At 40.9% G+C, this 144,179-nt stretch overlaps 2 long non-coding RNA genes and 1 pseudogene across 2 annotated transcripts; 2 read left to right on the top strand and 1 right to left on the bottom strand.

The window, feature by feature from the left end:
* Positions 1-51,151: 51,151 nt before the first annotated feature.
* LOC140638326 (uncharacterized) lies at positions 51,152-118,435 on the bottom strand. Its single transcript, XR_012035421.1, has 3 exons — positions 117,999-118,435; positions 63,049-63,131; positions 51,152-52,007 (listed from the first exon to the last, which is right to left on the bottom strand). It is a non-coding gene; the product is annotated as an uncharacterized lncRNA (long non-coding RNA).
* Positions 118,418-140,675, top strand: LOC140638323 (uncharacterized). The gene is made up of 4 exons (XR_012035420.1): positions 118,418-118,790; positions 135,812-135,921; positions 139,515-139,622; positions 140,513-140,675. It is a non-coding gene; the product is annotated as an uncharacterized lncRNA (long non-coding RNA).
* LOC140608627 (complement component 1 Q subcomponent-binding protein, mitochondrial-like) lies at positions 133,249-134,826 on the top strand (annotated as a pseudogene).
* Positions 140,676-144,179: the final 3,504 nt, after the last annotated feature.

The raw sequence follows: 144,179 nt of genomic DNA, 5'->3' as shown, positions 1-144,179 counted from the left end.
TGTAAATCTCTCTGACTCTTACCCCCATTTCCATCATCAAATCTTTTTCTGTTTTCCCCTAAGAAGGACCCTGATGGCGCTGAGTCTACCGGGTCATCCAGGGTTATCTCCCCATTTCAAGGTCTATAACCTTAATCATATCTGCTAAGTCCCATTTGCCAGGTAAGGTAACAGATTCACAGGTTTTGGGGACCATTCACAGGACTGGACATGTTTAGGGGCCAGGCATCACACTGCCCACCCCCAAATAACTGTTTCCACCATGTTAAGAAACCTATGAGGCAGAAATGTCCTTGGGAAAGGCTGGGTGTGCACATAGTTCACAATTTCAGTCTTTTCAGGATAATTACTGAAATCTAAAGTCTTCTCTATATGGTCATTGCTATCACTTCAACCCTGTGGTGGATGGTAAGTGTTGACATTTTGTGTAAGTTTGCACATTCGTCGACTTTTTTGAGAGGTGGAAATGAGGTACTGGATTTTTCATGAAATGCACACTTTCCATTTTGTCAATTTACTTATGAGCTTATTGTTGCTGATAGGGTTTACCTAAAAATAAAAATGTATTGCCAAACATTACAGTGCACACCCAGGTGAAGATTGGACGAATACAATGAATGATACAACTCTAGAAAGAACATGCGATCTTTCTCTCCCTCTTCTATGGTAAAAATGCTCACCAGCTATGGTTTGCACACATTCCTGTATGCTCAGTATAGAACTGCCTATCTTTCTTTTTATTCTGCTGACTAGTGGCCTGCTGGCCTTGTACATCCTACAGCTTGGGACACAAGATAGATGCCCAGGTACTGGCAGGGGCAACAACATTGTGACTTCTCCCACCAATACCTAATAATTGGGAAGTTAGCTGCCTGAGAACACTTTCTTAGGGAGCCCTGCATCAGGGCTTGACACACAGAGGTGTTGGTAAGCTGCTTTTAGAAGTGGTCAGGAAAAAAGTGATCTCTGAGAGTCTTTCAGATTTGATTATGCATTATAATAAGGACTCTCTTCACTGTGCGTGAGCCTCACAGGTTACCAGACAGACTAGCCCATGGCAGAAGCTGACAGAGCAAAATGGAAGTCAACCACACATATCCTAAGTAAGTCTTTGTTTCTACTACCAATAACACTTGGTTAAAAAAATTCAAAATCTAATTGGACAATTGCTAGATCAAACAGGATGCCAGGACAAAGAGCATGAGTAAGGATGTCCTTGGGCCAAGTGAGGGTTATGGTAAAAAGCCCAGCTAGGTGGCAGGGCTTTCTGAGGAGGTGGTGAGCAGACACTTGAAGAGAAGGTGCCTGTGCACAGTGATCTCAAGGAGAAGGGAACATAGAGTGCAGGTAGAAAGGACTGGAGCCCTGGAGTGGCTGGGGCAGAGGAAATGGGGAAGGCTCATGGGTAGGAAATGTAGAGGGTGGAGGGGCAGGCACCATCAGATAATGCAGGGTCTGCCTAGAAGGAGATTCAATTTTATTCCAAGTGAGTGGAAAGCCACTGCAGGGGAATGATACACTATGTTCCAGAATGATCGCTCTGGTGATTTTATGGAGAATGGTCACCAAGTGGTGGCAAGAGGAAGTCGTTGCAGTATTTGAGGCAAAATCTGATGTGGCTAGGACCAGTGTGACAAAATGGAGAGAGGGAGAAATGCTCAGATCTGGGATATATTTTTGTAGGTTCATTTCAGAGAATTTGCTTGTGGATCAGATGCAGGTGGGGATAGAGAGGAGATAGACTCCAAGTTTTGTGCCCTGAGATTCTGGAATGGATGGTAGTGCTATTTCCTGGGCTGGGAAAGCCAAAGGTAGGAGCAAGGTTTGCTAGCTTGTTTGTTGTCTTATGGGAGGAAGAAATCTAGGAACTGGTATAAGAATGTGGACAATGACAGTAGACTTGGGCAAATGGGGGTGCTTGATAAAGAATTGACAGCATTTGCTTCTTATGTGATGTTGAGGAAAAGGTGGAAGGAAATGAGGAAGCTAGAACAATGTCCAAGGTCTGCTCAGGTATCCGGGTGGATAAGTCATAGCACAGGAGCTTATGGTTTATACATCCAAATTTTCACATACTTCTGAGATATCCAGATGGCAAATCCCTAGATGCTTTGCAGATAAAAATATCTGAAGCTCAAGGGAAATATCCCTAAACTGAAGAAATTTAGGGAGAGTGGGCATATAGATGGGGAGAGGATCATAGAGTTTGTACTCTGAAATGGGGAGAAAGATTGGAACACTGCGGGGAAGGAGGGTAGATTCCTGATGGGGCCCGAGAAAGGCCTTGTGAGATAATGTAAGGTTGCCTCTGGCTTAGAAAGAGCAAAATGGAAAGAGGGAGAGAAAGAGAGAGAGAGCGCCTGAGAGAGATGGATGGAAGGAAGAAGAGATAATTGGGAACAATTGTGATTATTTTAGCATTTTGCTTAAGGCTGGCCTTCAAGTAGAGATGATGAATGGCACTGATTTATCAGTGCTTTTCAAACTGTTCTTTGTCCTCCCCCAGACCTACTGATTTAGAATCTTCTGGAGTGGAGCAGGGAATAGGCAGTTTATATCACTGGTAGATACTAAAGCTTGTGAATAATAGTGCCAAAGTTTAGGATGTCAATGAAGGTCTCAGGTCCTGACACAAATTTATTGAGTCGTTCATGCCTTACACATGCTACAGGCTCTGTGCTGTTGACTCACAGATAGACTTGTTTTTTGATCTCATCACAAAATTCTGCATCTTAGTCCAGTGAGTCCTGAACTTGTCTGATCATGAGAATCATCTGGGACCCTTGTTAAAAACACACATTTCCAAGCCAATTCCCTAGAAATTCTGATTCAATGATGTCTGGATCTGTGCATTTAACAAGTTGTCCCCAGGCGATGCTCATAATCCAGTGAGGTTGGGAAACATTGCTTTAGTCAAAGTATTTTTTGTCTTGTATGTGAAAATCTGGGAGCAGATCAGAAGCAAAGGGCAAACAAACCCCCAGCTGAAGAAGCAAAATAATACTCAAAGTCTTCCAGATGTTTCCCTGTTTATGAAGTGAATTCTGGTTTCATTAGCTGCCTTGCTTTCATTTATGCCTCTGGTTGACTCAAGCATTGAGATGATAAAGTACTCTGTAGAGACACTGATGAGAATTGTTACTTAGATTATCCAATAAATAAATGGACAAACAAGAAGACACAGAGAGGTGAGAGGAGCAAGGAAAGTAAGAAATTCCAAACTCATTTCATTAAAGAGCAAGTAGAAGGGCTTTTATGAGCTGAACATGATGTCAAAGTTACTCTGCTCCATACAGTTCCTTCCTTATTTCCATTTGCCAAGTCATTTCTCAGTTTTCTTACAGATACATCATTTCATTAATTTATAATCCGTCACCAAGTCACACTAACATAAAGAAATCTACTAACGTTCCTCAAATCTACAGTGTTTTGCTCCAAACTTCCTCCTCCTTGATGAACATGCATTTGGGAGTTGGTTAATGTACACATCTCCAATAGATATACTCCCAATTCAGATAGCAAATCGTCAGCTAACAGGTTTGAGTAGCAAGAGAGGTGGCTTTTTCTGAGCCAATTTGGAGACCAAGCAGCAGTTCTTTGAGTGGCAAGGAATTTATTCAAAAATTTCTTCTACTTTTTTTTTTAGCTACTGAGTTCAGATGGAGAGAATTTGGAGACCAAGGATGGAGGGAGCAAGGGATTACCATAACTGACCATCACTGAAGAAAATAGTGACATGGTGTCAAGCATTGTGCATAAGGTACATATTTGAGACCCGAGTTGAACTTATTAGTTGTCAAATATTTGAGAAAACACCAAAATATCATTATTTCTAAAACACCCCATTTTTTTCTAGTTGCAGCTGAAAACAACCCTTTGGATTGTTTTAAACATGGATGAACGTGGATGGAAACCATAGACACTTGGCAAACTATGGCTTCAGGCACTGTCCCCATGGCACTTACACCAAGCACAACATGGAGACCTTGTGACCCTCAATTTTGACTGTGTTTGAAGACCACATCAATGGGTCCTTCTTGCAAACTAATCGTAGGCTTGGAATTCTGTGGTGTTTCTTCTTCATCTTCTCCTTTAAAATATCCTTAACCTTTTTCCCCTTCAATACAGTCTTGTTTATACAATCCCAGGTCTGATATACAATATTTTTTATTTTTAAAATAAAAATTGAGGAGGCGAGTTGGCAATTTAATTTTGATAAATAATGTAACATATACAGTGGAATAATATTCAGTGAGAATGACAATGTAGATATTTATTTACTAACATGACAATTATTGAATGCATATTATATGAAAATAACCTACTTTAAACCAATAATGGATTTATTATTAACATACTCACATATTCATTCATATTGAATATTTTCAAATACCTTTGCCTACTGTTAATACCTAACAGTATTAATTCAGGTGGTGAGACTGTGGACATTGTACATTTTCTTTCTCTTTCGTTTTTAAATTTATGATGTTGAACTTTGCTGTAATTGTTTATGAAGAAAAATATTTGTATTTAAAGGTTAAAAGGAGCACTTACCTGGATTAACTTTGTATTTTGGTATCTAGGAAAATAGGAAAATAATGGTGATGAGGTAGTGAACTCTCTCTGTTCTATCTTTGAATCACAATATGTACAGGAAAAATCTGAAAGACTCACATGCTCAGTATTCATATTACCACCTACATGTTGAGCTGGTCTTGAAGTGCGGTATTGTAGCAGATAACCAAAGATGTGCAGCATAATTTTCTTCCTATGTAGTTGTCTGTTTGGGAATTAATAAATTTATAATCATTTCCTGAGAAGTGAATGGAGATGGTAAAAAAAAAAAATCTAACCCCCAGAGCTGTGATAATGATTAAACATGAGAATATTTTATAATGCGCTCTGTAAACAAATGTTTTTTCCATTGCAAAAGCTTTTTCCATTGCTTACATGCAGGTTGAGAAGGAAGTAATGCATTAAATCAGCCCTCCACACTTACGTCAGAACAAAAAAAAAAAGAAGTGTAAATCAGTGTATTAATTAGTCTTAAGAGAAAAGCAACCCTAAGAAATGGACAAGAGAACAGACAAGTGTACACAGAATTATCAGGCTAGAAGCTAAAGCCTGGGTCAGAGGGAATTAAACATAGACTCCAATGTCTCTGTCTCTCCAAATTCCTATGTTTTTTTTTTTTTTCATAATTCCTTTTGCTCTTTTAAGCTGACAAAATATTGAAGTTTAAAGAGAATCATAGTCAAAATTTAAAGGCAAAAACAAAGCAAACAGAAAACCCCTCTAGGCATAAGAATATATATTCATATCCTTCTACCTGTCCCTAAGCAGACGGGTACAGAGACAGAGAAGGGAAGTAGGTAGAGACATAGAGTGAAGTCTGATTCCTTTGGCTTCATCTGCTTTGTGACCTCTAGACTGTGGATGAATTTCCAAGATTTTAAAGAATGTTACTTTGAGCTACTGCTATGAGGATTTTCATCTGAGTAAAGAAATTGCATTCTTTTATATTTCGCTTCTTCATTGAAACTTTTTTAATCCCCTGAAACTTTTACCCATGATGAGAGCGTAAACCTTGATGTGAACCACTTGATGTCTGCTTCCAGTTTCCAGGGATCCCATATGTACACCACTGTTGGAAAGCTACCATAAGCTACAGGAATTCATGAACAAGTACAGTTACATGCAGAAAGATTGGCTGAGCTAATAACCAGAGAAGGTACTCAAGGTATTCTAAAGATGTAAATGGCCAATTCTCTTGATTTAGAGTTTAGGGTAGTAAAATATTACAGTATTTTACATTCAGTCTCTATCTGACAATTGAGCACTTTAGTTCTACCTTTCTCTTTTTCATAAAGCCTATTATTTTTATTTTTAATTTAAATTGAATTAGTCAACATACAGAACATCATTAATTTCAGAGAAACAGCAGCAAGAAATGAGAGAAAAGGTAGAAAGTACATTATAGACTGTCTTTTTCAAAAGTAGCCATAAATCCTAAAAATGTTTCATTCTGTTTTGCAATAGGACAATCACAGATATTCTTCCCAGTTGACTTTTTTATTTGAGTGTTTGCAGGTCATTCACAAAGTACAGTGTGTGTGTGTGTGTGTGTGTGTGTGTGTGTGTGTCCTTTACAACCTTGATTCAATTAGAAGTAAGTGGGGTCAGCAGTCTCCCCAGGCAGCCTGAGACACTGGAATCAGAGCTGGTGATTAGTGGTAAGAGCTGCTGTCAAAGGAACCTGACCAGGTCATTGTCCTCGAGAATTATAGCCACTTCAGTGAAGATAAAGTGTAAGGCTTTCTGTGGCCTTTGATATTTCTATTGTGTTAGGTTATTATTTTTAATCCAGAGGATATTTAGGATTTACAGTTACTATTGTCAGAAACTTCTCCCCAAATTTCACCTTTTAGAGAATTTGCAAAATGAAACATAAAGTTATACAGCAGCATGTCCCTCCCTTGGGGTTTTGGTCCTTTGCTCTTCCATCCTCTTGGAATCTGCTTTCCACAGATACCTGCAGGGCTTGTGGTTGAGGTCTTCAATGACTATCTTTCCCCAAGTATTTCCCATCTTCTCTCTTGGTTTATTTTTCTTCAGAGCATTATCACTGCTTAATACACTCGACATTAAATGTGTTTGTTTAATGCTAGCAATTGATCCAGAAAACAACGTTTACAAACTTTGAGGGTATCCAAATGGAAGAGCAGCAGCTTCCTATTTGGGTGGGAAGACACTGCCAGGGGAAAGAGAGACAGAGAAAAACATTGAGGGAGAGAGAGAGAGAGAGAGAGAGGAGGAGAAGTGAGGGGGGAGAGAGAAAGAGAGACAGGGACAGGGACAAAAAACGAAGTTGAGAAGAAACATAAAGGGAGAAAATACTTTCCTGCACAAGCCTTGTTCAGATACTCCTAAATCACATCCTGGAGGCCACGCTGGTCCCAAGATGACATCATGAATATTCTTAGAAGAAGGACAGAAAACATTTCCTTAAAAGCTGCTCTTTGCTTCTCAGGTTCTCAAAAGGTAGCACTTTTCCTGCTCTGGACACCTTAAAATGTAATTAAACCAAAGAGTTTAGCATGGAAGGTGAGTGGCGGTCACTGCAAAAGAATGTGCTCAGGCTGTGTGACTTTGGAGTGGGCATGGCGGATGGAGAGAAGAACACAATTTTCACAGATCCGCTAAGAACAACTGAGGTTAAGAGATTGTTTGAAGAGTTGTATTTGAGAACATACTTACATATAGAAAGGAATGAACATCTGGGTGCACACAGCAACACACCAAAATCTCATGTGCAATATGCTGATGAAAGAAACCAAATACAAAAACTATAGACTGTATGACCCCATTTATCTGAAATTTGGACCAAGTAAAACTATAAGGGCAAAGACCAGTGGTTACTGGGGGTTGGGGAGGGGTGGGTACAAAGGAGCATGAGGAATTATACACTAGGAAGAGTGTATTTTACTAACTATACATCATATCTCTACAAATCTGACTTTAAAAAAGAATTAATGGCAGAAACAACAGAAAAAAATGTATGCTTGGTACAAGAAACTGATAGAATTGACTGCCTCAGGGGAGGTGGAGGGAACAAAAGGGCAAAGGAGGACTACAGTGTTCATAGCCTTCAGGACTTCTTGGATTTTGTGCCATACATACATTCCTCTCATTCAAAAATACTGAGATAACCAAAAAAAAAAAAAAAAAACTATGTATGCATGTACTATGGACCATTTTCACATTTTAGTATTTTTGAACCCTGAGTGCATCTGAATGCACGTCATGAGTTTTCACTTATAAGACACATCACAAAATACCAATGTGTCTTAAAAATGGCGTCCTACATTCGACAAAGAATACTTTCCAGAACTGATTGGTAGTTCTCTCTTCAAAGCTGAGTTGTTAGAACTGTAACAAATCAACTAGAAATTCAATTCAAAAACTCCCTAAACAAATAATAGTATAAAATATCCAAATGAACAACAACAAGAAGAAAGTAGAGAGCTGCTATTCTTGCTAGTCTGGGAAAAAAAAAAAAAAAAACTTTAAATTTACATGTCCAACAATACTAAGGGAGTCACGTGGTCTAATATACCCAAATTAATGGGAATCAGACTTGTCCTGTCATTGGAGAGCAATACTGAGCCAAAGTCCTTTGTGGGCCAGAAGGAGAACAGAAAGTGAGATAACTGGCATAAACACATCATTCTGATTTATCAATGGGAAAAGATTGGAATAAAGGCAACTCTTCGAGAGACCTGAAGCCAAGATGCATCAAAGTCAGAAGCAAGACCTTCCTGGGGGTTTTCATGCAGCTTTAGTTTTAGAGAAGTTTCTGGATAAGTTTACCTCCACCAGTACTTTGTCATGAAAGACAGACTAGAATATGAATTAATCACCAAACACAGTAAATGACATGAAATGAGTGAGCTTGGGGTATTCAACAAGTGATAGGCAGGATAATGGTGCCTGTTGGAATATTATGGGAGAGAGGTGGGGATGCTGTGGCAGTGGCCTTTGTGTATCCTTTATAATGAAAATCAAGAATTTGGGTAATTAAAAAATTACTGAGGGGGCCAGCAGAATGTGTTTTTCTGACTGTGCCACTGATTTGAGGCTTCATGTAAGAAGCATGGCTACAAATGAGATTATACCAAGAGCTAATCTCTAGACTTGCATTAAATTGCCCTAGACCTAAGTTGAGAGCGTATGTTCTCCAAAGCAGACAAACTGTGGAAACAACGGTACAACAGAGAAGGGTCAATGAGGCCCAATCTCTGATGGTTATTAGAATAATCCTGAAGGACTAGAGAGATGTCATGAAAATAACAGCTTTAGGAATTAACAGTAATGTAGGAAAGATGGACCTTTGCAATTCTATGTTAGTTTCATACGACAATGCTATTTGAGACCCCTTTTGAGGACTGGTGAACTAAAATTAGTTTTTAAAAAAAGTGAAGTATAGTTGATACACAATGCTACATTAGTTTCAGGCGTACAATACAGTGATTTGACAAGTCTATATGTTATGCTGTGTTCATCACAAGTGTAGCTCCCATCTGTCATCATTCAATACTATTACAACACTACTGTCTACATTCCCTATGCTGTATCTTTCACCCCCATGATTTACTTATTCTGTAACTGGAAACCAAACTAAAATTAGTTTTACCCAACATTTTGTTATGACCAGGTTCTTAAAATATTGAGGTTCTTTGATGTCAAGAGAAGATGAGTGCTGGTATTACTCAGGCTAGTTGAAAATTATGGCCTTATTTTATCAGATGATGTGGCCGTGGCTGTGGGATTCAATTCCAAATTAAAGAATTAAGGAATTCCAAATTAAGCAAACTTTAGAATCCCTGGTCCTCATTACCAGAAACTTACAAAACCTATGATAGATATGTGACAAACTAGAGAACAAGAAAGAATATGGTTAACACCTGCCCTAGAGTTGGCACTGGGTGGCAAGGCTTGGAACCAGACAAAGGCTGCCATTTGTGTGAGTGTGTTGGGCCTCACCCTAAGGTTGCTTCTGGATTTAAAATTGTGGCTTTGAATTTGTGAAAGCCCAGCGAGAGAGTGTAACCCTGTGGCTTCTTGATGACCTGGGGTGAATCAGTCAGTATGTGGATTAAGGTGCTGAGGTACCTCTAATTAAAGCGTGTTCTGCTGCTGTCTAGTGAACATGTATCCTCAACTGCAGTCAGTCTGTCCTAGATAATAGGCAGTGGCGATATTTTTGGTCTGAACCATAAAGCAGAATATCTATGCCAGTATCCCATCTGCTCCCAAACCCCAGAGCAGGGGAGAAGAGAATCTGAAGCAATTTCCTCTGCAGTTGGGGAGATCAGAGAAGATCTTACCAAGGTCTAACTTTTGAGCTAAAACTTGAAGAAGATTCTGAGAGGTAGAATATATAGAGAGAAGTATCCCAGGTATAGGAGAAGTTATACTCTAAAACATGAATATAAATAAATAAATAAATAAATAAATAAATAAATAAATAAACAAACCATGAATATGTCAACGGTGTATGTTAAATTGGAAGTACCTTGAGACATCATGTACATGCGTGTGCCTGTTGTGTGTGTGATGTCATTTTTTTAGAAAATAAAAATGGCGGAATGAAGGACAAGGCAATGAGAAGGCCCTGGAGGATTCAATTACCATCCAAAGATTGCAGCTCTTTTCTCCCCTTCTCTGATGTTTCTCTCTTGGCAGCCAAGTAGCATAGTCAAAATTTTGCTGGTGCTGCCTGAGATAAAACATCACCTGACTGCTTGTTCAAGGTGATTTAACTGATAATCTAATGCTGAAAAGTAAAAACTTGTTTGTGTCTATGATTGTAATGGCCAAGACTCAGACACACAAGGTAAAAAATATGTTAAGACAGTGTCATTATTTATGGCCACATTCTAAATTCCTCTGTTTCTCTCTCCCACGTTAATTGAAATTAAGTGACTCACCGACCATCAAAGGGATTCACAGGCTTTAAAAAGTTGAGCCATTTATTAAGGCTTCTCTGTATTAACTTTAAATTGATTTTTTAAGTCTTGGTGGACTCTTAGGCTTTCAAGTACGAAGCATAGCGGATCAACATTTCCCTTAAAAGAGAAGCCTCAAAATCAGAACTGGTTTCATTCCAACATAATTTGACAAATAAGCAGAGCTAGCAACAAAGAATGAATATCAGTTTTAGTGGATGTGGGAAAGAAAAAATTAACAGCTTGGTTTGATTTGAGGCTATTCCAAATTGGCTTATTTAATTTAATTAATTAATTTAAATTTTATTTTTTTTAAGTAATCTACATGCAACATGGAGCTTGAACTCACAACCTTGAGACTAAGAGTCTCATACTATACTGACTGAGCTAGCCAGGTGCCCCCAAATGGCTTACTTTAATCTTGTATCCCAACCAAGGCAACAAGTCCATAGGAAACCAGTTCTTAGTACTAAACTCTTCCATTTGAGGTTGTTCTAGTTTTCTGGGGTTGTCCTGTGATGTCTGGATGAGATGTGTTCTGTATACTGCATGATACAAAATAGCAACTCAATAAAGGCCCATATCATCAAAATTTGAAAAACATACATAATGCTCATCATAAAGATTTAAGGCTCACCATCTGAGCATTACCATAGACCTATAAATAGAATCATTCCTTTTTTACTGGTGAAGAAACTGAGTCTTGGGCTTAAGTTAATTCCCGATTATCATAAGAAGGTTTAGGTGCCAAATTGTATTAACTGCTGCTTTGTTTGCTTGTTTTGACATATATGTCCCCATAGGGTGTTTCCTAAAAAAAAGTCTGTTTACTATCTCTCCCAGTAACCTGAGTGCCCCAGAGGGAAGGGACGGTGTCTGCCTTGTTCATGGCTCCATGCCCAAAGCCTAGGACAGCAGAGGGTTCTCGGTATCTGTCAAATAAGTGAGTCACAAAATATCCTTTTAAGTCAGTGTGTTCTTTCTCCAGATACCCCAGATTTTCCTACTATTTGGAGGTTTAATATTAATCAAATGGGCCTTTCACCCAGGTACCCATTAACAGGGTTTATCTCTAAAGGGAAGCAACAAGACTGAAGGTTTGGATAGCTTTGTTTGTTTCCCACACACCAGAAATGAGCAAATTTTAAAGTCACCATGAGACCTGAGCTTGCATGGAGATGTATTTGTGATTGTAATACTGGGCTTATATTTACAGCTACAGCCAGGCTTGTGGGAGGAGTCAATCCAAAAGGGTCAGTTCCATTCCACTTGTCTGAGGATTGCTGGATGGCCTTTGCCATGCTCTTTAACCCTCTTTGGGGCTGACCCTTGAAGGATGAAAACTAAGCAAGGAGTAAGAGTTTCCTGTAGTTGAATATGAGAAAGATTGCAAGGCAACTGTAGATTTAGAAATTGTAGAAAGAGACTCTATCTCATGCATACATTTGAGAAAACAGAAGCCTGGAATAATTTCCCAAAAAAAAAAAAAAATATCTGGAGTCCTTTTATTTTCAGTGAAATCTCTGATCACAGTTGGGGATGAATTTAGCAAAAAATAACATAAAGATTTTCTTTTTTGATCTCAGCTGTACTTTCTGAAACGTCTTTCAAAAGGCCAGAAAACAGCTTTTATTTTTCAAAGACACACACCAAAAAGAAACACAGAAGGACTTGTGTTTTGATATCCAGGGGCAAGTCTAGTGTCCTACGGCTGAACCTTATGAAACACAGAGAAGCAACTAATGATGGGCTTAAAAATCACACTGACCCTGTGCCTTTATTCAAGTTGGGTTGATATATTTAACTTATTTTTTAGCCTTACGGCAAGGGAATTTAATCTCTTGATGTTCTCACAGACAGATGTGCCATGACCTATATGTAAGAGGAGTAATTCACCAATTAATCTATGTCTGAATGCATTGCTCACTCTTCCTTCCAGAGGTCACCTGCCTTCACTAGTACAAGATAACCCACATTATACCCTTACCACATGCCATGGACTCCGTACCACCTCACAACGACCTTCTAAGTTTTCTCTTTTTATTATATCAATTTCACATATGAGAAACTGAAGCTAAGAGAGATTAAGTAATTTCCCCTGAAGTCCACCCACCTAAAAAGTGGCAGAACAGGAATTCTAGTATTTAGTTCTGGAACTAAGGTGTATAATCATGATTCTCCATTGCCCTATCTCTCTAAGCACATGCTCCTCAGAAATGGGGCCTTATTTCTAGTGGTTGCCCCAAAAGGACTTTGGAGAGCAAAGTCCGTAGCTAATGATGTCATTTTTTAAAAAATGCCTTTTTGATGACAGCAGTGAAAAGGACCTCCTTAAAGCGTTACTTCTGTTGGCCAGCCATCATTTTTACTTTATGAAACATGATCACCTCACATGTGTTTTGTCTGTCCTGGCTCACCAAAGGGACAAGACATAAGGACAAAATACATTAAGTGAAAACTTACAAGATAACAGCAAGTTTGCCTTGTAAGAAAAGTAGGCTGTCTGCAGAACCAGCCTAGATCAACCTGACAGTGGAATTTTGCTGTGTTCACTTGAGAGGCAAGAAAATCCTACCCTTGGGCTCAGGAAACCTATGTTCTGATTCCAGTCCTATAACTTTGGGCAAGGCACTTAAACCTTGTGAGTTTCAGTTTCCACATATGTACAATGAAGAACAATACTTGTTCTGCTTACTTTCCATAGTTATCATGGGGGGAAAGAAATTGGGGCAAGGGCACACATCAAAACTCTAGATCAATGTATTCTTTCATTCAGTAATTCATTCAACAGACATATGTCGGGCATGTACCTTGTGCTTGTGCCCATGGTAGGTCTTGGGGCTACAAAGTCTTTACTCCAGGGGAAGAAGATTCTGGACTAAAATTCAATTTGGCCTGTTGGTGCTTTATAGCATGAACTTCGTCAGATTACTGTTTAGGACAGAGCAAGTACAAACAGAACTGAATATTTGAAGAGGTTCTGGATCTGTCATCTTACATTTAGCCACAGAATGTGTGGAAACAAAACAAAAACCAAAACAACAAAAAGGGATCAATGGAGCCCAGCCTGGATATAACACATCAAGGGAAATCCTGGTTGTCTGGAGGGTGGCAGTTCCCATGACAGTGGTATCACTTCCTTGTGTGCAGCAGAAGGAAAACACTCCCTGTGTGAGCTATGTCCCACGTGACCCAGCCAACTCTGTCTCCATGCACGACTTATTCAGATCTGCGATGAGCCAACTGGCAGCATGCCTGGTGTTAGCCAAATAGTGGAGGCTTGGAAGGCTCCATGTAGGAGGAGGCTTCTGATACCCTCAGTGCTTCTTGAACTCTTTTATTTCCTCCCATTTGGCTACAGGCCTTTTCATGTGTGAAATGTTTTAAGATTTCTGTGCAGTCCTTAGGAGAGCCCTTCACTTAAGAAAATAACCATTGCCATTGCACACCTATTGGTCACCTTAACTGAGAACGGAGTGGGCCTCAGGGCCCTGTGGCCACCCAGTTGCACAGAGCCCTGCCTTCAGGAGGGGCAGTCTTAGAATTCAGTATTCTGTGCTTGCCATCTTGTCATTCTTAATAATCTGATCTTGACTGTGTGTGGTGTAAATGAAACCCAATGGACAACAAATAGAGCACGTTCTGGGTCTTGGAACATTGGTTCATACATGGTTTAGCCTCCCACTGCTCCTCTGTGACATGTTCTTGGCTTTCCCCTCTCCATCCTCTGGAGATCTAGGTCCTGCCCAACTCCCTCCTCCTGATCTCAGCCAGCAAGTACCCCCAGGGCCTGGACACAAGCATGGGGTTGGCTGGGTGTTGCAGGATGGCCTGGACAGAGGGCTCAAAAGAAGACTAGCAGAGTCCTGCAGTCTAGGGGCTTAGTGGGCTCAGGTAGCCCAAGTTGCATGGTATTAACTAGGAAATAGGAAACATCATGGCAGTTGGGGAAAGACCATGGAAGGAAGGGAAAGCTGTTTCACTATCTTCCCTGGCATTGTTCTCTGCTTTGTGAACAGGACCTCACAATTTCGTTTTGTATTAGGCCTACACACTATGAAGCGGCCCTGACTGGAAAGCTCAAGATTACCAGATTGTAGAGACTTGACTCACTTTTTAACACTCAGATTAAAAGAGAAAACAAAATAAAACAAAATGGTAAGAAAAAGGACCCATCTCCCCAGTGAAGGGGGGGGGGCGGAAACAGAGGGGAAGTTACATTTACTGAGTGCCCTTTCCCAGCCAGGCAGGGGCTGGGCCATTACCAACACCATCCATCAAATCTCCATCGAGAATCTGTTTTGTTGGGGCAGGGGCTGGGATGGAGGAGTTACCAGCTTCATTTTAAAGGTAAGAGAACAAAGGGTCAGAAAAGTAGAAACTGACATAAGTGCAGGATACAAATTTGGGCTGGTGGTCACTAAAGTTCACGGCCTCCATATTTCTCCAACTTTGATCCTGAGTCTTTAGAAAAGGAGAAAAATGCTATGGATCAACTAAAACAACTTTACTGTAATGTCACTTAAATATGTAAGAACCTAAACTAAGCATTACTGCTTTAGTTTTGTAGCTCTTATGCAATTGTAAAATCGAAGTAAATTCTCAGGTTAAATACAAATGAAACTACAAAGCCAATTAAATTCAAGTGAACAATAATGCAATAGATGGTGTTTTGCTCAAATTAAATCAAATTAATTCAACTAATTCAAATTTAAGTAATATTGAATTTAATTGTACAAAAACATAGGTCATAGCTTGTTCCATATTTATGGTCTCTGAATTTTGATTTTAATATGTGTAGGTGGGGAGTTCTTGAACACATGAGCACATACTATAAAATGATGCTAATAATTTTGAGATACTTTTATTATTTTTATTTTATATTATTTTATTATTATAATTACTATATTTCCAGTTGAGGGTTATCTGACCTCATGCTTAACACCATATTTGGTGGTGAGTTGCTGGGTCACTTTATGAAATTGTGATATTTACTTGAAGATTAATTTTAGGGGGGAGGAGCAAGATGGCGGAAGAGTAGGGTCTCCAAATCACCTGTCTCCACCAAATTACCTAGAAAACCTTCCAATCATCCTGAAAATCTATGAATTCGGCCTGAGAATTAAAGAGAGAACACCTGGAATGCAACAGTGAGAAGAGTTCGCGCTTCTATCAAGGTAGGAAGACGGGGAAAAAGAAGTAAAGAAACAAAGGCCTCCAAGGGGGAGGGGCCCCGCGAGGAGCCGGGCTGAGGCCGGGGCGAGTGTCCCCAGGACAGGAGAGCCCCGTCCCGGAGGAGCAGGAGCTGCACCGACCTTCCCGGGGGAAAGAGGCTCGCAGGGAGGTGGAGCAGGACCCAGGAGGGCGGGGATGCCCTCGGGCTCCCGGGGACAGTAACAGCAACTGCGCGCCCAGGAGAGTGCGCCGAGCTCCCCAAGGGCTGCAGCGCGCACGGCGGGACCCGGAGCAGCTCGGAGGGGCTCGGGCGGCGGCTCCGCGGAGGGGGCTGCGCGGCCCCGGGAGCAGCTCGGAGGGGCTCGGGCAGAGGAAGAGGCTCCGTGCGGAGGGGGCTGCGCGGTTCCAGGAGCAGCTCGGAGGGGCTCGGGCGGCGGCTCCGCGGAGGGGGCTGCGTGGCCCGGGAGCGCGAATCCACCAGCGCAGGCTCCGGAGCACAGGGCGCCGGGACACAGCCCAGGATCCGGCCTCCCCCGGGACAGGCAGAGGCCGGGAGGGCCCAGGACAGCAAGGACGCTCCTGCCCCAGCTGAGCAGATCAGCGGCCCCGCCCCAGAGCCTCCAGGCCCTGCAGACGGAGTTCCTGCCGGAGCTGAATCCAGGTTTCCAGAGCTGCCCCGCCACTGGGGCTGTTCCTCCTGCGGCCTCACGGGGTAAACTACCCCCACTGAGCCCTGCACCAGGCAGGGGCACAGCAGCTCCCCCAACTGCTAACACCTGAAAATCAGCACAACAGGCCCCTCCCCCAGAACACCAGCTAGACTGACAACTTCCAGGAGAAGCCAAGGGACTTAAAGTACACAGAATCAGAAGATACTCCCCGGTGGTTCTTTTTTTTTGTTGTTTTTTTTTTTGTTTTGTTTTGATTTTTGATTTGTTTCCTTCCCCCACCCCCCTTTTTTTTCTCCTTTCTTTTTCTTTCTCTTTTTCTTCTCTTTTTTTTTTCGTTTTTTTTTCCCCTTTTTTTCTCTTTCTCTTTTCTTTCCTTTCTTTCCTCTCTTTTTCTCTTATTCTCAATACAACTTGCTTTTGGCCACTCTGCACTGAGCAAAATGACTAGAAGGAAAACCTCACCTCAAAAGAAAGAATCAGAAACAGTCCTCTCTCCCACAGAGTTACAAAATCTGGATTACAATTCAGTGTCAGAAAGCCAATTCAGAAGCACTATTATACAGCTACTGGTGGCTCTAGAAAAAAAGTATAAAGGACTCAAGAGACTTCATGACTGCAGAATTTAGAGCTAATCAGGCAGAAATTAAAAATCAATTGAATGAGATGCAATCCAAACTAGAAGTCCTAACTACGAGGGTTAACGAGGTGGAAGAACGAGTGAGTGACATAGAAGACAAGTTGATAGCAAAGAGGGAAACTGAGGAAAAAAGAGACAAACAATTAAAAGACCATGAGGATAGATTAAGGGAAATAAACGACAGCCTGAGAAAGAAAAACCTACGTTTAATTGGGGTTCCCGAGGGCGCCGAAAGGGACAGAGGGCCAGAATATGTATTTGAACAAATTCTAGCTGAAAACTTTCCTAACCTGGGAAGGGAAACAGGCATTCAGATCCAGGAAATAGAGAGATCCCCCCCTAAAATCAATAAAAACCGTTCAACACCTCGACATTTAATAGTGAAGCTTGCAAATTCCAAAGATAAAGAGAAGATCCTTAAAGCAGCAAGAGACAAGAAATCCCTGACTTTTATGGGGAGGAGTATTAGGGTAACAGCAGACCTCTCCACAGAGACCTGGCAGGCCAGAAAGGGCTGGCAGGATATATTCAGGGTCCTAAATGAAAAGAACATGCAACCAAGAATACTTTATCCAGCAAGGCTCTCATTCAAAATGGAAGGAGAGATAAAGAGCTTCCAAGACAGGCAGCAACTAAAAGAATATGTGACCTCCAAACCAGCTCTGCAAGAAATTTTAAGGGGGACTCTTAAAATTCCCCTTTAAGAAGAAGTTCAGTGGAACAGTCCACAAAAACAAGGACTGAATAGATATCATGGTGACACTAAACTCATATCTCTCAATAGTAACTCTGAATGTGAACGGGCTTAATGACCCCATCAAACGGCGCAGGGTTTCAGACTGGATAAAAAAGCAGAACCCATCATTTGCTGTCTACAAGAGACTCATTTTAGACAGAAGGACACCTACAGCCTGAAAATAAAAGGTTGGAGAACCATTTACCATTCGAATGGTCCTCAAAAGAAAGCAGGGGTAGCCATCCTTATATCAGATAAACTAAAATTTACCCCAAAGACTGTAGTGAGAGATGAAGAGGGACACTATATCATACTTCAAGGATCTATTCAACAAGAGGACTTAACAATCCTCAATATATATGCCCCGAATGTGGGAGCTGCCAAATATATCAATCAATTATTAACCAAAGTGAAGAAATACTTAGATAATAATACACTTATACTTGGTGACTTCAATCTAGCTCTTTCTATACTCGATAGGTCTTCTAAGCACAACATCTCCAAAGAAACAAGAGCTTTAAATGATACACTGGACCAGATGGATTTCACAGATATCTACAGAACTTTACATCCAAACTCAACTGAATACACATTCTTCTCAAGCGCACATGGAACTTTCTCCAGAATAGACCACATATTGGGTCACAAATCGGGTCTGAACCGATACCAAAAGATTGGGATTGTCCCCTGCATATTCTCAGACCATAATGCCTTGAAATTAGAACTAAATCACAACAAGAAGTTTGGAAGGACCTCAAACACGGGGAGGTTAAGGACCATCCTGCTAAAAGATAAAAGGGTCAACCAGGAAATTAAGGAAGAATTAAAAAGATTCATGGAAACTAATGAGAATGAAGATACAACCATTCAAAATCTTTGGGATGCAGCAAAAGCAGTCCTGAGGGGGAAATACATCGCAATACAAGCATCCATTCAAAAACTGGAAAGAACTCAAATACAAAAGCTAACCTTACACATAAAGGAGCTAGAGAAAAAACAGCAAATAGATCCTACACCCAAGAGAAGAAGGGAGTTAATAAAGATTCGAGCAGAACTCAACGAAATCGAGACCAGAAGAACTGTGGAACAGATCAACAAATCCAGGAGTTGGTTCTTTGAAAGAATTAACAAGATAGATAAACCATTAGCCAGCCTTATTAAAAAGAAGAGAGAGAAGACTCAAATTAATAAAATCATGAATGAGAAAGGAGAGATCACTACCAACACCAAGGAAATACAAACGATTTTAAAAACATATTATGAACAGCTATACGCCAATAAATTAGGCAATCTAGAAGAAATGGACGCATTCCTGGAAAGCCACAAACTACCAAAACTGGAACAGGAAGAAATAGAAAACCTGAACAGGCCAATAACCAGGGAGGAAATTGAAGCAGTCATCAAAAACCTCCCAAGACACAAGAGTCCAGGGCCAGATGGCTTCCCAGGGGAATTTTATCAAACGTTTAAAGAAGAAACCATACCTATTCTACTAAAGCTGTTTGGAAAGATAGAAAGAGATGGAGTACTTCCAAATTCGTTCTAGGAGGCCAGCATCACCTTAATTCCAAAACCAGACAAAGACCCCCCCAAAAAGGAGAATTACAGACCAATATCCCTGATGAACATGGATGCAAAAATTCTCAACAAGATACTGGCCAATAGGATCCAACAGTACATTAAAAAAATTATTCACCATGACCAAGTAGGATTTATCCCTGGGACACAAGGCTGGTTCAACACCCGTAAAACAATCAATGTGATTCATCATATCAGCAAGAGAAAAACCAAGAACCATATGATCCTCTCATTGGATGCAGAGAAAGCATTTGACAAAATACAGCCTCCATTCCTGATCAAAACTCTTCAGAGTGTAGGGATAGAGGGAACATTCCTCGACATCTTAAAAGCCATCTATGAAAAGCCCACAGCAAATATCATTCTCAATGGGGAAGCACTGGGAGCCTTTCCCCTAAGATCAGGAACAAGACAGGGATGTCCACTCTCACCACTGCTGTTCAACATAGTACTGGAAGTCCTAGCCTCAGCAATCAGACAACAAAAAGACATTAAAGGCATTCAAATTGGCAAGGAAGAAGTCAAACTCTCCCTCTTCGCCGATGACATGATACTCTACATAGAAAACCCAAAAGTCTCCACCCCAAGATTGCTAGAACTCATACAGCAATTCGGTAGCGTGGCAGGATACAAAATCAATGCCCAGAAGTCAGTGGCATTTCTATACACTAACAATGAGACTGAAGAAAGAGAAATTAAGGAGTCAATCCCATTTACAATTGCACCCAAAAGCATAAGATACCTAGGAATAAACGTAACCAAAGATGTAAAGGATCTATACCCTGAAAACTATAGAACACTTCTGAAAGAAATTGAGGAAGACACAAAGAGATGGAAAAATATTCCATGCTCATGGATTGGCAGAATTAATATTGTGAAAATGTCAATGTTACCCAGGGCAATATACACGTTTAATGCAATCCCTATCAAAATACCATGGACTTTCTTCAGAGAGTTAGAACAAATTATTTTAAGATTTGTGTGGATTCAGAAAAGACCCCGAATAGCCAGGGGAATTTTAAAAAAGAAAACCATATCTGGGGGCATCACAATGCCAGATTTCAGGTTGTACTACAAAGCTGTGGTCATCAAGACAGTGTGGTACTGGCACAAAAACAGGCACATAGATCAGTGGAACAGAATAGAGAATCCAGAAGTGGACCCTGAACTTTATGGTCAACTAATATTCGATAAAGGAGGAAAGACTATCCATTGGAAGAAAGACAGTCTCTTCAATAAATGGTGCTGGGAAAATTGGACATCCACATGCAGAAGAATGAAACTAGACCACTCTCTTTCACCATACACAAAGATAAACTCAAAATGGATGAAAGATCTAAATGTAAGACAAGATTCCATCAAAATCCTAGAGAAGAACACAGGCAACACCCTTTTTGAACTCGGCCATAGTAACTTCTTGCAAGATACATCCACGAAGGCAAAAGAAACAAAAGCAAAAATGAACTATTGGGACTTCATCAAGATAAGAAGCTTTTGCACAGCAAAGGATACAGTCAACAAAACTCAAAGACAACCTACAGAATGGGAGAAGATATTTGCAAATGACATATCAGATAAAGGGCTAGTTTCCAAGATCTATAAAGAACTTCTTAAACTCAACACCAAAGAAACAAACAATCCAATCATGAAATGGGCAAAAAACATGAACAGAAATCTCACAGAGGAAGACATAGACATGGCCAACATGCACATGAGAAAATGCTCTGCATCACTTGCCATCAGGGAAATACAAATCAAAACCACAATGAGATACCACCTCACACCAGTCAGAATGGGGCAAATTAACAAGGCAGGAAACAACAAATGTTGGAGAGGATGTGGAGAAAAGGGAACCCTCATACACTGTTGGTGGGAATGTGAACTGGTGCAGCCACTCTGGAAAACTGTGTGGAGGTTCCTCAATCGGTTAAAAATAGACCTGCCCTACGACCCAGCAATTGCACTGTTGGGGATTTACCCCAAAGATACAAATGCAATGAAACGCCGGGACACCTGCACCCCGATGTTTATAGCAGCAATGGCCAGAATAGCCAAACTGTGGAAGGAGCCTCGGTGTCCATCGGAAGATGAATGGATAAAGAAGATGTGGTCTATGTATACAATGGAATATTACTCAGCTATTAGAAATGACAAATACCCACCATTTGCTTCAACGTGGATGGATCTGGAGGGTATTATGCTGAGTGAAGTAAGCCAGTCGGAGAAGGACAAACATTATATGTTCTCATTCATTTGGGGAATATAAATAATAGTGAAAGGGAATATAAGGGAAGGGGGAAGAAATGTGTGGGAAATATCAGAAAGGGAGACAGAACGTAAAGACTGCTAACTCTGGGAAACGAACTAGGGGTGGTGGAAGGGGAGGAGGGCGGGGGGTGGGAGTGAATGGGTGACGGGCACTGGGGGTTATTCTGTATGTTAGTAAATTGAACACCAATAAAAAATAAATTAAAAAAAAAAGAAGATTAATTTTAGCATGGCAACGTTAGCAAATCCACTCTTAATGGGTATGTAAGCCGGTTATTTCTGGACTCAGGATTAGAACATGTATTTATTGTACATTTACTACTACTTTCTGTTAATGAAATGTTGTAAATAGTGGGATACGAAGGGCAGTGGCTACTGAGTCACTAGTATGGAGGTATTTCAGTATTTTAACTCCATACCGTGCCAACTCAATATCAACCTGCCTGTTGCAGACACTTATCTTGCCATTGACCATGACCTTTCTTATCATTGCTTACCAATGAAGGCACGTAAATATGTATGTGCTTATATGCCCGTAGTATGTGTGTGTTGAGAGCATATACAGATAGATCTATACCTGCATATATGTGTGTTGGTGTATATGCCCAAGACATTTCTGGGTCTGGAGGAAAAATATTAAGACTCATCTTCTATCTTTGCTAGTTAAAATGTTGTGCACATAATAGGTACTCAAAAATGGTACTAAGTCATCTATCGCCAGATGCTTTCAAGTATTATTATTATTATTAATTGTTATTATCATTTGGTCTTGAATTCCCTACTCTAAGCCAGTAAAGCATACCATCCCCCTACTTGGATTATCTCAGGCTGGTAAGATAACTTACATATTTATCATTTTTCTTTTCTTTTTTAAAGATTTTATTTATTTATTTGAGAGAAAGATAGAGTATGAGAGCATGAGTAGCAGGGTGGGAGTGGGGTGGGCAGAGGGAGAAGCAAACTCCCCCACTGAGCAGGGAGCCTGACTGGGGCTTGATCCCAGGACCCTGGGATCATGACCTGAGCCAAAGGCAGATACTTAACCAACTGAGCCACCCAGGTGCCCCATATTATTTTCCTCCTTTAACCAATACTTATCTAGTTCTTCCCATGACTGAAAAATAGTTCTAAGCATCTTACAATACGAACACTTAATAGCTGTTTTAGGTTGTGGTTTCCCTGTGATTAGGATTTGGAGGAAGTAATTTGTTCCCCAAATAACAAAGTGATAGTAGATGCACAGTGGTTTAATGAATGAATTGAGCCCAACTACTGTGGGCAGTTGGGCTCAATTCTGCTGGGGTCCTCTGAGATAGGATGCAGGACAGGTACCTCAGGCTATCCCTCTCTCCCCATAGGGGCAAGGAAGAAGGATCATTTATTACCCACTCTTCCTTCATTGGTTAGGGGGACTGCACCCAGGGGTCCTTAACTCCATGGCACTTCTGGCCTGCCTCACACTATATGTATATCGCTTGGTGCCAGAAAACCCCTGCACAGGAGATTGCAATAAGAAGACATTGGCATTCACAAAAAAAGGAGTGCCAAGGGGGCTTATGGGGACAGCCAGTATCTGCTACAATACTTCCAGCAGCAGTGTCACAGCAACACATCTGACAGGTGAGGAAACAGAGGCCCAGTGAGATGACCTTGCCCAAGGTCAGAGGGATAGAGTACAGGAGCTGGATTCCAGCTTTCTGGTCACAGAGTCTGTACATGTAATCACTGTGATGATCATCAAAATGAGTTTTATTCCTCTGTGTATTTTTTTTCCCTAAACTATTCTCTTCAAAATATAAGCAGGTCTTACCTATGCATACTTTCTAATTCAATGAAGGAAAAATTCTTTGGTAATAATAATATGTCCTTTCCTTCTCTAGCACCTCTGAACAAATATTTCTGAATGTGTTCTTTTTCTTGCATGACCCTCTGGGATAAAGTCTGAAACTTTTTATATTAAGATTGAATTGGTACAGCCACTGTGAAAAACATTATGGACTTTCCTCATAAAATTAAAAATAGAATTACTAATTCCACTACTGGGCATCTATGCAAAGACAACAAAAACAATAATTTGAAAAAATATATGCACCCTTATGTTTATTGCAGCATTATTTACAATAGCCAAGATACAGAAGCAACCCAAGTGTCCATTTGACAGATGAATGGATAAAAAAGGTGTGGAATATTACTTAACCATAAAAAATAATGAAATCTTGCCATTTGCAACAACTTGGATGGATCTAGAGGGTATTATACTAAGTGAAATAAGTCTGTCAGAGAAAGACAAAAATCATATGATTTCACTCATATATGGAATTTAAGAAACAAAGCAAATGAGCAAAGGAAAATGAGAGAGAGAGAGGGAGAAAGAGAGACAAACCAAGAAACAGACTCTTAACTATAGAGAACAAACTGGTGGGTACCAGAGGGGAGTTGGGTGGGAGGATGGGGGAATAATGAAAGAGATCAAGACTATAGTTATCATGCTGAGCACTGAGTAACATAGAATTGCTGAATTCTATACACCTGAAACTAACATAACACTGTATGTTAATTATACTTGAATTTAAAAATACAAAAGAAGTAAAAAAAAAAAAAAGATTGAACAAAAATTACTCAAAAAGAAAAATAAGAATAGAAATTGTTATATTTGAAAGAGTTAGGAACTTTGTTATAGTCAGGAGTGGAATTTTGTGTCCCAGATGGTATCTCTCAAAATATGAGTCATGCTACTTATTGACAACATTTGCATGAAAGTAAATGGTAGAAAGTCTCAGAGTCCAATCAATGGGACCTTGTTATTGGATGAAGTAGTCCTCTTGGCCTTCCTAATAACTGTTCCTACATGAGCAAGACCCAAGGAAGACATTCCTTTCATGGAATGCCATCTGGAGTGATAAGACAGGAGACTCCCTGTTTATGACTATGAGTTTATGACTCATAGATGATGTCGTGGAGGTAAGCCACGTCCATTTCAACCATTTTGGCCTACTCAAGTGCACACAGAATAGGTTTGCGCATCCAAATGGGTTCTCTGTATTCAGTGCTGTTTGTCAGGTGAATTGTATATCGAAAGGCATAGGACATGGACTCAACTGCAAAGAATAACCTGAAGTTGCAGGAAATGTACTGAGATATTTGTTTGAATTTGTTGGCACTATAGTTACCCTTCCAAGGCCCTCTGTTTCCAGAGGGGCTCCTTCCTACCTTCAGCGCCTTTGCCTCAAGGGAGGCAGGGCAGGAGCTGAAGTTTCTAGAAGTAAGTAGTCCTTCTCTTCTTGCTTCCGTAAAAGCCTGGATTGATGAACACATTTTTCCAGGTGTCTTTGATATAAAGGACTGAAAGCGGTCTATTTTCAGGGCAACAAAAGAGAAGCAGAGCTTTCCCCCACACCAGGAAGTGGGTGGAGGTTCAGAGTTTTTGGAGAAATAGGAACTAGAGGGCTTGTCTCCTGGATGCACCCTGTTGAGTTCACAGGGCCTCTGAGGGAATGGTGGTGATGGCATTGAACCCCTAGGGAGGCTCATGTGTGGCCCCAAACCAGGGAGCCACCACAATGATGGCTATAAAAGGGACACGAGGGAAACTTCCTTCCCCATCACTTCCAAACTTTCAGATTCTTAAGAAATCTAGAGAGAGAGAGATCAGTAGTGACCAAAAATGACTTTCTAGCCTGCACAGTGGGATGGGGTTTTAGGCAGTTTTAAAGATATTTCTGACCACTCAAATTTGTAGAGTGTTTCATACTCCACATCGAATAAAAAGCTAACACTTACTGTGTGTTTTCCGCATGCCACACCCAGGGCTATTTTGCATGAGTATCTTGCATGAGTATTTTGCATGAGTATCTCATCTAATCCTCAGAGCAACTCTGTGGATTTGGTAGCTCTGTTTTCCCCATTCCACCGATGAGGAAAATGGGGCTGAGAAGTGTAAGTCGTTGCTCAAACTGAGGCCCTGTCAGCTGGGATTTGACTCAGGCCTGACCCCAGACCCTGTGCATTTAACTCAATGCCATGAAGTCCAGCTTGTGAAAAACAGGTCACTGCACATGGAGTACAGGTGCAAGAATTAAAGTCAGTGTCTCAGCCTCTAAATGTTGAAGCACGTGAAATGAAAGAGAGGCTGGTTATGGGCCGCAGGGAGGAAGGTAAGCATCCTAGGGGCTGACAACTTTTGTTGACTTTGTTCACCAGTGCATCTCAAGTGCCTAGGACATTGCCTGGCCCTTAGTCTGAGCTTGATGAATATTTGATGAAGGAATGACTGATGGAATGAATGAATGAATGACAGGAGCCTGGAACTCTGCCGTATATGATGAGAGGGCTATTGAGAACCCAAAGGGGAAGGAAAGCCTTTCTAAGTGGGGTAAACACCACTTTTCCAAATCGCCTTGCAAAATGGTTATAAATTTGTATGAATAAACACTACTTGAAACATTTCCAAAATGGGCTCATTTTCCCTGCTTTTCTCCGCTTCCAAGCTCTGATCACTTCAGTGAAGGAGAAAGAATTCTTTCTCTCTGATTCTAGAATGCAGGTAGACTCCATTAACGCAAGTAGTATTTTGGGTAAAATAAAAAAGAGATCAGCCTGGTAAATACTTAGATTAACGACAACACATCCATATGTTTAGCGTAGACTTGATTTTGGTTGTCCCTACGCATACAACTGCTCATTATGTCTTCCTTAAAGAGTTTCAAGGAATCCCCAGATGAATTATCATGATTAAAAATAATGCAAAGCAAAAAGCTTTTGGATGTACCTCTCCTAACAAAAACATTCTTCTTCGGAATGTTGGCTCTCCTCTAAAATTCCCATAAAATGGTCTAAGACAAGGGGAAATTGATTACAGGGAATTTTTATAGGAGAAATATATGTCTTGTGAATTCGTAAGGATTTATCTTTAAATAAAACTGTAAGACAAGGTAGCAATGTGTTTCACAGATCCTGACAAAGAAAGGGCTTTACGTGGGTTTTACTACCAGGCCAGTCAGATACAGATCACTTAAGGAATTTTGTCCTAGGATAGCAGGTTCAAGCCTCCTAATGCCATCCTCAGATTTACATAAAAGTACTCCAGCGACCAAAGGGAAAAAGTTGAAGGAGAAAGTGCCCATTAACGTTTCAGGACAGTTCAAGGTGGAAGGAAAAAATACATAAACTGCTCATCTCCTACATGAACTCGAGTGACCTGCTAGCTTCTCAAAATGAGAAGTCTGACATTTCCCCTGGCGGTATTGCTGGGCAGATAAGATAAATTGGAATTCTTGAGGTGATCTGGGAGACTTATCAGTAGGAGCAGCTTCAAGGGAAATGTCTGCTTTCTGTCTCTTCAAAATTAAGGGATTGCTGACAGGAAGCAATGTTGGTATTTGATCAGAAGAAGGCAGCAGGTATCCTAGTATTCTAGGGATGTTCAGCATAAACACAGACCTATCTGTGTGGTGAGAGTGGTAGATGCCGCGGCCGCCCGCCCTGCTCAGGGCCCCCTGCATGGCCTTCTTGTCTTCCCCACAGTCTCCTGTTAGGTTAAAAGCCTGCTCGTCCTGTTTGTGTGCACTGAGGCTGTCCATACTTTCATTTAAACACTGACACTTTCCTGATCGAAGCTCAAACACCAAGTATTCTTTCCAGCTAGCAAGGAGAAAGAATGCTGAATATCAGTGTCTAGGGAAATAGGTTACAGTGACAGTGGGGTTTTTCCCACTTTCTGGACTTTAGGGGTAACGTCCACCACTGTCCCATGGGCCCACCTATGCCAGTAGCACTAGCAATGCTCCAAGGAGACTATGTAAACTTTGGGGTTCTCTCCCAGCATCAGTTTCATCCCCAAAGGTAAACATTCATTTCACTCAATCTCTTCCCTAAGACCCAGTGCTAAAATCCTAGCACATTTTTCTGCTGCAAGACCTTAAACATTTATTGGTCCTGGAGGGGCCAGAAAAGCTACAGAACAGCCCTGGTTTTCAGTGCCGGCCTCAAAATCTCTGAGCTGAAAGCAAGAAGCTCAGGAACCTCAATGGTAGTCTCATAAAAGCTATTGTGTTTTACACAGATCTTTCACATTTGCATTCAAATGTGAGTTCTGATGGCAAAAGAACACTAATTATGTAGAGAAAAATCTACACAAAGGTGAGATGACTCTGTCTACTTTCAGGGACAATACATGGGATATGCTGCAGAGAGCTTGGGTCCGCACTCTGGCCTCTCTCAAACACAAATCTGTGCCACTCTCCTGCTTTAAGCCTTTCACTAGCTCCCTGTGACAGTAATGCCTATTTAGCAGGATTTTGTTGGTAGCAAAGATATATATATATATATATATATACACACACATATATATGTATTATATATATTATGAGACTAAAAATTCCAAGGCATGGATCTGGTTCCGAATGGATCCAGGAGTTCAAACAATACTGCCAAGAATTTGTCTTTCTCTGAGGCAGACTAGATGCCTTTGGTGTAGGCTTTGAGGCCACAGAGTTGTGGTACTGCTGACTCTGCCCTCCTTGCTAGAACCTATTTGCAGGGCTTTGCCTTCTTGCGTTGAGCCTTAGGCACCTTTCCAGGCCTAGCGTACCCCCATCTCTCTGCTGTCATTTTGTGTTGACTTCTTTCTCAGCTAAGTTCTTCCATTTGAGGACCAGAAGCTCCAGATATAGTTCTACCACTTTAGTAGCCTTTCTCTTCTCCCACAAAGCCTGTTTCCTAGTAATTTTAGGAAAAACAATTTCAGGGCTTGTGCTCATTGGCTCTGATCAGCTCAGCCTGGGTGTGGCAGGATCACTTACTACTACGCACTGGCACTCGCAGAACTATTCTCTTTCCCTCCCAGGCATGCACTTAACTCCATTTCACAGGTCCCTTGCTTCTGGGTCACACCATGTGACCAGTCCCTACCAATGAAATGGAAGTGGGAGTGAAGCTCCTTCCCCCAGGCCTGGATGCTCAACCTTAAGGCTTCACTCCCTGGCTGGCTCATACAGAGGTGTCAGCAAGTGTTCCCAGGGCCTCAGGGGACTCTGAGGTCTCAGGGTATGACACAGCTATTAGATGAAAATAATCTGGATCCTAAGTCACCATCTGGAGGAAGACATCCTCAAGAGCCACTTCGTTAAGAATACATGTGTTGGGCTTTTTCATGCAAGAGAAATTACACACTGAGATTTAGACGTGTTTGTTACAACATTAGGGTTACTTGTCCTGTACAATCTACTGGGTTTGTGCCTGTTCCAGAAATGATGGGATGTGTGCTTGGCTAACCATGGTCATGCACTCGTCTTTGGAGCTCCAAATTTGATAGACCCCTGTCCCAAACCACAAAGATACAGAGCGGGGAAGTAGCAGCTTCCCAAAGGAAAATCAAGGATTTACCAAAATAAGGAGAGGCCCCATTGGACAGACAGACAAATAAGCCGAACCAGATGTCCACTGCAGACCTGCACAACGTGGTGCTTTAAGAACGTGCACCAGTTGGAAGTTTCCTTTCCATGTTACACTGCTCCTCCCATGTTGTTCTACTTACCTGGCTCTCTGTCTTTCCTTCTGCTCATCCTCTCTGCCCCCATGTTCCCATGTTCCTTTCACCTTCATGCGGAAAATGCCTGCTCTTTCTTAGAACTTAGTTCAGATGTCCCTTCCTTCAGGCCAAGGGAACTTCTACGCCCTCTTTCTCTCACGAGGCCCTGTGATTTCTTTCATTGTCTTTTCCCCATTAATTATGAATTATCTCACTGTGAATTCCTCAAGGCAGAGATAGGCCTGGTGATCTTTTTCTTTTTTTTTTTTTTTTTAAGGAATAATTGCAGGAGCTTTATTCATAATAACCAAATAACAAACAACTCACTTTGTGTATTCACACCATAGACTTGCTGAACAAGAATTAAAAAGACCTATCGCTACACACAACATGAAGGAAGATCACTGACAATAATGAATAAAAGAAGCCAGGGACAAAAGAATACATATTCTGTCACTCTAATTATATGAAGTTTAAGAATAGATAAAACCAATCAAATGTGCCAGAAGTCAAAATAACAGTTATGTGTGGAAAGGAAATGTTAATTAAAGGTACTAGAATCCTTGGCCCTGAAAATATTCTGTATATTGGTTGAGTGGCAGTTTCATATGTAAACATTCAACAAGCTGTATACCTAAAACTTTTTTGCCTTTAACTGCTATATACTTTAGTGGAAAAATAAAAAATGTGAGTAAGACATTTTGAGAGAGGGTGGAGAGATGAGCCGATGAACACCATTTGGTGCTTAGTTTGGAAGCTGCCCAGGCAATCAAGATTTTAGCCCAAGGGTCAAGATTAATGAGTACAAGGCCTTCCACAGGCACTGGATGATTGAATGCAAATCTGCTGAGGATATAAGCTTCAGCTCCAACTCCGATCCCAATGATGCTTTTCAGACTTAAGTGGGTAAGAACAGGAGGCAGCATTTCAGCCAGGTCATTCACTGCAGAGTACTGGGACCCTGTTGGGAAAAAAAGTACACCTTCCTGCTGGCCTAGGGCATCCACATGACAGACAACAAAGTGCTGGGTGATCTCTTGCAGATCCTCAAAGTTAAAGAACACATTGAAACAGGATTTTTTTTTAAAGATTTATTTATTTATTCATGAGAGACACACAGAGAGAGGCAGAGACACAGGCAGAGGGAGAAGCAGGCTCCCCATGAAGAGCCCAGTGTGGTCTCGATCCCGGGACCAAGGGATCACAACCTGAGCCAAAGGCAGACGTTCAACCACTGAGCTAAGGCATCCCAGGAAACAGGATTGTTGATTGGGACCAATGTCTTCTTGTCAGAATAACTTGTCTGTTTCCCTTTGGTAGGACTCTTACGGTGGCATGGATCAAACTCTGAGTTGTTTCTGTGTCATGTTCCTGGTAGGCAAAAGTCCTAAAGTTTTGTGTACCAGTGTTACCATTTAGAAGTGGTTTGATCTCTGTGAGTTGAACATCCTGAAGTTCACCCATGAGGATAGATGACAGTAGAGGATTCTCAAGAATAAATCAGTGACTCTGAAGCTTGGGCACACCAGCAAGGGTGGGGAAGCTTTGTTTTTGTTATTGTTTTTGTTTTTAGGAAAACTCCACACTCAACATAGGCTGGAACTCACTACCCCAAGATCAAGAGTCACATGCTCTACCAACTGAGCCAGCCAGGCACCTCCATCATTTTGTCCTCAACACCTAGCATAGGCCTTTCCTGGTGGTAATGCTCAGATGAGTGATGAAAGGAATATAGTTCAATTATCCAACTATGAGATTACACTAGTTTTCAGAGGATAGCCACAAGATGTTTAAATCCACTTTTCCATGAATATCACTAACAAAGTAAGAAATTTACTGATCAAAAATATTCAGTAACATGGATGTTTTTGAAACTATTTATCTACTTTACAAATCTTATTGTATTAATGAACTTGGGGGATAACTTTCATAGGTGCTTATAATTTATTTTAAAAAGAAAGTATTATGATAACTTAGTTATATCAAAAATTTACTTGCATTATTCATGTGCACGTGTGTGTGTATCACAAAAAAACAAGTTAAAGAAAATATTTCAAAGTAGAAACTACTCTGTGGAAGTAGAATTTTATTTTTCACTTTATTTTCCCTCTTCTTTTTTATTGTTTTGTTCTTTTAGAAGATAAGTATGTAACATATGGCTGATATAAGGATAAAACTATAAGTAATGTTTCAGATTTTATTGTGATCTTTTTCTGTCTCTCTCTCTTAAATAATATCCTCATTGTCTGAGACAGAAACTCCCCACTTCCTTATTAAACAACAACAACAACAACAACAACAACCACCATAACGACAATGAAAGCCAACCCTGACCAGGAGGTTTCTGAAGCCCCTATTGGTAACACATAATGGCCTATTCTTACAGGAGATTGCTTGACCCTTAAGTAAATCACTGTTGGCTAAAGTCCCCTGTTGGATGAAATAGTGATAGATGGGTAAAGAGAACCTAAGGGTTCATCAGCCTAACCCAGTCCTGCCAGGGAACTCTGGGTATAAGCAGGAATCCATAAATAGCAGGTAGGGCTAAGAGATGCCAAATTTGTATCTTAATAATGAGGAAAAGATACACCTTCAAAGCAAATGTTTCCTGGAAAATTATAGCTAAGGGGAGAGAGGGGAAGGGAAGGAAAAGGGGAAAACATGAATGAACAGTGTCTGAGCCAAATTCATTCTCGAGGGCTTTCTCATGCCATATCTCACTGCCCCCCCCCCCCCCAACAGATGAGACCATTCTCCCACCTCAGAGAGGTGAAGTGGCCCATGTAGATGTGTGGTGCTGAGCGGTGTTTACCAAAATGTTTACCTAGAAAAGTAAGATTGTGACTTCCTGTTGGCTGGACCTGGTGCTCATCCACCATGAATATCCTTACCCTAGTTCCTAGGGATTATATGACAGGGTTCTCCAGAGAAACAGAGCTCTGAGGGTATATATAGATTTATATATGAAGAGACTTATTATAGGGATTGGTTATGGAAGGTGAGAAGTCTTACAGTCTTCTATCTGCCAGCTAGAGAATTAGGAAAGCCAGAAGTATAATTCAGTCCCAGTCCAAAGGCCTGAGAACCAGGAGTACCAAGTCTGAAGGCAAGAGGAGATGGAACGCCCAACTCAAAAAGAGAGAGGGAAATTGTTTTTCCTCTGCCTCTTTGTTCTATATAAGCCCACAACAAATTATATGTTGGTAAGGGTGGATCTTCCTCACTCAGCCTGATTCAAATGTTAATCTCCTCCCCCACACACCCTCACAGACATGCCTAGAAATAATATTTTATCAGCTATCTGGGCATCCCTTAGCCCAGCCAATTTGACATGTAAAATTAGCCATCCCATCTGGGAATGTGTTACCTCGCATGGGACAAGGGATGCTGCTGTCAAGCAATAAACCCTGTCCTTAAGCACTAAAGGAAGTGCAGCCCTCCTAGCACCTTGGTTTCAGACTGCTGGTCTCTAGAATTGTGAGAGAGTACACTTCTGTTCTTCCAAGCGGATCAGTTTGTGGTAGTTTGGCAGGGCAGCTCTGGGACACTACCCCTGCAAGGTTATGGACTATGCCACGAAATGTAAGTATTAGCAGAAATGATGGTATATCCACTTATCAGTGTCAGGTTTAATCTGATTGGTAATGAGATGAAATAGAGAGGCCAGGCAAAAGTTGGTCGAAACGGGCTTTTAATGGAAGCGCTCTCCGGCGAGGTACTGGGGACCCGCAAGGGAGTGAAGGGGAAGTCGCAGGGCCCGGGAAGTGGCGCCCAGGGGACGACAAGGGGGCTTTTTTAAGTGGGGAGGGAGTATGGGGTCGTGTGTGTATGGGGGGATAGGTGTCAGGGCATATTACTGGTGGAATCGGCCTGGGGCGATAGCTGCTGATGCCCTTATATGGGGTCTGGGTGAGGTACGGCTCAAGTTTCCTGCATAGGTCCTGTCTCCCTGATGACGTGTCCTTGGGCGGTCCGCTAGGGTCGGGAAAGCCCCGAGGCGAGGGTGACAAGATGGAGGGCCCGCCGCCATTTTGTTGGTGCCTCCTGAAACCCCCTTGATCCCGCAGGCCCAACAATCAGCATTAAGTTGTCCGGAGACATTCCCATATCACAGAACGAGCATGTCATTAGCATGTGAGCCCCTAATCTGATTTTAAATGTATGATTAGGTGGTGAAAGCCTTGCAAATCTTTATCATCTCCTGAGGCACCACCCCCTCCACTGTACTAGGTGCTACATAGGTGCCCAACAAATATTTTCTGATTTATAGAGCACAGCAGGAAGTAATTCAGTCAATGAGGAGCTCCTTATGAATGCAGGCATGTAGGAGTGCCTGGACCAAGAGGTGTGACCCTATGGGACCCTAGCTCACACTTTCTCTTGGTAGCATCTGAATTTTCAGGAAAGACCTAAACCTGGTCCAACAAACATGTGTGATGCACAGCAGACCCTCCACAAATATTTTCCCTGTAGCCGTTATACAAGAGGAGTTTCTGATGTCCTAGAGATGAGCTGGAGGCCAAAGCCAAACCGGCCAGATGAACCCACATGATGCAAAAGGACAGGATCAAGTTTCCAAGGTGATGAGATCTGAAGCTACTCTACCTCAGGAGCATGCCCATCAGTTTGTATTCTCATTGGCCTCCACTCAAACCTGAGTCCTCCTGCACTGTGAACTTGAGGAGACTTCTGGTCCTTGGGGTTCTAGCTCCTTTGTTTCTAGAAATTTCTAGAACGCTACATTTCCTTACAACATTTCTAGAGATAGTTGTTTTGTATGGAAACATCCCAGCATCCTTTTTTTGGCTAGCTCTGGCACGTGCCCTTCCCCTGTCACAACACCTCCCTTCCAATCAGCATGACAACCATCTGCCCTTGAAGCAGAGAGGCCAAAACAAATATGATTAGTGCGCTATCTTCAGAGTGCTGACAGCACCCTTAGTGTTGGACTAACAGGCAGCCTAAGCCACTGTGCCAAGTTCAGTTCAGAAGAGATTGTGCAAAGATTGCAAAAGGAGAGAGATGCATTTGGATGAGAAATACATTTCCATCAGCCCCCTTTTCCCTGCTCCAATTCACCAATACAAGGAGCCATTAAAGAAGAGTGCATTTTCAATGGTGATTTTGGTAGTTGTTCCTTTATCATTGTATTGTCTCATTCCACCCAAATACCCAAGAGTCAAGCTCCCAAATCATATGACCCAATGAGATTTTCTATGCTGTGTGGTATGGCCACTGCTGGCCAGGATCTTAACTCAAGAGGATGGCTCTGTTATCTTCTCTTCTTGGTTGGAGCCAAGTTACATTGCTTTCATACAGCAGCAGCCTCCACATTTTCTGAGTTTATAGTTCAGGAAGTCTGTTAATTCTTTTGATGGTACCACATCCTTCCTTCAACTTCAATGCATCTAGTCTGGTAGTGTTGTCAGGATTGCTATGATCAGTTCTTGTCATGGTCATTGGGTTATATTCCATTTTATTTTAAATGTGGATGTTCATGTTTCATTGAAGCAGGCAGTAGCAATTCCTGCTTTGAGCCCGGGCACACTATAAAACCAATTTGATTTTCCGTGATTCTATTTTTTGAGCTGAAGTTGGAAGAAACAAGTAATTATCTGGCCCTAACTCACCATTTTCAAGAGGAAATCAAAGACTCTTCCAAAGTCAAAAGTAGTGTGTGACAAAGTAGGGTTTACAGTGAAATCTCAAACTCGATATTCAAAGCTCATGCTGTTGCCTCAGGCCATCCCCCAGGAGATGGCTGCCTAAGAACACAGGGCTATTCTGTATCTCTTTAACAGTAATCCCACACCCCATATTCCTCCCTGAAAATGATTCTGATATCCATTTATTTGGATAGAAGTGTCCTTGACATTATCTAGCATGAGCTGTAGGACAGCTTGCACCCATTTGTGGAGTATACTTCTTGATGTATTGCTGCTTAGACCCCCAGACTCCCAATGTTAGAGAGGGAAATGATGCCATCCTAGGTGCTTGGCTCTTGTTTGCTCATGCCATTCACTCTTACTGCTGAGACACATATGGTAGCGCAGTGGCCCCTGATGAGGTGAGGTGAATGTACTGTTGGCTCTCTCTGCACCGTGTCAGGTGACAGCTGTGTACCCAGTCCACACAGTTCAGCAGACCACAGAAACACATCAGTAGGCAAGATAAACTCTTTTTTGAGATTAGAGCACTATTCAAAGCATCGCTCAGATATGAGTTCCTGGCAAAATGCATAATGCCATTTTACATTCCAACCAGAGTTGTGGTGAGTATGAAATAGTAAGATGACATATGTAAAAGCACATAGAAACTTATTTATCAGTAAAAGTCAGTGTGGACCCTGTTGTAAGTAACTTAATTTTATGCCCCCTCCCTTTATTTTACTTAAAAATGTGGACAAATTGCCATATAGAATGTAATGTAATATAACTAATTTGGGAAGCATTTGCTAATCCTTCTATTTCAGTCAAATGATTCCCCCAGATGGATGTGGAACCAAAGGCAGAGCCAATATTGGCTGTGCCAAATGAAGAAATGGAAATAGATTTGCAAGGTGGGAGCTTTGAATGGAAAATTGTTCCCTTTCCTTGCTTCTCAACCTGGGCTCTGCTCAGAAGTGTTAGACATTCTCAGATTCCACAGTGGGAGAGCTTAGTTTCAAATGGAAAATTTCATTTTAAGTGCCAAAAAGCCTTCTTTCTCTAGGATAACATTTTGTTTCTCTTTCTTGAATTCTCTTCCTTCTCCTTTCCTTTGTTAAATAATTTCCAAACCAGTTTATTCATATTTATATGCTGTAGTGGACACGTCTTGGTTTGTGTTTTTTTGTATGTATCTGTGGTCATGTGAAATAAGGCTAAGTCTTGTATCCTGTAAGATTTTTTCAATACATTCCACAAGAAGAAGGTAAGGAGAGAGAGGGCAGTTGCATGGTTAGTCTTAACCATTCAGGCCATTCTCGTCTTTGGGGCATTGGGCCTTAGTAAATACCAGGTCCATCCTTGGACATTAAACTTTTCAACTAGGTTTGATTTTCAGGTTGTTTTTGTCTCCTGAATTCAGCATTTACCCTTAAATTGTCACAGTTGTGTTAAACCCGTTAAACCCTTCACTTCACTTTGGAGTTGTTGGACTTATAGCTATCTCATTTGTGTTGATGGTTCTTTGATGTGCTTTTGGGATAATTAATGCAGTTTATTATTATTATTTTTTCTAATGCAGTTTATTATTATATACACATTTGATTTCAGATTGGCTGGCCCCAAACAAAAGGGCACTGTTGGGTAAATGTGAGAGAAATAGGAAATCTTTAGTCTTAAATTGGCATTCGTGTCCAACCCACAAGGTTCATACGCTGAGAATAAAATCCATGCCATGCTAATCCCTGGATCCCTGGGAGAAGGCCCTCTTCCTCTCTTGGGCTCTGGTAAATGACACGTTGTAGCTTCTTATGGGAAATTACCTGGATATAATCTATCCAAATAGATCACCAGGCAGCTATTTCAGGGCTCAGAAAAAGGAAAGGCTCAAAAATCAAATTAACATATTTGAATCACATAATTTATTAAATCAATTTAAAACATATAGCCAGAGGTGCCTGGGTGGCTCAGTCGGTTAAGTGTCTGCCTTCAGCTCAGATCATGATCCCAGGGTCCTAGGACTGAGCCTTGTACTGGGCTTCCTACTCCGCAGGGAGTCTGCTTTTCTCTCTCTCTCTCTCCCTCTGTCTCTCCCCACCACTCATTCTCTCTCTTTCCCTCCCTCTCTCTTTCTCAAATAAATAAATAAAATCTTCAGAAAAAAAATAAAAAATAAAACATACAGCCAGAAGCAAGGAGAAAAAGACAGGGTAAGAAATTAACATACTTGTAGCTCGGGGTGGAAGGATCACACTCCCAGAATCTTCTGTTATGCAATGTTCCTGCATCCTGTCTCTCTTCCCCTTTGCTGCATCAGCCTTCCCATGACAGCCATGCTACAAAGACCAGCACTTGAGGATTCTACAAGGGGGCCCAAAGAATAAAAGGAGCCTAGACCCAATGATACATGTTCACTCTATTGAAGCTATGGCTTGCCAGTTAGCCTAACAAATAGCTTGGAAGGTGGTTCTGTGGCGCAATGGATAGCGCATTGGGCTTCTAGTGACAAATAGCTTTGAATTTTGTCTATCTTTCTTGGGGAAAGGACATGTGGCACCATAATAGATGTCACTAATGGGTGGCTGATGTAAAACCTCATGAATATGTGTACATTAATGCATTGTGAATATTCAGAGCCTCATATATCTCATGAATATTTAGTGTCTATTGGTTTTATCCTCCATTTCTATCTTTGTTTGGTACATATATGCTTTTCTCACTTTGTCTAAATATGTCTCTCAGGTTACTAACTTATCATTTAATACATTTAATCCATCTCATGAATTCCATATATTCCTCATAAGCTACTTGCCCATACATCTATCCCATTGATTTTTTTTTTTACTTCTATTGCATAATTGAATAACCTTTAATACAGAAAACACAAATTATAGCAACATTCATAATAGGCTGGGTGGTATAGTGGGAAAAAACAGAATTAGTATACATTGAACAAAATAATTCTTTATTTTGGGGAAGGTATTAACTAACCTTTCTAATGGCCACAGCAACAGAGGGACTCCAGAAATCTTAGAAATCAAATTTCTCATGTCAATTAACAGCATAATAATTTCACTAGTGGCTTATGTCCCAAACTTAGGCATGTTTATTTCTCTCTTGCCCTCATCACCTCATATTTCATCCATCAATAAATCCATTGATTCTGCTTCCCATACACATTCTTAATCCATCCACTCTTCTCCACCCTTACTAGTACCACTTCTCCTATTTCAAGTGACCATTATCTCTTGCTTTGACAAGACTGTAGCCTCTTTGACATCATCCCTGTTGCCACTCCTGTCTTTCTGGAGCCCATTTTCCATGCAGCATCAGAGTGGTCTTTTCAACATGAAAATTGGTGTGGGTAGCTTCCAACTGCTTCTTGACCAGTGTCTATCAAAGTATAGACAATGGAAATGAGAACAAGCCAAATATCCATAAACAGACAGATTGGTAAGTAAAATGTGGCTTATCCATGCAATGGAATCTTATTTGGCTATCAAAAGGGAAAAAGTTCTGATAGATGCTACAACATGGATGAATCTTGACGATGTAATGTTAAGTGAAAGAAAGCAGTCACAAGAGACCACATATTGTATGATTCCAGTTATATAAATATCCAGAATAGGCAGGTCTATAGAGACAGAAATCACATTGGTGATTGCATAGAGCTGGGAAGAGATGATTGCACATATCTGTTAATATTAACACCAAAAATGAATTCTACACTTTAAATGGTGAATTGTATGGCATGTAAGTTATGTATCAAAACAAAATTTTTTTTTAAATTTGGTGAATGGGGGAGGCAACATTTGAGTCATTTGGGATCTTAAAGAAATACAGGTTCTTTTTTTTTTTTTTTTTTTTTTTTTAGAAATACAAGTGCTTGAGCCCCAATGCTAGATGCACTAGAGAATTTCTGAAGATGGGTCCTAGCAATCTGTGTTTTAACAAACATTCCAGATGATTCTTATACACATTAAAGTTTGAGAAATACTAAAATAAATTAAAATTCCATTTCAGGGTTGTGGACTCTACAAGATATTTTTTCTTCATTGCCAACTCCTTATCCTAGCATGCTGCCCTTCCCTTTGTGTCATTGACAGGTCAATGGGTTCTCCTGTTAGGGCCTTTGAACTATCAATTTCCTCAACCTGGAATACTTTTCTCTGTAAACTTTGTATGTCTGCCTTCTTTTGCCATTCAGTTTTCAGCTTAAATATAGCAGGATCACATCATCCTTTATGTTTGCTTCACCATACTTTATAACTATTTAGTATTTTCTACTTGATTTAGTTGAAGATTGTCTGTCTGCTCTCTGGGAATATAAGCAGGCCCTTCTATCTAGTAGGTAATCAATAAATATTTGTTGAATTGTTGAGGAAAGACATTGAACTCAGGGGTCCTGGGATACATCCCCTACCATTCATTAAGCTCTGTGCTTAGTTTCTGAGCTCTCTGCATCTTGCCAACAGATTATATTGGAAACAGAACCACCAAAATCAGCCACATTTCCTGGTAACACAAAAAGGCACCCTAATAACTGATGTTATAAGCTAAGCTAAGCTAAAAAGGCACCCTAATAACTGATGCTAGGAGGTAAACCAATGGATAAGGCAGCAATTTTTCTTCTTCACCAGACTAAAAGTTCCTGAAGCATGGCCTCAGTGCCTGTTACAAATTAGATGCCCCCCAAAATGTTTGCTTAACTCTTGGGCTAAATGTTTAGGAAATTAAAAGTGATTTATTGTTGCCTTGTAAGAAACCAGGGCCCCAGAAGATTCCCGCACCACTAAACTCCTCCAAACCCTTGGAGAGTTACCTAGACATTATCCTCTGGCCTCCCCTTGTCCTTTCTGTTAAATGAGATATTTGTGTTTTAAATGAAAGCCATTGTTGACCTCTCACTGGTGGAAAAGAATCAATGTGCATGCATTCCTCATGTAATAAGAAATAAATCCCTTAAGCCTCTAATTTGCTCCCACTGGCATAGAATTTTGAAGTCTAAGAATGCATCTGCCATCAGAGAAGTTAATTCTGGGGCTGCTGGCTCTGCAGCTATGTATGTGGCTATTGTTCATGATCCAGGAATGGTCCGGAGGAGATCAGTGCTCTGTTCTCATAATGAACCTTATGTTTCTAAACACAGGTGCATTTGGATTGTAGACATCTGTGTCATTAACTGGAGAGAGAAAGAGCACAAAAGCAGCTCAGAAATGAGCCCCTCAGAAATGCAGGGTGGTATTGTTGCAGTAGCTCTTATCACTATCATCATTATTTCTTTGATGATGTATCATGGCACAGAGATGGTGATGAACGAATTCAGTTGTCTCACCGCCATGTTTTCACCGTGCAGCCTTTCACTGGGGAGGAGGGAGACTTGACAGAATTTACCCCATTGTCATTCTATTGAAAAGAGTTGTCAGAGAGCCCCTGGTCCATCCTACAATCATTTCAATCTACTTTTCACTCTAACTTTGTATTTCATCTCTGCTCTTTGATGCAGAAGAATGAAAGAGCTCTTGGGAAATACTTGTTCCTGATGGCTCTGATGAAAAAGATGTCTTAAAAAACTGTCAGAAATTTGCAGGACAAAGAAAGAATGGCTATCAGGTAACTCCTGGACATTCTTCCGCTAACCCCACTGAATAACCATTGATGTGTTCCAGACCCCAGGCCCAGGTTCCTGCAATTCTCACATTAACAGGTATTCAGGATAACCCAAACCTTATGACAATCAATACTCTTGGCCATTTTACAAGCACATATTCACTGGGAATTTTTGTAGTTTGTCACGTGGAACACTATAATTTGCATTTGCTCCATATTAACGAATGTTTTAAAGCATTATAGCAAAAGCATATGCCAATATCAGTAGACAAAGTTAATTTTTAAAAGGGATCTTAGATACAGAGCCTGAATTGACTAAAGCAATTGCCTTGCTTTTTACAAATTCTAAAACTCTGAGTGAAAATCACGTCTCAGCAAGTTGTAAATGAGGTGGTGGTATTTTACTAACCGCCTCAGACTTTGAGTTGGAGCGGCCACTGGTATTCATCTTATCTAACGAAACAGAGATTCAGAGAAGCCAAGTGGTATGCCAACACACAACCAGGCAGTGGTAGAGCTGGGGTTAGAATCCAATCTCTTAACTTCACATTCATTCTTTCCATGAGATCTGTGAATCAGCCAGAGTGTAATCAGGGAGGCAGAGCCACTCTGAGTGATATGGAATAAGGGATTTATCATATGGATGGTGGGAGCTGGTGGAGAAGTCTTTAAAAAGATGTTGCTCTGGTTCTGTGGTAGGCCTAAAAGGGATGCAAGTCAGCAGGACCTGAACTTGGGAAGAAAAGCTGAATGTCAAGAAGAACAAACAAGTGCACACTGGAATCCATAGGACAAACTCCACACTGCTTCTCTCTCCCCACCTCCAACCTCAACGATGTGGTTGACTTGCAAGAAGAAGCTGGCAGCCATCTCCACCAAGTCACATGCACACCTGGCCCAGGCCACAGAAAGGTAGAATGAGGGTCAGCCGGAGGCTGGGGCACATGAGGCCCAGCTGCTGCTGCTAGGCATCATGGGAGCCAACCGATCAGCATCCACAGGTGTAGCTGCACTTGCGGCCCTGCACCCATCTTGTGGGTGTAATGTCCGTTGCTTCACTGCCACCTTCCAAATCACACGCAGATTCTCTTGTTGCAGCCCCAACCCAGAACTCAACTGCTGGCGAAGGGAATTCTGGGGAATCAACTCCAGCTTAGCTAAATAAAAAACCTCTGCACCATGCTAGAGCTTGTCAACGTATTTGCAGATGTCTTTGAGTTTTCTCTTCACACAAAACACAGAATAATTCAAATATGGAAGAGAACATAGAGACCCTCTCTGCAGTTCCCTTTATGGAATTACTGCTTTTCTGTCACCCTGAGAACTCAGTTGCCTTGAATCCTTTTCTTGCTCTGTTGTGCTTCTTGGGATGATTAAAACTACAGCTTATTTGTGTATCACTTATATATAAAATATTGAAATATTTGTGTTTCACTTATATATGAAATACTGCAGTAAAAACAGGTCCTCTAATATTATGTATGTCATGTAAATAAGGATTGTAAAAACTTCAGGATCCATTTGACATAAGTACCTATGGAACCATATGCTTATGTATTTATGTAGCTAAGTAAATATGTTTGTATCTTTGTTCATTCTATTATCTATCTATCTATCTATCTATCTATCTATCTATCTATCTATCATAGAGTTATAAAGATTTAAGGAAGAACACTTTTCAAGACCAGAAAGTCAGGGGACCCCTGAGTGGCTCAGCGGTTGAGCGTCTGTCTTTGGCTCAGGGCGTGATCCCAGAGTCCTAGGATCAAGTCCCACATCGGGCTCCCTGCATGGAGCCTGCTTCTCCCTCTGCCTGTGTCTCTGCACCTCCCCTCTCTCTGTGTCTCTCATGAATAAATAAATAAATAAAACATTTGTTTAAAAAAAGAATAAACAGATATCTAGACATGGTGAGCTGACAGACCGAGAAATTGATATTGTAACTTTTCAGTAATTATGTCAACTACTGAACACCTGTCACTAGTCCAAAAGGCAAAAGAACTGACAGTTATGTAAACTGTTCCTTCACCTTGGCTTCTTGAGATTATTGAGATAGTTAGAGATAGGAAATGCAGAGTTAAAGAAGAGGGAGTAGGGTATGTTTCTTACCACATAGGAGTATTAGGAATTTGTTTAGCTTCTGCCTCTCTAAGCACATCTTAGGTTCTTTAGCCCTGTAGCTTATTTTCCTCCTCAGATCCAAGCCTTTCCTTTGGTCTTCCTAGGGGAAAAAAGTTAAGACTGTAGGCAAATAAATCAACAAATAGATACAGCTTTGTGAAGACATCAAGATCCTACACTGAGATTGAATCTACCTTCCAGTTTCAATCACCAACCAGAGGGAAAAGTGAGACAAGTGATTTCCAAAAACTGATAAAACACAGAGGATGTTTAGGGGGTAGAAAAAGCCCTGGACTTGGATGTAGAAATAGGTCCAATCCATTTACCCATTTGTGTCCTTTTTAACATTATTTAATTTGTCAGAATTTACGTTTTCTCTTCTGCAAAATAGCTGTAATCTCACCTGCTTGCTGAGAAGTTCTAGGCTTAAATGAGAGAGCCTGTATGTCTACCTCCTTCCTACCTTCGTTCTCCTAATAACCCCTCCCCTGCAATTATTCCAATTTTATCATCATTTCCTGAAGAAGTCATCGTATGACCAATTATACAAATAGGAATGCAATGAATGGGATCATTTATTTTAACAGGCTAGAAGATTGTTAGCAAGCAAGTGGAAATTTTAAGAGAATTTGTTTCATAATCAGATAGCCACTGCTTATTTTGTTTAATTGAAATAACTTCTTTTTTCTGTGTCAAAAAAATCATGAAAGATTTTGAAATGGGCAAAAACACTACTGGGTGTCCTGCCTGGACAGGATAACACTTCTGAGTTATCTGTTCTTTTATTGTCTTTGAGCTACTTTAAAACTCTGTAAATCATAGATACCTGATGCTAATAAAACTGATTCTTATCCAAGAACAAATACAGTTAAGTCTTATTATTCACAGTAGTTATTTCTATAAAGTTGCCATGAACACTGAATTAGTGAATAATGAAACATTGCTTTTACGGGAAACACGGTATTAGGTTCCTGTGAGCCTCTGGTTACATTGTTATCAACCAATTAATACATAGCCTTGTTTTATGTGTAATTCTGTTTAGACACACCTTCTTTCATAGGCAGTGTTGATTCATTAGCCTTTAATTAATGGCCAACAGCACTATAACTCACACCCAAATGAAGCTTTTTGAACCCATGTATTTTAGCAAGTAGGTGGATTCGCAAATATTGAATCAGCAAATAATGAGAACTCACTGTATTGTGTCTAATGGATACACCAATGATTTATCCCCCCACTTTCCCGATCATAGAAGAAGCCAGTTTTGCAACTATTAAGCGTATTTATTTTGGCCATTCCTGACCACCTATGAACTGTTAAAAGATATACTGAGGCATGTTAAAATTTACAAGAGTTTATTTGAGCAAACAACCATTCTAACCAAAAGTGGTCGGGGGTGCTCCATTGTCAGGAGCTGGGAAAGACTTTTACAGATCAGGCTCAGAAGCAAAGCAAAGCAGATTATTTGATGGCTACAGCTTAAGTGGTTGCCTTATTTAGGAGAGCCTCATTGGCTGTTTGATTGTTCGTAATTTTGATTTCTTAACTTTGAGGCATTTCTAGGAATTGACTCCAGCTTAAGTTCTGGTTTGATTATATAGCTGCCAAGACATTAGTGCCCACCTCAGGCTAACATCCGCCCTGGTTAATTACTTAATGCCATATGTGTCCACACTTTAGATTTCCTTTAAAATTGTTGTAATATCTGTCTGGTTCCTAACTAATTAATAGTTATATGGAAATATTTGCTATGTATTCATTTTATACTTAGGTGAAAGCTATGTCTTTACTACCTTTAAAAAGAATTTTATCCTCTACCATTTGAAAAATTGTTCAGGGTGAATTATCATCTTCAACTTGGGCAGTTTTATGCAATTCTATGAGCCCACGTCTGAAAACATTCCAGAACATGACTTTCAATGAGTCATAATTCCTCTTCTTGTCTTTGCCATCCCGTGGATTTACCATCTGAGAAAGTGCTTCTACATTGTAAAGCATCCTGCAAATTAGCGTCAAATTCAATGTTCACAGTCTGTGAGGGGTGGTTGTTTTCTATATTTAAGGCTGAGGAAACTCACACTCAAGGAGATGATGTGACTTTTTAAAGATCACACACATAAGAAAATTTTAGTTTGACTGTTGTTAAGAGTTAGAGACCAAAGTTTAGCAGATAACAGAGCCAGTGCTGTTCATGTGAATGGCACAGAAATCAACTCCTATTATTGTAAGGGATTAAAAGCCTTTCTCACTTTTCTGCACCTAAGACTTGTTATGTAGATCAGGGAAATGGGTGGGTTAGTGGGGGGAATATTGAAAAGTGTCTGTCTTGACTTGTGTGATAATGGTGCAAGGGAAGGAAGTTATTGGAAGATAAGCAAACAAGAGATTCTTAGACCTAGGAAGGGGGATGAGGGAGAGAACCAGACAGCCTAGATTGAGTGCCAATGCTTGATGGGGAGTAGAAGGGAGGGAGGGGTGGGGGGCAATTTGCCATTGTGATGGAGTTCTGAGGAGACAGGAGAGGAGGGGGCTTTATATTCTAGAGTCTGAGAGACTTCTGTGAAGCTCCAAAATACATTTGGGGGGATGTTGCACTTTTTTTAAGTGTAGGATCCCTAGAGGAGACATGAAGGAATTCCTGTGAGATTCAAAGTTAGCATAAGTGACAGTACTGTCTCTGAGCTTTGACTCTATTTGATCAGCTGATTATTAATATTTTTAAGCACTTTATTTGTCAAGAGTCCTAGAATAAAATCAACCAGAAAATAAAGGAGGAAAAGGTAAACTCTATTGGCTGCTAAGGCAGAAGCGTTCATCGGAAAGTGAGCAGCCCTGCTTCGTGGCAGTTACCAGAAACATGTTATAGGCACGTAGATTGGTCTTGAGAAAAAGGAACAAGAAAAAAAGAACTTAACCTGTGGAGTAAAACTTGTGTTCTGTGACCAGTTGTTAAAAGGCTTAGGGAGAAGCAAGTATGGGAAAGTAACTTTCTCAAAGTTTCTGGCAATAAAAATGGCTGCTTTAGTCATGTGACAGTCGCAAAAGATATTAACCTTTGTTCTTTGAAATACATGTATGCCCTTCCCCCTTCCTGCTTTTCAAATATAGAACCTTCTTATCTTTGTGATATGAAAATACATGATAGGTCAGTCAGTTACTATGGACTCACTCATCCATCACAAGTGATGCACACTTTACATAATTTGTTCTAACTCAAAATGTATACATTTACATTTATTTGTTAACATTTAATATAAGACCAAAGATTACTCTTTGAGTTCGACAGCTGCTTTGAGCTTTGCATTGTCTTTCATAGATGAGCCACAGCAATAATACATATCATCTCATTTCCAGTTTTAATTTTTTTTCTTAACGGAAGCAAGTCTTAAATGAAAACCAGTGAAATAATCAGCACACGGACTCCCTCCAGATTGTTACGATTTTTCTTTTCCTTTCTTTTCTTTTCTTTTCTTTTCTTTTCTTTTCTCTTCTTTTCTTTTTGCCCCTCCCCTTGTTACGATTTTTCTTTTCCCCTTAATTTTACAGGTCTCCTAAGACAGGTCAAAACATTTGACTTAATTTTGACAGAGAAAATTCTCTTTCCAAATTCATTTTCCACTGATTTATGTTATATTTAATTGAATTAGATAGTTGTAATAACAAAGACAACAACATAAACAGTTCTGGGAACAATTCAACCAACTCTGCTCAAGCATCCAACACACGTGGCAAGAAAATAATTCACAGGATGCTCGAGTAAGATTTAGGAGAGCAAATATGTAGCATGCTGTGGGCAGTGGTTGCTTAGGGAAGGAACTGATAGCAGGTGGATCATGGGAAGTTAGTTCAGCCTAAAAACGCCCCAAATGAGTTGAGCTCCCAGGTAGGATGAAGAGCAGATGTTCTGGCTGGGACTTGTAGGGCAGGCAATCAAAGATGCTCACAGATAGGACCGAGGCCTCCAGAGTGCCCACACTCTCGCCCTGCCCAAACCCCCTTGGAGGGCCTGTGGAGCAACTGGGGAGGATAGAGAAAGTCGAGGGCCCTCACGAAGAACGTGTTTGATCCCAGGCGGTGACGAGGCTCGGAAAAGTTACCCAGCCCCTTGGTAATGTGGCATTTCCAGCTGTGAAAAGTGACGTTTGAACTAAAATAAAACCATGTGGATCAATTTCATCTCAAAGTCAATGATCTCTTTATTTGTTTTTGCGGTTGTTTGTTTTATTTTGCTTTGTAGAATACCTAAAATTAAAACATTGTTTATATATAGCAGCAATAACAGTGTTGAAATCAAGCAGATGCTTTGGAATTCATTTTGTGGCCTCTAGGTTGGCAGTGGGAGTGGAAACCAGTGCCCAAGGCCTCGGACAAGAGCTTTGATCGATTGCTTCTGGATCCTGTGGTGATGGGCTGGCAAAATCTGACAACAGGGACACGAGGGGACAACTGGCAGCTCTCAGCATCAGCCCTGAGCCCGGCTACTGAGCCTGCGGATGGGAGAAGAAAACCTGCACTGAGAGGCCTACCCCCATGGCTTTGTGTCCTTAGCTCTGAGTGCCTGAGTAGTCATCCTCCCTGAGGAGGCCTCTTTCCAAGGCCAGGGATCATGACACCTTCCTTCTCATGCTCTTCCCTGGGCAAATGCAGCCAGGAGATCAGATTGGTGTTTCAATTCTACGATTCTACAGTTCTAGCTTTTTGTGGAAGTGGCTGCAACTGGAGACCATCAGACATGCTGAGGGAAAGCCAATCCCATCCTGCAGCTATTCCTTCTCACCCAGCAGCACCCTAGTTCCCGACTGGAAAAGCCCATTGTATGCTCTAGGGAGGGAATCTTTGGTCATCCCCGGAGAGTGGCTATACCACAAAGGAGAAATCCAGAGGACACTCGGGTGCGTCCCTTGTATGTAATTTGGGGTAATTCAGCTGAATAACCATGATTAGCATGGATAATCGGCACATGGCCCAAGAAGGTATTTGTGTTCTAGGCATACCTTTCTCTTTCAGGATTCTTAGGAGTATGAGCATGAAATTAATACTCTGAGGGAAGGACGAGTTTCTTCCACCCCAGTGGCCTGCCTCCCTCTCCTGCCATTTTGTGTTCCTACTTCTCCTCGGCCATCACATGAATTGAAGTGGATTTTGAGTCTTTACTCAACAACAACAACAAAAAGACATTTATGATCTCTGTTCTTAATTTTAAAATTGGTTTAGCATGACATTTTAGATACCTTTGTCTTTCAAAAACAAAACATAAAACTGAATTAAGTGTCTTTCATATTCCCACATGGTTGTGATTTTCTTTTAAAACAGGTCAGTTGCTCTGAATAGAAATCTTGCCCAATTCCTGGTTTAAAAAAATAGAGAGAGAGAGGAGAGAGAGAGAGAGAGAGAGAGAGAATAAGCCCTATATCACAACCTGAAGTAGTGCTGAAAACTAGATAATAGTACAAACTACATATATATAACTTTATATTTTCTGGTAGCCACATTTAAAAAAGGAAAAAGACACATGTGAAATTAATGGGTGAAATTTCATTTAATGATATTGATTTAACCCAAGATATCCAAAATACTATCATTTCAACATGTCATAGATATTGAAAATTATTAATGAGGTATTTTTCCTTTTTGTGTATGTGTGGAGTTGTGTCTGTGAAACCCAGTGTGGTTTTACACTTACCGCACACCTCAGTTTGGGTGAGCCACATTTCAAGTGCTCAATAGTTACACATGGCTATTAGCTACTATATTGGGCCACATTGGCCTGTGTATCTTTTATGCTGACACTTCACTTTTATTTCCATTTTCTTGCCCAGTCTTAAAAGAGAGAAAGCATTTAGACTCCAAGTCTTACTGGAAAATAAGTCCGAGTATTGGAACATGTTCATAGCAGTTCTGTGAGGTATAGGACTTGTCAAGTAGTACTATTTCTATTATAATACTTCTTCCTTCCTCAGCAAAACATCAATTGGTATAGAGTAAGCAGTGAATTGAAGAAGAACTGCTTGATTTTATTAATTCCAACCTAAATCCTCTCCCCCTCCCATCAAATTATTCCAATGAAAGCTATCACCATATATTACCCAATAGTGAAACGTTTTGTGATGTGTTTTATACAGTATTTCTTAATGTGCACAGGGCATTTTATAGCAACTTTGCAAATTGTTAGAAGTCCAGCTATTGGATAGAGTTTTCTAGATGAAGAAAACTGCACATCGCATTAGTTCTTTCCATGTGGATGCTGAAGACAATACTGTCAATAATTTTCCTCACCTTCACTGTGACTAGGGACAAGGCTTCCTCCTTGTATTTCCCAGGGGGCATTCGTCTCTGGAGAAAGAGAATTTCAACTCTTGGTTACAAAGTCTAGTACCTGCATGTCTCCATCTCATTTATTACAACTTTGTGGTATCTCTATTGTAGAATTTGGACAAGTTAAACAACAACACTACAACTCATTATCCTGTCTTTCCACTAGTCTATGAGAATTCAGGACACAGAACATCTCTTATTCTTCAGTAGGTCCAGCTGAACGCAAGCAGCAGTGCCTGGTGTATTACTCATGCTCAGTACCTAGTCACTGAAGCCAGGACATTCTGTCCCATTCATTTGTCTTTTTCCCCTTTGTCATACACTTCCATCAAGATCCAGGACTGCACTGATATGTCCACACTGAATTTTATTCATTCAACAAACGTTCATTGAGGGCCTACTTTACATTAGGCACTTTGCTGGGGGAGTGTGGTGAAAAACCCAGAACCCCTCCTGAAATTTAAGGGTAAGAGAAAGGACATGGAAAAAATAAGTGCAATGGGTACTGTGGTTTTGAAATACCTTCCACTGACTCTTTGTTCCAAGTGGTCTACTTTGTTTTGTTTATTCATTTGCCTCCCCTGCAATCCTTTCTGTCATTCAGCCTAGAGTCTCAGAGCCTCAGGAAAGAGATCCGGGTACTGCTTTTGCAGACAGATCAGAGGAGGGAGGGAGGAGGCAAAAGATGAAAGCAGAAACTCTCTTGGTGGGGTCAGTGTTGAGGGACCACAGAGCTGAGAGAAGGAGATGCAGGAAGAGAGGGAGGGAGAGAACAACAGGGAAAGGGAGAAAGAAGAGGGGGACAGAGAAAGACAGAGACATAGAAGCCTTTTTCTGCCACAAGCTGATTTCAAGTCTTGTTGGTACTAATTGGAAGGAAACTCTGAGTTTCAGAATTTAAACTGGACTGGACTCAGTTTTAAAATATAAATGACTGAATAGTGCCTAGATACCTGTGAGCTATCTATCTTTCTGGCTATCCTGTCGATGGTGACTCAATAAAGGAAAGCGAATAATAGTAACTGGAAACCCTGAAACTGATTCCAACAGCTCTGAGTTGGGCCTTCTCGTCCAACCGGTGATAGCAAGAAATGAACTACCCAGCCAAGTCCTTCTCGGGTGGCGATATGCTTTTGAAGTTCTGTTTCTTTCAGAAATGACTACTTCTGTTTCAAATACTTTGTCGAAGGTTCAACTTGGAGTTTTTCAGATGCAAGATAATAAACAATCAATTGTTACGAGAATATGTGTCCAATAAATACTTGTGTAGTGGGTGAATTTATAAGTGGTCCGGAAAAGAAGAGAAAATATATTTTAAACTTTACTTGTTGCAGTAAGTCCTCAATAACTATTGTAATTCATTACCCAGAAGTTCAAATGCAGAAATGCAAGTGATTTGTGTTTTCATAAACAATCCTTTGAGAATTCCTCTCTTTCTATTTTAGAAAAGCCTCTGCTGAGATGGCCATCTTCTTAAAAGCATTTTCCAGGCATATATATATATATATATATATATATATATATATATATATATAATTTTTTTTTTAAGCTACAAAACTTTATATCTTTCAAGGAGTACAAGAGAGAATGGATTTTGGAATCAGACAAATCTGGGCTCAAATCACAGTTTTGTTGTAGTGTAGCTGTGACCTTGATCAAATAACCTAACTTCTCAGCAGCTTGGTGATCTCTGCTGTAAAGGAAGGAAGGAAGAAAGAAAGGAAGGAAAGAAAAGAAGGAAGGAAGGCATGCAGGCTGACTGGCTGGAGAAGAAGGAGGATGAGGGGGAGGAAAGGAGGAGGAGAATAGGAAGAAGGAGGAAGGAAGGAGAGAGAGAGAGAGGAGGAGGGGAGGGAGGGTAGGAGGAAGGCGAGACTCTTCTTTCAGTGTTGGTGTTGGGAGACACATGGGTTAGAGACAACATAAGAAAATACCTAGTATGGTTCCTGGCACAAAGTGGATATTCAAAAATGGCAACAACTGCTGATTGATTTGCTATCCCTGAAATAACCACATTTTTTTTTTTCCTGAAAAGATGCAGTTGCTTTTCGTCTCTGGTCAATGCCTATGGTACCTTCTTGTGGCACTCATTGCAAGGATGACTGGCATCAGCAATTGGGAAATTAGTCTCTGCCTCTCAGGGGTAGGTTTTCTCCTGGCTGCTTCATCCCATCTTTCACTTGGTTTTGAGCAATGGTTCAGGGAGTCTTCAGTGCCCTCAGCAAGAACCTCACCTTCCTAGAGATGGCTTTGGGAGGGGTGGTGAGTGGATTGCCCATCAAGTGGGCTGTGGGTACCTGCAGCTGGTAACATCAATAACTGCCACCAGGAGTGATGAGAGTTGTTGCAGATCCTGAAACAAGGAATGAAAAACCCCAGAGCAGGGTAAGAACATGTGAGACACTCCGAAGAGGAAGGCAGCACAGCATAAAACAAGAGGCATAGTAATCCACACATTCTCGTGGCAGGTGCAAAGGTGGCTCACTCAGCCTCATGGCTCTTCCCACCAACTCCTTAGTGAAAAGAAATTCTCATTTTGACCTCCCTGCTTCACAAAATCATATTCTTGTCCATGTGTTTATGCTCAAGCTAAATTCTAGTATCTAGATCAGCTTATGCTCAGAAAGCCAGGTTACTGTTATTTGTGAAGATGATGTGGAACTATGTCAGCTGTTGTCAGACAAGAGACCCTGGGCAGCATGGCCCTTACATGCTTGTTCGTACCAACATTTCAGTGCCCAGAATACATGTGTTTTACTCTGAGTCTCTCTGGCAGCTGGTGCTGGGACAAAGGTTCAAGTGCAAGCAATTAGTTTAGGTGGTGAGAGATTACAGTGAAATACATTGACACAGGGAGGAGTGTTATTAAATCATCTTCCAATAGGGAAACTCTGGGAGCTGGTGCAAAAGCCCTGCCTGAGGGACAGGGGAGCTGGGGAAAGAAATAGTTTCTTCCCATCATCTATTTCTTCAACTGTTCTGATTTTTTAAATTTTCCTTGAGATCTTTGGATATTTCAATCATGAGGTATTGCTAGAGGAAACTAATTTCATCCACTCCTTGCTCCTGCAAAAGCATGTACACATGTCTTTCTTTCTGTGTCATAGTCCACTCTGCATTTTCAGACCTGGTGCACACATTCCAAAAGTTCTCAGAGCTCCGCTGAAATGACATTTTTTTCATCACAGGAAATCAGCTTCCATAATAGCAGGAATCTGAAAAATTTTGACACAGCACTGTCAGACATTTCCTTTTAATTTTCTGAATTTAAATCTAAATTATAGCATTTAAGGAGAGTAAAGCATATAAATCCTCAAAAAATATGCTAAGCATGTATGTACTTGTAAACACACCACTCCTTTCTTATCACAGGATGGAGCAAAGATCTCGCCCATAGAAGTCAAATACCTCAAATTCAGACTCTTTCCCAGAAAAGCATTCTTTCTGTTCCTCCCTCACATGCTCTGACCCTGCGTGACTCAGTCTCCCCAGATGCACAGTCATCTAGTTCTCTCAGTTTGTCCTTGCCCCAACTTCCACCCTTGGGAGCTGTCCATCACTTGGAAGCTGTGCCTTTGGCTACTGTCCAGGAAACAATCATTTCCTAAAGAGTACTTGTGGCACCAAAGAGTTCACGGGAGCCTCCCAAAATATGTCCTTCTCCTACCAGGTCCAGCTTTTGTCTGGAAGACCTGAAACACATGCAAATGTAAAATTCCTTTCCCCCTTGAGAAGGGCAAAGGAATGATTTATTGAAATGAGAGGCATTGTCTTGCTGCCTGGCCTGGGGGAACCAGGTAAAACCTCTCTCTAGCACTGGCCTGGGACTGTGGCTTCCCACTGGGTTTGCAATAAGGAAGAATTCCCAGCTCACATAAGGGTTCTTTCTTCTCTGATTTGTACTACCTGTCTCTTGTGTGGAGAAATTCAATAGGACCAAGAAGAGGCAAGGACTCAAGTAGACCATTGTCATTGATGGGGAGTTTGGACTAAGCCCAAGGCAGATGGATCCTCTTTGTTCAAGTGATGTGCTGAGCCCCAGTACAGGTCTTACCAAAATGGCAAGATTGCTGTCCAAAATAGTGTCACTTAATCTTAAGGAGAGTACCATTGACCCGTCTTTGATGGCAACACACGCACACACTCACACAAACACACTCACGTACACAAGCACACATACACTCATGCACAAAGAGAGGGACAGGGAGACAATGATCTTTTTAAGCCTGGAATTCTTCGGGTTCGGTTTCAAGCTAGAAGAAAAACCTTTGTTAGGGAGAAAGCTTGTAGATAAATCATCAAACTGTTTGGAAATTTCAGCACTTTGAAAAATGAGACTGTGTGGAGGAAATTTTTTTCTTTGCTGTGTTTCAGGGTTTTTTAAAATTCTTTTTCCTCATCCATAACTCAAAAGAGATTGGCCTTTACAAGGTCAAACGTTTTATGCATTTAGTTTTCATGTCAGATTATTAAGGAGAAATATAAAATTCTGGATTTGGTGTATGTCCCATGTTTTAAAGAAACACAGATCGAATCCCATATGCTTTTGAAACTGACCTTGCTTAAAAAAAAAAAAAAAAGAGTTATCATGACTTAGGTCATAAGGCCTCAGGTTGAGAAAAAAGATTTCCCCTGTGAACATGAAGTTCATTACTGACCAAAGATCCCCACATAAGTAGTTTAAAACTTTCCCACTGTTGCTGAAATAGTAAGTCGTGCAAAGATGCACAGAAGACTGGATATTTGTTTTTTATCCTAAAATATCTTCTCTTTGCCACTTTTGACCTTAAATGGGGTTTCTGCCCTCTCTGATTCTTTGTTTCTGTTGTGTTCACTCCAGCAACATGCTGGATGGCTCAGATGTGACTGTCACACTGTTTTAAACATGTGTGCCTGAAGAGTTATTGCATTGAGCTTTCATATACTCCATACCCTTTCTTCCAGTACCCGTGTCTTAAATACACATTTCTTAAAATATATTTTTTTTTTATCCAAAGACCAAGAAAGTGATGAGAAATGCATGGAGAGAGGCAAACAGCTAAAAGGTCATTTTGGTTATTCCATTGAAAGGCTACATGGAAAATCTTTTACTTGCTGCTTGGTCTCTTACATTATGGAGTCAACTCTCAATGATTCTAGAGAGTTCTATGAAGAAAGGGGATATTGCAAAAGGGGAGGCAGAAAACAAGACATGATTGGGTTTCAAGGTTGGTAGTGTTGACAAAAATTGGCTGTCTCAATCCCTGAATCCAAATTTGCATTTACCTACAGCATTCTTGGCTTTGTCTAGATTCTGATATTTAAGCTCCGAGGACCAACTGCATTGCCAGGTGGTTCAGACTGCAACAAAATCATTTCTCTAAGATTCTACCTCAGATTCATAGAGAATACGTTGAACCCCATCAGACATTACAACTGTACCTGCAGGTGAGATTATTGTCACTTCTGTCTCTGAGGCCTTAAGCTAAACATGAACAGAGTGGCTCATATCTGTTCATTGATCTAGTTCATCATCTACGTAAGTACTTGACACATATTCAATAAAACACCTGTGGAAGGGTCTCTAGAGGTGCCTCAGCTCACTTCAGAGGGATGCAGCTGTTTGGGGATGGCTGCTTGTGTTCTGTGTACTTTTCCTTCCTCTTGGCCTAACCATCAGAAGGGCCTCTGACAGATCTTCTGTGACCTGGTTTAGGGTCCCCTCTCTACCTGGTTAGTTACGTTCTGGTGACTGCTTCCTCTATTTCTTCTTCTTCTTCTTCTTCTTCTTCTTCTTCTTCTTCTTCTTCTTCTTCTTCACCTCCCCTCCCCTCCCCTGTCCCTTCCCTTTTTTCCACTTATCTTCTTTGTTCTTCTATTAAAAAAAAAAAGAAGTCAATAGATAGATGACAGATAGATTGATAGATCATTCTTCACAATTAGCTTTGCACTGATCTAGTTAATGTGAGCACTAGATGTGATGTGATTTATCAAATATAATCCTGGCTCTTCATCTGCATCACAGAAGGATTGCCCGCTGCAAGGCTTCATGTAGGCTCTGTTTTTGCAAACTAAAGGTGCCTAATGATACAGGATGCCTTTGATCAGAGCAGATTAAACAATCTGAAAAAATAAGGCTAAAAATCTAGCTTGGAATGACATTTCCTCAGATCTGGGGCCACACACTTAATAATTGCCTGAAAGGGCTGGGCAGCTCCCATGGACAAGAGGAGCTGGGTGGGTGAAGGTACAGATGACATGAAGACTCTTGGCCCCTCACCAATGGGACAGCCACCATTCATCAACTGATGTGGGGCAGGAGTATGGACCCTCCTTCTTGCTAAACCTTCTTGATTTTAAAGAAGAAGAAATCCAAGTGTTTATATGAAGCTCCCCCAGCTCTCTGATGTTGGTAGTTAATGCGGTTAAAACAAAAATAAACCTGATGTGTTTTTGGATTCAGCCTGCAGCCTGATGATTTGCTACCTTTGGCTTAGGTTGCCTGTACTAATAAGTGTCCTGGACATTATACTTCTTTACTTTAGTTGTAAACTTTTATCAAGCATTATATCAGTTAGGATGAAGTTCAGCTACTAGTAATATAAACCTAACGTGACAATGACTTAAAAATGATAAAGGCTTAAAAATTATAAATGTGTGTTTTTTCTCTCACATTAAAAAAGTCCAAGGGTAAGGGGGCCTGGGTGGCTCAGTCGGTTAGGCATCCGACTCTTGGTTTTGCCTCAGGTCATGATCTCAGGGTCCTGGGATTGAACCCCACATCAGGCTCTATGCTCAGTGGAGAGTCTGCTTGAAGATTTCTCTTCCTCTCCCTCTTTCCTTTCCCCAACTCACACATGTATTCTCTCTCTCTTTCAAATAAATATATCTTTTTTTAAAAAAACCATAGATAGACAGCCTGGCAGTATAATAATGTCCATATGATTATCCTTCCTTTCTGTATTTTTGCTCTCTTTCTGCTCGCCACCCTTAGCACATGCCTTATATCTTCAAAGTTGACTCATGGTCACAAGGTGGCTGCTGGAACTTCAACCAGAAAGATAAAAGAAGGGAAGAGGAGAAGAGGGGTACTTTCCTCCCAGTTGAATAAGCCCCTTTTTAAAAAGAATTTTTCTGGATGTCCTATCCAAAAATATCCACTTGCACATTGACCACTATTATATGGAAGGGATGATGGGAAACAATTTTTTAACTAAGCATAATGACATTTCCAACACAAGTCTGTTGTTGAGGAAGAAGAAATTAGATAGGCAATCAGCATTCTCTCCCATAAGTCTCTTTTATGATCCAGAAGACTGATACTCAAAAGCAAATAATTGGCAGTTCTTATCCTCAAGAAACAGTATAAAAGAAATCATGCCATGTTATAGTTGTTTATATACAGCTAAGTATTATACTGTTGTCTAGACAGAGCTTTATAGCAACACAAAAAAAGGGAACAATGAACTTGCTTGGAGTTGACATCCAGGAAGTCTAACTCTTAAGCAATGACATTGTAGCTAGGGAGAAGTTATCCCAGTCACTAACTTTGCCATGGACCTCATTTCCTGTTACTCCTTATAAAGATGTCCTAAGGGACTTAGGAAAAAGCATTAAAGCTTTCCTAATGAAAAAGAAGTGAAAGGGTTTCAAAGCAGAGGGAATGAATAAAGAGTTGTTAGTATTTGCCTTATTGAGGTAGCTTGATGTTGGGTATAAAAATACTTGTGGTAACCAGAAGCAAAGAATGGTTTTGAAGGAAATGGATGAAGGTGATCAAAAGGAACAAATCTTAAGCTAGAAGATAAATAAATAGTGGGGTTGTAAGTACAATATGATGACCATGGCTACTATACTCCATGGTATATTTGAAAGTTACCAAAGAGGGCAGCCCAGGCGGCTCAGCGGTTTAGCACCACCTTCAGCCCAGGGTGTGATCCTGGAGACCTGGGATCGAGTCCCACGTCGGGCTCCCTGCACGGAACCTGCTTCTCCCTCTGCCTGTGTCTCTGCCTCTCTCTCTCTCTCTCTCTCTCTCTCTCTCTGCCTCTCATGAATAAATAAATAAAATCTTTTAGAAAAAAAAATGGAAGTTACCAAGAGAGGACATCTTAAGGGTTCTCATCACGAGGAAAACAAGAATATTTTTTAACTATATGAAGTGATGTTTGTTAACTAAATTTGCTGTGGTAATCAGTTTTGCAATATTCATATGTCAAGTCATCATGCTGGACACCTTAAACCTGTGCAGTGCTGTATGTCAATTATATCTCAATAAAACTGGGAAGAAGATGTGAACATCTCATGTTCATGGACAAGGAGACCATGTAGAGTACAATGGGTGCCAGTTCTATACATACCACCATTTGCAGAATATGAGGATTTAAAAAAAAAAAAACTTGATGCAGGAAGAAAAACAAATAATTTGTGGATGTCTAGGGCAATGACTGAGCTTTTCCAGTAGGGACTCATGTCTAAGTCATTTCTGTGTCATGAATCCTTGGCAAAGAATAAAAGCTCTTTTTGTGTTTTATGAAGGAATGTTTTACCAACTTGGAGGCAAAGATGGTCTCTGTTTGGAATGAAGAAGGCTTATGAATTCCAGAAAATGCTATCTTGCAATCAGGAAGGGCATTTTAAGGAGCTACCAAAATCCAGAGTAAGGCAGAACAAAGTCAAAAATGAAACAATTCTTGGCCATATTACTAAGCAGCAGAATTGAGATTATCCTAAAGTCAGATGTATCTGTAGCCAGTAAATTCCCTTTATCATTTTTTTTTTTGTCGTTCACTCTAACTTCATTAGAAAAGAGTGAAAAATTATACAGCAAATATCAGGGTATCTGCAACCCAGCATCTTAAAAAAGGCCTATTTCTTTTTTTTTTTTTTTAAGTTTTATTTATTTATGATAGTCACAGAGAGAGAAAGAGAGGCAGAGACATAGGCAGAGGGAGAAGCAGGCTTCATGCACCGGGAGCCCGACGTGGGATTCGATCCCGCGTCTCCAGGATCACACCCTGGGCCAAAGGCAGGCGCCAAACCGCTGCGCCACCCAGGGATCCCGGCCTACTTCTTTTTGCATATTTCTTAAGACATCAGACGCTGTTGAAGCTTATTTGCAGCACCATTTAGTCCAATGTCCTCAACTGCCACAATGACAGGTATTTGTTATTTCACGGTGTGGGTATGGCAGGGCTGCTGTAACAAAGAGACACAAAGCTTCAGCAGTTTCAAGAATTCACAGCTTTATTTCTTTGTCACTTACCCCTACACCAGCAGCCCAGGCAGGGGTAGCACTGTTCCACAAGGTCCTTCTGCCTACTTCCCTCCTTTCTGTAACTTCTTCATCCCTAGGACTGTCCCCACCTGCATGCTTGAAGCTATATCATGCATGCCACTTCCAAGTGCCAGCTAGTGGAGAGGAAAGAGAGTTTGGAACAGATATGCTCATGTCTTCAAATGCAGACCCCTATGTAGTACACATGCCTTCTTCTTACATTCCACTTGTGAGAACCTAGGCATACAGCCACACAGCACTTCACAGGAAGTGAGGAACCACAGGCTGGCTACACTGCCACATGCCTACCTAAGACTCTCCAACTATGGAGAAAGAGGTGCATGGATTTTGTAGAAAACCGGCAGCCTACTCTAGGCCATGCTACTATACTATTACCACCCACATATGCAAACCTAACACTATTTAAAAAATGGCAAATTAGTATAAACCACCAAACCTGAACATGCCAAAAAAAATAAAAATAAAAATAACAGTGAATACAGGCAAACCTTCTTCTTGATCTAGCAGGTAAACTTCAAAAATCTCATTAGTAAATATAATGCTTATTATCAGTGTTTGATGGATACCATTTATCAAGTTAAGGAGGCTTCCTTCCAGTCCTACTTTGCTAAGTGTTTTTAGTTTCTTAATTATGAATTAATTATGAATGTGGAACCTTAGGCTACCTTAGGCTTTCTGTTGAGATGATCATATGATTTTTCTTCTTTAAACTGTTAATGATATGTATTGCATCAAGAGATTTTCTTTTTCTTTCTTTCTTTTTTTCTTAGAGAGAGAGAGAGAGCACATGTGCAGGAGCAAGGGGAAGGAGAGTCTCTTAAGCAGGCTCCAGGCCCAGCATGGAGCCCTACATGGGGTTCAATCTCATGACCCTGAGATCACGACCTCAGCTGACATCCAGAGTTGTATGCTTAATCGACTAAGCCATCCAGCCACCCTCAGAGATTTTCTAGTATTGAGCTAACCTTATAATTACTGGAATAAACCTTACTTTGTCCCTATATATTTTTAAATCATTATTGAATTCAGTTTACTGTATTTTTTTTTCTTTATTTTTTTTTTAGTTTACTGTATTTTAGTTAGGATTTTTGCATTCATTGATTATAAGTAATATTGGTCTATAATTGTACTGTTCTGTCTCAATTCCACATCAGAGTTTTATTAGCCTGATAAAATTATGTGGGTAGCTGACTTTTTGGATTTGGACTCATAAATGGTTTGTATAACATAGGGAATATTTCTCCCTTGAAGTTTGCAAAAACGTGCCAATAAAACTAGGTTGCTTGGGGCGGGGGGGCGGGGGGGCCTACTGTTTTGATTCCTGATTCAATGTCTTGCATTGAATCAAATAGTTTATTTTAAATGTTCTTTTTTTTTAATGTATTTGCATTTCAGGCTACAAATTTACCTCTAGGTATGATTTTTGCTGCATTTTACAAGGCTTGATATATGTGACTTGCATTGCCTTTCAGTTGTCACTGTGATTTCTCTCATTCACTCATGTGGTAGGCTGAGTAATACTCACCCCACCCCTCTTCATAATATACCCATGTATAATGTCTAGAACCTGGGAATATTACTTTATTGCATACTTTGCAAGTATGACTAACTTAAGGATCTTGATATGGAGACATTATTCTGGATATTTGGGTGGGTCCAAAATGCAATCACATGTATCCTTATAGGATAGGGGCAGAGAGAGATTCCATTACAGACAGAGGAGGAGAAGGAGGCATATGACCACAGAGGTAGAAATTAGAGGGATGGAGCCATAAGCCTTACAAATTCTGGAGACACCAGAAACCGGAAGATGTGAGGAATGAATTCTCCCCTAGAGTTTTCAAAAGGAGCATGGCCCTGGAAACACTGATTTCAGCCTGTAATACTGATTTCAGACTTCTGGTCTTCAGAACTGTAAGAAAATGTATTTCTATAGTGTTAAGCTACCAAGTTTGTGGCAATTTGTTATAGCAGTCATAGGAAACTAATATACCATGGATTATTTGGAAGTACATTTCTAGTTTCCCAATGTATGTTTGTTCATTTTTATTCTCTTTTTTTTATGTCTCTTTTAATTCCCTTTCATTGGAAAACCATGGTAGATATGATGATGGTTATTTGAAATCTGGAGATAATATTTTTGTGACCTATACATAGTAAACTTCTATAATCACCCTATGTGTACTTAGAAATAAGATATATTTGCATTTGAGAGTTGTAGAATTGTCTTTATATTTGTTAGAACAAAGCTTTATCTTCTCTTCCTATTTTCTTTATTCTTACTGACTAGGGGTCAGTTCAACCAATCATTTCTGACATATTAGAATATCTCAGGGTTTTAAACAATTAATCAGTTTTTCCTTATAATTCTTTTTTTAAAAGATTTTATTTACTTATTCATAAGAAACACAGAGTGAGAGAGAGAGAGAGGGAGAGAGAGAGGCAGAGACACACAGGCAGAGGGAGGAGGAGGCTCCATGCAGGGAGCCTGATGCGGGACTCGATCCCAGGTCTCCAGGATCATGCCGTGGACTGAAGGTGGTGCTAAACCACTGGGCCACTGGGGCTTCCCAATTTTCCTTATAATTCTATCATCTTTTGCTTTTTGTATTTTGAGGCTACATTGGTAGATGCATACCATTTCACACTTCTGTATTTCCTCTCCCTAGCACCATAGGCCCTAATTCACTGTCATATATTATGGATTTAACCACGAAGTGAGGGTGAATTGATTGAAATCCTGGTCAAGAGGCTGCACTTTCATCCTTTCTCCTCTGTCATAAATATGTGTAGCCTCAAGTCTCACCCAGGTCCAAGTGCCAGGCTATGAACTGATCTCTAGATCCTTTTTTCTATTCTTTTTTTTTTCTTTTCCATGTAATAACGTTTCCTAGGACAGACTTCTAGCCAAGGCTGCATCCCTCAGGACATGAGACACATTGTATTATTTTTCCATTGTACATTTATTTGTGTTCTGAGCCCCAACTATGTCTTCTTATCCATTATTATGCTACGTATTTGGAGGAGTGCCAGGAGCCATTTTGCCTGGAAATGCCCTGTATTATTTAAATTAAGTTGAGTAGAGTTTTCCGTTATTTGCTATTAAGGGACATAATATTATTCTCTCCATTTTACAGACTAGTAAACTGGGGCTGAGAAGCTAACTATCCCAAGGCCCCCATAGCTCATAAGCCAGGGGGATCCAGAAATTGAGTTTAAGTCACTGGCTACAAAGCCTGTGGTCTTTTTCTTCTACTATGAACTTTAGAAATGAACATTTCTAGATTCTTAAAAAGTAAAAATCTTGTCCTACCCTTCACCAGCCCCTCTACCTCCTCCCCTCTCTACATCTATGGTTCTAACTTGTTTCACTGATGGCAATATGAAAGCCAGATTGAACTAAAACTGTCAGCTCTGAGTTTCCTGATAATTCTTACTTTGTTGGCTTTGTTGGGAGCATATGCTTCCTGCGTGCCTGCCATGGAGAGGATGTGGGCTTGCTGAGATTCATGGTTCCTCCACGCCAATTAAACAGACTTCTGCAAGCAGAGCAGGTATCTTGAAAACCAGCTTCTCTGCAATGTCTGAATCCTTTCTTGAAAATGTGACCATATATCCCTCATCACCAAGAACAATTAATATTCTCTTCTGCCATATTCTCCTTCACTACTCTCCTTTCACCTTCAACATCAGTCAATTACAATCACTGCAAAGGAATACATTTTCTTTTTTTCTTTTTAAGATGTTACTTATTTATTTTTCAGAGAGAAGGCAGAGGCAGAAGGAGAGGGAGAAAAAGAATCTCAAGCAGACTCCATGTCAAGCATGGAGTCCAATACAGGCTCAATCTCATAACTGAGATCATGGCCTGAGCTGAAATCAAGAGTTGGATACTTAACTGACTGAGCCACCCAGGTGTTCCAGGAATACATTTTCATTTACTGATTCTTCTGTTTAATGTAACTGTCCCCAAATTTGGACCAGACAATGCTCTTTCTTTTCCTCTTTTTCTCTCCCACTCAGTAGATAAGAGACTGCTGTGTATTATTGTTCCCTTCTCTGTTGGGAAGATAGTATTTACTGCATCATCCAGATGAACAGGAATAGAAGTATTTCCTACCCTAAGTAACTTTCCCATTTCCATAGCATACAGTCTGAAGATATTAATACAAATGAAGTTAAATCAGCACCAAGAATATAATGTTATTACCAATATGTATAAGTAGTTCTCCCAAGAATGAACTTTCTCCTGAGTTAAAATTTTAAAAGGCCTAGTAACATATGTCAAGTTAGACTAATGAGATTGTCTCTGAAGTATAGAATTGAGTGAGTATACGGTGATACCAGAATGCATAAATTGGATTAATGCAAGTTTGTTAATGAAATAACATTTCATAGTAATTTAATAATGAGTTGGTTTCTCAAAGAGTCTTTCATGGAGCACTTGTTTCATGGGATGTTCCCTGAACTAATGGGCCCAGGCGCATTTCATATACTCCTTGAGCACAGCTTCAGATTCATAGGGTCTCAGGTGTCTCCTAATCCAGTGACTGTGGTAGGACTACTTTTGGGTGGGTTCTGACCTGCTTCCTGCAGGTGCTCATGCTGTTCTTACTCAAAGGCAGGTAAGGATCTGCTAGGTAGGTGCTTAGACCTAGGTATAGAGACTGCATGTGTGGGGAAAGTGAACTAATTATGGAGGGAACCAGAGGATGACTACTGTCTCCTTCCTTCCCCTAGTAGAGAGCCCCCAGACACATTTCACCCAGCTTTTTGAGCTGCTCTGTGAGATCAGGCTGCTAACAGCCTGGGAAGCAGCCAGACTCTTGGCTGCCTCTCCCTTGGTCTTTGATGTGTCCTACCCATCACTCTTGACTCCCTGAGTAAAGTCCCCAGTAGAAAGCTTGCACTTAAAATTTGTCTTAAATCCTGCTTTCTGGGAAACCCAAACAAAATATAATCATTCCAAACATACTCACCTGGGAAATGCCATGCTCTGAATCCCATTTCTGAAAAGCCATGATGCCCATCAGTTGCTTAAAGGTTCTAAAGAGTCCTTTTCCTAAGCAAACAAGGAAACAAAACAAAATAGAAAAACCTTCTTACTGTTTAAGTTTGTTATACCAAATTAGCAAATTGCCAGAATCATTCCACCATGAGACTCATTTGGAAAATAACTCCTCAAAACTGGGTACAATACACACACCCTGGGAAATGCAAATATGGAGTTTACTATATCTACACTGAGGATATGTGGTGTTTCTGAGAGCTTATTTATATGAATGCTGCAGTGTGTTGAATGGTGGCCCCCAATAAAGATATTTCCAAGGCCTAACCCCTGGAATGTGCAAATATGACCTAATTTGGGGAAAAAATGTAATTAAATTAAACATCCTGAGATGAAAAACTCATCTTGGATTAGCTGGGTCGACCCAAACCTAGTGACAAGCATTCTTGTAAAGACAAAGAAGAGAAATGACACACAGAAGAGAAGACCAGGTGACCACAGAGGCAGAGATTGGATTGATGCAGCCATATGCCAAGGTACACCTGGAACCACCAGAAGAGGGAAGGGGCAAGGAAGGATGCCCTTCCGGAGTCTTTGCGGGTGTGTGTGACTCTGCTTACACCTTGATTTTGGACATCTGACTTTTCAGACAGTGAAAGAATAAATGTTTCGAGCTACCCAGGTTGTGGTAATTTGTTACGACAAATTATATACGCACCTGTACAAAAGTCCTACAGGTGCCATCATGCCTAATGGAAAAGATGCATGGGGGCAGCCCAGGTGGCTCAGCGGTTTGGTGCCACCTTCAGTCCAGGGCGTGATCCTGGAGACCCGGGATCGAGTCCCACATCGGGCTTCCTGCGTGGAGCCTGCTTCTCTCTTTGCCTGTGTCTCTGCCTCTCTCTCTCTCTCTTTCTCTCTCTCATGAGTAAATGAATAAAATCTTAAAAAAAAAAAAAAAAAGGAAAAGATACATGGAAGGGAACTTCCTTGTCACCTGGAAGGTCACCTGGACCTTGTCACCTGGACTAAGTACCAGGCTGCTCTCCTTGGGGGCCGGGTCCTATAGACAGGGATTCAGAGGACCTTGTTCTTCCTGAGAGCAGAGCAGGAGAGAGAAGAAGGGGCAGCTCCAAGCACCTCAGTGCCGGGGACTTGGCTCTGACAGCCCTCAAACCTTGCACACATCGGTTCAATGTCCTGACTCTTGGTTTGCCTCATTTGTAAAGGTATGGGATCGCCCACAGGAGTCCTTAAACAACAGGCTATCCCAAAGCCTTTTCAGTGGTTGTTAATAGAGGAAGCAAAGGAAAAAGAGAAGAGGTGAAGAGGAGCAGAGAGAACAAGAGCCTGCTCAAATGATCAGGAACAAGCTTAATACATAAAAGTGGATTCACACTTGGGCTCATCCAAATAAAAATATCTAGACAAAGCTGTCTTTATTTCTTTTCCACCTTAATTAACTTGAACTTGGTCAGGGGTGGGGCACTGGTTGGCATGGAGGGCTGCAGGTGCCTTTTAGAATTTGGGTAACAATGACTCAGTCATCCTCAGTATACACTATTCAGATCATGCCCACTGATTGCCTGCAAAGTTTCACTTTCTTGACCTATTTCAGAAGGAAAACATAGACACCAGTCTCTACTGCAAACCCCTTTGTAAATATAGATTTCTAAGCTTCAGCAAACCTGTGACTCTTGTTGTCTCTTTGGTCTTCTCTGGCTGGGCCTTGAGGATGTGGGACAGCTCAAACTGCAATGCCCACTCTCCACTGACCTTCTTTTGGAAGTTCGGTATTTCCTTTCTGTGTTGCCTTTCAAACCCATGACCCATGACTGCTTCAGGAAAGCCAAGTTGAATTTTTTTTTCATAAATTGAATTATATTGTAAAAATTTACTTGGGTACTTCACTATTTAAAAGTCCCATGACAAGGCACCTAGGTGGCTTAGTGGTTGATCTTCTGCCAAGATCAGGTCATCATCTGGGGGTCCCGGGATTAAGTCCTGCACTGGACTCCCTGTGGCAAGCCTATGTCTCCCTCTACCTGTGCCCCTGCCTCTGTGTGTGTGTGTCTCTCATGAATAAATAAATAAAATTTTAAAAAAAAGTCACATAACAAATCAGCAGGTAGTCGTCCACTTTTGAAAAGCAGTCTCTCTGGGGGCCTCTTCTGTCTTAGAGTGAGTTTGCACATAGTGGGGTGCGGCTGCACGCCCCACAAATCTTTCCAATCTTCTTTGAGACTCCCCATTGCCTGTGTTCCTGCCTCGGCCAACCTGCCAGGGGTGCTCTACAGAGTTCTGCAGGATGGCCTCCAGGCTATAGGAAGCAGCAAAAGAGATTCTTGAAAGAGCGCCAGATGGAAAACACATGACAGTTTTGGATTCCTTCCAGGGCCCAGACAAGAAACACTACAAAGACGGTCATTTCTTCACAGGGACTTGAGAAAGAAAAAAAAAAAAAAAAAACGTTACTAATGTCTCTTAAATTTTTCCACAGAGTCAGAAGTAAACAGACTTAGAAAGAGCATATATTTCATATGGACGTTCTCACAGGACATTTGTAAGATGTTAGAATCATAGCCTTGGTGGAGTGAAGAAAGCCCTGGACAAAAAACCGAGGGGCCCAAGTTGTAGTCTTGACACTGCTCTGTGCAAGGGAGAAGGGAGCCCCTTCCGAAACTGAACTGGGAGCTTCAGTTTGTCCTCTATAGAAGGGAAGGGAGTACCTCCTTCTTCTGGTTCTGGGAATGCAGACTGAAATAAATATAGTTTGTAAAGGTGGTATCTGTTGTACATGTGTCAACTATCATCAGGAAGCCCTCAGGGGGCATTTTCCTGAACGGCATATCCAACCATCCTTGGATGGTTAACATAACTCTTGATGGAGCAGGTGGGTGTCTTAAATGCCCAAATTCTTCTTTTTTCCCCCCTTTTTTGAAAAAAACAAATTAACTCTGGGACTCCTCATCTTGCGAGACAGCCAAAGATGTACACGTCCTGCGGTTCACCTGATATGTAGTGACTGCAGATTGGCATCAGAGTAACTTGCAGCCAAGGGATGTGTAGTGATCTCATGGGATCATATGCAAAAATTAGAGTGTTCAGCTTGGGGATAGAACAAAAAGAGGCATAACTCCAGAATACTCCCAGTTGCTGGAAAGTTTTAAGCCTCCAGACACTATCACATCCCCCCCCCAACCATTATGTGCTTGAAAAAATATGTCCTCAAGTGGATCAAGGACAGTTTTCCCATAGAAATTATGCATAATTATGGGTCTCTGTTACTGTTCAAGAACTTGGCATTAAATGGACCATTGATATGCTGCAAGAATAAAGATACCATGGCTCCAAATCATTGTACTTAGTTAAACTAGAAATGTTATGTTCCATGTGATAGACAATTAGAACTAGACATAATTTGAGAAATAAAAAACAAAAAAATTATTATTGGTATTATTATCTGCACAGGAAACCCAGAAGTCTCTGTATCTATATTAGTACATTTAGCAAACACATATAGCAAGTTTAGTGGATGATAAATCAGCTTATTTTTCAAATTTTTAAAAGATTTCTTTATTTATTTGTGAGAGAGTGCAAGGAGGAGGAGTAGAGGGAGAAAGAGAAAGAGAATCCCAAGCAGACTCTCTGCTGAGCAGGGATCATGACCCTGAGATCATGACCTGAGCTAAAATCAAGAATTGGATGCTTAACCAATTGAGCCACCCATGCCCCCCAACTAATTTTTAAATTTTAAAACCAGCCACTAACTGTTAGAAATACTTTGTGGACTCCACCTCCTTCAGGCTGGTCAGCTATGGAGATCAAGTTTCCCCATATCTGAATAAGTTTGGTGTTCATAGGTAGAGCTTCAGGCTTGAACAGGAAAGCCACAAAGGATGTAGCTTTGGATGCAATCAGATCCAATTGAAACCCTGGCTTCTCTATTTGGCACTTATGTAAATCTTGGTTTTCACCCATGCACAATGGAGACAGTGATGACACTTCTGACAATTCACAAGATGGCGATTTGGTTTCAACAATGCAAGTGGAGGTGCTCTAGAGCCAGAAACTCTTCAGAGTGGACCACTGCTATTAACGGAGTCCGTGAAAGCATAGACTGAAGCCACTAGGGCTTGGCTCTTCCACTAACACCTGCATAAGCTGAGGCTCTCCGGGCCTCAGCCTCTTCATCTTGGCTCTGTCAAGCAAGGATAGCAGTGTCCAACTCTCCGGGTTGTAGTGAAGACACAACGAATTACAAATTACTATGTGGAAAGCTCTTACAATACTGCCCGGCACATGGCAAGTGTCAGCTCTTACTGTATTTTCATATCTCCCCAGAAGGAAGCTGTTTAAAAAACTGCCTATCACAAATAATAAACTGTATTTAGAGTTTTTGTTTTGCTGTAAGGAATCTTTTTTTTTTTTTAATTTTATTTATTTATGATAGGCACACAGTGAGAGAGAGAGGCAGAGACATAGGCAGAGGGAGAAGCAGGCTTCATGCACCAGGAGCCTGACGTGGGATTCGATCCTGGGTCTCCAGGATCGCGCCCTGGGCCAAAGGCAGGCGCTAAACCGCTGAGCCACCCAGGGATCCCTGCTGTAAGGAATCTTAAAGGTGACCCAGGCCAATCCCTTCTTTTAGGGAAAGAAATTGAGACCAGAGTGTTTCCTCCGGGATGGGTCACCCAGGGGCTCCTGACTCCCAATTCAAAATTTTCCTTGCTATTAGTCTCCTTTGTAAATAAAGATCTATATGAAGGCAACACTATCCCTATTAGCTAACCAAAGAGGTCACAAATCCCATAAACTATACCTTTTACAGATGAAGTAACTATGACTCAGCGTTTCAGGAATTTGCTAAAGGTTACACAGCTCTGAACCATCTGAAATTAGTTGAACAGCATTATGGTTACTGGAGTAACCACTAACTGGTTGTAGAGCCTGAAGCTAGTCACTTGATCTATTCCTTGATACTCGAGAGTGGTCTGTGGGTCAGCATCATCCCAGAGCTTGGTAGCAAGGCTGAACCTCAGGTCCCACCCCAGACCTCACTGAATCAGAATCTGCATTTGAAAGTTCCTTCTAGAAGCATTCCTCTTTTCTGCTCATCCATAAAGGAGGCCAGGGATATTTTAGGTGCTCCCTTCCAGCTCTAAAATGCTCTGGATTCTCTCGTTTCCTTTGTATCCCCATGATCTCCTAATTCTAAAGAAATATTTGAAGGGGAAAAGAGTTTACAAAAGCATCCTAAAGGTCAGGGTGAAGAGAGAGTGAGCAGAGGCAGATTTCTTTTCATTAGGGATATGGTTTGGGGGTGGCAGGAATTCTCCTAACCTTTGAGGGTCTGTGTGTGATGTTTGGATCCAATGATTGACAGGAACAGAGCCCTCTCTGCCAGGAGTCCAGGAGACCTGGGTGCTTGTCTCCTCTCCGCCACCAGAACAGCTGGGAAAGCTTACGAGATTGACCCAGTCCCCTGCCCTCTGAAATGAACAAATTGGTTCTCTACAGAGCTTTCATTTACACTATCAGAATCTGTTTTTTGTTTTGTTTTGTTTTGTTTTGTTTTGTTTTGTTTTAATAACCTGCTTATGTAACTTACCTGTGATTTCTTCGGGTGGGTTTCTAGCAGAGTGTTCATCTCTAACTCAGAAATTTGGCTTCAAAAAGAGACAAGGGTGTTCTCATTAAGGGTTTACCTTCACAATGACCAGGATTCCCCTGGGAATGGGGACCCGAGTGATTTTTCTACTCAGTTTATTTCCATCCTCCATGTTAAATAATTGTTCGATCACATTCCCTTTGGTCCCGACCTTACTTAAAAGGGCTGCCTTTCCTTGCACTCTGCTTATCCACCTTTTTACTCCTTTCTACAGCTCGGGGAGCACATGCCTGCGCTATCTGGGTGCTGACCACCCTGGCAGCAAAAGCAGTGTCCATGGAAACTAACCCAAGGGTGACCGAAATAGACCAAGTACATTTCATCTTTAAGAGGCTCTGCCTGCTTTTGCCTGGACTTATGCCCATTTCTCTGAGCTCCAGCTGAAGTTCATAGCTACAGAACATAAACCTCCTCTTCTCAATCCTTAGGCTTCACCTTTGCACACAGAGCAGCTTGGAGTTCTTCATATGCATTAGGCTAAAGAATAGTTTTCTGTTCTCATAAACATGGAAGTTTTAGAAGTCCAAAGTTGACTCTGAAAGTGACACAGAGCTACAGAAAGGTTTTGTTTGCCAAACACTTGCAAATCATTTTCCCTCCACAAAAGCTTTTAAAATGTCAGCAGCCTGCACATCTCTGCCTATGGGGCTGTTCCTAACACAGGCCCAGGGCAGTAATTTACTGCCCACAGTCCACCAGCCCCTGGACCCTGGGAAGGCTGTGAATATTTATGGACAGCCAGGCAGGGGTTTCCTGGAACTATCCAGGGGTAGCATCGTCCCTTTCACTCTCTCTATGGCACAGAAACATTTTTGTGAAGGTATTTTCATTTTAAATAAGTGAGCTCAACAAGTAAATACTAAGCAAGAATTAGTGAGAAAATGATGCCAAGGAGAATGAAGAAAGGTCTCTGGCGCAATAAGATTCCGGTTTCTTTTTTCCTCCTCTCTTTTCTTTTTCTGAGGGAGAGTACATGGAATACCCATATCCAACCTCTCTGAGTTCTGTGTGTAAATCAGAGATCGTTTCATGGGCTAAAAACAAATTCATGCATGGGGTTTGCTGGTGTGGGCTTCATCTCCCTGTATAGTTACCAGGTGAAGGAAATAGCTTCCCACTCCTTCCTAAGCAAGAAGTTGGAAAGATCAAACTTTGCTGTAAAGGCAATCATGAATTATCAAGAGAGAATAGAATTTATTTTTATTCACAAATGGGCCAAAGAGGTATCTGGGCAAAATAAGAGGAAGTTAAAACAGACCCATGGGCAAGAGGCACATCCAAGTTTCCCCAAATATATTATTACTCTCTGTTTGACTAACACAGTATTCATAAAGATAGGTGAGGAAAATAGCACATTATTTTCCCTCCAGAAAGGGAAATTTAACCTCTATCTGAAACGCATTACTGTATCATTTTAATTAAGGCATACTTCGAGCATATATTCAGCTGAGTAACCCATTCCCTCCCCCCATTAACCACATTCTCCAGGCACTGAACAGGATGTAAGAAGAACTGCCAAGTCACTACTGGATCATTTCTCGCTCTGAAGTTGCTTTCCCAGCATCGACTACATCTGACTCTACAGACGAAAAAACAGAAAATGATCTTCAAGAATGAAAAACTTGTATGGAGTTTTTTGCAATAGTCGTGAACAATTGAATGAATGCTGTGACCCAACTAGATTTTATTTTGCTTTTGTACTGAATGAGTTGACAGATTTGAGAGAAAAGACAGATTATTTTTTTTAATCCAGGCAATTTTGCAGATAAGGCTGCTGGAAATGTTAAAGGACTTCCAGCAATAGATGAACATTCATTTCAAATTGAGCTTTTAGCTGCATTTCATTCTGTAAGTTATTGTCTGTGCTCTCTTGTTCCTTGCTGTTTTCACATATAGGGCAAAGGTTTATAAAGAACTCAAGTCCCAGAGGACCCCAAGCAGCTATGAGATGTCAACTAGGCAGTTTCATTACTAGAAATCTAGATAAACTCATTTATTTTAAGACCAGGGAAATGACAATACCATAAAATAACTGGCTAGTTCTTCATAATAAATGAACAAGCATAGATGCTTTTATACACACACACATAAACACACAGAAGGTACACGTCTCATTCAGCCAAACAGAACCTAAGGGCTTCTTACTCAGTGACTTGGAAGATCATTAGTTTTATTTGGAAATGGGAAAAAAAGAAAAAATACAATTGGGTCTTAACTGCTAAGGCCAGGAAAAAGAAGAGAGCTGTGCTCGAGTATTTTTATATTCTTCTGTGCATGAGTTCAGAAGGTCAACCATGTCTGTCTCCCACAGTATGACAAAATGACTGTCTTCCCAGCTCCTTGCTGCATCCTGGGGACCATCTACTCTTCCTTCCACCACCCCCCTTCTCATCCCCCATCTGAGCTCCTCCGAAGTCCATGTGGTAAGACTATGCTACAAACTAGTCTCTTTGGGGTGGTCATCTTCAGACCCTCAATCACTCATCTTCACTTCTCATAGAGTTTAGTTGTTCTTTTATCATCCTGTCACTCTCTCCACTGCTACCTTGTCATGATTCTTGAGGATTTCAATATCCACATAGAGAATTCTTCTAATAATTTCATTTCTTAATCCTCCCTCCCCCTCTTTGCCTCCTATGTGCTTGCCCTCCACCCCATTTCAAATAATCCATCCCACTCCAGACTTTATCATTATCAGCTGGTGTGCCCCTACATAATCTCGATTTCAAACATTCCACCTGATGACCACAGCATCCTATTTTTTCAGATGATTACCTCTAGAGTACAAACTCCATTAAACCTTTGGCCCCCTGGGACTTTTAAGCACCCCCTCTCCTATTTTTTCATGGCTTCCCACCTCCTAGTGTCCTCTTCTCCTTCCAGACCTGCTTTTGATCCCTTGTTCTATAACTGTGATCAGTCCCTTGCACTGTTCTCAACTCCCTTTCCCCTCCTTGCTCCCTCCATTAGCTACAACATAATTAAATCCAACTTTGTGCCTTCTGTCTCATCTGGATCTAAATTATTAACCAAACCTCAGTGAGCCCAGAATGCTGGCCAGAAATTCTACACATTTCCCTGGTCAACTCACACTACGAATCTTTGAATCTACCATTTCATAATTCCTTTTCTATCCCTAACCTACTAAAATTTATTCCCCTTTCCTTTCTCTCAAGTAAAGACTTTCTTACTTCAAGGAAAGAGAGAATTAGTAATAAGAGAAATCCTAAAAGTTCCCACCTCCAAATGTACCAAATGTACCAATCCACCTGCGTCTGGGCCCATGAACTACACCCTGATCCTGTTCCTTTGTCCCACACCTTCCTAAGGTCACTCCTTCCCTCAGACAGTGAATTTTATCCCTTAGAGGGAAGAGAATTTTCAAGGGCACCTCTCCTGCAGTTGTGCCCTCCTCTCACAAAATTGCCCATTTCTCTCTCAGTTTGATTATTGCAGTGAGCTCCCAGCCACGTTGTAATTGCAACCTTGGCATCTCTTCACCCCTCCACTACTTGCCACATTCTTCTACTCCTTCATAGCATATAAATTCTCCAAAGAATTATCTAAATGTACTGTCCCCCTAGTATCTCTTCTAATCCACTCTTGACCAGTCAGGTTTTGCCACTAAAACTCCTGTCAATCCAATCCAGTATTCATTTCTTGGTCTTCTTTCTTGATCTATCCACAGAATTTCTTTACACCCTAATGATTACCAAATGTCTGTCTGCAGCCTAGGTCATTCGTCTGAACTCCAGACATTTATTTTCCTGCCTTCCAGGAATTTTGATCTCACTCTTGATTACCCACCCAAACTCGCTTTTTCTCCCACCTTCCTCTTCTGGATAAATGACAACTCCATCTTTACAATTGGTGAAGCCAAAATCCTTGAGGTGTTCATTCCTTGACTTCTTTCTCTCAGATCCCTCTTCCAATATATCATGAAATACTCACAACTCTATCTTTGGAATGTATCCAGAATCTGGCCATGTCTCACGCCCTTTATTCTGCTTCTGTTCTGCCATCATTTCTTAGCAAAATTATTACAATAACCTTCTAATGTTCTTCCAGATTCTATCCTTTTGCTTCCCTTTCAGTGTGCATGTGTGTGTGTGTTTGTCTTAACACAACAACGAATGCTTTTAAGATCTAAAATCGACCTCTGCTCCAAATCTAACAAGGGCTTCTATCTCTCTCAGGATAAAATCCAAAATTTTCACCGTAGCTTATACAACTCTATCTTATGACCCCTTGCTACTTCTCTATCTTTATCTCTTGTGGTTTTCTCTCCCTCACCCACTCACAACCAGCTACTTGGGCTCTTACCACACTTCCTTCTCTCAGATATCTGTCCATCTCACTTCATTCAGAGCTTTGCTCCAATGTCAAATTATCCAAGAATTTTCCCCTCTATTCTATTGAAAGTAGCCCCATATCCTTCATCTTTTTTCTGTCTACTTACCCTGCTTTATTTTCCCTTCACCCTCACTACCACCTAACATATTTATTTATTATGTTACCTCCACTAGAAAGTGAGCTCCATATAAACAATGGTTTTGTTTCATTGCTGTGTCCCAAGCACTCTGAGATACAGTAGATGAACAGTAAATATGGGTTGAATGAACAAATTAATTTTTAATAAGAACATTTAATAATAATATAACCCCTAAACCAGATTCAACCACTGATTTAGTCTTTAGGCACTTTTTAAGCATCTTCTTTGGGCCAGCAAAACCAGCTTCAAAACAAAAACATTACAACAGGAAGAAAATTTGCTCACGAAAGACGACATTGATAATTATTTAAATATATTTCTGTATGTACACTAAAATATCCATATACCAGAACCATATCCTAGTCAAAAGGAGAACACTGAGTATGACACATAGCCATCTGTTAAAGAAAGACACAAATGCCAAGATAGCATTTGCTTAATACATACATGTTGACTAAATGAACTAAAAGGGAACATAGATATTTGAAACTAATGATATACTATATGTTGGCTAATTGAATTTAAATATATATATGTATATATACACATATATGTATATATGAAGAGGAGATACATAATTTTTTCAAGAAAATATACATTTGACATTTTGATGGTCTGTAGAAGACTCTGAGTCATTGTAAATATATTATTTTTTACTACTAATAATTTGTGTCCTTGGTTCTCAAAAGAAAGAAAACAACTCTATATGCAAAAAACCCAAAAAAATTATTTGCAAGTTAATATCTCTGACCATTGTTCTGATACAATCTTGAAAATATTTCTGAAGTAGAAGGAGTTGTTTTTAAACATTTATTTACTTTGATCAGATCAGGAGAGGGACAATATGTATAGTCAGGTACTAATTCTCTATCAGCTATGTGGTTGTAAATATCTTTCCCAAGAATGTGACTTTTTCCTTTTTTTCTGATGGTTTTTACTGTACAGAATTTTAACACATTTAGCAGTTCCTTAATGATAAGCACTTTTTTTATTGTCTAGGAAATCCTTCCTTAACCCCAAGGTCATAATGGCATTCTCTAAAACTTTATAAAGAATGGTGTATTTTTTACATTAAGGCCTTTAATCCTTGATCTTTGTATATGGTTTGAGGCAAAGATAATACTTTATCTTTTATGCTAGAAGATTGATATCTTGTCTTTCATTGAATATGAAAACAAAATTTTATATTTATAACCTTCATCCTAATAGATCTTACAGTTTTTAGGGAAGAGAAGCAATAAATAAGTAAACAAGTATACAAATAGTAATAGTGAATATTCATACAGAGCCTTCCTATGTGAGGTGCTGAGCTTTTTACAATGATTTAAGCCATTCAATCATCAGAATTTCTCTGTGAAGTAGGAGTAATTAACATCCTCATTCTACATATAATGAAGTTAAAAAAAAAAACAGTTCAATAACTTTCTCAAAGTTTCACCAATTATGAGATAGCTGAGATTTTAATTTGGATTTCCATTCACCTCCACTATCTGTGCTTCTAAACCTGACACTAGACTGCCTCTCATCTGTGGTGCCGAAAAAGCGGGAACTGAAAGTCATGTGGGGGCCAGTTACTTCAGCTTATCCCAGTTGGAGCTCAGAGGAGTTTTCCAGAAAGGACATTTAAGCTAACACCTGAAGGATGGCAAGAAAGCAGCTTCTCTCCACCCCAGGAAGGTCCATAGTTACACTTCTCTGGATCTTAAACAGATCAGAGAGCACAGAAGGAATAAAGGCCTTTTTTTCTACCATTTAGGGTCACATATGTGCCATCCATACAGCAGACTGGACCCCAAACACAATGCTGCTTCTTTCTTAGTTAAGAAAGTCGGACACTGGGAAACAGCTTAATGTGCTCTCTGGATGGGTTCTCCTCTTATCCCTGTCTTCCCTCTGTACTGCTGACAAGACAGAGGAGCCTTTGTGAAATCCATGATGGGAGCTCACAAATTACACAGACTCGTCTGACCCAAGTCTGAACATATTAGTCAAGGCACTTGAAAAACATTATCTTCTTTCCCTCAAGATACTTCATTCACAGTTTTACCAGACCCTTATGTTATAAATCAAAGAGTTTGTTGTTTTTAAGTTGCTAAAGAGATGAGAAGTAGTAGAAAAGATTTCCCCATGAACCATGGAGGGACGCTGGAACTTTCTGGAAATATCCCTGAAGTGTTGTGCTGACTTAGGCCCTTGTTAACTTGTTAGCAGGGCTTGAGTACATACTCAGAAACATGAGGGGTTTCTCTCACTTGAGCCATACAAAGGCTACTTGCTTCCTCTTACAAACCCACCTCTGCTCTCTCCCACATTTTTCTTCCTATGTTCCTCTGAGTTCACAAATCATATTTTTTGGCCTGTGAATCAAGAAATATAATCAAATATGGGTAAAGCCCCCTCCTGAAGACCTCTGTAAGGCCATGAAATGCTTGCACTATTCTTGAGTCCTGGAAGGATAAAGATAAAGACAGGAGTCTGACTTCAATTAGAGAGGAGAACACTGCTGAAGAAAGGAACACTTTCAACATAGTTTGGTGTAAGACCTGGTGTGTGTGGCCAGTCAAGGGCATCTGAGGCCTAACCTGGCACAAAACCCACCCAGCTAGCTCTACCTCATTCTCAAATGTCTGATGGTTTTCTATTACTTGGAGAAGATTTATAGTTATGCTTTGAGAAGCCTGTGTCACTGCAGACACTCTGTTTTCTCCTGGGAAGAGGTGGGAAGATGCTATTCAGGCCTTCTAAGGCTCTTGTTATACTGAGTTAGTAATATGAAATAACACAATCCAGACATTTGCTGGGGAGAATGATGTCAAGTTGACATGGGCCCAATACTTATTCAAAAGTCCAATAGAAAAAAGCAATATTCAGAACTGTTTGAAGGATCAATGTCAATTTGTTCTTCTAGGTGTCCACAACTATCCTCTTGGCTTAGGAAGATTAGAAAGAATCCAGGCACACAGATTTCATTTTATTGGATCCCCAAAGAATTGCTTTTTATGAATTATGCTTTGGGGATCCCAAGAGCCCAAATAAGAGTCATTACTAGAAAAATCTTTATAAAACTCCAACATCTAAGGAAAGGATATTGCTGAGGACATCAATCACTATGTCATGTTTGTGAGTGTCCCAGAAAGAATTACCTATCTTTAGTAAGAATATTAATTAGAACTTTTCTCGGTAATGTGTCTTGTTGTTTTCCATCTTAAAAATATTGTTGATTGCTTAATGATCAAGTTCATTGGTTCAACCCAACCAAAACAGGTTTAGATAAATACACATTTTTGAAGCCTTCATTATATTCTTATCCTGACCTATCTTTCTTCTTTTACCTAAATTATAGTTGCCATCATATCTTTTATTATACATGTTATTATAATCAGCTAACTCATTCCTGAAATTAGGAAGAATATAAGTTAATAAATAACTTTGTAAAGTCTAAAAGATCAATGAACTTTAAGTTCTGCATATCCTCAAGGTCAGTGCCTGAAAAATCGGTGAATGATGTAAGATGCATCACTTCTTACAGAGACTATCTTTCCAAATCTTAAGGAAAGTGGTGGGGGCAGTTCAATTTTGCTATGTTGAAAAAATATCCTACCCTATACCTATAGCTCCCATCTCTATTTTTTTGGCCTTTGGAATGTGATTATTTGGAATTTCTGATTGCACCCCTTGTCTTAATCACAAAGGTAACATTTGTGTTATTTTATTTATTTTTTTAAAGATTTTATTTATTTATTCATGAGAGACACAGAGAGAGAGAGAGGCAGAGACACAGGCAGAGGGAGAAGCAGGCTCCATGCAGGGAGCCTGACGTGGGACTCGATCCTGGGACTCTGGGATCATGCCCTGGGCTAAAGGCAGGCACTAAACCGCCGAGCCACCCAGGGATCCCACAAAGGTAACATTTACAACATGCTGTTAGATTCTACATTCAAAGTATTCTGCCTTTAAGATGGCCCTGGACTAATTGAGAATATGAGGTCATTAGGCCTCATTCTTTCCACCATTATGTTCTTACTATACTCCATAGTTCTCCTTGTATCCTTTTTATATCATAAGCTCTCTTATATGTATATGTTGTTAAAAGCTATGAACTCCTTTTTAGAACTAGGTGGAATATAAATTAATAAATACTTTCTCATAGTCTGAAAGCTTGCTAACCTCTAAATTACAAATACCCATGAGGTCACAGACCTTCAAGCAGACAGTATGGTGTTACCACACTTATAGTAGACAGGCTAATGCTTCCTCTAAAGATGTCCACATCCTAATTTTCAAAACCTCTGGATATGTCACTAACATGGCAAAGAAACCTTGCCAATATGATTAAGGCTATAGAACATGAGCTAGGGGAGATTATCTTGAATTATCCAAGAAGGATAATAAAAGGGAGGCAGCAAGGTACGGGTCAGAGGAAGAGATATGATGATGGAACTAGGGATGAATCAGAGATTAGAAGATGGCTACGCTGCTGGCTTTGAAGATGGAGGAGGAGCTATAAAGCCAAGCAACACAAATAGTTTCTAGAAGCTAGAAAAGGCAAGAAATCTAGAGCCTGTAGCAGAAATGCTTTTGCCAACAATACCTTAATTGTAAGCACAGTGGGACTTCCAGCTTCTAGAGCTATAAGAATAAATTTGTGTTGCTTTAATAGAGAAAATTTGTGATAACTTGTCACAGCAGCAGTAATCTAATACAACACTCCTTGAGAATTCTAGGTTACTTCCACATTACAATTGTGTATGGTTTCCCTTTTTCTCTCTTGCCCCACAGACTTTAAAATCACTCATTTTTCAGCCCCAAGTTTGGTCACAGTATATGGTCTAGATTATACCACCCTGCCTAGGATTGTTCAGCTTTGAACTTCATGCCTCCATTTTTGCATTGATACCCCTGTTCTGCCTGGGTAGTTTGCCCATACAGAATATCATGTTTCATCATTTGCCACTTTAACTAAATGGTGTCCACCTTCAGAGGGCTGACAACTTCCCAGATCTCTGGAGTGCCCACTGGGCAATCTATCCATCTTCATGCATTAGGACTCAATGCCATCCAGCATAACTGTTGCAATAAAGGAAATGTCCTATCTGTATGTCCAACATGGTACTCACTCATCATATGTAGCCATTGAGCACCTGAAATGTGACTAATGTGGAGAGAAGATTCAAGCAAAACCACAAATAAAAAGGTGAAATAACAATTGACACCACAGAAATATGAACAATAAGAGAATATTAGGAAAAATTATATGCCAACAAATTGGACAACCTATAAGACATGGACACATTCCTAGAAATGTATAGCCTACCAAAATTGAAGCAGGAAAAATTGAAAATTTGAACAGACTGATTACCAGCAATGAAATCAAATCAATAATCAAAAAACTCCCAACAAACAAAATCGGGGACCAAGTAGCTTCACAGGTGAATTCTATCAAATTTGTTTTTAAAGATTTATTTATTTATTTTAGAGAGAGAGAGAGAATGGGAGAGAGGGACTGAAGGAGAGAGAGTCTTAAGCAGACTCTCTGCTGAGCACAGAGCCCGATCCAGGCTCGATCTCATGACCCTGAGATCAGGACCTGAGCTGAAACCAAGGGTCAGACACTTAACTGACCGTGTCACTCAGGCTCCTCTCTACAATACATTTGAAGAATAGTTAATATCTATTCTTCTCAAACTGTTAAAAAAAAATAGCAGAGGAAGGAAAACTTCCAAATTCATTCTATGAAGCCCAAATTACCCTGATAGCAAAACCAGATAAAGAAACCACAAAAAAAAAACTACATGCAATATCTCTGATGAACATAAATATAAAATTCCTTAACAAAGTATTAACAAACTGAATCCAACAGTATATTAAAAAAAATCATTCACTACAATCAAGTGGGATTTATTCCTGGGATGCAACGGTGGTTCAATATTCATAAATCAACCAATGTGATATATCACATTAATAAGAGAAAATATAAAAACCATATGATAATTTCAATAGATGCAGAAAAGCATTTAATAAAGTACAATACCCATTCCTGACAAAAACCTTCAACAAAATAAATTTAGAGGGAACATACATCAACATAATAAAGGCCATATATGAAAAACCCACAGTGAACATCATTCTCAATGGGGAAAAACTGAGAGCTATTCCCCCAAAGGTCAGAAACAACACAGGAATGTCCATTCTCACTTTTATTCAGAATTGTATTGGAAGTCCTAGCCACAGCAGTCAGACAACAAAAAGAAATAAAAGGCATCCAAATTGGTAAAGAGGAAGTAAAACATTCACTATTTGCAGATGACATGATACTATGTATAGAAAACTCTAAAAAATCCACCAAAAATACTAGAATAGATAAATGAAGTCAGCGAAGTCACAGGAAACAACAACAAAAAAATGTACAGAAATCCTTCATATTTCCTTTTTTAAAAGATTTTTATTTATTTATTCATGAGAGATGAGAGAGAGAGAGGCAGAGACACAGGCAGAGGGAGAAGCAGATTCCATGCAGGGAACCCAATATGGGACTCGATCATGGGACTCGATCCTGGGACTCGATCCTGGGACTCCAGGCCCTGGGCCAAAGGCAGGCGCTAAACCGCTGAGCCACACAGGGATCCTCTATCCTTCATATTTCTGTATAGTAATAGTGAAGCAGTAGAAAGAGAAATTAAGACAGCAATCCCATTTACAAATGCACCAAAAATAATAAAATATCTAGGAATAAACTAAGCCAAAGAGTCAAAAGACCTATACTCTGAAAACTATAAAACATTGACAAAAGGAATTGAAGATGACCCAAAGAAATGAAAACATATTCCATGCTCATGGATTGGAAGAACAAATATTGTGAAAATGCCTATACTACCCAAAGTTATCTATAGATTTAATGCAATTCCTATCAAAATACCAGTAGCAATTTTTACAAAACTAGAACAATCCTAAAGTTTGTATGGAGAAAGACCTCAAATAGTCAAAGTAATCTTGAAAAAGAAAAAAAAAATGGTATCACAACTCCAGACTTCAAGTTATTCAGACTTCAAGTTAAGACTACAGTTATTATATAACTGTAGTAATCAAAGCAGTATGGTACTGGCACAAAAACAGACACATAGATCAATGGGACAGAATAGAGAACCCAGAAATAAACCCACCGTTAGAGGGTCAATTAATCTTCGACTAAGGAGGCAAGAATTCACAACGGGAAAAGGACAGTCTCTTCAACAAATGATATTGGGAAAATTGGACAGCTACATGCAAAATAATGAAGCGGAACCACTTTCTTACACAGTACAAAAAAATAAAATAAAAATGGATTAAAGACCTAAATGTGAGACCTGAAACCACAAAAATCCTAGAAGAGAGCAGAGGCAGTTATTTCTCTGACATTGGTCATAGCAACATCCTTCTAAATACATCTCATGAGGCAAGGGAAACAAAAGCAAAAATAAACATTGGGACTTTGTCATAATAAGAAGCCTCTGCACAGCAGAAGAAACAATCAACAAAACTAAAAGGCAACTTACTGAATAGGAGATGATATTTGCAAATGATATGTCATATGTTATCCAATAAAAGGTTAGTATCCAAAATATATAAAGAATTTATACAACTCAACACCTCCCCCCCCCAAAAAAAAACAATCGAAGTAAAAAAATGGACTAAAGACATGAAGAGATATTTTTGCAGAGAAGACATCCAGATGGCCAACAGACAGAAGTTCAACATTACTCATCATCAGGGAAATGCAAATTTAAACCACAATGAGATACCACCTCCCACTTGTCAGAATGGCTAAACTCAAAAACTCAGGAAACAGCAAGTGTTGTGAGGATGTGAGGAAAAACAAAAACAAAAACCAAATCCTCCTGCATTGTTGGTGGGAATGCAAACTGGTGCAGCCACTGTGGAAAACAGCGTGGAGGTTCTTCAAAAATTAGAAAAATAGAGCTACCCTTCAATCCAGTAATCATGCTCCTGGATATTTACCCAAAGAATATGAAAACACTAATTCAAAGGGGTACATACACCCCTATGTTTATTGCAGCATTATTTGCAATAGGCAAACTATGGAAGCAACCCAAGTGTCCATCAATAGATGAATAGATAAAGAAGATGTGGTATACATACCACATCTGGAATATGTGGAATGTGGAGTATTGCTCAGCATAAAAAAATGAAATCTTGCCATTTGCAACAACATGAATGGAGCTAGAAAGTATAATGCTAAGTGAAATAAGCCAGAGAAAGACAAAGACTATATGATTTTATTCATATGTGAAATTTAAGGAACAAAACAAATGAACAAAGAAAAAAAGAGACAGATTTTTAAAAGACTCTAAACTACAGAGAACAAACAGATGGCTCCCAGAGAGGAGGTGGACGGGGGATGGGTGATTCAAGTGAAGAGGATTAGGAGTACACTTGTCATGATGAGCCCTGAGCAAAGTATAGAACTGTTGAATCATTATATTGTACACTCTATGTTAACTATGCTGGAATTTTTAAAAAGAGAGAGGAGGGTAAAAGAAAAAAATGTGATTAGTGTGCCTGAAAAACCAAATATTTTATTTAATTTAATTAATTTTAAGTTCATTTTAAATAGCCACACATGACTAGTGGTTACCACATCGGAGAGCACAGCTAGGTTTTCACTAAATGCTTATTGATGATGAATAATTGAAGTCATCATGTACCTTTAATCCTTAAATTCAAATCAGTAAATTTTCTTCTTACTTTAGAAAAAGGCAGTCATCATGAAAAATATCTGAAAATTAAAGACATTTATCCATAAAATAGGCTTCAGTTGTGTGACAGAATGATCGGTACTTAAACCAAATCCCCCAAACTATTAAATCCCTGCACATGATGCCATTACCTTCAGGAACTCATAAAAGGAAATGTCCTTAATTAAAAGTGTGATTTTTTTTCTGTGTGTGGCTCTGGGGACTTTTAAATGTCTGCGTATAAATAAACCATATTTGTAGTTGGGTTTGAAGGCATGCCTTTACTTTGTTCAGTTCCCAGGTTATACTGTTGCTCAGTTACCTAAGAATCCAGGTCTGCTGCTGGATTAGAGAGAATGGCAGCCTGTGCATTTTTGCTGATAGCTGTGTCCCAGGCTGTTCTCTGTGATTTATCTCCCATGAAATGCCTATAGCTGTAAAAGCCCATATAAAAAAAGAGTAAAAGTGAGGGTAAAGGAAATTTGTAACTACCAGGCACTTATTGGTCGCATTAACTGGAGAAAATATAGCAGGAGCTGTGGGAAGGGACTGTGGACCTGGGCTTTGGGCTAGACGGGGTTCCAAGTGCCGAGTGGCACTGGATGGAAGCCAATACCCCAATCATTCAGTGGAGAATGGTGCCCCAGCTTCCTGCCACTCTCCTGCCTTCTGCACGTAGATTCTATAGGATTTGAACTAAACTCCTCAACAGAAATAGGCATCAAAATGTTAAATTTATAAAGCTTGCAGCTGACACTTCTTACCTTTGTGTAAGCATCTGTATAGTTAGGTTTGCAGGTGTTTTATAATCCTGGAAGAGCGAAGTCATTAAGTACTATAAGCACAGTCTATCGATCAAGGCAGGTGCTGGTTCAACCCAGACACAGGGTCTGGTATCTCAATGAGGTAGGTGTTTGTCTGTTTCTGGAGAAGCAATGAACTCCTTTATTTGGACACTTCCTTAACTCGTTATACGATTCATTAGTGCCAAACTTGCTTCCACTTAAATAATAATAATAACAACACAAGAAATAACTTTAAAACATAAGAAACCTTATCTGAACTATAAATCTCAAGCATGTCTGGTCTACTTGGTCAGACAACAAAACCATCCAACTTCATGATAAAAATGACTCCTATTTATTGCATCCAGAATTTTGCAGCCTCAGAAGTGCTTCTCTGGAGATTTCAAATGTGACATAGCTTTACACACAAATCAGTGAATCAATCACATGCCAAACGTTGAGAGTTTGTAGGGTCTTCTGAATAAGAATTTAATATTGTATGAGAATTACTTCCATAATTTCTCCCTAAAAGGTAGAAAGAGTTGGGAGAAATATCCCTTAATATTTATTTTTTAAAGGTATTTCCTTTCCCTTTATCTTTACTGGCTTCACACTCCAGAACTTGACTATCTTATTTGCAATGGTAGACACTGCCACAAAACAAATTTATGTGTCTCAGATTGAAGTTCCTCCACTTTGAGATTTCAGGGAATTGCTGTTTCGGTTAAAATTAAGTTAAATTAAGACTCTGAGTTCCAAGCCCTGTAACAAAAATACTGTATTTAAAATAGAAACACCTGTATTCCCTAAGTGGATGACACAAAAACCTTTTAACAATTCACATTTCCTTGGTGTGTAATCATTTGTTTTTATCAAACTTGAAACCAGCACCAAATCTTCATATATTATCCTGCCAGCCAAGATCACCTTACTCAAAATCTCCCAGTGTTCACAAAAAAAGGAAAAGTACCTAGTGAAGGCAGGAAAAATCAGAAGCTTCAAATCTGAAAAATTGATGTTTGAGTCTGATGCATGGCTGGTGTGTGCTGTGCAGCACTTGGAAATTCCATTTCTGTGCAGTGAGTGGTGAGTGTATACCACTGGATTTGCTGGGGGCATTCGAAAAGCAATACTGCCTATGCTCGCCCACCCCCACCCCCCTACGTAGTACACATGGTTGTGGCACTTTTACACACATTACAGACAAAGAAATCCAACAGAGAAAGGAGAGAAGCCTAATTGAGAAAGGAGGAGTCTGTCCTAGGCAAGAAGGAAAAAATTCAGACATCCATCTTTTTTTAATATGATTTATTGTTTAAATTATACTCTTTTGCATTTTAAGAGCAGCCAGGAAAATGAAGTTATTGGTACATTAGAATTTTCCTCTCTGCTGTCATTTCAGTTTAATTATTACTCAGACATCTGTAATGGAAAAAACTAGAGGCTTAGAGAGGGTTTCCAGCTTGGGTCTTTCTAAATCTGTTCCTGGACAGATGACAGAGCCTGAAACCAGTGACCAAGGCCTCACAGAGGTTGTTTCTTTATCTGAGACAAGAAAGTCCCAAGTGCTACATTCATTACATGTGGATGAGAAGATTTAAGAGTCATGAACGTGACCCAGAGCGAATGCTTAACGAGTTAGCTAAGTCCAGGTTTAATCATCACATGATTAAGACAGAGTCCTATTACCTGTGTAGTCTGAAGCTTTGAGTTGAACTGTTTCTTTTCCAAATTCAGGATTTTGCACAGGAGGCAAACTGATTTGGGCTTCAGGAGGAAATCACTGACTTTCTGCCCTGGGGACACAATGAGCAGGAATAAGCACGAGTTCGACATTTTTTTAAGAAGCTAGAAAGGTGGAAATGCCTATAAAGCCTTCCCCAAACACTGAATTTATTTAGGCCAACTTGGAATTGAAAAATAGATGCCAGTCAGAAAATTGGGGAGAGGGAAGAGCAGGGGGGTCGGCAAGTCAGATGGGATAGAGTTGTAGGATCTTATGTTTAACAATTAGGTTTGCTTATTTGTCATCTGGATTCTCATATACCATGAAATAAGTAGGAACCAACCAAAGACTCAACACAAATATTGAGTTAATCCGACCGGGCTCAGCAGCAGTCTGTATTCAGAGCCTTTTAATAAAATTAGAGGTTTATTTGTTTGTTTATTGTTGCCTTTAAAAAAAAACAAAACAAAACAAATGGACTCTTTTCCAAGCGGCATCTATACACATGGAGCCATCGAAACCACTGTCCCCCCCACTGTACCCCCCGGTTCTTTATTCTACAACTGTCTAGGTTTCAAGAACTGAGTAGAAGCAGAGAAACTCCTTCCAATGCATATAAAAGCCTGGTTTGGCTTGGAAAGTCTGGTCAAGTTCAAGCAGGCAGTGTGCCAATGACCCCATGCTCAGCCTACAGCTTTGCGGCCTTCATTAGAATCTCTCAGAGTTCTGTTTTTAGAAGAGCAACAGACCCTCTTTAACCGAGGGAAATGAAAGGGACCTCTTTATCCACCACTCATGTATTCTTTCCAGTTCTGATAATAGATTTTGCCAGCAGGAGCCACGCCAGGCTAGAACTCTCACATTGGTCAAACTCTGTGGCTTGTTCTTTCCAAGCCATTTCCCAGTGGACTGGGGTTTCTCATCAATCACGCGTTGCCCATATCGTGTTTCCTGGTTTGGCTGTCCATGTGGCCAGCCCAAGGCTGGGGGCCCTGGGAGTCAGTATTAATCATGACACATGCCACTCTCGGGGCTGGGTTGCTTTGAGGATGGCATCTTGTACTTGCCTCTAGTTGTGTTTTTCCCTGGAGAAATCTCAGGTTAGATGAGGGGCGGGGGGAAGCCAGTTCCTGCTTGATGTTTAATAGCTTGGTCATTAGGAGGGATCCTGTAAAACCCCCACCCCCTGCTGTTACGTGGGTGTGTTTTTAACTGTAAACGCTGCCCACGTTGCCACAGCATATTAACTGGCTCCAAGTTTAGGACAATCTATGAGGATTTTAATTTACTTCTCACCTGTCTCCTTACCTAGTTCCCACACAATTATCCCTGGAGATCACTGAACCCTTGGTTACTATCATTTCAGCCATGAGCAGTGTTTTCAATCGCACTGTGTCGCATAAGGAGAGAAGCCAGCAAAGGTGACACACACGGAATTGCTGGCCAGGGATGTGGGCACTGTGGAGAGTTTCAATCACACTGTTTGCTTTAGTGCTAGACGTTGCCTCAGCTTTGAGGTGTGGGAGCTGTAAATTAGCATCTGAAACAACGCAGCTGTATTCCTGCTGCTGCTTCTCTAGCCAAGGCCCCTGGCCCTGTGACTTCTGAGTCTTCCATCTGGGAGCCGCTATTTGTTGAACTGAATCCTACTTTGGGCAACCGATGTGGGTATTCTGTGAATTAGTCCATGGAAAGAACCTACTGAGATTCCAGCAGTCTTTGGGGGTTTCCCAAGAGGAGGACCCCGTGGCAAGGATTAGAGTGCAAGCCATTTTGTCTGGGAGGTGAGCCCGGGAATCACTAGTAGGGGAGTTGGGAAAGGAAGATAGGCAGTAAAGGGTGAACTATCAGGCCAGTTTCCACTGTGAGCCCTGAAGCTTGACTTTCCTAGGGGACACTAGGAGTCAGGGTGGCACCTGACAGACAAGGGAGCTGTGGTGTTTGTGTTAAGGGATGTTTCCAGGAGCTGTTAATTCTCCAGCACCTCTGGCTTGCAGAGTCTGCAGGCAGAGTGGGCTCCAGGGGCCCGACAAAGCTCCCAGCAGAGAAATGTAGGTGCTGGCAAGTAAAAGTTAGGTCTGTGTGTAAAAATGGTAAGGCTGGTGTGCATGTGTGTGGGAGGGTGCTCATAGGGGTAGAAATAGAGCAGAATACCCACAATATCTGCCCCACTAACCTCAAACCCCAGGGACCAGAGCAAAGAGCTGGGCAAGCTAAAAACCCTGTTCAGTGTCACAGCTAGAAACAAGCAGAGAGAGGGTCCCCACCAGCCCTAATTCCGTGCAGAAGCATCTTCTATAGGGATCATCCAACTTCTACCCTAACATTCCAAGTGGCAGGGGGCTCAGCCATCAAAGCTGCCCAGGCCGTGTGTAGATAGTTGTAGCTATTGTTCTTATCGATACTTTCTAAATTTCCATGTTTGTTCAAATGACCATTCATTCCCCATCTCCTAGGTGGTAGATGCAACGCAAGGAACAGGACCAAAGCTCTCACAGATGCATGCCCACAAGAAGATGGATCATCATGATTTATTCTCATGCAGCTTTTCATAAGGTGCCCCATTGCCCAGCTGCACGCTACAGAAAAGGAAGTCTGTAACGCACCACAGGTAGGGAGAGCAAGGCAGTTAGAGGAGGTTAAGCCTGACTACAAGCGGGACAAGGTAGGGGAGACATACCCAGCACAGGCCCAATGGCCATATCTAATCTCCTCCAAACAGTAGGCATGCCAATAGCCATCCTCAACCAACAGAATGTGTGCTCCACTAGTATTCTAACCAGAGCACATTTAAATCGGATTATGAGGAATGACTTATTATCTACTTTAAAAAGCATGGCATTTCTTAAAGGGAATATCAAATCTTTTCTTCTGTTCAGTTTCCCACTTCTAACCATTCCTTACTTGTCCATTCCATTTCTTGTCCATGTGGCTGCAAATGAGTCCATCCCACAATGTAAATTTCATCTTCCTCTGCAGATATTTTAGGAGGCATTAGTTGCAAACCTGTGGGCACTCAGAAATATCCACCAATCTTACACATACAAATAGATCCTATAAAAGTAGGATCAAATCGACATTAGTCTGGGGGGCCTATGATTGAAGAGTGCTGACCACTATCACATACTGCACATGGTCTCCTAAGGAATGTGAAAAAGAAGAGCAGTCTGCTGCCCAGTCATAAAACTAGCAAACTTCAAAATGAAGGTGAATCTAGAAAATCTGTGAGCCAAATATGGGTGTGACTGCACTTTCTATTTGCATATATGTGCATGTAAATGTGTGAGTGTGATGCCCATTTAATATTTGATCTTGAAAACAAATAAAAATAATTGACATACTGCTCCCTAAAATAAGAAGTTTATATTCAACAATCCTGTGTTATTTTAGAGAGAAAGCAGAAAAAGGGAATCGAGATCCTATAATAGAATAAAGTAGAAAAGTAGAAGTCACAAACTGGCCATCCACGAACCAAACAAATACAGTTTATGGATGTGTTTTGCTTTGGCTCACACAGTGTTCACCCATACGGAGTTTTAAACATGCATTCATTGCTATCCTTTAAAAATAAGAATAGTTTAAATCAAAATCCAGATTCCCAAATTCTCTTGGATTATCAAAATCTCTGGCAATTCCAAAGCAATTCTACATTTCACATGACAACATTTGGCCAGAGCTAGCAGCTGCTTTCTCCTCTGGACAAGGCATACATTTCCTAGCACATCATGCTCCACCCTTCCTCTCATTGCAGAAGGCTAGTTATCATGTATTACTTCATTCCTTCTGGCTTCTTTCATTCACATTGCTTGTCTGGCCCCTGCAAACCTTCAAGATAGAAGGGAACAAACCAAGGTATGAGGAACAAGATTTAGTCATTTAATTTTACTTTATAAGCCAGCATGCCAAAGGTCATTGGAAAACTGGAAGATGCTCCAGAAGAAAATGCATTCCATGGCAAATAAGTTTGAGACACACAGTCTTTTTTAAATTCCCAGTGTGCACTAGAACAGCGAACTGTCCGGGAAGTCACATGACATGTAAACTTTGCCTGGCCTTGGTTAGAAAATTGGTTAAGGGACCACTGGACATTTTAAACAGTAGAGGAACTTGGTCAGAACTATGCATTGGCAACTAAATTTGCTAACAGTGCAGTTTCCCTAAAAACAAGGGTTAACATAAAAGTAGCACCATCCATAATCTCCATGATTTTCCTCTCAGTCTTACACAGATGTCCTGCAACGAGCATCTCATTCCCTTCTCTATAAATGGACAATAGCAATAACTTCCTGTGCAGATACATGGAAGGATTAAGAAGGCACATGCCATAAGTAAATCTTAGCTGTTCTTACTCTTATCTTCTTCTCCATACCCTTATTATCTCTATAGATTCACAAATTTCCATATGCATGTATATGGAAACATGGGGAGTTTCCCACTTCCTGTGGAATTAGATACATTATGTAGGAAGTCCTATTTCATTTTTCTCTGCCAGTTAAAACTCTATGTCCCCTGGAATGCGTTTGTAGAACTTCCTAGGTTGAAATACTAATTTCACTGTTTGGACTTAGGGATTTTTTTTGTCTTCCCCTGGGAAGAAGGTATGGAAAGAGAGAGGAAAGAAAAAGCAAAGAAGGGAAAGATAGGACAAATAAATTGTGTTCTCCCAAAGCACAGCAATGAAAAGAAGGCAATGTGGCAACTTAATGGTAGTCACAAGCAACTGAAGCTTTTTTGAATTGGTTCAGTTGTTTCCCAGAAATGAGAAATGCTATGTCAAGCCACAAAATTAGAAGTTTATAACCAAGATTTCAGCCAAAAGAGCCAGCAGTTTCCCATGAGTCCAAGGGTTGTCTACTATAGTTACATTCAAACTGTTTCTCTGCTTTCACGTGGTTTTCTATCTATGCTACAGCAGAAGAATCTCCAGTGTGTCTGTCCTCCTAGAAGTGTTTGGATCTTCCAGCTAAGAAGTCAACTAAGTCAGTACATAAGAAATGTTACCATAAAAACTACCACTGAGGGCAGCCCAGGTGGCTCAGCGGTTTAGCACCGCTTCAGCCTGGGTTGTAATCCTGGAGACCTGAGATCGAGTCCCATGTCTGGCTCCCTACATGGAGCCTGTTTCTCCGTCTGCCTGTGTCTCTGCCTCTCTCTCTTGTGCTCTCTCTCATGAATAAATAAAATCTTAAAAAAAAAAAAAAAACATAAAACTACCACTGAGTTAGGGTACCTGGGTGGCTCAGTTGGTTGAGCATCCAACTCTTGATTTCAGCTCATGTCATGATCTCAGGGTGGTGAGATTGAGACCTGTATCGGCTCTGAACTCAGCATGGAATCTGTTTGTCCCTCTTCCTCTGCTCCTCCCCCAACTCTCTCTCTCTTTCTCTCTCTCCCTCTCTCTCTCAAATAAATAAATAAAATCTACAAAAAAAAAAAAAAAAAAAAGAATCACTGAGTGTGGGAGGCTTGGTGTGCAGGCATAGATGACATACTCTGACCTATGATGAGACAACTAGAACAATCTCAGGAGGCAGGCCCCCAAGTAGCTGGAGAGGGACTCATTCAACATAGTTTTCAAAAATATTAAGATCTTATGATATTTCAGCCACCAGACTATGGAGGAGGAAGCAATAATAAACAAAGATGGGGCTTGTGTCCACTTCTGTCCTATGGAGGTCATGTTCTAGATGAGGAGGCAAACAACTTCACAGTTAAGTAAAATGCTAACAAAATGGCAATTCTGGCTAGTGCTCAGAAGGAAAGCTGTGTGGTGGTTTGAGAGCATGGGACAGGGACTCTGGGTAGAAAATTGACTAGAAAAGTGTATGAAAAGTGTATGAGGGAAATCTAGGGGGTGATGGGCTTTCAGATATTAATAACAGCAGGATAAAAATAGGCTACAAAACAATATGATTTGTAGGATGGCAATTTTGTGATATTAATAATCGAAAACATTCATAATCAAGGCATCAAGACTTAGTCACTGCTTCATCTGTGTCTGCTTTTAATTCTGTTATTTATACTTTTCTTTAACTGCTAAATTTTCTACAATGAGAACACAAATTATTTTAAGTTAGGGAAAAGATTATTTTTTAAAATAACTATTGTCATTTCTTTTTTGATTTTCAATGTTTTCTACAAAAAAGCATTTTTATTGTATTATCATTAAAATTATATAGTATTAATACACACATATAAACACACATGAAACGACACCTTGTATTTGAAAATCTGTGACTTTAATAATCACCACCTGTAGGTTTGCAGTTTTCACTTTGTTATTCACTTAATCGCCAAATAAAGTGAATCTCCAAGATGGTGCTTGCATTGCTGACTTACATCTACTTGCAATATTTTCCAAGTGGAAGGGGCAAAGGGAGATGTCAGAACTACGTGCCATACACCACGTCTGCTCACCCAGCCCCACCCCTTGTAGATGGCCCAGTGACAGCAATGAGTGCTGCACTCCCATACTTGGCGGGACAGGATGATGGCCCTGTGGCTCAGCAAGGCCACATCTTGCTAGTGTGACAGACTAACTACTCAGAAAAGGACCTTCTTGCGTGTTACCTAATGCATCATCTGTTGATTTAAGAACACACATTAGTGCCGCCTTGTGTCACCCTCTACATCATATCAATTTGCTGCATCTCAGCAGAGGAAAAGGGAAAAAAGAACCCAAACCACTGACGATCCACAAGTAGGCCAAACACTCAAAGCTACATCTGCTAAATCTGGATGGATTAAGTTTGTAAACCACTAACACCTCATTTTCTTCTATTTTATAATGAATCTTTAATTACATAAGAAAGAAGTGAAATCATCCTCCCCTTGAACATTAGAATGTTTACTTAAAAGGAGTTTTCTGCCATCTTCCCCAATTTCAGTCCCTCCCACCCTCTCATAGACAGTGTGGGGTTTGGGGTTTTGGCTTCTGGATCATATACACACACATGTACATATATACATATAAACATAAATATAAATGTGTACATAAATATGCCTAATGCAGGACAGAATGGAGAACATAACATTGCCTTGTGCTTTGTAAGGATTTTTCTTTTTTTTATCTCTCTCTCTCTACATAAATGGTTTCATCCTGTAGTTATCATTCTGCAACTTGCTCATTTGTTTCTTTTTTGAGCTTTATGCCAGGCTGGTTATTTATTTGAACTGCTGCATCCAGTTTCATCATATAAATACACCATATTTTATTTACCCGTTCCCCTGTTGATAGATACTTAGGCTTTTCCAATTTTCACCATTGCAAACAATGCTGCAATGGACGTAATCGTATCTGACAGTCTGTGTACACGTGTTCCACACACACATACACCCCACCCCAATCGTGTCCAAGACCATTGTCTCCACAGTGAAATGTCAGGAAGTTTGACAACCTAGTGACATGGTGCCCAGGTCTTGATTCTCACCTGATTTAGACCTTGGTGAGGCAGGGCTTTCGGTAGGGGGGTCTGGTGGTCCCATTTCCCATCAGATTGTCCTCCTGGGTGGGGCAGAGAAGCTAATGGAGAAACAGAGCCATCTATTATTGGTAGACCCCCCAACCAGCTCATACAGACTTGGGCCCATTTGCAGATTCAAATGAACTTTTCTTTGTTCCCCCTAAAACCTGCAAACCCACCTAACAGCAGTTTGGCATTTAACATTCCCTCCTCATCACCCGGCTGAGAAGGGCCCCACTGACTCTTTACCATCAAAGGGGCTTTTGGAGGAAGAGAGGAGACACTCAGAGAGTTGGTGCTGGAGATAGGAGTGACTTTCACAACCCAAGAGGCAGGAGGGCCAGTCTGCCCGGGCTCCTCCAGGCTTATTGCTTGCACCTTGCAAATACAATCCAGCCCTGTTCCCAGCCCCTCTGCCATTTGAGAATCATGAAGTCATCACAGCTGTGACTGCAGCCACCCTGGAGGCCTGGAACTAGCTGGCGGGGGGCCCTCCCCCGCAGGCCAGAAACGTGCTCTCCTGCAACTCCAACACTGCCGGGGGTGGGGGGAGCGAAGCACCCCCCTCCCCGGTCCAGCAGCCAGGAGCCCCATGTTGGCAGGGCAGCCAGTGGGGAAGCAGATTCATACCCAGTGACTGGGACTGGCCGTGATCTGGGAGCCAGCATTGTGCCTCTGGGCCTCCTGGGGCCAGGCCCACAGATTCAAGCCATTTCACACTTGGAATGTGTAATAGGGATGGCCTCCAACCTGCCACCTCCGTGTCAAGCACAGCTCCACTCAATAAACCCTCTGGGGGGCCTGGGGGCAGAACTGGAGAATCGAGGGCCAAAGGACTAGAGCCTCATAAGCATGCTTTGGGCAAGGCGTCCATCTGAGGAGGGAGGCCTGGCCTCCTGCTCCGTCTGCACCAGTGGAAAAAGCTACGTAAGTGCCAAGTCACAGGAGAGCAAGTCATGGCCCAGGGCTTTACAATCTGTTTCATGAGCTCTTCCTCCCAGCGTGCCAGGCAGCAGAAGTTCTCCGTCAGTGCCCCAGCAGACGGGAGCATGTGCGCCCGGGGGCTTCCTGCCTGGAGGAGCACCATGGCCTCTGAAGCAAGCAGGTGGCAGCCCTGAAAATTCTGGGAGGGCTCAAGAATTACAGTAGTGCATTCTGATATTTAAATGGCCTCCCTCTTACCTGGGCTGGGGGTGTCCTCTGCAGGGGTTTGGGGTCAGCTTTAGACCCGGGCCCTCATCCTGATGCTCTAAGCAGGAGCTGCCTCTGCCAGAGGCCCCTCTGCCTTTCCCTGGGACCAGACAGGTGTGAAGAGCAGCAGAAGGCCCTGTGTCCTGGGGAGAGGCTGTCTTCATGGAGGCAGGAGAGAAGACCACAGGAAGGCAGGGGTCAGACACAGAGGACAGAGCAGAAAAGTCTCCAGGAAGACTTAGCAGCACAGATGGAGTCTTCCAGAGGCTGGGGGTCAAGGATTTTCTGCCAACAGAAATCCTTGGAGATGCTTCTGGATGGCCCCACCAATCTCCCATCTCTCCTCCTCCAGTATCCGCTTCCTTCCTCTCCCCAGAAGCTCTGCTCACTGCCAACCACAGCTGCCATCCCCCTGCTGTCTCAGACACGCTGGGCAGCTCTGTCTCTCAATCTCTGCCCTGGGTTCTTTGGAAACTAAGGGTTGTTACCAAGAGGGGCATCGAGAATGAGGAGGGGGTTTCCATCCCCATCTCTGCAGGCTTCAGCCCTGCTCTCACCAGCATTCCCTTCTGTCTTCTTGAATCTGGAAATTGTGGCCTCTCCGCCCAACCCCTCCATCACTTTGGTTTTTTTTTGTTTTTATTTTTTTTGTTCTGTTTTGTTTTGTTTTTGTATACTTTTCATTGGAGTTCAACCTGCCAACATATAATATGAGGAGAAGAAGGGAGAAGAGAGACAAAAGGAAGATGGTGCTGAGGAGCCCAACATTAGGCCAGTGAGCAGAGCTGGAAAAGGTACTGGTGACAAAGGGTCACCATTACCTCTTTCCTCTCTCCTTCCCTGATAGGGTGCTGCTCCCTACACCCAAGCGTTGAGACAGGGGACAGGTTAGACTGCTCACTTGGGCCACATCAAAAAAGAAGAAAATAGAAAATTCTGCATCCTGGCCATGATGGGTGTGAGAAAAAGCACTAGAAAGTATCCACACACATCCCTTCTGGGGCCTAGGATCTTCTTAAATGAAGGCCTGCCTAAACCATTTAAAAAAAAATAATGAAAAACATTTCATTTATGTTCCAAACAAGTGTTCCTGGTGAAGAATTGAGAAAGCACAATAGATTATGTTTTGAGGTAGAAGCAAAGTATTAAGTATTGAGTACCTCATAGTATATATCACTGATGTTTGAAAAATTGTCAGTAGTCATTATAAAAACATTACTCAGCTATACACGAAGCAAGTCAGCTTTCTCACTCTTTTGGCTATAATCTGGGTGTTCACATACTCTATCACCTAAACAGGAAACGACAGGCACCATCTTGGATGCCAGTCCCATGGCTACAGTCTCATGAACTCACCAGAGATTGTGTCCACTTGTGGAGGTTTTACTTTACAATAGCTAGCAGTGAACCCCATGTTACTCAAGAATGAAAGCCATGACTCTCAAGAATGATGATCTTCATAAATTCTGTTTTATGGCCCAGGCATAGTATATCACTTCCTCTCACCCTCCTGACTGACAAATCACCCAGGATAGGAGGGACCCAAAAGCACAACAAGAGGACTTCACATTTGGTCCTTGCTTCCTGTAACCTGGGCCTCCCTTTATAACAGCAGATAAATGTAGACCGTCATCTCTGAATTCCATCTTTGAGATCATGACACCGAGGACTCCTAAAATGTACTTAGAAACTTAAGAATGGACTAGGTCATGTCTGTGCATCACAACCACATGCTCACAATGATCAACAGTCCCAGGCATGGTTAGAACCCTACTCTTGCACCAAAGAGCTCTGCAATAGGCATGGCATCATCTAGCCCTCAGGACAAATCCATAGCACAAGGCAGCACCTGCTACCTTTCCAATGACACCATGATTTCTTGAAGAGATTGTATATTCTAAACTATAGAGCTTGCTTTCCGATGGAAGAATGTTATGTGTCCCATAGTAGCAACTCAAATGCTAATTCTTTTTGCTTCCCTAAAAATGTTGATTTCCCCAGCTTGTATTTGCTCCTGGATTTGATTTGATTTGATTTGATTTGATTGATTGATTGATTGATTGATTTTGCTCCTGGATTTTAGGTAAACAAAATGCTTCCAGTGAATTCCCTGGAGCTGTAGTAAATCAATTCGTGGAAGGAGGCTTGTGGATGGGAAGGCAGGAAAGATATGGAGAGTGCATATCAGGCCTCTGAGCCCTGCCCTCGGAGACCTGGACCCCTTCAGGAGGTGGCCTTGGAAATGCCACTTGAGCCAGGCGGGATTCAGAACCTGTAAGTCCTGCACAGTGCCCAGTATTGACGCACACCTTCCAAGATGCACCAAGCAAAATGTATATTTTCTGTCTGCCTAAGATACATACATCCCCCCTAACTTCTTGGACCTGAAGAATATTACCATGTGTTTTTCGGCAAGTAACATTTAGAAATGCAAGAATTTTCAACTCATCTTTTATCGTCAAGACACTGTTCGAAGACTCCTAAGAATCCCATTGGAGCAGAAAGAAAGAAGAGTGGCTATAGCTCTGTCTTTGCTTTTTCTCATAAATTGGTGTTTTGAATAAGATTACATTTGACTACAGTTTCATTTCCAAAAAAATTGCAAATTGTTTCTCTATTCAGTAGAATAAAATCAATGTTTAACGCCTCCTATATGACAGGTGGGAATATAAACTATGTAGTTTTCTTAAGGTGTTTATGGGCTTGAGAGGTAAGAACATGAATAAATTCAGATTATCACAATCTCAGGAAAATATGAAGAAGAACTTACTTTAAATTCTCATAATCTAGAGGCTTCCCCAATAACTGAGGGTGATAAGCAAATATCAGGAGCCTTGTGTTTTGTGGTCTGGGAAGTGACCTTTGGTCTCTGCTACATAATACTGGGTTTCATGAAGTTCCCAAGATGTAGCAGGGGCAGCAGACACAGTGGGATGCTGTGTTCGGTGTCTTGCTTCACCAGACAAGACCCAGTCGTTTTTGCCTTATTTAGAAATAGACTTGTTTTATTATGACACGGACCGTTTGTTAGCACAGAGAGAGACAGAGAGGCTCACAATGTTTGAGTCCCTTATCTCGCATTGTTTATGTTCTTAAAATAATTTAATTAGCTTAATAAACAAAAGCATTTTCAATTCATAAACAAAGAAAACTCAGAAAAATCAAATGTTCCAAATGGCAAAAAGAAAAGTCAAATCATTCCAAGACCCTTTTCTCACTCTCTGGTTTGCATATTCCTGCAAACCTCATTCCTGACAGCCAGTTGGACTTTGAAGACATGTGTTTAATTCCTTATTTTAGTAGGTCCCTTGATTCAATTTTTAAAGCAGGTGGAATTTAATCTAAGGCTAAAGGAGGATTTCTGGAGGAGCAAAAGAAATGAAAGGGTTCTAGAACTCTGAGTTTATATTATCAAAACAAGCTGACTATATCATTTTAATCTTTAATCTTATTAATATTTCTGACTTTTTAATTACTCTAACTTCTTTAGCCCATAATGACTAAGGATGGTTTCAAAATACATGTATGATCTTTAAGAATAGAATGGAGTGTGCATGTACTTCATAAATTTAATTTATGAGTTATGGGTAAAAATGTAAATCAGTGGACTATACATTAAGGACAAAAGTAGCATCTACAAGTAGTTATGTATTTTTCATAATTAATATTAGCTAACTTGGTTTAAGCATTAATACATGCTAGTTACATACTTAAAAATTACATGTGGATTATCTTTATTTTTACTTTTTTATTTAAATTCAATTTGCCAACATATAGAATAACACCCAGTGCTCATCCCATCAAGTGCCCTCCTCAGTGCCTGTCACCCAACATATGGATTATCCCTTAATCCTCCATGAACACATGAGGTGGATATAATTATTCCTTCTATTTTAAACATGAAGAAACTGAGATTAAGAGTTTGCCCAATGAACGTAGCGGGAATATAATGGAGCCAGACATAAAATCCAGTCTCTCTGACTCCAAAGGCTTGTGACTGACTCTGTGGTGTCCTGTGAGGTAATAAAGAGCTATCATGGAGATCTGTTGAGTTGTATTATTATTATTACAGCAATGGCTATCAGCAAAGCCAGATGGTTTTCCATTGTTTCTGATGTGTCTCAACTTTTGCCCAATGAACTCCCCCACCCATGTCAGTCATAGTTCAATCAGATAAGCAGAAGCACCAGGGGGTAATACATGAGTATGTATGTACACGCACACATATGCATAGCTATAGACACAGACAGACATCTCTGTTACCTTACAAAATTGTGGGAGCTGATCAGTCTCCAAAAGGCTTTTGTCCACAGAGCAGGCCGTGGAAAAGCAAGGACAAGCTGGAGCCCCCATAAGGACAAACAGAAACTCGTATCATGTCTCTGAATTTGCTGGTGTTAATGTTTTGTAGGACAAGCTGGTGCCCTTCATCACAGAGTTGGCCCAGGAGTCAGAGAACCCAAAAGAGAATGTGAGAGGAGGAGCAGCTGCAGACCTGGCTGTTGCCCCACACCAGCGAGATGAGCCAGCAGACAGCAACAATGTGCGAGCTACATCATGGCTGCTCCTTCACTTCCACCTTCCACATCTCCCACCGTGTCTCTCTTGTGGCCAACCCTAACCCGACACATACAGGGGAAGGAATTGTGGGAAATGAAGCTCAGTCTAGGCAAGTTGATACATTACAAAGCCACTGTGCACACACACTCTTTTCTCCCTGTTTTCTTGCATTAAAGGAGCTTCAACATTCTATGTAGAAGTATGTAACCACAGACAGTGGAGAAAACCCGGCTCTGCCACCAACAGATGCCTAGAGTGCCTCCTTTGCACAAGGGCTGTGCACCAAAGCTGCAAAAGTGAATGGAACCTGGGTCCCATCTTTAAAACACTAGCTGTTTGGGAGTATGTGGAGAAAGAGAAACAAAACATCAATACAGGTATTATAACAAGTATTATGATAAGCGAATGCACCCAGGGTATAATAGGAGCCCACAAAAGTGGCTCATTCTACCCAGGTGAGCTTTTCTGGAGGATGTGGTGTCTAGACAGTCTTTAAGATTGAAGTAGGAGTTGACTAAGCGAAGAAGGATAAGTAAAAATTTTAAGATGGACTGGGGAGGGAATAACCATTAAGACTTATGGCAGAGATGGGATGGAGAGATTTATAAGCAATAGTTGTGGGAGGTTGGGAGTGGAAGGAAAAAAGGTTGGAGAAGTAGGTGTCACAAACCATGGAAAGTCTATGCACACTGTTCTAAGGAGTTTCTGCTTCACTTTCTAGAAACTGAGAATGAATGAAAGACATAAACACACAAAAATAATATGGGTATTGAGGTAAATAATCTCCACAAAAATCAACTCAGCACCTCCCTCCTTTGCACATGTGTGGTACTCATCACTTTAAAAGATGGGGTCTAATTTCCCTCCCCATGAACCTTGATCTGGCCTGAGCAACAGCTTGACTAAAAGAAGGTAACAGAAGAAACATTCCAAGGGTACCTCTTAAGTTTTACAGCTTCTTCCTCGTCTCTGGGAACATTTGCTCTGGGGACATGACACCTCTTCTTGGAAGCAAACTTACTCTGTCAGGAGCCCAAACCAAGGGTGATGCCACATGTAGATGTTCCACTCAATCACCCAACTGAGCTCCCAGACAAAAACCATCATGTGGGTTGCCATCATGAATGACCTGGACAGCCAAGGTTAGGCCTGTAGAGGATTCCAGTCCTAGCTACCATCTGAATGAGAGACCCCAGAGGAGGACTGCCCCCAATAACTCACAGAATTTGAGAGATAATCAATTTTGTCTTAGATTTCTAAGTCTTCATTTGTTACATAGCAACAGATAACCAGAATTGTCATTTTTATATTTTAGAGGGGAAAAAAACCCTTGGAGTACAGCTTATTGACTTAGGGAGTCAAGTAACTGACTTAGGAAGTAAGGAGACCTGGCAGGAACCCATTGCCATAGTCAAAAGAAAGATGAGAGCCTGGATCTGAGATTGCCAGTGGGAACAACGAAGAAAAGCAGTATTCTAGAAACAGGAGGCAAATTGATAGACTTCATGTTAAATGATGAGCAAAGAAGAGAGGAAGAGTCTCTGTGTCTCCTGTACAGTGGGTGGAAGTTGGGTATCCCAATTCCAAGGATCTAGAATACAAAGGATGATCAGGTATGGTAGGGAGAGGAATAGGATGAGGCAAGATAGATATATGGTGAATTAGAGGTTGCTAGGATCACCCAGATTGACAAGTTTGAAGAAAACTTGGTTAGGAGTTAGGAATCTAGTGGGAAAAACACTTCATAGATATCACTCATTAAAGACCATGAAAGTGGACAAGGAGAGGATATTAAGTGAACTCAGAAATTGGTTAAGGATGCACAGCTTGAGAAAACTTATGCCTATTCTCTGTCATGGAATAACTTGCATGAACTTAGGCAAATAGCCTCACAGTTCTCAGTGTCCACATTTCCACAATGGATTTTTATGTGGGTTTTTAATGAGAATAGATGATATTTGATGTAATAATACTATCCAAGTACCTAGCCTAGAGTTTGGTCAAGAGCTCAATAAAAATGTTATTCATATTATCATGATCATAATTTGTGTCAAAGGGATGGGCTGCTGAGACAACCAAGAAGGAGACTAAGAACTGTTAGAGAGGTGGGGTGAAGAATGGAGGAGGTCACAGAAGCACAAGAGTTCACTGTTTTGAGAAAGAGTGAGGGTAGGGAGAGCTAGGGTATTCTCACTGGAAGTGACAATATTCAGGTTGCTGGGGACCTTGATGTGGAATTTTTAAAGATATGGTAGGAGTTTAGCAAAGCTAGGAATTGGGATATGAACACTCAGAGATTGTTCTTTTAAGAAACTTGGAAGGATATAAAAAAACAAAGCCTGCCATTTGCAACCACATGGATAGACCTTGTCGGCATTACACTAAGTGAAATAAGTCAGAGAAAGACAAATATTGTATGATCTCACTTTACATGTGGAATCTAAAAACAACAACAACAAAAACAACAACAAAAACCCACAAGTTCATAGAAAAGGAGATCTTATTTGTGGCTACCAGAGGCAGGGGTCAGGAAGGGAAAATAGGAGGAAGTGGTTACAAGGTCCAAACTTCCAGTTACAAGACAGATAAGCACTAAGGATATAACGCACAGTGTGATGGCTATAGTTAACAACACTGTGTGAGATACAGGGAAGTTGTTAAGGGAATAAATCCTCAGAGTGCTCATTACAAGGGAAAAAAATATTTCTTCCTTTTTCTCTTTTTATTGTATCTATATGAGATGATGGGTGCTACCTAAACCTATAGTGGTGATCGTTTTGCAACACATGTGAGTTAAACCATTGTGCTGTATTCCTTAATTTTATGCAGTGATGTAAGACAATAATATCTTAATAAAACTAGAAAAAAATAAGAATTCTTTTTAATGGGTAAATTAATTTTTAAAAAAGAAATGAACTTGGCTGGAAAGACAAGAAGTGAAGGTAGCTTGAGGAGAAGAGCAAAGTGAAGAAAGTTTTTGCTTGATTGCTCTTCTTGTGGCTGTTGCTGTTTCCATGCTGGGTTTTTTGTTTGTTAAAAAGGAAGAGATGTGAGTAAAAGAACCAGATGGAGGGACAAACAGCAAGGGCTTCAAGTGAAGACTCTTGACAGAACATAATTAAGTCCTGCAGAGGGAGATCTAGAGTACTGACAGGCAAGGAAGCCTCAGGGACTCAGCTGGCTCAGGGAGGGGTCCCTTTCCTTGCCTGGCAGCCTTGTGGGAGCATAATTTAGGTGCAGGATTTTAGAAGAGGCAGAATAATGTGAAATTTGAAGACTTAGTGGGAGAGGATTTTGCATATTATGAGGTGGTTATGCAAGTATTTCCTTCTTACAGGCTTAAGCAGCTGCCTCTGAACATTAATATTTGCCCTCCAGAGATAAACAGGAGGACTAATCCAAGAGTTACTACCTCAATAACCATGGTTCATGGGGAGAGCATGGTTTACGAGGGCTTGAAAGCCTTCAACTTACCCAGGTGGGAGACAAGTGGAGCTGGAGTCAGGATATACTGCAGCTCCTGCTGGACAGAGGTGGGATCAGAAAGTGGCCCTGACCACAACCCAAACTGAGTGACTCAGACTTACGGAAATGGCCTATAAGGGTTTTCAGGGACCAGTGAAGTTGGGCATGTAAAGAGTAGATTCTGGGTTATCGTTTCTTCAAAGGTGAGTAGATCTCTACAACTAGGTAGAATAAGGTTCTAGATTAGGTTCCAGACGAGATAGAACAAACATGTTCCACCCTGTTACTTCCACCAATGACATTAAAAAGCCTTGGACAAAATTTATAAAGTGATTGATAGGAGACTGAGAAGTTACAGAAAAGAAGCTAGACTGGTGAGGGTCCTCCAGGCTCAAGAACCCATCCAGCAGTGAGTCCCTAGGGTTTGTTCACTGTTTGTTTTTTATTAAAATTTTCACTTCCTATATATGACAGCATGAGCTCTGGAGAAGACCACCTAGAAACACCATGGGTGCATGGTACATGGGTACAGATTTTTTAAAGCCCAAGAAAAGTCTTCTTTCTATAGACAAAGGACCAAAATTTCCAGTAGGGCAAAAACATAATGACTGTATCTACATATTGCCCTTAGGCAGTCAAATGTCAAAAAAAAAAAAAAAGGCTTGCCCCTTCCCCTCCCTCCCAGGTGCTACAGGTAGGAGCCATTCTTCCTCCTGCAACAAGGAGGCAATATCCCTCCCCTCCTAACTAGAACATGGTGGGGAAGGTTATATGGAGGACAGAACTGGAAAGAGTAAATTTCTAAATCGGTGTATGACTCCAGAGCAGAACACTCAGTGACGTGAACATAAAACACACAAAGAACAACACAGCAATGGTTCAAAAAGACAGAAAAGCCCAATACTGATTTGAAACATCACCCTGCTTCCAGATTGGCCTCAGGATTTAACGCACGGTAGGGCGTGCCATCACTGCCAAGGCTTTGAAATTGACTTGAACCACAGCCCACAAAGTGGATCAGGACATGATTCTCAACTAAATAGGTTGACTGCCTGCTAAAATAAAAATGTAAGTAAGAATCAGTCACATAGTACCCAAATGTCTAGGAAACAATCCAAAATCTTATCACACTGAGAACCATAAAAATTTTAACTTAAAAAAGGCAATCGACAGACATCGGCATGACACAGATATTGGTATGATCTGATGAGAATGCTAAAGCAGCCCTTCCACGCATGTTGCAATTTTGAAGTGATTATAAACTCTTGAAACAAATGAAAAGATAGAAAGTCACAGCCAAAAAAGAGAAAATGTAATGAAGAAACAGTGGAAAGTTCTAGAAAAGAAAAATATAGTAAACAACTTTTTTTTTTAAATCACTGGGTGGGTTTGCAACAACATGGATGGAGCTCGACAGTATAATGCTAAGTGAAGTAAGTTTATGGTTTATGAGTATCTAGACTAATTTGGCCACATCTCTAAAATCCACATGCCATTTGGCCTTATGATTCTACTTTTGGAGATCTGTTATATAGAATATTTGCCTACAGGTGACATGACAAAGTTATCCTTTGCTATGCTGTATGATCACTAAAGACTAGAAATAATTTAAGGTTCATCTACAGGCTGCTGGTTGAACTAGTCCACGAATATGTCCATACAATAGGAGACTATAAAACTGGAAAAAAAAAAAAAAAAGCGGGATGAAAATTCTCTATTTAAAGTCAACGCTAATACGTAAATAAAAGGGGAGCATAGTCTATGTTCATGTGCCATGTGCGTGTATTTGCAGAAAGAGACGCTAGAAGGACCCTTAGCGGGAGGTGACTGCCCGGGGGGAGGGGCAGGGCCCGGAGGATGGAAAAAATCCTCGATGCCTACTAATACGTCTGCCTATTGAGCCGCGGGGGAGCATCGCCCATCTGAATAAAATGAAACTGAAAGGAGTTAACCCCCCCACACACCCACACACCCGCAAAGCAGAAACAGTCCTACCGCCCAATCCCAGGGCTGTGCCTTAGAGGCCCCTGGGCGCCTGGACGCGGGAAGCCAAACCTGAGTTTCCAAGAACGTGGCTTCAGTATGAGCACGGATGCTTCTGCTGGGGTGTGGTCCTGCGCCGTCCCCCGTCTCCCTCCCTTGGTCCCCAGTCCCCCGTCCTCCGTCCACCGTCCATGGTCCACTGTCCACCGTCCTCTGCGCCCCCCGTCCCCACCCCCCCGCGCCCGTCCACCGCCCCGCGTCCCCTGTCCCCCCTCCAGGGTCCACCATCCCCCGTCCCCCGGGGAGGTGCAGCCCTGCGACCCCAGACGCACAGCGGGGCATGAATGCATTTTGCTGGCGGGAACCCTTTTTCTCGGTGGCCTGGGCCACTGGCGCCTGGACACTTGCCTCCGCGGCGCTCCCAGCCCCTCGGGCTTTGTGCTCCTCACACGTCGCCCCGTGCGTTTTGAGAAGACGTTCTTTCTGGAAACACCGTGGGGCTGCGGATGATAGCCTGCGCCCCGCTCCCAGCTCTCCAGTCGGGGCTTACTGGGTTCTCAGGGAAACCAGGCAGAGCGAGCAAGCTCTTCCTCCCCTCCCGTCCTCCAGGCACCAAAGCCCGCGACCCCCAGCCGGCCCCGAGCACCCCGACGTGGCAGGATGCCTCCCGGGCTCCCGAGCTGTGTTTGGGTTTTTTGTCAGGGTGGCTGTGCCTGGGGCAGGGCAGAGTCTGCGGATGGGGCCTCTCCCTGGACCCTGCCTACCCCTGAGCACTCGCCCTTGCCTTCAGGAGATCCTGCAATCCCAGGAGTCACTTCTTCTTCCCACTGGCCCCGAGCCGCCCCCCCCACCCCCCAAACCTGGGGACACAGGTGGGCCGCGACCTGGCCGGACGGCGGTGGACACCTGCTGGAGGACCCCTCTCTGCCTCTTTGTTCCGCGGAGCTCTGGTGCAACGCAGGTGACACCCCCAGAATGAGGTGGCCCAGACTCGCCCGTGCCGGCCGGACTCTAGTCACTTAAAGCAAAATCAATCTCACTTTTCCCAAGTTCCCTCGGTGATCTGAAATAATATTTGAAGTTCTGTTTGGTCTCTTTGGAGACCTGCCAATGACCTGGAGGCATGTAGTGAAGTTATGTATTAAGACAAGATTACACTCAGGACTTCTGAAAAGTGATTCTCACTCAGGAATAATACATGATATGAATTTAATAATCTGCCATGCTGCTTTCTTTTTCTTTTCCTCAAGGAAGTGAGTGGAATACTTACAGTAGTAAAAGAAATCTCTTGCCATGGATGTGATTAATCGGTACTGTGTTTTGTTTTGTTTTTTTTTAAGTTTACAAACTATGATCAATGACGAGTTTTGAACGGAACAAAAGGCAGGAATACTTGGATGTTCTGCTTGTCATACTGACTACATAAATGTTTTCAAGAAATCCGTCTCCATCACTTGTGAACTTGAAAAATGAAGGAAAAAATTCTTACTATCCTGAAGTTGAGGGATGAAATGTAGTCTTTAAGAAAGATCAAAACCCTACTTTATCTGTTTCCCCCATTCTGACCACATTATGTAAGAAATGATCAAGTTCAATGCACTCCCCCTTCTACCACCTAGATGAACGACTCTCACACTTTGTAACATTTATCTTAAGTTATACAATCATTATATTGACACATTATTTTTTTTAAGATTTTATTTATTTATTCATGAGAGACACACAAGGAGAGAGGCAGAGACACAAGCAGAGGGAGAAGCAGGCTCCCTGAGGGGAGCGGGATACAGGACTTGATACCAGGACACGGGATCCCGGCCTGAGCCAAAGGCAGGCTCTCAACCGCTGAGCCACCCAGGTGCCCCATGTTGACACAGTCTTATAAAACACTTATAAACTAGAGAACAGCCCACAGTCCTGTTTAACCCACTCCTCTGTAAACTAAGTGTGGCATATATCCTTCCAGACCGTTTTTTATATCCATATATAAACACACAAATATTTATATATAAATACAAATATTTATATTATATACTACTATAATATAAAGGTACATGATTTAATTTTATGATTATCTTTTACATATATGGAATCATATTATCCCCACTGTTCCATAATTTGATTTTTAACTTAATGTCATGGTGAAGTTTCCACATCAATACGTGTAAATTTACCTCACTCTTTGAAACTACTGTGAAGTATTCCATTGTGTCTATCGACCGTACTTTATGCGTGTGCATTTACACACTTTCCATTTTTCCTTATTGCAAGTGATGCTTCCATGGGCATCCTTGCACAAAGCTGCTCTGTGCACATGAGCGTTTCTCCAAAGTCATATCTAGATATTGAGTCATTCGGTCAATATCGGATGCACGTTCTTATTTTATTTTGATGATTTTATTTACTTATTTAAGAGAGGAAGAGAGAGAGCATGGGGGGGGGTGGGGGACGCAGAGAGAAAAGCAGACTTTTCTGAGTCCAACTCCAGGCTCCATCCCAGGACCCTGAGATCATGACCTGCGCTGAAGGCAGACACTTAACTGACTGAGCCACCCAGGTGTCCCTGCAGGTTTTTATTTTCAAAGATACTGCTAATAGTAGTAGTTCTAGCTAAATATTACATTCTTGAATCTATATTATCTCAGTCCTCACAACTATGATATTGGTACTAACATTGCCCTTACTTAGAGTTGAGAAAACTGAGGTGCGCAGAGGTCAAGTAACTTGTCCAAAGTCACACAGCAAGTAATAGGAACCAGAATTCTTATCTGGTCACCTCACCCCAGAATCTATGTTCCTAGCACAATAGTGGGTTGCCTGTCTTGAACGTGTAACAGTGTGGACATAATATATACCTAAACTATAAACAAAAATAGAAGTTAAAAGAAATGAAATAAACTAGTTACTATTTTATAATATTATTAGTCAAAAGCTTTTTCTTTTAATAGTAATTTTTTAAAGAATAAACAATAGAATATGCTCCCTTTTTTTTTTAAAGATTTTATTTATTTATTTATTTGACACAGTGAGAAAGAGAGTCACAGGCAAGGGGAAGGGCAGAGGGAGAGGGAAAAGCTGACTCCCCACTAAGCCTGAGGTGGGGCTTGATCCCAGGACTCTGGGACCATGACCTGAGCTGAAGGCAGATGCTTAACCAACAGAGCCACCCGGGCACCCCGAATATGCTCCCTTTTTAAAAAATTTGACTCTATGCTTTATGATACAGAATTCAAAACTCTGTTCTAAGTTCAGTTGATTGTCTGTCACAGCTGAAAATGTTATCCCACAGAGATAAACTTATAGCGAAGAAGTACATGCTTGATTGTACTGACCAAATCTTGATGCTCACTTTTAAATCCCATTCACCAATTAATTAATCATAGCCTTTTCTTAAAGTTTGATGGATAAATGTCCATTTTTCCTGTATGTCAGTATGTTCTCCTTATAAAGTAATAAAGATGTGGCACTTTTTTTTTCTTGTATTTTTAACAAATTGGATTCAAAAATTTGGCAATTTGTCTTCAAGATGGCCACCATCAATTCCTTCCCTCCTTGTAAATGCAAGTCATTTCCTTACCGAGAGGTGGAGTCTATTCTTCTATTCCCTTGAATCTTGGCTAATGTGTGACTGCTTTAGTCAATAAGATATTGTTAAAGTGAAGCTCTTTACTTCTCAGACTTGATCATAAAGAAACCTTTGGACTTCCATCTGTTCCTCTTTCTTAGAACTTTTGTTCTGGGGAAAGCCAGCCACCATATAAGATGGAGTACCTGGAGGTTCCAGGTCATGAGGAAACCCAGGCAATTCTTGTGGGTAGGGAAGGAAAGAGGCTTGGCCAGCCCCCAACACTCCCAGCGAACCTTGCCCAGACACCAGACCCGTGGATGAAAGAAACTTCAGGTGACTGTAGCCCCAGTGGCCTTGTGACTGTGGCTGTGTGAAAGATCCCCAAGTGAGAATCATCTAGTTGAGCCCGTCTATACCCAGAGCTGTTAGAGATAATAGTAAACTATTTTAATCCTCCTAGTCCTGGAGTGGTTTGTTATGCAGCAATATTATCTGCATAACAAACAGATAATATTGATGCATAACAAACAGTAGAAAAGAATTCTACTGAAATGCTACATTTGGAAGACTTTTCAATGGGTTAATTTCATTTTCATGTTTTCATTCAAGTGGTGTAGACACGGAAATGTTTTATTGGTATACTCAAAATTTTTAAAGTCATGATAACAAGAAATATTTTCAAACATTCATTTGCAAAATGTTCTTTCTGCCACAGTTTCTATTTTAAAAGCATTTTTTTAATGACTTATTGTTTAAAACATCACTTTTCCTAATAGGAGCAGATTACAGGTTTTTTTTCCCCAAAATATCTACTAAGTGGCATACTACTCATTATGGCTGTCATCATAGAAAAAGCTCATTTTTTTTACTTCTTATTGTAAAACAGTTATGAGAACAGCACAAAGAATTCTTATATATGTTTCAGACAGATTTCTCAGCTATTATTATTTTACATGTTTGTTTTCTCAGTCTCTGTAAATATGTGTACATGCTCTTTTTTTCTTGTGAACTGTCTGATCCAGTTGCAGATACATCTAAATACTTCAGTGCATACTCCCTATGAACTGGGATATTTTACAAAATCAGAGTGCAATGATCAAACCAGGAGCTTAACAATAGAACACTATTATCTAATCTACAAGCTTTATTCAGATATCACTAATTATTCTAATGTCATTTTGAGAAAAAAAAAAATCTTACCCAGGGTCCAACCCAGAATCACACACAGCAAGCATTTACTCGACATGTTTATTCTGTCTCTTTATCTGGAGCAATTTCTTAGTCTTCATTTCTCCTCAATGGCCTTGATGTTTTTGAAGAAGTCAAGCAACTTGGGCTTGTTTCCTCATGACTAAAATCAGTTTGTGCATTGTTTTCCTGGGTTTTTTTGCACAGAAGTGATTCTCTATCCTTTTCAATGTATCTTATCAAGAAGTAGCCGATGTTATTTGTTCTCTGTATTTATGGGTCTGCTTCTGCTTTTTGTTTGTTTGTTCATTTGTTGTTGTTGTTTTTAGATTCCACATATAAATTAAATCATATGGCATTTGTCTTTCTCTAGCATAATACCCTCTAGGTCTATCCATGTTGCTGCATAAAAAGTCTGTTCATCTTCAGGAGACTCAAGAAAGGAGTGATTATGTGGGAAATGACATACAGAATAAGAGATTTGAGTGAACAGATGAGAGACATGAGGGGTGGAGAAGGAAATGGCAGCTTAGAAATGGCTTTAGGTAGGTTTTCAATAAGGACACTGGGGGATTGGTTGATTTTGAACAAGCTATTTTTGTTAATAACAAAATAGCTTAAAGCCTCTTCTTAAAAGTTAAATGTGTATTATGAAACTGTCTTAATGCTTTCCCTACATCATCTCGCTTAATTCATGTAATAACATTTTAGTCCCTATTTACAGATGCAGAAAAATGAGGCTCAGAGAGGAAAGAGATTTGCCCGGAGAGAATAGGTGAGACTACCTCCGAAGCCTTCACTAGTAAACACTCTGCTTCTAGGCTGGGGCCATGCCCATATTATATTGATGGTCAATGAATGAACTAGCAATAGAATGAACTACATCCAACTGAGTCTTTTAAAAGTTAAAAATGATCTTCTCTCCTGTGAAAGTGCACAATGATGACCAAAGGCTCTGAGATATGTTAGTGGATTCTGATATCAAACTAACTAAAAAAAACTCATTCTCCCAGCTTGCAAAATGCATAAAGCGGCCAAAACCCAAAGGTTTTAACTTCATTTAAATAAGCAAGTAAATCCTGTGGCAATATCATCCATGTCATCCATGTGACTGGGTCTTAAATAAATATGAGTTCATTACTGAAGAATAAATAATGAGTTACAAATTATTTTTACAAGTATAAATTGTTCACAACCATCTTTTTTTGTCAGCAGTCTGAAAATCTTGAGCCAAAAGCCTTATGTTACTAAAGATTAAATTCCTTCCCTAGTAGGCCAAGGATCAAAATATATTGTGTTTTTATTTGGATAGTCTGGGAGTATTGAATTTGTCCTTTTCTTATCATTACCATTCATCTCTCTGGATCATCCACTTCTCTTTGAACTTGGGAAATAGGAATTTGATAGCATACAGTATTTAAATCAATTAAAACAAGAATCCAGACGGAACCAAGTAATTCTGGGAGTTAACTGTAATAACTCTTTCATCTCAATAAAGTTCAGTTCGGTTGTTTATTTGGACGATGACCAGCATCAACAATAACTTTCCAGGGTGCATAAATGTGTTTTCCTACATTTACTAATACTAAGTTCTACTTTCCAAAGACCAGAATGAACCAAAGGGATACAACCACTTGCTGGCAGAAGAAAAAAAAAATAGCTTTATTTTAGGAATTAGAAATTTAAACTCACTTTATAAAACGCTCTCTAAATTTTCTCTTTGACCCAGCCCAAGTTGCACATAGTACATGTTCAACTTTTTTGACTTATGATATGGTCATGGCTGTGAGTAATTGCATTTGGGCATAAATAAAACAATTTCTCCAAAGAGGGAATAATGTTGCCAACTGTCAATCATAAAGCCAGAAAGGAGTTCATGAGGGTTCATTTGAGCTGACTTTGGCTTGGTCTGGTCAGATGTGATCTGAGAAGTGCAAAAATGAAAACAACAACAATAATAATAATAATCACTCAATTTCAGCCTGGAACTAATCACTATTAATGTTTAGCATACTTGTTGCTAATTTTTGCTCTATCTAGATATATATAGTTCTAGAGATAGTACAAGGCATATAGTTATAAAATTTTCTTTTAAAGAAATAACTAGATCCTTTCTAATCAAGCTGAGGGTCTTTGGACACCCACCCCTGCCCTGGTCCCTCCCACTTGCACACTTGGTTTGTTTCTCTCCCTTTCTTTAATGCAGATATTTTTGCCTTCTGCTTTCATTCATTCCTTCCTTTCCTCCTTGCCTTCCTCCACTGCCCATAGTCTTCCAATCCCTCCATCACCTAGTATTGTTACACCATAATGAGCTAGTGCAGCTCTGTAATAAAGAAAGGGCCTCTAATGCTCTAATGTACCAGGAGAAACATCTCACTATGTACAGATAGAGAAATAATAAAATGTACCCTTACAGTCCATGGGAAGTAAATTCTCCTTGGCTTGGACTTCACATATTTGGTTTATTGGGTCAAAGCCCCTTTACCATAACTGCCCTTTTGGATGGTTTGAAGTGTACATATTTCAATGATCTAAATAAGCCAAAGCACATACATTCAAAAGGCCAGCATAGCATGAAAAAAAAAAAAAAAATCAAAGAGAGACTTTATTCCTCAGACCAAAAGGAAATCCGTTTCCTACCCTGAATCTGACTTTGATGGCTCCAAGCCAGTGGTCTATTTTCTATTTTAAAAGTCTTTGATATCGCCAGAGTTCTTATTATGAGAGAAATAAAATAATACATGCAGATGTACCTTATGAAATAAAAAGCCCTGTATATATGTGTGTGTGGTTATTTTTATGAATCTATGCTGTCAGCATTTCCTCACCAAGAGCAGACATTTTTGTCTTCTTGTTTCTATTGTATGATTAAAAAATAATAATAATAACCTGCAAGAAATATTTTCAAGCAGAAGAGAAATGGCAGCTACCAAGACTAAAAATGCTATGAGTTGTCTTCTGAAACGAATAGCAAAGAGAACATCTTCAAAGAAGCACCACTTCACATAAAGCCCTTCTCACTAAACACTGCTTGGCAAATTCAGATAATTCATTGTTGACTTGCGTTAGGTAGTTATGAATTTTTTATTTTTTAAAGACTCACAGCAAACCCTTATGTAGAAGGATAAAAATAGTGAGATTAGTAATAGAATTATGAATTAGGGTAATAACATCTCACTTGCTCCTGTCCCTGTGGGCACAATCCTTGGCGAGGAAGCCAGATCTGATCAATGGTTACTAAATAAATATATTTTATCTTGTAATAAACTGACCTAACATAGGTGCAGATATTTATATATTAGTAAGTCATGGTTTTAATACCTAATCATTTAAAAATATTATAATATCACTTTGCATCTCCTTCCAGCCCAATGCCTGGCACATAATAAATATTTATCAAATATATTTTAATTAAATTAATGTAAGGCACATCAAGGCACTATAATCTGGTTGCCACTCCCAATTAATTTTATCTTTTGCCTCCACAAAATTCTATTATTTTTATACCTGTGATGATGAACAATATGGAAATATCCAGGATTGGAACATAAGCTCCAGAGGACTATTGTTATTTATGGGAAGATTTCAGGAATTACAGTTGTCTCCCGGTTGGCTTGTACTTAGAAGGAAAACCTAACTCAGTGTGTAGGAAGAATTTCAGGCAAGAGTAGTAGGAAGTTAAAACTCACCTATAAAACTGAAATGATTTATTTATGTCTAGGAAGAATTTATACTATTTAAATTCCTTTTCAGATAAAAAAAAATTTTACATGAGAAGAGCCCTTGGGAAATAGAGCCTCACCTTGATGACTTGATGTTCTATCTCATTAGCAGCATTGCTTGAAGAAGAAAATAAAAATTGAACTTCGAGGGAATGTTTTGAAAATGAAACCTAGTGACATGTACCATTTATTTTATTTTTTTAAAGATTTTATTTATTTATTCATGATAGACATAGAGAGAGAGAGAGGCAGAGACACAGGAGGAGGGAGAAGCAGGCTCCAGGCCAGGAGCCTGACACGGGACTCGATTCCGGGACTCCAGGATCCGCTCTGGGCCAAAGGCAGGCACTAAACCATTGAGCCACCCAGGGATCCCTGACATGTACCATTTAATATCAAAGTTAGGACATGGAGTAGGATGTGTGTGGAGCCTGTCAGGATCTGTGCACCCACACATCATTCTAGGTGATTACTTATTAAGGACACCTGTCCATACTCCTGAGGTATAACGAGTTGCTTTTTTTTAAAATAAGATTTATTCATTTATTTAAGGTGGGGGAGGGGAAGAGGGAGAGAGAAACTTAAGCAGACTTTGCACTGAGCTTGGAGCCTGTCACCAGGCTCCATCTCATGACCCTGGGATTAGGACCTGAGCATAAACCAAGAGTCAGATGCTTAATTGACCGTGCCACATAGGTGCACTAGTTGTCTTTTTTTTATTGCCCAACCCAAAGTGGACACACTGAGAACATTGCTGAAAAGATGGGCATGAAGGTATTTTAGAAGTGTATCTACTCAGTAGTTGAAGGTATGTAGGTACGTCAAAAATAGCTGCAATGTTCTTTTCATCCTCCCGCAAATAAACTGCCTTGTGAATTATCTTATACTGAGGATAATTCATGAGTCTATTACCCCAGGGAAGGAGGGGTAGATACTTTCAATAAAGAGATTATTATACCACCTCCATTCACAAAGTTAGTTATTCTGGATTCATAGGAAGACAATATTGTTAAAAGCCAGGCTTTTCTGAGAATAATTTTTTCCTCCGAATTCCTCCTTATATATTTTTTTTTAGTCTTCCCTTCTATAAATATCACCATTATATATTGGTCCTTGTCTACTCAGAAAACAGAGTTTTTATGTGGACATAGGGTTGAATAAGAGGATAGGACAAGTTGGAGGAGATAGAGAAAAGGAAAACATATGACTTAACTGAGAAGTCAACCAAGTGCCAGACAGTCCTAGGCTCAGCCAAAGGAAGAGTGTGAGACAACAGAAACTCTTATGGAAATCTTGGATAGTTGAAGGGGAATCTCAGAACATCCAGACTGGCTTTCCACTTTCCCATGGAAACCAATATGGCCAAGCACAGTAGAATAGCAAGGGCAGTATGAGATTTCTAAGCAGATGAGCCTAACATGGCATTCCCTAGTCTCCCTGCACTACATGAGGGATCCAGAAGTTTCTACAAGTGCTGGAGCTGGTGCACAAAAGACAACTAGTAGGGAAATGCTAGCTAGCTCGCCAGGGAGATCTACCATAGTGGGGCAGAGAAACCACTGGGCCTCTCACGTGGTATGCCCACCCCTAGGACTATATGGTAGACTCAGCAAGACTTTGCCAGATCTACAAAACAAGAAAGAAAGTTAGGCCCAACTTGAGGAAAGGGACAAATTCCCCAAAACAATCCACATGACATCTTATGTATGAGGAGAGAGGGACCATAACTCATCCTACCCACACATGCTTTGGCTGCCAGTACCAATGCCCAGAACCAGATGGCACCATTTCCTTATTATTTGGCCCTAGTATATTAGAAACTTATGAAGACCAAGCACACAGTGTTCAGACTTCTGGTCCTTCTGGCTCTTACTGCCAGGACATAGTGGGAACATCCCCCTCTCCCCACGCCTCCCTCCCCTGCCCACACACACACACATATAACCTCCAGTTTGGGAGATTAGAGAGAGGAGGGAAGAAAGGGGCCATCCTGATAGAGACTTAACCTTGAACTGAACTTGAATTTAAACCAAAAGAGATTGGATTACCTTCAATTTGGCAAGTTTACATTAGCTGGAGGACTCCGGAGAAAGATGAGTTCAGTAATAGAAAATAAAGTTTTCACACACAGAAGACTCAATGCATAAACTTCAACACAGTTGCCTTACTTTCAGAGATCAGCTTTCTCCCTTGCTCTGAGAAAGATTCTGGCCATTTTCTTTGCCAGGGCAAGGGGAGCTTTATGTCACAGATTCTCCCTCAAGCTTTCTGGGGATATATCAATCTAACCAGCTTTCATTTTTCCACCTTCTTGTTTTAACTTTTGGTGCTGGGACTCTTCCTAACCCTTCAGGCCTGGTCAGACCTGAGCCCTAGCTCATCTGGTACTTCAAAATATAACCCAAACTTTACCCCACTCCCAGGCATTTCTGTTTTCCCAGGTCTGATAAACACTGTGTCTCTAATTAGATTTTATGTTCATTGAGGGCAAAAATGAAGCTATATTCATCCATATTCTAAAATCTTCATAAATGCATTTGCACATAAATGTTCACATAGCTTTACCCATATAGAAAAGGATTTCTTGCAGGTTGGACATACACACACACACACGCATACACACACATCACTTTACTCTCTATTCACCCTAGGTATTAAAAATGGGCCTATCTCAAATTATATTTCAACAGTTGACACAAGCATTACATACAAACCAAGATCTTTTAAGGGCCTGAGAGTAAGCTACTTTGAGTACCATTATTACTGATAATGTGTGGGTTGTGCTGGTACTTTGGCATAGCTGCATACAATTCTTGTTTTTCTGCTGCAATCATTGCCTATACAGTTACATGACACCAACAATAAGTTTGTAAGTAATTATGACAAAGCTTTCTTTTGTTGTATTTCAATAGAGCAAAATCCTGGGGCTAATTCCACCATTATGTACATATGATATCACTTCCTGAAAATATGAACATGAGGGTTTTTTGTTGTTGCTTTTGTAGTACAACAAAGTGAGAGATGCTATGGGAGAAATGGCCTCCAGAAACATGGGTGATTTATGTCTCAGGAATGTGTGTGAAGAGCTAGGGGATAGGTTTCCTCAGACAGTTGCTAACCCCAGCAGGCTCCAGCCAGCCTCCTTTTAGCAACTAGATCCCAAAACCTTCTACCTGTGTGCATCTTAAGTTTCCTGATGTTTCACCAACTCTGGGTACAGATGAAGTCACATTAACAAAAATAGCCCATATTTCACCCAACCAGCCCTCTCCTTTGCGCTCTAAATTTATTCTCCATAAAAAATTCCCCGAAATATTCCTGACATAATCCAGGGTGGCTCAGATGAGCTTACTAACAAGTCTAGTCAGATGTTTCTTGACATCCCCCAGGCGCTGCTGTCACTTGCAGAATAGAGCATGATTCCTACCAAATCCACTGCCCCTCATAATGCAGTCAGCTTCCTCGTGAGGAGAGTGAGCACACGGACAGACTCCATTCCACTTCTGACCACTTTCTCTGTGTTTCATAATCCAATCGCTCCCACTTTGGAAGATGTTTTCAAAGCCAGACAACTCCCTTTCTCTCTGAGTGTGTTTACTCCTTAGGGAAACACAAAGCAATGTCATAAACAGATTTTTTATTAAAATCACCTTTATTAGTTTTTACTAATGTGAGCCTTTTCTTAGGATCCAAGGGATACAGAAGTCCCAGGGACTGGGCCTGGGGCAGAAATAAGCAATGGCATTGGACAAGAAGAGCCCTAGGCCTTAACTGAGGCTCTGCCATCATAAAGACAGACTTCCAACTGGCATATCACATCAATTCACCTGGCAGCCCTAACGAATAAAATTCTCAGCTTGGCTCAAGCTGAGTCCCTGCTACACACTATTTAGGAAGACATATAGCTTCCTTCTTAAGATAATCTACAGATATAAAACAAACTCCAAACTGCAAACTTAGGCAGTTAACATCAAAAGTGCATTGATCAAAACCACAATGAGATACCATCTTGCATCCATTAGAATGGCTAATATAAAAGAAAAAAGGAAGAAAAAAGGAAATAACAAGTGTTAGGGAAGATGTGTAGACAATGGAACACTTATGCACTGTTGGTGGGATCACAACATGGTGCAGCCTCTATGGAAAACAGGATGGCAGCTATAGTGGTTCCTCAAAAAGTAGGAATTCCATTTTTTCAGTTCTAGAATTTTCATGTTTAAAATATTTTCCATTTTACAAAAAAAATATTAAATGTAGTAATTGATATTAAATACTTGTCAAATGAATTTATTGTTATATTAGACACTTGATGATAAGTTAGATCAGATACATATATAATGAAGCACAAAGAATAGGAAATCTAGGGAAGAGGGTAAGACAAGAGGCATGGTAGAAAATTTTAATCCATGCGTTATTAAAGTCCCAGGAAGGAAAGGAAGATGGAATAAAAGTATTATTTGAAATGATTTTTAGAACCTGAATAAAGATATCAAATTGTGGGTTCAAGGTGCACAATGAATGACAAGCCAAAAATATAGAAAGAAAATCATAAAAATCTACAAAAATTTCTCAACTTGTTAGTCCATTGGGAAATGGAAATTAAAATCATAATAAGATACGACTCACCAAGGAGCCTAGTAATTTTTAAGCTGACAGTATAATTGTTGGCAAACTTGAGGTGCACGGCCACAGTCATATCCAACCTTTGGGACTGTAAATTGGAAAAAAATCACTTTGGAAAAGAACTTGATAATGTCTACTAATGCTGACCATTAAGAACACCTGTGGCATGGTGGTTCCTCCCATAGGTAATTGCCCAAGAGAAATTCAGATTATTCACAGTAGCATTATTCACCCATCAACATAGATACATTGTGATAATTGGCAATTGATGAAAACTGTTGAGGGAAGGGAAAATCTAGACACTAAAGGATACATACTATATTTAGTTTGGAATTGAGAACACTGGTTAGTTAGTTGGAGAGAGTGGAGGGGAGGGTTATTTGGTAGGGCTGCTAGTAATGCTCTGCTTCTCTATCAGAGCACTGATTGTGTAGGTGTGTTCACTTTGCAAAAACTTATCAAGCTAGGCAATTAAGCTTTGGGTACTTTATCATGTGTATATTATGCTTCAATAACAAAATTATTTTTAAAAGTCTTTTTTGAATAAATAAATAAATCTTTTTAAAAAAATAAAAGTCTTTTTTGATTGACAACGGTGTAACACATGAACACATGCATACACAACACCACAAAGGCAAAGCAGAGAGCTAAAGCAGATTTTCATGGCCAAAGTGAAAGCCCGTTCTCAACAGACAAATCCACTCCCAATAGAGGCACAATGTTTGTGACTCTGGAAGCTTCTGGGAACTAACAATGACTAAGTGCCTCCTCTGCCCCAAGCACTACATTGCAGGCTTTTACATATTTTGGTAGAGAATCATAGGTTCTAAAAGTTAGAAGAATTTACTAATGACTAGGTCAGTAATCTAATGACGCACAAATACTTTATACATTTTTTATTTAATGTTTTTAATCTAAGTAATACATGTTTATGGCTTAAAGGCTCAAATATAACTGCCATCCCTCCGAAAGAAAGGAATCCAGCAATCCTTGCCTCATGCTTTCTGTCCTCAATTTCAGCTTTCCAGAGGCAACCACTATCCACATATTCTTAATGTTTCTTGTGGTATTTAGATCCATATTTCAAAATAACCAGCGAATATACTGCTAATTTCTTGATTCCAACCACCTTTAAATATTAATTGTTTTCATATTATGATCATTGAAGATTTAGCTCTCCCTACCTTCCCACATAAATATCCTACCCTTTCACCCAACAGAGTTGTTACTTTTTTTTAATAAATGAGCTTCCATTGCTTACATTATTATGGTAACATGAATATTATTCATACTGAGCCATGTAATATACTGAAAGTACATTCTCTTCTTGAACAAAATTTTGCTTTTTCTGGAGTTAATTTAAAATTTTTTAAACTTTTTCTTTTTTTTTTCTATGAACCCATCCCCAGTTTCTTACACAGATATTCTACACATCGGGTACTTTATCACTTGTATCACACATCTGACAGCTTCTTGTGCAAAATTTCAATCAAGTCTCCCATGCCCCCAAACCCTCAATGGGCCTTTTCTAGACATTCCTGTTGCTCCAGTTCCTGAGGCTTCTCAGAGATTCCTGGAGGATAGAAGGGACAGTCCCACAAGAACTCTTGATGTAGAAGGCACACAGCGCAGCCACCCAAGATTTCAAGGGACCTCAGATATGCTTTTTGGGGTGGATCCTTGAAGGGAGATTGGGTGGTCTCTGATGCCTCCTCAACCTGCATTTCCATGATTTTTGCTGAGCTCACTCACCCTTTTGTCTGCCTTTCCCACTTCCTGAAGCACGGGGAGTCTTCTCTTAGGGGGTGTGTGTGTCGAGTGATGTGAATGCAGTCACCCCCCAAGTTATTTCTTTGCCCTGAGACGCTGGGAGTCAGTTGTCTTTTCCCAGTTCATTTTCCTACGACAATCCTTTCCTGGGATGATCACAGCTAACCAGGGCAGCCGATGCTCCACGCTGAGAAGGGGCAGGAATAACGAAAAATTCAGAGTGGGGAGGAATTACACATTTCCTTACACCAAGCCATGCTGACTTCTTTCCCTTCTGCTTGCTCCATTCCAGCTTGACGTTGATCTTTATCATTATTTCTCTTCATTGTTTGTCATTCTCCAGAAGTTCACGTTCAAAGGCGGATTATGAATTCTTTCTCATCTTACACACGTGACTAGATTGGAAAAGAATGGGACTCGTGGGTATCCTTGCAAACGTCATAACAGGATCCAAGCAACATCTCACCATCCATGAACGGCCCCATCTCTGCCATCCAGCCTCCAGCCTCCAGCCTCCAGCCTCTGATTTGGCATTTCCCCTCATTCTGTATTTCTCTTTCTTTCCGCTTTTTATTTCCCAGTCAGCTTGAAAGTTTGTAAAAACCGAAAGAGGGAGGGGCAAGATGCCGGAAGAGTAGGGTCCCCAAGTCACCTGTCCCCACCAAATTACCTAGATAACCTTCAAATCATCCTGAAAATCTACGAATTCAGCCTGAGATTTAAAGAGAGAACGGCTGGAATGCTACAGTGAGAAGAGTTCACGCTTCTATCAAGGTAGGAAGATGGGGAAAAAGAAAGAAAGAAACAAAAGGCCTCCAAGGGGGAGGGGCCCTGCGAGGAGCCGGGCTGAGGCCGGGGCAAGTGTCCCCAGGACAGGAGAGCCCCGTCCTGGAGAAGCAGGAGCTGCACCAACCTTCCCGGGCAGAAAGGGGCTCGCAGGGAGTGGGAGCAGGACCCAGGAGGGCGGGGATGCCCTCGGGCTCCCTGGGACACTAACAGGCACCTGCGCCCCGGGAGAGTGCCCCGAGCTCCCTGAGGGCTGCAGCGCGCACGGCGGGACCCGGAGCAGCTCAGGGGGGTTCGGGCGGCGGCTCCGCGGAGGGGGCTGTGCTGCCGGGAGCGCGAATCCAACAGCGCAAACCCGGGCACAGGGCGCCGGGACACAGCCCAGGATCCGGCCTCCCCCGGGACAGGCAGAGACCGGGAGGGCCCAGGACAGCAAGGACGATCCTGCCCCAGCTGAGCAGATCAGCGGCCCTGCCCCGAGCATCCACGCCCTGCAGACAGAGAGCTCCCTAGTTACTGCGGGAGCTGAGTCCAGGGCTCCAGAGCTGGCCGCTGTCACTGGGGTTGTTCCTCCTGGGGCCTCATGGGGTAAACAACCCCCACTAAGCCCTGCACCAGGCAGGGGCAGAGCAGCTCCCCCAAGTGCTCACACCTGAAAATCAGCACAGCAGGCCCCTCCCCCAGAACCAGCAAGACGGACAAGTTCCAGGGGAAGTCAAGGGACTTAAAGTATACAGAATCCGAAGATACTCCCCCGTGGTTTTTTTGTTTTGTTTTGTTTTTTCTGTTTTTTGTTTTTTGTTTTGTTTTTTTGGGTTTTTTTTTTCTTTTTTCTTTTTGATGTCTGTTTGCTTCCCCCACCCTTTTCTTTTTGCTTTCTTTCTTTCTCTTTTTCTTCTCTTTTTTTTTACTTTTTTCTTCCTTTTTTCTTTTTTTTTTTTTTCTCTTTTCTTTCCTTCTTTCTCTCCTCTCTTTTTCTCCTTTTCCCAATACAACTTGTTTTTGGCCACTCTGCACTGAGCAAAACGACTAGAAGGAAAACCTCACCTCAAAAGAAAGAATCAGAAACAGTCCTCTCTCCCACAGAGTTTACAAAATCTGGATTACAATTCAATGTCAGAAGCACTATTATACAGCTACTGGTGGCTCTAGAAAAAAGCATAAAGGACTCAAGAGACTTCATGACTGCAGAATTTAGAGCTAATCAGGCAGAAATTAAAAATCAATTGAATGAGATGCAATCCAAACTAGAAGTCCTAACGACGAGGGTTAACGAGGTGGAAGAACGAGTGAGTGACATAGAAGACAAGCTGATGGAAAAGAGGGAAACTGAGGAAAAAAGAGACAATTAAAAGACCATGAGGACAGATTAAGGGAAATAAACGACAGCCTGAGGAAGAAAAACCTACGTTAAATTGGGGTTCCTGAGGGCACCGAAAGGGACAGAGGTCCAGAATATGTATTTGAACAAATCATAGCTGAAAACTTTCCTAATCTGGGATGGGAAACAGGCATTCAGATCCAGGAAATAGAGAGATTCTCCCCCTAAAATCAATAAAAACCGTTCAACACCTCGACATTTAATAGTGAAGCTTGCAAATTCCAAAGATAAAGAGAAGATCCTTAAAGCAGCAAGAGACAAGAAATCCCTGACTTTTATGGGGAGGAGTATTAGGGTAACAGCAGACCTCTCCACAGAGACCTGGCAGGCCAGAAAGGGCTGGCAGGATATATTCAGGGTCCTAAATGAGAAGAACATGCAACCAAGAATACTTTATCCAGCAAGGCTCTCATTCAAAATGGAAGGAGAGATAAAGAGCTTCCAAGACAGGCAGGAGCTGAAAGAATATGTGACCTCCAAACCAGCTCTGCAAGAAATTTTAAGGGGGACTCTTAAAATTCCCCTTTAAAAAGAAGTCCAGTGGAACAGTCCACAAAAACAAGGACAAAAAGATATCATGATGACACTAAACTCATATCTTTCAATAGTAACTCTGAACATGGACGGGCTTAATGACCCCATCAAAAGGTGCAGGGTTTCAGACTGGATAAAAAAGTAGGACCCATCTATTTGCTGTCTACAAGAGACTCATTTTAGACAGAAGGACACCTACAGCCTGAAAATAAAAGGTTGGAGAACCATTTACCATTCGAATGGTCCTCAAAAGAAAGCAGGGGTAGCCATCCTTATATCAGATAAACTAAAATTTACCCCGAAGACTGTAGTGAGAGATGAAGAGGGACACTGTATCATACTTAAAGGATCTATCCAACAAGAGGACTTAACAATCCTCAATATATATGCCCCGAATGTGGGAGCTGCCAAATATATAAATCAATTATTAACCAAAGTGAAGAAATACTTAGATAATAATACACTTATACTTGGTGACTTCAATCTAGCTCTTTCTATACTCGATAGGTCTTCTAAGCACAACATCTCCAAAGAAACGAGAGCTTTAAATGATACACTGGACCAGATGGATTTCACAGATATCTACAGAACTTTACATCCAAACTCAACTGAATACACATTCTTCTCAAGTGCACATGGAACTTTCTCCAGAATAGACCACATACTGGGTCACAAATCGGATCTGAACTGATACCAAAAGATTGGGATCGTCCCCTGCATATTCTGAGACCATAATGCCTTGAAATTAGAACTAAATCACAACAAGAAGTTTGGAAGGACCTCAAACATGTGGAGGTTAAGGACCATCCTGCTAAAAGATAAAAGGGTCAACCAGGAAATTAAGGAAGAATTAAAAAGATTCATGGAAACTAATGAGAATGAAGATACAACCGTTCAAAATCTTTGGGATGCAGCAAAAGCAGTCCTAAGGGGGAAATACATCACAATACAAGCATCCATTCAAAAACTGGAAAGAACTCAAATACAAAAGCTAACCTTACACCTGAAGGAGCTAGAGAAAAAACAGCAAATAGATCCTACACCCAGCAGAAGAAGAGAGTTAATAAAGATTCGAGCACAACTCAACGAAATCGAGACCAGAAGAACTGTGGAACAGATCAACAAAACCAGGAGTTGATTCTTTGAGAGAATTAATAAGATAGGTAAACCATTAGCCAGCCTTATTAAAAAGAAGAGAGAGAAGACTCAAATTAATAAAATCATGAATGAGAAAGGAGAGATCGCTACCAACACCAAGGATATACAAACGATTTTAAAAACATATTATGAACAGCTATACGCCAATAAATTAGGCAATCTGGAAGAAATGGACGCATTTCTGGAAAGCCACAAACTACCAAAACTGGAACAGGAAGAAATAGAAAACCTGAACAGGCCAATAACCAGGGAGGAAATTGAAGCAGTCATCAAAAACCTCCCAAGACACAAAAGTCCAGGGCCAGATGGCTTCCCTGGGGAATTCTATCAAACGTTTAAAGAAGAAACCATACCTATCCTACTAAAGCTGTTTGGAAAGATAGAAAGAGATGGAGTACTTCCAAATTCATTCTATGAGGCCAGCATCACCTTAATTCCAAAACCAGACAAAGACCCCACCAAAAAGGAGAATTATAGACCAATATCCCTGATGAACATGGATGCAAAAATTCTCAACAAGATACTAGCCAATAGGATCCAACAATACATTAAGAAAATTATTCACGGAGGGAGGAGCAAGATGGCGGAAGAGTAGGGTCCCCAAATCACCTGTCTCCACCAAACTACCTAGAAAACCTTCAAATTATCCTGAAAATCTATGAATTCGGCCTGAGATTTAAAGAGAGACCAGCTGGAATGCTACAATGAGAAGAGTTCGCGCATCTATCAAGGTAGGAAGACGGGGAAAAAGAAATAAAGAAACAAAGGCCTCCAAGGGGGAGGGGCCCCGCGAGGAGCCGGGCTGAGGCCGGGGCGAGTGTCCCCAGGACAGGAGAGCCCCGTCCCGGAGACGCAGGAGCTGCACCGACCTTCCCGGGCGGAAAGGGGCTCGCAGGGAGGTGGAGCAGGACCCAGGAGGGCGGGGATGCCCTCGGGCTCCCCGGGACAGTAACAGCAACTGCGCGCCCAGGAGAGTGCGCCGAGCTCCCTAAGGGCTGCAGCGCGCACGGCGGGACCCGGAGCAGCTCGGAGGGGCTCGGGGGCGGCTCCGCGGAGGGGGCTGCGGGGCGGGAGCGCGAATCCAACAGCGCAGGCTCCGGAGCACAGGGCGCCGGGACACAGCCCAGGATCCCGCCTCCCCCGGGACAGGCAGAGGCCGGGAGGGCCCAGGACAGCGAGGACGCTCCTGCCCCGAGCTGAGCAGATCAGCGGCCCCGCCCCGGAGCCTCCAGGCCCTGCAGACGGAGTTCCTGCCGGAGCTGAATCCAGGTTTCCAGAGCTGCCCCGCCACTGGGGCTGTTCCTCCTGCGGCCTCACGGGGTAAACAACCCCCACTGAGCCCTGCACCAGGCAGGGGCACAGCAGCTCCCCCAACTGCGAACACCTGAGAATCAGCACAACAGGCCCCTCCCCCAGAACACCAGCTAGACGGACAACTTCCAGGAGAAGCCAAGGGACTTAAAGAACACAGAATCAGAAGATACTCCCCGGTGGTTCTTTTTTTGTTTGTTTTTTTTTTGTTTTGGTTTTGTTTTGCTTTTTGATTTGTTTCCTTCCCCCACCCCCTTTTTTTCTCCTTTCTTTTTCTTTCTCTTTTTCTTTTTTTTTTTCGTTTTTTATTTCTTTTTCTTCCCTTTTTTTTTCTCTTTCTCTTTTCTTTCCTTCTTTCTCTCCTCTCTTTTTCTCTTTTTCCCAATACAACTTGCTTTTGGCCACTCTGCACTGAGCAAAATGACTAGAAGGAAAACCTCACCTCAAAAGAAAGAATCAGAAACAGTCCTCTCTCCCACAGAGTTACAAAATCTGGATTACAATTCAATGTCAGAAAGCCAATTCAGAAGCACTATTATACAGCTACTGGTGGCTCTAGAAAAAAGTATAAAGGACTCAAGAGACTTCATGACTGCAGAATTTAGAGCTAATCAGGCAGAAATTAAAAATCAATTGAATGAGATGCAATCCAAACTAGAAGTCCTAACGACGAGGGTTAACGAGGTGGAAGAACGAGTGAGTGACCTAGAAGACAAGTTGATAGCAAAGAGGGAAACTGAGGAAAAAAGAGACAAACAATTAAAAGACCATGAAGATAGATTAAGGGAAATAAACGACAGCCTGAGAAAGAAAAACCTACGTTTAATTGGGGTTCCCGAGGGCGCCGAAAGGGACAGAGGGCCAGAATATGTATTTGAACAAATTCTAGCTGAAAACTTTCCTAATCTGGGAAGGGAAACAGGCATTCAGATCCAGGAAATAGAGAGATCCCCCCCTAAAATCAATAAAAACCGTTCAACACCTCGACATTTAATTGTGAAGCTTGCAAATTCCAAAGATAAAGAGAAGATCCTTAAAGCAGCAAGAGACAAGAAATCCCTGACTTTTATGGGGAGGAGTATTAGGGTAACAGCAGACCTCTCCACAGAGACCTGGCAGGCCAGAAAGGGCTGGCAGGATATATTCAGGGTCCTAAATGAGAAGAACATGCAACCAAGAATACTTTATCCAGCAAGGCTCTCATTCAAAATGGAAGGAGAGATAAAGAGCTTCCAAGACAGGCAGGAGCTGAAAGAATATGTGACCTCCAAACCAGCTCTGCAAGAAATTTTAAGGGGGACTCTTAAAATTCCCCTTTAAAAAGAAGTCCAGTGGAACAGTCCACAAAAACAAGGACAAAAAGATATCATGATGACACTAAACTCATATCTTTCAATAGTAACTCTGAACATGGACGGGCTTAATGACCCCATCAAAAGGTGCAGGGTTTCAGACTGGATAAAAAAGTAGGACCCATCTATTTGCTGTCTACAAGAGACTCATTTTAGACAGAAGGACACCTACAGCCTGAAAATAAAAGGTTGGAGAACCATTTACCATTCGAATGGTCCTCAAAAGAAAGCAGGGGTAGCCATCCTTATATCAGATAAACTAAAATTTACCCCGAAGACTGTAGTGAGAGATGAAGAGGGACACTGTATCATACTTAAAGGATCTATCCAACAAGAGGACTTAACAATCCTCAATATATATGCCCCGAATGTGGGAGCTGCCAAATATATAAATCAATTATTAACCAAAGTGAAGAAATACTTAGATAATAATACACTTATACTTGGTGACTTCAATCTAGCTCTTTCTATACTCGATAGGTCTTCTAAGCACAACATCTCCAAAGAAACGAGAGCTTTAAATGATACACTGGACCAGATGGATTTCACAGATATCTACAGAACTTTACATCCAAACTCAACTGAATACACATTCTTCTCAAGTGCACATGGAACTTTCTCCAGAATAGACCACATACTGGGTCACAAATCGGATCTGAACTGATACCAAAAGATTGGGATCGTCCCCTGCATATTCTGAGACCATAATGCCTTGAAATTAGAACTAAATCACAACAAGAAGTTTGGAAGGACCTCAAACATGTGGAGGTTAAGGACCATCCTGCTAAAAGATAAAAGGGTCAACCAGGAAATTAAGGAAGAATTAAAAAGATTCATGGAAACTAATGAGAATGAAGATACAACCGTTCAAAATCTTTGGGATGCAGCAAAAGCAGTCCTAAGGGGGAAATACATCACAATACAAGCATCCATTCAAAAACTGGAAAGAACTCAAATACAAAAGCTAACCTTACACCTGAAGGAGCTAGAGAAAAAACAGCAAATAGATCCTACACCCAGCAGAAGAAGAGAGTTAATAAAGATTCGAGCACAACTCAACGAAATCGAGACCAGAAGAACTGTGGAACAGATCAACAAAACCAGGAGTTGATTCTTTGAGAGAATTAATAAGATAGGTAAACCATTAGCCAGCCTTATTAAAAAGAAGAGAGAGAAGACTCAAATTAATAAAATCATGAATGAGAAAGGAGAGATCGCTACCAACACCAAGGATATACAAACGATTTTAAAAACATATTATGAACAGCTATACGCCAATAAATTAGGCAATCTGGAAGAAATGGACGCATTTCTGGAAAGCCACAAACTACCAAAACTGGAACAGGAAGAAATAGAAAACCTGAACAGGCCAATAACCAGGGAGGAAATTGAAGCAGTCATCAAAAACCTCCCAAGACACAAAAGTCCAGGGCCAGATGGCTTCCCTGGGGAATTCTATCAAACGTTTAAAGAAGAAACCATACCTATCCTACTAAAGCTGTTTGGAAAGATAGAAAGAGATGGAGTACTTCCAAATTCATTCTATGAGGCCAGCATCACCTTAATTCCAAAACCAGACAAAGACCCCACCAAAAAGGAGAATTATAGACCAATATCCCTGATGAACATGGATGCAAAAATTCTCAACAAGATACTAGCCAATAGGATCCAACAATACATTAAGAAAATTATTCACGGAGGGAGGAGCAAGATGGCGGAAGAGTAGGGTCCCCAAATCACCTGTCTCCACCAAACTACCTAGAAAACCTTCAAATTATCCTGAAAATCTATGAATTCGGCCTGAGATTTAAAGAGAGACCAGCTGGAATGCTACAATGAGAAGAGTTCGCGCATCTATCAAGGTAGGAAGACGGGGAAAAAGAAATAAAGAAACAAAGGCCTCCAAGGGGGAGGGGCCCCGCGAGGAGCCGGGCTGAGGCCGGGGCGAGTGTCCCCAGGACAGGAGAGCCCCGTCCCGGAGACGCAGGAGCTGCACCGACCTTCCCGGGCGGAAAGGGGCTCGCAGGGAGGTGGAGCAGGACCCAGGAGGGCGGGGATGCCCTCGGGCTCCCCGGGACAGTAACAGCAACTGCGCGCCCAGGAGAGTGCGCCGAGCTCCCTAAGGGCTGCAGCGCGCACGGCGGGACCCGGAGCAGCTCGGAGGGGCTCGGGGGCGGCTCCGCGGAGGGGGCTGCGGGGCGGGAGCGCGAATCCAACAGCGCAGGCTCCGGAGCACAGGGCGCCGGGACACAGCCCAGGATCCCGCCTCCCCCGGGACAGGCAGAGGCCGGGAGGGCCCAGGACAGCGAGGACGCTCCTGCCCCGAGCTGAGCAGATCAGCGGCCCCGCCCCGGAGCCTCCAGGCCCTGCAGACGGAGTTCCTGCCGGAGCTGAATCCAGGTTTCCAGAGCTGCCCCGCCACTGGGGCTGTTCCTCCTGCGGCCTCACGGGGTAAACAACCCCCACTGAGCCCTGCACCAGGCAGGGGCACAGCAGCTCCCCCAACTGCGAACACCTGAGAATCAGCACAACAGGCCCCTCCCCCAGAACACCAGCTAGACGGACAACTTCCAGGAGAAGCCAAGGGACTTAAAGAACACAGAATCAGAAGATACTCCCCGGTGGTTCTTTTTTTGTTTGTTTTTTTTTTGTTTTGGTTTTGTTTTGCTTTTTGATTTGTTTCCTTCCCCCACCCCCTTTTTTTCTCCTTTCTTTTTCTTTCTCTTTTTCTTTTTTTTTTTCGTTTTTTATTTCTTTTTCTTCCCTTTTTTTTTCTCTTTCTCTTTTCTTTCCTTCTTTCTCTCCTCTCTTTTTCTCTTTTTCCCAATACAACTTGCTTTTGGCCACTCTGCACTGAGCAAAATGACTAGAAGGAAAACCTCACCTCAAAAGAAAGAATCAGAAACAGTCCTCTCTCCCACAGAGTTACAAAATCTGGATTACAATTCAATGTCAGAAAGCCAATTCAGAAGCACTATTATACAGCTACTGGTGGCTCTAGAAAAAAGTATAAAGGACTCAAGAGACTTCATGACTGCAGAATTTAGAGCTAATCAGGCAGAAATTAAAAATCAATTGAATGAGATGCAATCCAAACTAGAAGTCCTAACGACGAGGGTTAACGAGGTGGAAGAACGAGTGAGTGACCTAGAAGACAAGTTGATAGCAAAGAGGGAAACTGAGGAAAAAAGAGACAAACAATTAAAAGACCATGAAGATAGATTAAGGGAAATAAACGACAGCCTGAGAAAGAAAAACCTACGTTTAATTGGGGTTCCCGAGGGCGCCGAAAGGGACAGAGGGCCAGAATATGTATTTGAACAAATTCTAGCTGAAAACTTTCCTAATCTGGGAAGGGAAACAGGCATTCAGATCCAGGAAATAGAGAGATCCCCCCCTAAAATCAATAAAAACCGTTCAACACCTCGACATTTAATTGTGAAGCTTGCAAATTCCAAAGATAAAGAGAAGATCCTTAAAGCAGCAAGAGACAAGAAATCCCTGACTTTTATGGGGAGGAGTATTAGGGTAACAGCAGACCTCTCCACAGAGACCTGGCAGGCCAGAAAGGGCTGGCAGGATATATTCAGGGTCCTAAATGAGAAGAACATGCAACCAAGAATACTTTATCCAGCAAGGCTCTCATTCAAAATGGAAGGAGAGATAAAGAGCTTCCAAGACAGGCAGCAACTAAAAGAATATGTGACCTCCAAACCAGCTCTGCAAGAAATTTTAAGGGGGCCTCTTAAAATTCCCCTTTAAGAAGAAGTTCAGTGGAACAGTCCACAAAAACAAAGACTGAATAGATATCATGATGACACTGAACTCATATCTCTCAATAGTAACTCTGAATGTGAACGGGCTTAATGACCCCATCAAAAGGCGCAGGGTTTCAGACTGGATAAAAAAGCAGGACCCATCTATTTGCTGTCTACAAGAGACTCATTTTAGACAGAAGGACACCTACAGCCTGAAAATAAAAGGTTGGAGAACCATTTACCATTCGAATGGTCCTCAAAAGAAAGCAGGGGTAGCCATCCTTCTATCAGATAAACTAAAATTTACCCCAAAGACTGTAGTGAGAGATGAAGAGGGACACTGTATCATACTTAAAGGATCTATTCAACAAGAGGACTTAACAATCCTCAATATATATGCCCCGAATGTGGGAGCTGCCAAATATATAAATCAATTATTAACCAAAGTGAAGAAATACTTAGATAATAATACACTTATACTTGGTGACTTCAATCTAGCTCTTTCTATACTCGATAGGTCTTCTAAGCAAAACATCTCCAAAGAAACGAGAGCTTTAAATGATACACTGGACCAGATGGATTTCACAGATATCTACAGAACTTTACATCCAAACTCAACTGAATACACATTCTTCTCAAGCGCACATGGAACTTTCTCCAGAATAGACCACATATTGGGTCACAAATCGGGTCTGAACCGATACCAAAAGATTGGGATTGTCCCCTGCATATTCTCGGACCATAATGCCTTGAAATTAGAACTAAATCACAACAAGAAGTTTGGAAGGACCTCAAACACATGGAGGTTAAGGACCATCCTGCTAAAAGATAAAAGGGTCAACCAGGAAATTAAGGAAGAATTAAAAAGATTTATGGAAACTAATGAGAATGAAGATACAACCGTTCAAAATCTTTGGGATGCAGCAAAAGCAGTCCTAAGGGGGAAATACATCGCAATACAAGCATCCATTCAAAAACTGGAAAGAACTCAAATATAGTGTACATATGTTTGGAGTTCAGAAATGAGAGAGAGAGAAAGAGAGAGAGAGAGACAGCAGAAGATAACATTTATGGTGACCTACAGACCAACTAATTATTGTTTTATGAAATGTTGTATGGAAGTGTTTTCTGAAATAATTGTTCTTATTGTCAGGATGAGTACACACTGTGAAAAAACAGACATATGTCAGTAGGCTTTCTAGAAGCCAACAAGCTCTTCTTGTTCTAAACATTTATAACAAATGTCAAGTCCTTAGAAAAACTGTTGGAAATGATCTTTTGTTTTCCTTAGGGTATCAAACTTGATATTTTGGTACAGCTTTCATTACTCTTATAATATTCCCAGTTTCTTTCTATAATCCATCATTTTTGTTTCATGAATCTGCTAAGAATAAGAAGTTTTGGCATGAAAATTTTTGGTTGTTTTTTTTTTTACCTCTTCTATGCTAAAAAGATTTTTTATTAAATTCATTTATGAATTTAATTTAATACGAATGAATTCATTCATTCATTACTTTAATTACTTGGGTTATGAAACGGGGAATTGAACTCACGACCTTGAGATGAAGACCTGAGCTGAGATCAAGAGTCAGATACTTAACCAACTGAGTCTATTCACTCTTAAATAACGTGTTATTTATAATCTTAGGCTTTTTTTTTTAAGTGCTTATAGCAAGAGTTCCATTATATTCCCTGTAAAGCAACAGTAAATTTCATTCTTGGTATAAATTGTACTTTGAATATGTATACTTTAATCTCTTCATAGTTGAGCAATTTATTTTTTTATAATCAAATATTTAGTTTAAAAATCTGAAAAACATCAAAGTAAAATATCCACCAGATCTAAAAGTAATTTTCATATTTGGTAAGTCTTGGTAAAACACTTAAAATAAAACTGAAGTGCTCTTGAATAAAAAAAAAAAAAAAAAAAAAAAAAAAAGAAAATTATTCACCATGACCAAGTAGGATTTATCCCTGGGACACAAGGCTGGTTCAATACTAGTAAAACAATCAATGTGATTCATCATATCAGCAAGAGAAAAACCAAGAACCATATGATCCTCTCATTAGATGCAGAGAAAGCATTTGACAAAATACAGCATCCATTCCTGATCAAAACTCTTCAGAGTGTAGGGATAGAGGGAACTTTCCTCGACATCTTAAAAGCCATCTATGAAAAGCCCACAGCAAATATCATTCTCAATGGGGAAGCACTGGGAGCCTTTCCCCTAACATCAGGAATGAGACAGGGATGTCCACTCTCACCACTGCTATTCAACATAGTACTGGAAGTCCTAGCCTCAGCAATCAGACAACAAAAAGACATTAAAGGCAGTTAATTGGCAAAAAAGAAGTCAAACTCTCCCTCTTCGCCGATGACATGATACTCTACATAGAAAACCCAAAAGCCTCCACCCCAAGATTGCTAGATCTCATACAGCAATTTGGCAGTGTGGCAGGATACAAAATCAATGCCCAGAAGTCAGTGGCATTTCTATACACTAACAATGAGACTGAAGAAAGAGAAATTAAGGAGTCAATCCCATTTACAATTGCACCCAAAAGCATAAGATACCTAGGAATAAACCAAAGAGGTAAAGGATCTATACCCTAAAAACTATAGAACAAAGAGGTAAAGGATCTATACCCTAAAAACTATAGAACACTTCTGAAAGAAATTGTGGAAGACACAAAGAGATGGAAAAATATTCCATGCTCATGGATTGGCAGAATTAATATTGTGAAAATGTCAATGTTACCCAGGGCAATTTACACGTTTCATGCAATCCCTATCAAAATACCATGGACTTTCTTCAGAGAGTTAGAACAAATTATTTTAAGATTTGTGTGGAATCAGAAAAGACCCCAAATAGCCAGGGGAATTTTAAATAAGAAAACCATATCTGGGGGCATCACAATGCCAGATTTCAGGTTGTACTACAAAGCTGTGGTCATCAAGACAGTGTGGTACTGGCACAAAAACAGACACATAGATCAGTGGAACAGAATAGAGAACCCAGAAGTGGACCCTGAACTTTATGGTCAACTAATATTCGATAAAGGAGGAAAGACTATCTATTGGAAGAAAGACAGTCTCTTCAATAAATGGTGCTGGGAAAATTGGACATCCACATGCAGAAGAGTGAAACTAGACCACTCTCTTACACCAGACACAAAGATAGACCCAAAATGGATGAATGATCTAAATGTGAGACAAGATTCCATCAAAATCCCAGAGGCGAACACAGGCAACACCCTTTTTGAGCTCGGCCACAGTAACTTCTTACAAGATCCATCCACGAAGGCAAAAGAAACAAAAGCAAAAATGAACTATTGGGACTTCATCAAGATAAGAAGCTTTTGCACAGCAAAGGATACAGTCAACAAAACTCAAAGACAACCTACAGAATGGGAGAAGATATTAGCAAATGACGTATCAGATAAAGGGCTAGTTTCCAAGATCTATAAAGAACTTATTAAACTCAACAGCAAAGTAACAAACAATCCAATCATGAAATGGGCAAAAGACATGAACAGAAATCTCACAGAGGAAGACATAGACATGGCCAACAAGCACATGAGAAAATGCTCTGCATCACTTGCCATCAGGGAAATACAAATCAAAACCACAATGAGATACCACCTCACACCAGTGAGAATGGGGAAAATTAACAAGACAGGAAACCACAAATGTTGAAGAGGATGCGGAGAAAAGGGAACCCTCTTACACTGTTGGTGGGAATGTGAACTGGTGCAGCCACTCTGGAAAACTGTGTGGAGGTTCCTCAAAGAGTTAAAAATAGACCTGCCCTACGACCCAGCAATTGCACTGCTGGGGATTTACCCCAAAGATACAGATGCAATGAAACGCCGGGACACCTGCACCCCGATGTTTCTAGCAGCAATGGCCACAGTAGCCAGACTGTGGAAGGAGCCTCGGTGTCCATCGAAAGATGAATGGATAAAGAAGATGTGGTCTATGTATACAATGGAATATTCCTCAGCCATTAGAGATGACAAATACCCACCATTTGCTTCAACGTGGATGGAACTGGAGGGTATTATGCTGAGTGAAGTAAGTCAGTCGGAGAAGGACAAACAGTGTATGTTCTCATTCATGTGGGGAATAAAAATAATAGTGAAAGGGAATAGAAGGGAAGGGAGAAGAAATGGGTAGGAAATATCAGAAAAAGAGACAGAACATAAAGACTCCTAACTCTGGGAAATGAACTGGGGGTGGTGGAAGGGGAGGAGGGCGGGGGGTGGAGGTGAATGGGTGACGGGCACTGAGGGGGGCACTTAACGGGATGAGCACTGGGTGTTATTCTGTATGTTGGCAAATTGAACACCAATAAAAAAATATTATTAGGGATCCCTGGGTGGCGCAGTGGTTTGGCGCCTGCCTTTGGCCCAGGGCACGATCCTGGAGACCCGGGATCGAATCCCACGTCGGGCTCCCTGCATGGAGCCTGCTTCTCCCTCTGCCTATGTCTCTGCCTCTCTCTCTCTCTCTCTCTCTCTGTGTGTGTGTGATTATCATAAATAAATAAAAAATTTAAAAAAATATATTATTAAAAAAAGAAAGTTTGTAAAAACCAATTGTTCTTTGCTATATTTTTCACTTCGTAACCTTCAGATGAAACCTCCAGGTGTTTCTTATCACTATCAGGTAGTGTTTTTTTATCATAAGTCAAATGGCCTTAATTTTTTTATTAGTTTCAGGGGTAGAATTTAGTGATTCATCAATTGCTTATAACACCCACTGCTCATTCCATCTCATGCCCTCCACCCAATTATCCCTTCCCCCCACCCACCACCCCTCCAGACTGTCTTAATTTTTTGAAACTCTAATTTCTGTTTTAATCAGCTTTTAAGGCAAGAGTCAAACATTTTCTTGAATCAACACCATTTCTCCCTCCAGCCCGTACCCTTCCCCTATTATTAGCCAGAATATGCTTTATCCCTTAGGTACTGCAAGGAAATCAAGAGGTTGAGCAGCCCAAACAGTTCTTATCATTAATCCGGTCCCAGATATTTTTTTTAAATGTGATGATTATACAATTTTATTAGTAATTTGCTTTTACTTAAATGAGTGTGATGTGTTTTAATGCCTTTTTGTTAATATTTTAGATGCTTGGGGCAGTCCCGGTAGTGCAACGGTTTAGCACCGCCTGCAGCCCAGGGCCTGATTCTGGAGACCAGGGATCGAGTCCCACGTCGGGCTCCCTGAATGGAGCCTGCTTCTCCCACTGCCTGTGTCTCTGCCTCTCATTCTCTCTCTGTGTCTCTCATGAATAAATAAATAAAATATTTTAAAAAATACTTTAGATGCTCTTGCACAATATGACATAAGTAAAGAATCATATAATAAACTTCATGTACTCATTCAAAAATTAACTCAGGGATAATCTCATTTTGTCTATGCCCCCACTTACTCCCTGACCCCAGGATTATATTGTTGTTGTTTTTTTTAAGATTTTTTAAACTTATTTACTCATGAGAGACACAGAGAGAGAGGCAGAGACCAGGCAGAAGGAGAAGCAGGCTCCCTGTGGGGAGCCTGATGTGGGACTCGATCCCAGAACCTCGGGATCATGACCTGAGCCAAAGACAGACCAGACGCTCAACCACTGAGCCACCCAGATGCCCCACCCAGGATTATTTTGAAGGAAATCCCAGATACTATATAATTTCAACTCTATATTGTTGCTCTGAGATTTCTTTCTTCTTTTTCCTTTTTTTTTTTTTTTCCTCTGAGATTTCAAGACTAGGGCACCAAGGCACCCACAGGAGTCCACCACTAGTAGAGCACTGGCCTGGCGGCTCTGGGACTCCCAGGTGCTGGGGCCTGCGCTTGCGGCTGTGATGTGCTGCACACTTAAGGGGACAAATTTGTTGAATTCCTAAATGATGGGCTTAAGGAGAAAAGGAAGATACAGAAGCACAAGTCCCTTCCCTAAGATGTCTGGAGGCTGCGAGCTGGAAGTGAATGGGACAGAAGCCAAATTAGTGCAGAAAACTGTTGGAGAAAAGATCACTGTCACTTGGAACGTTAACAAGACTATCTCACCAACATATGATAGGAATGAGGAGCCCTCCCAAGGACACATGGTTGAAGAACAGGAGCCTGAATTGACGGCCACTCCCAGGTTTGTGGCTGAAGTTATAAAGAATGGTGGCAAGAAGGCCCTTCTGCTGGACTGTCACAATCCAGAAGATGAGGTTGGGCAAGAAGAGGACAAGAATGACATCTTGTCCATCAGGAAAGTGAGCTTTCAGTCCCCTGGAGAGTCTGAATGGAAGGACATGAATTACACACTCAACATCCATTCCCTGGCCCGGGCCTTATATGACCACCTAATGGATTTTCTGGCAGGCTGAGGGGTGGTGAATAACACTTCTGCGGATGAGTTGGTGGAGCTCAGCACAGCCTTGGAGACCTCAACAGTTTTGTAAAGAGTTGGGAGAGCAGATAAAACGCTAAACACTTTCATTTTATGGCAAAATAAAACTACATATTATATTAATAATGTTATGACATATAATAAGATACGTATTCTCATATATTAACATATAATGATATAATTAATAAGTACAGTATATATTAATATATACTACTATATATGTATGTATTTAATAACAGTATTTTATATAATATGTAATAATTATATTTATAATCCCATTATCACAAGATATATAATTTTTTACTATTATCAAATATATTTCATTTATTCACATTTCCCTAATTATTTCATAAATGCTTTTTGTTTTACAGCTTTTTGTTTGAATCAGGACCATAATGAAGGCATCCATTGCAGCAGGTTGAAAATGGCTCTTAGGAATGCCTGGGTGGCTCAGCTATTGAGCATCTGCCTTTGGCTCAGGGCGTGATCCCAGAGTCCTGGGATCAAGTCCCAAATTGAGCTTCCTGCAGGGAGCCTGCTTCTCCCTCCGCCTGTGTCTCTGCTTCTCTCTCTCTCTCTCTTTCCCTCTGTGTGTGTGTGTGTGTGTGTGTGTGTGTATTGTCTCCCATGAATAAATAAGTAAAATCTTAAAAAAAAAAATGGCCCTAAGTTCTCTTTTACCTTACCTCTCTATTTCTTTTATTCCCCTTTGCAATTTTTTATCACCCTTTGCAATTTATCTTTTGACACAACCACATCATTTAGCCTATACATTTTCCCAGTCTGGAGTTAGCTGCCTGTATCCCTGTCCTGTCCTTTAATGTATTTATCTATCCCTGTGTTTCCAATAAACTGGTAGCTAAATCCAGAGGCTTGCATGATTTAGATTTGCATCCTGACAAGGACCATGGGATGACACCACTTCATGGCAATGTTTCCATTATCACTTTCATTTCCAAGAGTCAGAGTTTGAAATGAGTGCATATTTTGGAAAGGATGAATGTATTTTTTCTCTCCTTTCCCACTTAACACATTCTTGATTCTTAGGGACTTGGGTTTTCTCCATAATTGTAGGACTAAACTAAAATTTTGGATATATTTTTCCTCCCAGAGGACATTAACAAGATTAAATTTATGAGTTTATTTCCACGAAGTCAGAATTTCTAAATCCAAGACCCTCCAATCAAGTAGACACTGTCCCAACAATGGGCAGGACACCCAGTAAGTACACAGAGATTGTAACTCTACGGAATACATTCTTAAGGAAGAAGCATTTAGCTGTGTTTTTCTGAAAATGAATGATTCATTTATCCTTCCATTTCCCTCAAAAACGTATGTACTTTAGTCTGTGTGGATGTAGTTGGACTAAAATAAGTGTGAAGGTTCGGTGCAATTCGATTCCCCACTGTTTGTGTATAAGACCCAAAGTATTCCCCAAGAGGCCCGGCAGAGAGGAATAAACCCCGGCCACCAGCCTCAAGGAGCTTCCAGTCTTGGACATAAGCAAACAGCCAACTAGCTACAGTGCAAAATGTGCCAAAATAAAGATCACACAAGAAGGATGAATAAAGTCCATTGGGGGGCGCTTAGGATGGAAGGGAACAAAGTCTTCTTGGAGAAGGGAGGATTTGGGCAGAGTCTTCCAGGAGAGATAGGATTTTGACAGAAGGAAATAGCAGGGACTAGGGAGGAGGCAGAGGGAGGACAAACGGAGGTAGGAAGCAATTGCTGTGTTCAGGCTGACCTCCAGAGAGTGTCTCTCAGGGTTCTGAATTTGGCTGCTATTAGACTCACCTGGCAGCTTTTTAAAGCTCTGAGGCCTGAGGCCCTCCTGAGACCAATGGACATTGAGTCTCTGGGAGGGGGGTCTAGGAGTCTCCTGTGATTTGATAGCTCCCTCAGGCGACCTTAAGGGGCAAGTTGGGAGCACCACAGGTGAAACAGGATAAGTAGCAAGGTCCTGTGGTGGAGGGTTAGGGCCCCTGGTGGGGAGCACCTGCGGAGCACCTACGGAGCTGAGCCAGCTGCCTCAGGGGGCACCATTACATAGCTGGGAGGATGTCAGAGTGGTCAGAAACTCACAGGGATCATCAGACTCAAGCATTTTCTTGTTAGTGTATATGTTTATTACACAAGTGACAAGAAAGGAGTCTTGAGGCCAATGATCTACAATAAAAATAAATACAGATTAAAACCCAGAAAGGAAAAAATAAATAAATAAAATAAATAAATAAAACCCAGAAAGGTCCCTATTGCCATTCCCCTCTTCCAGCTTACCCCTACTGCTCCGCAAAGGTTACTCTGGAAAACCATTCAGTTCTTCTCTTTTCCTGACCTCTCTTTACATATTTACATTCTTGTGTGTAACAATTTTAGTTCACCCACTAGAGTGAGAGAAATAGCACATTTATTTCTAGCCCTAAACAAATGTAATCTGCTCTAAACTCCATCTCACTGTGCTGGTGGGAAATTCCATTCCAGTAGATTCTGGGGGTTTTCTCTTATAACCTCACACCATCAGGACTAATTTTAGAAGTCTCACACCTTCCAGAGCCTTCTAGGAAGGTTCTGTATTTTCCTTTCACAATGATCTATTCTGACAGGCTCATTGCCTGTCTGTATCTCTCTTGAAGACAGGCAACATCCTGAAGTCTCTGGGGCAAGCGTCCCCAGAGTCCTTGGCTACTGCTCTCAATACCACCAGCCAGGATACATCCTTCACTCAACCCCAAAGCATCCCAGTTCAGTTCCCACCTGCATGCTGCAGAGAAGTGGATGCTAGATGATGTCTCCTCAGACAACTCTAAGAAGCCCATTCTTTCATGTAGACTGGCTGGCTAAATGCCACCTCTTTCTGCAGGTTTAAGCATTTTCTGCTTCTTAAACTCAAAATACTTTGCTCCAACCACACCATTTTTGGTCAATCCAGCAAAATTACCCTCATTGAATCTAAGCTTTCACATAAGAGGCTGGAGGATGTTCTCTTTTGAGTTGGCATTCTAAGCCTCTCATGGTTCCTTCATAGTACAGATGCTGAGTTGGCAGCCAACAGTTCTGACATGGGATCAACTGTGGCATGGTGTACTGGCCCCCCAGAAGAAGCTATGGAAGTAGGCAGGAGGCTGGGTAAAGGTGTGGTCAGGAGACAGAAAGAGGGCCAGTGAGCACCGAGATGAGGTACAGCCAGTCCCTGAGTTCAGCTGGCTATGACCAAGTCAGTAAAGATAGTGGACAAGTTCATGGTCTTCATCAGGGTCCCCAACAAAGCAGGTGGACAGGAACACTGGAGTAGAAGGCATTACACAGACATGATATACAGGTTTGGAGCTTCCTCCCCATTAATCTCACACCACAGGTACCCACTAATGTTCTTTTTATATCCAATGTCAGGTTACAGAGAAACAAGGAAAATAGGTAGAATTCTGGGACACAGGCCTCTTTACCTAGGGCCATTGAACAAAACTATTGGCAGACTGTTTAAATGATCACATCATTGCAGACTACAGTTACTAGATTGGGATACATTTCTTAGAATGTGGATTTTCTGAAATCAGGATGCGGATTTTTTTTTTCCTGGTGCACAGTGAGTAAGAGTTAGAGGGAGACCAGATTACATTTTAGAATAAAGAAACATTTCCTCTGGGTATCTGAACAACAACGTGAGTACATTTGTGACCTGCTTCCCAGCATTTCACTAAGGAATAATATCTTTTATATATATTTTAATCATAGTTCCTCTGTTACCAATTTTCTATTTATACAGTTGTCCATTTGTTTCTTGGGCATTGATCTTTTTCTTCTTTATTTGGAGGACCACTTTATTGCATTGAATCTGGCACTTATTTTACATACAGAGGGATGAGACTCAAGGGAGTGTGGTAACTTTTACAGGGTCAGAGCACTGGATAGAAAATTATAGCTTTGGAGCACCATCCACCTTGGCCCTAAAAGCACGTATCACTGCTCAACTTGTCTATTTTGAATATAAAATCAGAAAATATAGGCAAAGTACTTGATACCTAAATAGAGCTATAAAAATATGAGAGATTGTGGTCATTTATTTGTATGATATTGCATTTATTCAGCAAATATTTATTGAAGTCCTAACACATTTGGGCCACTGGGATAGAGAATAAAGATACAGGGATCCCTGGATGGCTCAGTGGTTTCGCGCCTGCCTTCAGCTCAGGGTGTGATCCTGGAGTCCCGGGATCGAGTCCCACATCCGGCTTCCTGCATGGAGCCTGCTTCTCCCTCTACCTGTGTCTCTGCCTCTCTCTCTCTCTGTGTGTGTGTCTCTCATGAATAAATAAATAAAATCTTTAAAAAAAGAGAGAGAGGGAGAGAGAGAATAAAGATACAAAGTTAGGGGAAAAAAGATACAGTCCCTGGGAAGCTTAGAAGACTGGTAGAAGAGCAACATTATTCAGACCACTACACCAATCCATATATAATCACAAACCGTAGAAGTTGTTAAAAGGCAGGGCATGTGATACACGAATAATGATGGTTCTGACCATCAAGGAAGGTTTCTCTGAGAAGTGGTATTTGAGTTGAGGTCAGAAGAATGAATAGGTTTTACTTACGTGGGGAGAGATGAGGAAAGGCAATCTTGGCACTGCTTATGCAAAGGCCCTGTTCAGGAGGGCACATTACTCAAGAATTAGAATAAGATTGGGCATGGTGGGAACAGAGACAATAGGCAGGTGATGAAGGGATGCAGGGCAGCCTGAAACCAAGCTGGAGCAGGGTAGCTAGGGGCTAGGTCATGCAGGGCTTTGGGTATATACAACAGCACTTGTCCTTGCGTGCAGTGTGCCTGGATGCTGTGAAGCCCTCCTGGACAGAGACTGTCTCTTTTCTCCCTGATGCCCCAATCTCTCTCAGCCTCCATGGGAGAAACACTGCTGAGAAGGCCTTTTGTAAGTGGACCCCCCTACTCCTCCTTTCTAGAACCTGAAAAGCCTGTTGCATGCTACTCATTTGTTAGACCCATCACAGCTGAAAATACACTTTTTTCTTGGGAGGACCCCAAGCCTACAAGCCTTCAAGCTTTTGGCTTGAAACAAAATACACTTCTTGGGGCACCTGAGTGGCTCAGTGGTTGAGCGTCTGCCTTTGGCTCAGGTCATGACCCCGGGGTCCTGGGATTGAGTTCCACATTGGGCTCCCCACAGGGAGCCTGCTTCTCCCTCTGCCTGTGTCTCTGCCTCTCTCTCTCTGTGGTTTTCATGACTAAGTAAATAAAATTGTTAAAAAAAAAAAAAAAAAAACACTCCCTGAGTCCTGCTTGCTTCCTCTTTTCTTTTCTCATCTTGACTCTTACTGAGAAAGAAAAACTTGTGGCTTTGTTGTTGCTATCGTTGTTTTACAACTTACTTTCAGAAAGAGAACTGAAAATCTTCCTCATTAAAGACTGGATGTTGGCCTAATGTGAAATACCTAAAAAAAATAAATAAAGTTTCAGTTAAAGAAATGTCCCATTTGCCTCTGTAGTCAATCTGGGCTGGTATATTTTGCAGAAAGAAAGGATGGCCTTCACTTGTGCCCCAGAAATCTCGCACCCCCACACAGGTGTGTGTGTGTGACAGAGAGACAGACTGATTAGTTGATTGATTTCAAAATCAGTCACATTCATTAGGTTATATTAATCATGTGATAGGATTTTGTCACATACCAATATGTACTTTCAGGTACATGGGAGGATAGCTTTTCTCTACCTCTTTGAAGTTACATAAGGCAATATGACTTACTTTGGCCAAGGAAGTATGCATGGGAACAACAGGCAATAATACTATGGTTGACTCTCTAGGCTATTACCTCTCTTCTGCTACAGTTCTGGATGCACATGTTGATGTGGAAGTGTTATATGATCGAAGAGACCTGGATTGTTCAGCCAACTCACAGAGGACAGCGGTCCGGAAGATTGTCTGTACTCCTTGGGTGTTTTACATAAGGGAGAAATAAACTCTGTGTTAACCCACTGAAATTTGTCCATTACTGCAACATCGCCCTGCCTAGCCTGACTAATACATGTGCTTGATTGCGGATCTCAAAACATTGTGCAGGTATAAATTCTGTGTATGTGTGTGGTATGTGTATGTGTATGTGTTTGAGAAATAGAGTTGGTTAGCTAGCTAGATGATAGAATTGACTATGGTGAGGGTTTGATTATAGAATAAGAGGCAAATTTCTTAATGCTTGAGTTTTGCCAGTCAGAACTTTTAGCTGTAGGTTGCACAAATGAATGTTTAAGTATATTTAAACAAATATGTGGTTTGCATAAGTGTTTATTTATACACAGTATAAAACGTACTCTCTCATCTTTGTGCTTTGGTATATAAATGTATTATGGTCACTCAGAGTTGCTTCTATAATCCACAAATTGCATATATTGTATATATTAAACTTGAACTAAGTAGTCAATTAAAAGCTCAAAGCAATACTGTATCTTTCAGATACATTCCAAATTAACTACTGAATCACAGGTAATGCGTGTTGCACATTCATACCAATAGCATAAGCAAAGGCCAGAGCTAGACTTAGTTTTTCTTATTTCCTGAAGTTTCTTGATTACAGTCTGATCCTTCATGTTGTTCCAACATAGAGTGATTTTAAAGGAGAATTTAATTTAATATAAGTCTGAATAGCCTTCGGAATGTTAGAAACCAGCATTACTGCAGCAACTCTAATGAAAAACACAAGTTCTGTGTACCAATTTGTGGTCAGAGCCAGCATTCCAACCCTGCTCTCTCGTGGCTGCTAGTACTCTACCGTGCTCCTTTTCCCAGCCCTTTGCTATTCTAGTTAAAGATGTCAGAGACTGTGGCCCATATGGCATGCTAAACAGTCCACAGCTTACAGCAGGCTCCTATAGCTCAAGCGCAAAGACTTTGAACTCATAAAACACACCACTATCACCACCACCATCGCCGCCGCTGCTCCCACCACCACCACCACCGCCAAATGGAAATCTCAGAGGATTTCTACTAATGTTTCTGCAGGTAGAAATACACTTATTTTAAAACATCCTACAAGTGTACATAGATACATTTCCATATATATTAAAGACAAAGAACACAGCACCTTCCAGGAAAAAACCCACACAATTGGGCCAAGGCTGATTCTCTCCCATGTTTTATCACCGGTGTGGAATGCCAGTAACAAGGGCAATCATTTGTTTGTGAATTCACGGAAGACTGGACTTTCACACTGGAAAGGGACTTCCTAATGAATAGCAATAGGAGACTTGCTGTGTATTAGCATATTTTATCTGCCCTTGTTTTGAAATTAAACAGAGTTGTGGTTAAAAGGGGAAAGCACAGATTGCCACTGGGCTGGCTTTTGAGAGAAGTGGCATTTGGAATGAGATTTAACTATGAGGGTAAATTCTAAAGTTAACTGTTAGGATCCTTGAGCTTACATAAGATGTTTTCCCCCTCCTTGTGTGATAACAAAATTTCCTCATCGTTATTATTCTTTCCTAAAGGCTACTCATTCTTGGATACAGTTCCTCTCTGTCTTGTCTGGAGTGGCTTAAATATAATTTAGGAGAAGTATGAGTTATAGCAAAGGCTAATCTTCAAAGTTCAATTCAATTTTACTCATTGTGTATTTATTGAACATATACCTTGTGCCTAAAGCTATTCTAGGCACCTTGGGGACAGAGTAGGTTGGGAGAATGCATGAATAATTTCAAAATCTTCTTGAAGTAATACTTCATAAGGTTCTCTCTATTCACCTGGAGGGGATAGAAAATACATGGATGGATGGCTACATCTAGATCTAGATAAATGAGTAAGACACTAAGGTAAAATTAAATAGTGTGTCATTAAAAGCAGTAAGTATTCTAGAAGTTCTGAGAAGAAAAAGATGAGCATGAGCTAGGATATTTAGGGAAGATTTCAAGAGGAGAGGTGAGCCTTCATTTAAATTTGAAAGTTTGGCTAGAGAAGGGGCAGGCATTCTGGAACTGGTAGGTACTGAGTTAATAATATTAGCACAATAATTCAGAGTGCAAGCTCTTTGCTGTCAAAGCATAATTTTCAAAAAGCTAAAAGTATGACTTTTGTAAAAATATAGAACATACATCTTTCTAAGATCCACTTAGCCCATTAATGAGGAAATCAGTAGTATAATAACGCTGACTCAACAGAATAAAGAAGAAATCAAAAGACTTGTTGTTAATTAGAGTCAAAATGTCGAAATGAAATTGCAAAGTTAAAAATAAAATTGGTTCTTGTTCTATAGGACAAGAAAACTATAACTTTTGGGGCTCCTTTTTCTTTTTTAAATTTTTTTTTAATTTTTATTTATTTATGATAGTCACACAGAGAGAAAGAGAGAGAGGCAGAGACACAGGCAGAGGGAGAAGCAGGCTCCACGCACCAGGAGCCCGATGTGGGATTCGATCCCGGGTCTCCAGGATCGCGCCCTGGGCCAAAGGCAGGCGCCAAACCGCTGCGCCACCCAGGGATCCCGGGGCTCCTTTTTCTACTGGACACAAATCTTTACATCTCTACTGCATAAATATCATTTGCAACTTAACAATCTTCACTAAGTTAACATAACTTTATGGAATCTGGGTCCCGATCAATGGTCAATTGGAAGTCAAACAAAAGTACATTTTCCTGAGGAATCAGGTGCTTTCTTGAAGCCCGTTAGACAAAGCTCCAGTATAACACTGAAAGGACATGATATTGAAAAGATCTTCAGGTTTGGAGGAGGCGGGGTATTTCCTTAACAGTTCTGAGGCAGAAGGGAGTTCTCATCTTGTTCTACCACTTACCAGCTACGTGATGTGCAATGTACCTTAAGTTCTTCATTCCTCACTTTCTTATCTATAAAGTATAGACAATAATTTTTAGCTTGTAGAGCTACAGTAGAGAAAAAATGAGCTAATATACAATGAGAGTATTTTATGTAACACCTACCACTCAGTAAGGGCTCAAAATATGTTCTCCACTATACATAGTGAGCAGAAACCCAGAGATAAGAGTAAGCATGATGTTTAGGGACACTGGATCAACCAGTCTGGCTGGAAAGGAGAATTTGTTTTGGAAAAATAAAGAAAAATAAATTGAATAAAGAGTTTTTAATTAGACCAGAACAGGTTTTTCAAGCAATAAAATTTAAAAAGAAGAAAGACAGGAAAGCACACACACGGTTCTGAGAAATTTGAATTTTATCCTAAAGTCAGTTGAGAACTATTGGTTTTTTTGTTGTTTTTTTGTTTTGTTTTGTTTTGTTTTGTTTTGTGCTACAATAGGGACATGATGTATGCAGAATTTGAGGAAAATTAGCCCAGTCTTCTATTGGGCAAACTAGACAGATTCTGTGGCTAGAGAAGAGTTAGGAAGTGATAAGGGGTTGAGGAGCCAAAAGAGAAGGACGAGTCACACCTGACTGCTGACTTTTAAAGATAGATGATTGTAGAATGGTGTTACCTTTCATATAAATAGGCAACTTAATAAAAGGGG

This window comes from Canis lupus, chromosome 1, assembly GCF_048164855.1.
Source record: "Canis lupus baileyi chromosome 1, mCanLup2.hap1, whole genome shotgun sequence".
In the NCBI taxonomy this organism is placed as follows: Eukaryota; Metazoa; Chordata; class Mammalia; order Carnivora; family Canidae; genus Canis; species Canis lupus.
This window is presented reverse-complemented; position numbering and strand designations above follow the sequence as displayed.